This window comes from Schistocerca americana, chromosome X (assembly GCF_021461395.2).
Source record: "Schistocerca americana isolate TAMUIC-IGC-003095 chromosome X, iqSchAmer2.1, whole genome shotgun sequence".
Lineage (NCBI taxonomy): Eukaryota > Metazoa > Arthropoda > Insecta > Orthoptera > Acrididae > Schistocerca > Schistocerca americana.
Genome location: NC_060130.1, coordinates 952,941,790 through 953,085,968, shown reverse-complemented (window position 1 = coordinate 953,085,968; position 144,179 = coordinate 952,941,790). Strand labels below are relative to the sequence as shown.

Sequence of the window (144,179 nt, the reverse complement as noted above, 5' to 3'; positions counted from 1 at the left end):
TCTCTATTAATATCTTTCATTTGCTAACTATCTCTATCAGTAGTTAGTGCCTTCCGTAATTTGAATCTTTTATTTAGCTGGCAGTAGTGGCGCTCGCTGTATTGCAGTAGTTCGAGTAATGAAGATTTTTGTGAGATAAGTGATTTCTGGAAGGTATAGTTTAATGTTAGTCAGGGCCATTCTTTTGTAGGGATTTTTGAAAGTCAGATTGCGTTGCGCTAAAAATATTGTGTGTCAGGTTAAGCACAGTCATTTGTAATTTTTCTAAGGGGACGTTTCAAACTCATCTGAATTTCTAGGTGCAACAATTTGTGGGAATATGAAATGGAATAATCGTATAGCCTCAGTCATAGGTCAATCAAGTCGCCGTCTTCGGTTCATGGGTAGGATAGTGGGAAAAAGAAGTCCGTGTGCAAAGGAGACTGATTACAAAACACTTGCAAGTGTTATCTTAAACAGTCCTCACGTGTTTGAGACCCATACCAAACAGGGCTAATAGATGAGAGATGACATCCTCTAAGACTTTTCTCTGGTAAATGTAGAATATAGTTGGTAGTTGGAACCGCTGACACTTCCGTGAAGGGAAGAAAGGGTTGCTAATGTATCTGTACGCGTTTCCGGCAGTGTCTGCAGGCGGTGACACGGAGGATGAGCGCTGAGCCTGCCCTACTCAGTCGTAAAACCTCTCTCGTGGTTCAACGAGCGGTGTTACTTGACATATGTTTCGCCCGTCGACAGATTACATTTGAGTCTTGAGCGTACAATGAATTTAAGTAGTAAACTTCGTTTGTCTGAGTTATCTGGCACCTGCACCCGCCTGTTACAGTTCACCAGAGCTGTGTTGTAGTTCGTGGATAATGGTGAAATATAGTGACGGAATTTATGGAAGGATTCCTGTTAACCCTAGACAGTAGGATTCACGGACAGTGGATATTAAACATAGACCGAGGCAAAGAGGGGCAGCATGATTGGTCACCCGGTAGACTCACGGAATAGCGTCATAGAAATACCGAAAAAAAATGTCGCTTGAAGATAGACTCCAGTCATTCCAAAGAAGTACTTATAAAGTTTCGAGAACCAATATTAAGATAAGAAACTAGGAATATACAGCACTCTCTTACGTATCGCTCTTTTAAGGACCACGAAGACGGAATTAAAACAACCAAAGCGGGCACAGATCCTGAGCTACAGACGCGAATCGAAAGGGAAGAAACCATAATAACTGCTACAAAGGGGAGTTCCATCTACCACGCACTCCACAGTAGCTTGGAGAGTATGTACGTTGATGTAAATGGAGGAGTGGTTAAGTGTAAAATATTTTGTCTCTATTTTTTAAGTTCGTCTACTGTGTTATAATGACATTGTCATAGAAACAAGAAGAAGCAGTCTCTTCATTCTGATCAGAAACGTGCAAGTGAAGGTTAGATTATTGAAGAATAATACTGAACTTCTCAGAATTCACAAAGAAATCTCTGTAGCTGATTCGTGTATCCATCTTCTGTTCCTATTGGGAACTTCATGAATTCGACCACTAGGTATCACCGAAGACATCGTGATACATTGAGGACACAAGCGATACAAAAAAGGGGGACGAAAGAGAGAGATGAGTTACAGAAGCAAAGCCAACAGGGACTGTAATTGTAGTAACAGCTTTGGGCTGAAGTTTGTAAGGTACGTATCCGTCGTCTGCTGCAGCGGTTTCAGGCGAGCGAAGTTTGGTGACAAGGAGGTCGCGAAAGAAGTGGCCCGTGATGGATGGAGCGGTTAGCGGCTGACGGATTGCCCCAGGGCTCTGTGCTGGCAGTGGCCCTCGGTGTTGGGATCAGGCCTGGCCAGGCGGCGCACACCAGCCCTATTCTCGGTGTCTCACGTTCAGTCTATTCGTTTGTGATGTACCTAGAGACACTGCTTATTTAAACCAACTACAGGGTGTTACAGAATGAGTAATCTAATGCAATAATACTATATTTTCCACACGAATGAAGACAGGAACATATAGTAAATTTTATCTTACTTACCGAAACTAAAAGTTTACTTTCGCGCCAATTTCAGCGTGCTCTTTGATGCCGTTTCTGTGCTATCTAGCTAGCTTGTTCATTGCCCATTGTGTGTCGAGTTGAGATAGCGATAACACAGCAGTAAAAGACGTTCTGTGTTCCCCATTCCCGCAAATGCATTTTTGCTTCAACTACGCGGCGTCATTTTCTTTTGGAGTATGACAATGCACCTCCTACAGCTCAGAGCACTCTACAGAAGTTTCCTCGTCGGGCTGCCGAGAGTTAGCCAGTTCTCGGGTGTCTTCCTAGCTTGTTTTACGGCGACTTTTGTGTTTTATACCATAAAGGATTCAGTTGCTGCAAGCCCTTCACGGTGGTGATAAACAACAACGTGTAGAGAATTAATTTTGGGAGTGGAGATGGAAGATAAAGTTTTCTTTACTGAACTCGCATCCGAGAAGATGGCAGTTCAAAACCCGCATCCGGCCACCCTGATTTATGTTTCCCGTGATTTCCCTAAATCACTTCAGGCAAATGCCGGGATGGCTCCTTTCAAAGAGCATGGCCGGCTTCCTTCCCCATCCTCCCCTAATCCGATGGGACCGACGACCTTGCTGTTTGATCGCCTTTCCCAGATCAACCAACCAACCAACCAACTAGGAAAAACGAACAGTCATAACGTAAGAATATGGGGAACACAGAACCCACCTACCATACTCGAACACGGAAGAGACTCTCCATACCGTCATGTCTCTCGTACTATTCGCGGAAAAAGAGATTTGGGGTCCGTTCTTTTTTGGTTTTCTACAGAATATATGGTTACAAGAATGACCTACTTCAACATGATACAGGTACGGGTTTTCCACAACTGCGAGAAAATGCCGAAAATTTCATTTTTCAATACCACTCCACCAGCATATTAGAGCATTTATTAACAACGATCTGCCTCAATCATGGGTCGGCTGTAAAGGGGTACGGAGCCCCCATTGCACCATTGCTCTCCAACGTCGTCTCATATCACTGTATGTGATCTTTCTGTGGCTCTTTCTGAAGGGCTCCTACGTACCTACCCTCGCATTAACTATCAATCAACTGCGACCACGTAGGAACCACACTGAATGCAATAGTCCATAGACGATCGCCAAAGTATGGGACGAATTTCACTATCGTCTGGATGTTTGCCACATATACGGTGGAGCGCATTGTGAACATTTGTGAAAGGTAAATGAAAACTTTGATCTTATACATTATTGTAAAACGAACACCTTTTTTTCTATGCGAATCCATGTAAAGGGTATACCAGTGGTCCGTTTGAAAATAAAAACTTCGTAGTCTTACGCTTAAGTTAAAATTTTCCTCAAGTTTCTATTTTCGTTCGTGTAGGAGACATTTATGACGAGACGGGGTAAAAAGTTTTGAAACTCCCTCTATTATTCCCATGGACTACAGTACTCACAGATACTTGCAACGCTCCAAATGGTTCAAATGGCTCTGAGCACTATGGGACTTAACATCTGTGGTCATCAGTCCCCTAGAACTTAGAACTACTTAAACCTAACTAACCTAAGGACATCACACACATCCATGCCCGAGGCAGGATTCGATCCTGCGACCGCAGCAGTCCCGCGGTTCCGGACTGAGCGCCTAGAACCGCTAGACCACCGCGGCCGGCTGCAACGCTCCATTATTTTCTTAAGAATTCGTATTCTTAGGAATTCGCCATTTTTACCTGCCGCAGATTGTCTGCTGAGAACTGAGCAGATTGTATGGCGAATTCTGGCGCTGCTATGCTTAAATGAACTTTTGCTTGTAACTCTGTTTCTAAAGTAGTGGATGGTATTAATTTTTTGTTTAGAATAAACCTCATGAGGTACCTCTGACAAAGGTATGGGTAGCACAGGCAACTTTACATTTCTATTATCACCTTTTATAGCTTACATGCTCACTGGCAGATGTGCTATGGATGTGTTTATGATTACGGTGCTGAACAACCGGGATTAACTCACGCGTTATTCCTATGGGCAACAGCAGGACTGTAACATGGGAGTTGCGAGACGGTGCCCGCCAAGGTCGTAGTCACAGAGCGGGTGCAGAAACTGACCGAAAAAAAGAGACAGAAATGAGTTTTGAAAATTAACAAGGAGAGGTAGGTGAATTCTCCCACCCCTTGAGCCTACGAGAAAGAACCTTTCCCTCGGCCCTTGAGTGTAAAAGCGAGTTGTTGTCACGGTGTCACTTCGTTCAAGCAGCTTCTTAAGCAAACGATTACTGTCGTGCAGACGTCTATGACTGACATCGTTTCTGCAGCAACACTGTGCTTGCATTTGGTATTCCGTTGTAATTCTGGCACAAATGAAACTGATATATGCAGTGCCCACAACAGTAGCACACAAATGTACTGACGCTGCGTTATACGATTTCTAATTTAGTTACTACAATAATAATTTTGATTTGTTATCTGCAACGTTTTTCACCGATGCAGTTCTTTGAAGTTATATTTTTCAATAATGCTTCATTTTTGTTACAAATAATTAAACAATTTGCTAAATCTGTGTAGAAAACGTCGTAACAGCTGCTTGAGTATGGACAGGAGACGAAATGGGTCATTTTATTGGCATCCTATAATGCGACATAGCCTTAAAGACGTTAGTCTTACGTGATAGTCCACCAGCTTACGGTAATTAAGTTGCACAAATAACTGTACGCTAAATGTTTAGTAAGAGAGAAGAGGCCACTCGCCCAGCAGATCTGCTTTATACTTAATCCGACGATGCAGCGAAAGCGGTGCGTGTTTTAAGATTCTGTATGGTTTGCCCTTCGACCAAAATTGTTAGGATACAAATTTTTGTGAACATCAGGGTGACTTGCTCACCCTTTCGCTATGTAAGCAACCAGTGAGCAAAGCAAGCTTGACCGATTTATTTTACCGTTTGTTCTGTTTCTGTCTTCGTTATTGAATAATACATTTTCAGGCATTGTTTCAAGATCACCAATTTACCGTGTTTTTTGTTCTCAACAGTGATTTCGAGTATATGGGAACGTAAGGAACGCGAGTGGTTCTAATAATAGTTCGTGTCTTCAACATTTCCATTTTCAATATTTTTACCACATTCGTCTTGAACGTTCGACAGTACGCTAATAATGTCGGTGCTGAGAGTGTCAAGAAGCTTAACAACCTACGGTTCTAACGAGTTGGAGCGGGCGGGTAAGGAAACAGGGAATTCACTCTCATATGGTGTGCACGCAGTCAACTGTGCTGAGGCAATCGACCTCATTCCAGCGCCATTCATGTCACGCGAGACTCATATGTCAGCGTGCTGTACTTACATTTTTATTACCTACGTGGGTTGACTGAAAATCATATTGTAGAATATATACTTTCTCGACACCGAATATGTGGGTCCATGCAAGAAAGTCTGTTATTCAGTACATTAAACACATTTCTTCAGATAAGTCTGGAAAGAGCAAACTTTCGGTTTCTGTGTCGCTCCGAAAACTGGGCATCATACACAGTATAGACAGTTGCTGATAGGCAACTTATAACTATGCCATTTATACGATTCTAAACTGCTCCTTTATAATTTAGAATGTCATTTACTCACCTTCAATTAGATCGTCCTCATGGTGACTTTTAATCCAGCAAAACACTTCCTTCTTCCATTTTCCATCCAACTTTGTGTTACCCATAATACATTTAGTTCAGAGGGTAGAAGACTGACTTACTTCACTATATCTAGCAGTTTTGTGAGCAGTTCATCCATTTTGCTTTCCATAAAGCGATGCAAGAAGAGTGTTACCTCATGGATACTTACAGCTGCACGGTGGGATCATGTTGATTGGACATTGGTATCTGTCTGGGTCTGTTGGCTCAGCTCTCTACCACAGTCCAAAGTAGAGAAATCTCTTTCAATGACAACAAATGATGCACAGGATTAGAACAGCTGCCCCAAAAGAACACAGTAGCTGTTTTTGTTTTATAAAGTCAAGCAATAAATGGGTAAATAGCCGTTTCAAATAGTATAAAGTACCCACATTGTGTGGTTACAATGTCCCCAGCTAATCTCCCAAAATTTAAGGTGAAGCAGCTGCACAAATACCAGGTTTAGTGTATTTTAACCACGAAGGAATGGCTTAAAATACTGTAAGTACTCTTCAACAGCCTAGAAGCCTCAAACAGAAAACACAGGTAAAGTTCACTGAAGAGTTACGAAATTCGACAAAATTTTCTTTAGAGTTTGGCTGTGGCATCCACAGTGGCGTCCACGTATAACAATCTATTGGTCTTCAAGCCTCATTGTTCGAGTCCCGATATTCAGTTATCTCCTGATTAAGAAGATGATATCTTCAAAAGCTTGAGTTTTAACGGAGATATCACGCGGCCTGAACACTAAAAGAATTTTAAACATAAATGTGTCACAGAAATGGACATGTCTCAGGAGAAAGATTCTTGTCCCTCTTTTGCCTGTGTGGAAGCCACATAATATGATACACCTCTGCAGAGTGAAATGCTATTTCCGGAAACGGAAAGAAGGAAGATTAGGTGTCGAGTTCATTAGAGAAGGAGCACAAGGTCTCGTTGGACAACAATGATGATGTAAATTGATCGCATCTTTTTCAAAGGAACAGTATTGACATTCACTTGAATAGATACGGCGAATCGCTGGAATTATAAATGTGGACGATTAGGTGGAGTTTGAACCACACTCCCAATTCGAGACCAGTGTACTCACCACTCAGCAATTCCTGGTGGGAGAATGTGCAGCAGAGCCAGCCACGGTATGACAAAACACGCACGACCCGGATGTGCGGGCCACGTGCAGGCCGAGGCTCGGCCTTTTTCGGCTTTGCTCGGTCCTTCTCGGAAGTACCCGGTGCAGTGCGGCATTTCATTTAGCACTGTGATGGTCGGCACAAATCTCTTCAGTTCGACAGAATTGTAGTGTCAGCGCTGTTTACCATTCGCTGTTTGTTCATCGTATGAAGGACGTTCACAGGTCCAGTGACTGTTTACACAAAACGAGGTAGTCTAGTGATCTATTGTCGCACTCCTTTAAAACTGAATGGGAATGAGAGGAGAGCCGGGTGAGAATTCTCAGTATCTATTATCTAGTCCCATAATCAACAGTTAGTTTATGATCGGAAAGGGATTTGAACTGGCGTCCTCCCAAATGCGAGCCTCGTGACTTGCCACTGTTCCTCATTACTCAGTAATAGTATCACCTAGCACACTGATCACTGAGGAAGCAGCAAGTTTGTTACAGTTCTATGCAACGTTCAAGTCAAGTTTCAGCTACCAGAATTATATTGTCATTGTAACGGAATAACGGTATGCCGTTAGGTACGGAAAAAAAATAGAGAGACAGAGAAGATTGGAATGAAGGTTATCAGCTTTATTGTTGAAGAAATAGTGATCAGTAGAGTACACTATGCTGAGACGTTTCTGTAACAGTTACGGAGGGATACATGGTAACGTGAGCTTGCTATCCATCTGGTTCAGTGGAAAACGCTACTTAACTGACAATATTACTTTGAAATGCGCTTACCTCATATCTTGTTTGATGGGATATCGGTTCACACATATAAAGATACTTACATGAAGCCGGTTTCTCTGACACACATGAACTAAGCGATCAGCTGTTAAGTGAGAGGGAAGACAAAGAAAGTATGCTGGACTCGGGAATTTATAAATTAAGTGTCTTTATTTGCTTTATTTAAGTATCTATACCATAGCCTACGCTGACAACCCATATAAGATTGAAACATGACGCTCTAAAAACAAAAAACAAAAAACCTGTGAAATGATCGCTAGTATATCCTCATATGTGGCAGAACAAAGTTATCTCGTTTCCACTAAATACTTTAAATATTTATTTGACAGTGAAAGAGCACAAAATTACAATTATCGACAAGCGAAATTCATTGTTCTGTTCACCAAGGAGCACTTTGTACTAAATTTGCTGGCATGGAGCATGTGAACATACAGGGTGACAATTATTGAACTGTATGAAACAAAATCGCCATAACGTCTGAACGGTTTGAGCTAGGATTTTCAAACTGCACTGTCGGCCGCGTGGCATGATGCGAAATAGTATGCGCATGTGCACCGTCTTTTTGTTGTCGGCCATTTTCACGTGAAATTGCCGTCAATGAGCAAAATTAACGCATTTGGGTGACTGAGAATCCGCATTTCGCGATCGAGAAGGCTCTTCACCCTTAACGGGTGACTCTGTAGTGCGCACTGTCCAGTCACGGAATAATCGGTGCGATATTCTTTGATGGCACGGTGACTACCGAAGGGTACGTGAAGATTCTGGAAGATGATTTCATCCCCATTATTCACAGTGACCGTGATTTCGACAAGATGTGGTTCATGCAAGACAGAACTCGACCTCATCGAAGCAGGAGAGTGTTGGATGTCCTGGAGGAGCACTTTGGGGACTGCATTCTGCCTCTGGGGTACCCAGAGGTTACTGGCATTGGCCTCGATTACCCGCCATATTCTCCGGATCTGAAAGCATGCGACTCCTTTTTGTGGGGCTTTATTAAAGACAGGGTGTACAGCAATAACCCCAAAACCATTGCAGAGCTGAAAACAGTCATTCAGAAGGTCATCGACAGCATCGATGTTCCGACACTTTGGCAGGTCATGCAGAATTTCGCTATTCGTCTGCACCACATCATCGCCAATGATGGCAGGCATATCGAACATGTCATAACCTAAATCCGAGTACGTGTGGTGACGTTTACATATTGAGTGAAGTGTGTGCACGCCGTAGTTCGTAACTAATTTACGTTTTTCATATAATTCAATAATTGTCACCCTGGATTAATGATACGAATAGTAAATATTTCTGAAGTCACACACGTTACTCCTCTGTCAGCTGCAACAGTTTTCTATGGAACTGAACGAAGAGTGTGAAAACTTTATAAATTACTGAAAAGTGCGCTGGTTAAATCAAGAGACATTCCTTGATCGATTTTTCAGTTTGAAACCTTCTAGTGTTGAATTTATGAAGGAAAAAGGAGTACAGGAATGAAAATGAGAACGTACGGAATGAATTTTAGACCCCGCATTTTAAGCGGACCTGACAGCACACTACGCACAGCGGGGTACTGCAGTGTGAGAAACAACTTATTTATGACTTGACGAGGATGTGTTTAAAAGAACATCACGTTTTAGTAGGACAAATTCTGACAAAAACAGTGCACTGGCATTAAAGGAAACGCGAGATCTGAAGAATTCATTGTGGACTTCAAAGAATTACAAGGATAGTTTTCGAAACGTTGCATCAGTTTTTGACCGTTGTAGAGGCTGTTTGTTGTTTGAATTGAGAGCCCCCCTGTGCATGTGCAGATGTAACTGAGTAGCCTACAAGGTAATTCTCGTTTTCAAGACAAATCTTTTTATGTTAAAAGTGTCTAGGGTGTCTACATTGTTTCTACTTCTTCGTTATGACATTGCAAGAGTGTATCAACATTTAGAGGAGGAGGAGGAGGAGGAGGATATTAGTGTTTAACGTCCCGTCGACAACGAGGTCATTAGAGACGGAGCGCAAGCTCGGGTGAGGGAAGGATGGGGAAGGAAATCGGCCGTGCCCTTTCAAAGGAACCATCCCGGCATTTGCCTGAAGCGATTTAGGGAAATCACGGAAAACCTAAATCAGGATGGCCGGAGACGGGATTGAACCGTCGTCCTCCCGAATATCAACATTTAGGTCAACATATTTAAGTGAAAGGCCCTTTTCGATTATTAAGCTAAATAAGTCACGGTTATGTGGCAAGATGAGTCCGCAAATCTGTTAAATTGTATGCCGACAGTTTGCACCAGATAAAAAATTTATTATGTCTCCAGTGCGCCAAAAATAATTAAATTACATTAAAAAGTTGTTTTTCTTTTGACCTATGTTGTTGGTAAAAGTGAAATATAAAACGAAGTCACATGCAGTGCGACTGCATTGCCACTTAAATGCAGCACATTCGCAGTTTCCCCACTTACCCTTCTTAACTCTCAGAAGCGTGCCACGGCAGTAGGGGAAACGTGCAACGAGGCTCAGCGCTATGACACACGTGCCAGCGCATGGCTCGTACGCCAAATTCTTAGACACCCCTGGTGTACAGGAAAGATCTTGTACAATTCCGTTATATGAAGGATTACTTTCAATACACTGACAGCGACCATTCAAAAATAATGCGAGGAGATTAGATTAGAGAGATTAGATTAGTTTTTCGTTCCATAGATCGGTGCTGAGGAGATCCTCGTGGATGTAGAACATTTCAAGATTTTTTTTTAAGCTGAAATAACAATACTAACAGTATGAATATATACAATACATCATTTGTTTCTATTAAAAAATTCGTCAATGGAGTAGAAGGAGTTGGCCACTAGTAAGTCTTTCAGGCTCCTTTTAAACTGATCTTTACTTGTTACAAAATTTTTTATGTTTGCTGGCAAATTATTGAAGATGAGTGTTACTGAGTAGTGGACCCCTTTTTGAACTAAAGTAAGTGCTTTTAAGTCCTTGTGCAGATCATTTTTGTTCCTGGCATTGTATGTATGAACTGAGCTGTTTGTTGGAAAAAGAGATATATTATTTAGGACAAATTTCATTAAGGAGTAAATATACTGAGAGGCAGTAGTTAGTATACCCAGTTCTTTGAAGAGGTTTCTACAGGACGTCCGTGAATTTACTCCACAAATAATACGTATTACACGCTTTTGGACTCTGAAAACTTTTGTTTGACTTGAAGGGTTACCCCATAATATTATACCATATGACATTATGGAATGAAAGTAGACAAAGTATGCAAGCTTTTTCATTTTTATGTCACCTATGTCTGCTAACACACGAATTGCAAATACAGATTTGTTAAGGCGTTTCTGCTGTTCTGTGGTGTGCTCCTCGCAACAGAATTTATTATCAAGTTGTAATCCCAGGAATTTAAGACTGTCAACCTCTTCTATCTGCTCTTCTTCATACTTTATGCATGTGCTGGGTGGAAACCTCTTACAGGTTCTGAATTGCATATAGTGAGTCTTTTCGAAGTTTAATGTCAGTGAGTTGGCTTTAAACCATTTATTAATATCCATGAAAATATCATTAGCAGATCTTTCTAGAACTACACTCGACATACAATTTATTGCAATACTTGTGTTATCTGCAAACAAAACGGACTCTGCTTCTGGCAGTGTAACTGAGGAGAGATCATTAATGTACACAATAAAAAGCCATGGCCCTAACATGGATCCTTGTGGGACACCACATGTAATTTCTTCCCATTCTGATGATGACTGATGAGTTAATTCACTAGTCCCTTCCACTGACACCCTTTGTTTCCTGTTAGCGAGGTATGACTTGAAACATTTTGCAGCACTGTCCGTGACACCATAGAATTCTAATTTATTTAAAAGGATGTTGTGGTTCACAAAATCGAATGCCTTTGACAAATCACAGAAAATACTTGCTGCTTGTAACTTGTTATTTACTGAATTAAGTACATTTTCACTGTAGGTGTAAATAGCCTTCTCGATATTAGAATCCTTCAGAAATCCAAACTATGTTCTTGATAATATATAATGTAACACAATTCCCATAAACGTCTGTCATTATGAACAAGGCAAAACCATTAGAGACATTCACATTCAAACTTACATGGAGGTGTGACGATCATCTGTCTTGTTGCACATTGTGAATGGAATAGGAAGGAAGTAAGATTACGCTGATGTATCATCTGCTGACACACACAATACGTTGGCTTTCAGAGTAAAAATCTAGCTGTATAACTTAAGTACTTACTGAAAGGAAGGACAATTATGGTTTAATATGCCCATTGACGATGAGGTCATTACAGAATTAGCACAAACTCTGTTTGGGGAAATACCGGGAAGGAAATTGGAGGTGTCCTTTGCTAAGGACCATGGTGGCTTTTGCATCAACCAATTTAGGCAAACTGTTGAAGATCAAAAGCTTTATGATCGGAAAGGGATTTGAACTGGCGACCTCCCAAATGCGAGCCTCGTGACTTGCCGCTGTTCCGCTTTACTCAGTAATAACGTCACCTAGCACACTGAGCACTGAGGAAGCAGCAGGTTTGTTACAGTAGTATGAAACGTTCAAGTTAAGTTTCACAAGATTGGAATGAAGGTTATCAGCTTTATTGTTGAAGAAATAGTAATGAGTAGAGTACACTATGCTGAGACGTTTCTGTAAAAGTTACGGAGTGAAATATGGCAACGTGAGCTTGCCATCTATCTGGTTCTGTGGAAAACGCTACTTAACTGAGGATATTGCTTTGAAGCGCACTTACCTCAAGTCTTGTTTGATGGGATGTCAGGTGACACATATGAAGATACTTACATGAAGCTGGTTTCTCTGACGCACATGAACTAAGCGATCGGCTGTTAAGTGAGAGGGAAGACAAAAAAAGTATGCTGGAACTCGGGAATTTATAAATTAAGTGTATTTATTTGCTTTATTTGAGTATCTGTACCATACCCTACGCTAACAACCCATATAAGATTTAAACATGACGCTCTAAAAACAAAAAAACAAAAAAGCTGCGATATGATCGCTAGCATATCCTCATATGTGACAGAACAAAGTAATTCTCGTTTCCTCTAAATACTGTCTCGCCTCATACACAGTTCCGAATTCCGCATTCTAAACCACGCTGCACAAAGTGCTCTAGCACCTCGGTGCAGAAGTAAATGCACGAGTCTTTTTTGCATCAGTAGTCATTATCGAAAGCAGCCCTGCATGTTACTGAGTCGTGCTTCTGTGGCTAGACTATGAAAGGCGACACACACAGTTATAAAAAAAAAAACGCCAAGCATGCTGACATGGACTCCTTTCGAACTTTTGTTTATTAAGTGTTTGTTTCTACCAATTCCTCTCCTCATTTGACAAAGGCGCACGGCACGTTCAGAGGCATCATGTTTGTGTTAAGACAATTAACCTCTGTAACTGTATTACAGGGCAACTGTGGAAAAAACCCTTATCTCTGTGGACGCTAAAAAAAATTTTCTATAAAAAAAGGGAGTTAATTGTGTTAAGCCTGGCTCAAAATACCGGGCAGTTTTAACGAGAGAAACAAGTCGGAAGTGAAGTAAAGCTGACAGAGAATTAAAAAACGCTTTGCGAGGGACAAACAAAGTGTGCGCGGAGCGCTGCAAATGTTCGTTTAAATTTCCGGCCGAGCTGCGCCCGCTTTACAAAACACAGCCCGAGCCTTAAGTCTCTCCGCAATCATATTACGTTTAAGCTGTTTTTCGCGGAATTGCTTGCTCTGGTTAATGTTTCATTTTTAGCAGATGTTTTGTTTCAATTACCCGTTTTTAATCTTCCATTTGCGGCCATAAAATGAGAAAGAACGGCAGCCGAGGGAGGTGGCCCGGCGCTGAGAAATGGGCGGCCGCTCTTACGCGAATTTATATTATAAAGTGGGGAGCGGCCGGAATATGAGTTCTGTTGGCGCGCCGCTCGAAAAACAAGCCCCTTCCGTGTAACACACACCTTTTATTAAATCTACGATTGAATAACTTAATCCTCCGTTCTCCGACTTGGAGTTCGCCATTTGTTTGCTTTAAGTCAGCAGAGCAGGTGCGCCTGCGAGCTACGCGGGCAATTCTGCCTGCCTGCTGCGTCCCGCCCACTGCGAAGCAATTAAGAAAAACGGGGGCACGAAAACAAGCTGAACTCCTAATGCTGTGGCATTGTTAACACGTTCTTTTTTTCCCTGCGGAGGATGAGTGTACCATTATCGCTTATTTGGTACAGATTTCCACGCGCGGTTGCCTGTCGTATCCTTAAGTCAGATTAATCAAACCTAGAGTTGCGCTCTACCAAAGCTACGGTACGGTAGTTTTGGTGCAGTACGTAAAAGGTGTGGTAAAGAGTAGGATTACCGGTAGTATTGATAGGGAAAGAAACATAAATGAATGGGTAAGAGAGAAAATTAGAACCGACGACTTATCTCTCTCTCTTTTATTTTTTTTTTTTTTTTTTTTTTTTTTGCACATAATTAGAACTGCACACCATTCGATATTAGTCCATTGCGTATTTTATATCTTTACAAAACATACATTTCATTTTACAAGTAATAAGATAGGGTAACTTCTGCACATTTATGTAACCGAAGCAGTTGCTTTTGATGCAAGTGCAGTTCACATCCGCAATATGAATTTCGCCATTACTTTGAACTCAATAGAACGTTCTTCGTCACGATCAAATCCAAGAGTTTCCTGTTATTATTGATAAAAGCGAAACTTGTCTATGGATAACAGAAACATATTTTATGTTAGTTCGACTAACTATTGAGGCCATGTTTAATAAATATTTGTTTTGCGTTCTTTTGTTACAAATCAACAACTCGTGAATAAATCATGAATTAGGCATTTGCAAATTAAGTTTTGGTATAAATACTATTTATTTTTACGTAACAGACTGGAGGATAACTACCTGGAACGAAAATGTTGCGTAGGTCACGCGGCCCTTTATATGTCGTCAGTTTCTAGACGGTTGATCGCTTCCTGTTTCAAGGGGAAGCTACTTAGACACGGATCACACTCCTAAAGAAAGCTACCGTAATGAGGTAACACCCGATAGGCATACAACACACCTAACATACAGGTAATGCGGGTACGACATTAACTGCCCCAAACCGCTAGGAAAAGTACCATAGTTTACGCTTATATTGTATTGTATGTATTGTATGCTAACCGGGGGCCTAGAAGCGACGCAGAGGCTCCGTCCCCGCCGCAGCCGCAGTGGTCCGCAACTCCACGGCGACTACCGCAGTCCACTTCACCCTTCTGCCGCCCCACACCGAACCCAGGGTTTTTGTGCGGTTCGGCCCCCGGTGGACCCCCCAGGGAACGTCTCACATCAGACGAGTGTAACCCCTATGTTTGCGTGGAGAACTTGTTTGCGCAGCAATCGCCGACATAGTGTAAGTGAGGCGGAATAGGGGGAACCAGCCAGCATTCGCCGAGGCAGATGGAAAATCGCCTAAAAACCATCCACAGACTTGCCGGTTCACCGGACCTCGACACAAATCCGCCGGGCGGATTCGTGCCGGGAACCAGGCGCTCCTTCCAGCCCGGAAAGCCGTGTGTTAGACCGCACGGCCAACCAGGCGGGCTGGTTTACTCTTACTTATGACAGTCTACGGTAGTTTATAATGTGCCTGCCGTCTGCATGCAAATACACTGATCAGCCACAACATTATGACCACCGACCTACAACCGATATAAACCCCTCTTGGCGGTAGCAGCGTCAACTGGCGGGGAATGACTGCTAGTCAAACACATGCTCGCTGCATTTAGTATCAGTGAGCGTGCTGTCCGTGTGTAGAATGGGAAAGGCGCGCGATCTGTTTGTTTGACCGCGGGCAGATTGTGATGGCCCGTAGGCTCGGCACGAGCACTTCGGAAACTGCAGAATTTTGTAGGGTGTTCGAGTAGTGCTTAGGTGAGTGTCTTCAACACGTGGCGAAACCGAGAAGAAACCACGTCCTGATGTAGTAAGGTTGGGCGGCCATCTCTCATTACAAATGTCGGACTTGTAGGTCGGGCAGACTGGTAAAACAGGATAGGCGGCGAACTGTGGCAGAACTACCATCAGGTTTTTATGCTGGGCAGAGTACATGTTTGTCTGAACACATAGTGCACTGAACATTCCTAACGATGGGCCTCGGCAGCCGACAACCCATGCATGTGCTAATGTTAATACAACGACAGCGGCAACTACGACTGAAATGGCCCCGTGACAATTAAAAATGGTTCAAATGACTCTGAGCACTATGGGACTCAACTGCTGTGGTCATAAGTCCCCTAGAACTTAGAGCTACTGAAACCTAACTAACCTAAGGACATCACACACATCCATGCCCGAGGCAGGATTCGAACCTGCGACCGTAGCGGTCGTGCGGATCCAGACTGTAGCGCCTTTAACCGCTCGGCCACTCCGGCCGGCGCGTGACAATCGGCACTGGACGTTGGTGCAGTGGCAGAGCGTTACGTAGTCTGATGAATCCCGATAACTTGTTCATCATACCGATGGAAGGGCGCGAATCCGAAGTCTTCCAGTACAGCTCCTTGGCACCTATACTGTGGGGCGGAGACAAGCTGGTGGCGGCTCGATTATGCTCTTGGAACATTCACGTGGCCATCCATGCATCCAGTGGAATTCGTGCAAGGCACCACGACGGCCAAAAAGTACTGTAGACTGGTTGCGGATCGCACACACCCCGTCATGACGATCATGTTTCCCGACGGCAGTGACACTTTTCGTCAAGATAATGCGCCGTGTCACAAGGTCAGGAGCGTGATGGAGTGGTTCGAGGAACTCAGTGGTTGGTTGGTTGGGGTTGGGTTGTTTTCGGTTCAAAAATGGTTCAAATGGCTCTGAGCACTATGGGACGTAACTTCTGAGGTCATCAATCCCCTAGACCTTAGAACGTCCGCAGCTCGCGGTCGTGCGGTAGCGTTCTCGCTTCCCGCGCCCGCGTTCCCGGCTTCGATTCCCGGCGATATCAGGGATTTTCTCTGCCTCGTGATGACTGGGTGTTGTGTGATGTCCTTAGGTTAGTAAGGTGTAAGTAGTTCTAAGTTCTAGGGGACTGATGACCATGGATGTTAAGTCCCATAGTGCTCAGAGCCAGCCAGGCGTTAGAACTACTTAAACCTAACTAACCTAAGGACATCACACACATCCATGCCCGAGGCAGGATTCGAACCTGCGACCGTAGCGGTCGCGCGGTTCCAGACTGTAGCTCCTAGAACCGCTCGGCCACTCCGGCCGGCGGTTGTTTTGGGGGAAGAGACCAAACTTCGAGGTTACCGGTCTCATCGGTTTAGGAAAGGACGGGGAAGGAAGTCGGCCGTGCCCTTTCAAAGCAAACATCGCGGCATTTGCCTGGAGCGATTTACGGAAATCACGTAAAACCTAAATCAGGATGGCCGGACGCGGGATTGAACCGCCGTCCTCCTGAATGTGGGAACTCAGTGGCGAGTTCTAGTTGATGTGCTGGGCACCCAACTCGACAGATCTGAAAGCGATCAGAAACATCTGGGATGTAATTGAACGTGGCATGAGAGCTCATCACCCCCCTCCTCACAATTTACGGGAATTATGTGACTTGCGTGTGCAGATGTAGTGGCATATCCCTCCAGCGACCTACCAAGGCCTCATTGCTTCCATGCCACGACGCGTCGCCGCTGCTGTCCGTGCCAGAGGCGGACTTCCCAGCTATTAGGTGGTCATAATGTTCTGACTGATCAGTGTGTACTAAGCTGTCTTCTGCGTGTTTTCATATTCTGACTGAAGTGGAAAGGGTTACACCATGAAATACCAGCCAAATATTTATCAAACTTTGTGGAGACGTTCATCACGTTACAGGAACATGACGATTAAACTTTCGTTCCCTTCCGAATTTGTGTTGATCATCAACATCCGTTTGAGCTGCGGCCCCCACGAGAACAAACACACTCTTGTATTCGTTGCGGCCGGCCGGTGTGGCCGAGCGGTTCTAGGCGCTTCATTAAGATTGGAACCGCACGACCGCTACGGTCGCAGGTTCGAATCCTGTCTTGGGCATGGATGTGTGTGATGTCCTTAGGTTAGTTAGGTTTAAGTAGTTCTGAGTTCTAGGGGACTGATGACCTCAGATGTTGTCTCCCATAGTGCTCAGAGCCATTTTAACCATTTATTCGTTGTGGCATGGAAGCAAAGATCCTCCGAAAGTCATCTTGAGCAATTTCTTCCCATACCTGAAACATGTGATGTGTCAGGTCATAGAGACTGTTGATTAGAAGGTGGTGTAAAGGTATGCCAAAAGTGCACTCTGTGGGTGACAAATCGAGGAACGGAGAAGGCTAGTCGAGGATCCGTACGTTACTCACGGTATTTGCTTTGTTAACTACAGTGTGGGAACTCGCATTATCCTGCTGGAACAAGTGATATGACAAGTTTTACTATTTTGCAACGTATTGGTGAGCATTCATCCTTCCTTCTACAAATCAGTCCTGTTGTCATATGCACACAATGATTCCAGCAGCTGTAGAGGTATGAGTATAGGCAGTAACTACTTCCTGTAATGTTTCATTAGGTCATTTACAGACACGTTGACCTCGATCTGACCGACACAAACAGAACCGAGATCCATTTGTACACTGAAGATACCACTCAGTGTTTTCTGTGTCACTGTGTCAGCGGTAAACAGCGCATGACCGAAATATCAAAGTAGTTTTCAGTAACGAGGAACGCGCTGAGAATTCCAGGAAACCGTTTGAGAATCCCATGATGTCAATCTTCTCTTTGTACTAAGCGTACGGATCGATCGGCACTATTAAAGAGTTAGTCAGTTTTCATCCTTAAATGTTTTCCTTGAGACTAAAAGCTGGTTAGGATGCAGACTTGTTTCTCAAATCCACTGTGGATTCACTTAGTCAACACGATGATTCCTTTAGTAAGATACTGCAATTGTCCTTCCACATGTTTGATGAACCACAACTCGTGCTGATAGGACTAATAAATTTCTTATTATTCTTCGTTAAAACCTGTCGGTAAGGTGAACAGCTAAATGTACTACTCAGACGCCAGCTACTACACTGTTGAGCACTATAGTTGCAACATGAAGGGAGTTCACAATAAACGTCAAACTGGCATGAAGTATAGTACGTGCTTAGATCTCCAAGTGATCAGCATTTGATCGCAACGGCACAAAACATGTAACAGTAGCGCCATTTACATTCTGTATATAAGGAAAGAACACCCAGCGGATTTCTCATTTTGAAAACGGATTTAGATATTGATTGTTTGTGAGAATACTGGGTTGAACTGTCCTTGTGGTATCGTCCAGAGATCGCAGTACCACACCAAAGCGCAACGACGTACGGGAGGCGCCTCTGAGGACCACTACCTTCTCCCAGCGCTACATTGCCCTCATACTATAGAGCCAAGCTTGGGAGAGCTCTCCCCAGTTCATGACCTCAGCTTCAGCAATCAGTATCATCGTGTAGAACAGTGACAGGTGTTAATGTTTCTGATGAAATGTACTTTCGTAAATGCTACATTTTGTATTTAAAAAGAACAATTTGTTAAAAGTGTATTAAGTGACGCATTGTTAGTCGATGACAGTTGTAAATTATACAACACTCCCGTACCAAAGACAGCGTGTCGAAGTTAAGTAAATCTTGTATTCATTTATATAATAAATTGAACGAATATGTCATGTGTTTTAGTTTGATGAGCCTCTTTCCAGAGCAATCTAAGGACCCACAGTTATGGCCGGACGAATATAGTTTCGTCGGTTCACAACAGTCCTGGTCCACCTTACTACAGAGGGTGTTCTATTATTGCTCCGGTGGTTCCATGAACCTCTTACCTAATGAAAATATGTACTCATATGTTGCTGAGAGGCTAGCACGACACCACCGGCTGGCCACTACAATTGATGAACTATGGTTCAGTCTTAAAGCAGCATGGACTGACGTACCAGCATGTACCGTGCTCGACGCAATGTCCAACGACGTTAGATCCTTTGCTGCTGCCAGAGTGCAACTCTGTGTACTAAATTTCGCATCCCGCATACCCCCAAATTACATACATATGTTCATACATATTGGCGATCACGGACTCTAAAGACCTTACAGTGTTCCTCCATAGACGTGCACTTTGGGTCCAGTTCTCATGGACACTCAACTGCTGAACTCCTTCTGCCGCTCATCTCCCATCGCTTCCTTGGTCTTCCAACTGGACGTCTTATACCAGGTTTTCCCACAAGCACAGCTTTAGGCTGGCATGTTTCTGGCCTTCTGGCCCTGCCTAATTTGTCCACCGCGCTTCCATTTTCTGCACAGGTTATTGTGCCTGTTAAACTGTGTGTCCCGATACTTAAAATTTTCCACTCTCGTTATTTTCCATATTCCAGTATTCAAGGGGGGAATTTTTGAGGGCTTCTCTGAATACTTCCATCATTTCAGTTTTCTTTGTTAAGCGCTCTACGGTTTCTGTCGTCTGTTCCTCTAACATCGCTGCGCCTGCGATGTCGTCTGCATATCCCAATAACAGTGTTCTTCCATTCAGTTTCACGCCTTTACCTCCTCTTTTCATTTCCCGAGTTACTTTGTCCAGGAGCAGATTAAAAAGCAGTGGTGAAATGGCATCACCTTCTCTCACATCAAAATTTCCTGCTGACTTAATCCTGTGTTCTCCCTACTATGCTGTGTATGCACAGGAAGTACACTACTGGACATTAAAATTGCTACACCAAAAAGAAATGCGGATGATAAACGGGTATTCATTGGACACATATATTATACTAGAACTGACATGTGATTACATTTTCACGCAATTTGGGTTCATATATCCTGAGAAATCATTAACCAGAACAACCACCTCTGGCCGTAATAACGGCCTTGATACGCCTGGGCATTGAGTCAAACAGAGCTTGCATGGCGTGTACAGGTACAGCTGCCCATGCAGCTTCAACACGATACCACAGTTCATCAAGAGTAGTGACTGGTGTATTGTGACGAGACAGTTGCTCGGCCACCATTGACGAGACGTTTTCAATTGGTGAGAGATCTGGAGAATGTGCTGGCCAGGGCAGCAGTCGAACATTTTCTGTATCCAGAAAGGCCCGTACAGGACCTGCAACATGGGGTCGTGCATTATCCTGCTGAAATGTAGGGTTTCGCAGGGATCGAATGAAGGGTAGAGCCACGGGTCGTAACACATCTGAAATGTAACGGCCACTGTTCAAAGTGCCGTCAATGCGAACAAGAGGTGACAGAGACATGTAACCAATGGCACCTCGTACCATCACGCCGGGTGATACGCCAGTATGGCGATGACGAATACACGCGTCCAATGTACGTTCACCGCGATGTCGCCAAACACGGATGCGACCATCATGATGCTGTAAAAAGAGCTTGGATTCATCCGAAAAAATGACATTTTGCCATTCGTACACTCAGGTTCGTCGTTGAGTACACCATCGCAGGCGCTCCTGTCTGTGATGCAGCGTCAAGAGTAACCGCAGCCATGGTCTCCGAGCTGATAGTCCATTTTCTTGCAAACATCGCCGAACTGTTCGTGCAGATGGTTGTTGTCTTGCAAACGTCCCCATTTGTTGACTCAGGGATCGTGACGTGGCTGCACGATCCGTTTCAGCCATGCGGATAAGATGCCTGTCATCTTGACTACTAGTGATACGAGACCGTTGCGATCCAGCACGGCGTTCCGTATTACCCTCCTGAACCCACCGATTCCATATTCTGCTAACAGTCATTTGATCTCGTCGAAAGCGAGCAGCAATGTCGCGATACGATAAACCGCAATTGCGATAGGCTACAATCCGACCTTTATCAAAGTCGGTAACGTGATTTCTCCTCCTTACACGAAGCATCACAACAACGTTTCACCAGGCAACGCCGGTCAACTGCTGTTTGTGTATGAGAAATCGGTTGGAAACTTTCCTCATGTCAGCACGTTGTAGGTGTCACCACCGGCGCCAACCTTGTGTGATGCTCTGATAAGCTAAGAATTTGCATATCACAGCATCTTCTTCCTAGCCGGCCGGAGTGGCCGAGCGGTTCTAGGCGCTACAGTCTGGAACTGCGCGACCGCTACGGTCGCAGGTTCGAATCCTGCCTCGGGCATGGATGTGTGTTATGTCCTTAGGTTAGTTAGGTTGAATTAGTTCTAAGTTCTAGGGGACTGATCTCAGCAGTTAAGTCCCATAGTGCTCAGAGCCATCACATCTTCCTCCTGTCGGTTAAATTTCGCGACTGTAGCACGTCATTTTCGTGGTGTAGCAATTTTAATGGCCAGGAGTGTATAATATCGTTATTTGCTATCTTTCCTCGTTTTTTAACTCTGATAGCCAGCAGGGTATTTCAGTAACGGAGAAATTTTCGTACAAGAGTGTTTTAAGGTGTGTACAAATCAGTGTCCGTGCGGTTAAAGGCGCTGCAGCCTGGAACCGCAAGACCGCTACGGTCGCAGGTTCGAATCCTGCCTCGGGCATGGATGTTTGTGATGTCCTTAGGTTAGTTAGGTTTAACTAGTTCTAAGTTCTAGGGGACTAATGACCTCAGCAGTTGAGTCCCATAGTGCTCAGAGCCATTTGAACCATTTTGAACAAATCAGTGTTGACAAACTTAGTTCGGAGAACCATTATTTTAGGGCATGCTAGCGTGTAACAGCACGCAGCACAGTGAGCGCGAGAGCTGAGATGGCTGCAGGCTGTTGAAGAATGCGGGCGGGAGAGCGCCGTGTTCTCAGCACTCGCCTGCCTCAAAAACGCCGCCGAGCGGCGCGTGCCGCCAGCCAAAGTTTAAAAGCGTCCCGCCGCGCCCAAGTTTGCACATAACACAGGAATTAGATTTGGCGCAGATGCGAATCTGAGCAGCCAATTTAATGGATGGCGTGGGCGGGGAAGACAGCAGTGCGTCGTGAGGGGCGTGCGGGGTGGGGGTGGGGGCGTGTCCGCAAATTCCGGCACAGCAGCGCCGCTGCCTCTCGCCTTACTTTCCTGCCTCAGAGACTCGGTAATTCGAAAAATAATTGACTTAAATACCGTTCGGCATTACATGCGCACTGCCTGCTGAACAAAATACGAGCTTGCCGAGTATCGACCCAGATTCGTGACTGGACTTCCCAGGCGGCGGAACACACCTTGTTCTTAACGGAACGAAATCGACAGATGTAAATTCAATTTTGGAAATACCTGTAGGGAGCGTTATTGCGCAGTTTCTGTCACGATTTATAAACGGCAGTCAAATGAAAACGAGACAAATGGAAAAAGGTAAGTATAATGTTTCTTATTTCAGAAGTAATCACCAAGGTGTTAGTAAATTTTTCCCACAGTGAGACAAGACGAGCAATGTCTACATGGAGAAACGTTTGTGACTATCTACGAAACCATGATTGTACCCAGACGTGCACATCTTCTTCCGAAGCATATCGATGGTCACGAATTTCTTTCCTCGGGGCCCCAATAATATGGACTTGGGATGGCGAGAGATCGTAGCTGTACAGAAGACAGCTTCCCAGCAAAACTTCTGAACTGTAGTCGAAACAACCTTGGTAACGTGTGGATGGGCATTTTTTTGGCAGGTGTTTCGATTACGCTGCAGAACCTTTGCTGGGAAGCCATTACGCATCCTCCGTACAGTCCCGATCTCTCTCCATGCGATTTCCACACACTTGAAGCCCTGAAAAAGTCATTCTTGTCCTTCGATTTGCTTCAGACGAACAGATGCACCCTTGGTACAATCACAAGCGACTTCTAATCAAGCTGCGGGCCTATGGGGTATCGTCTCAGTTGTGCGACTGGATTCATGAATTCCTGTCAGGAAGGTCGCAGTTCGTAGTAATAGACGGCAAATCATCGAGTACAACTGAAGTGATATCAGGTGTTCCCCAGGGTAGCGTCCTCGGACCTCTGCTGTTCATGATCTATATAATTGACCTGGGTGACAATCTGAGCAGTTCTCTTAGGTCGTTCGCGGATGATGCTGTAATTTATCGTCTAGTAAGGTCATCCGAAGACCAGTAACAGTTGCAAAGCGATTTAGAAAAGATTGCTGTATGGTGTGGCAGGTGGCAGTTGACGCTAAATAACGAAAAGTGTGAGGTGATCCACATGAGTTCCAAAAGAAATCCGTTGGAATTCGATTACTCGATAAATAGTACAATTCTCAGGGCTGTCAATTCCACTAAGTACCTAGGTGTTAAAATTACGAACAACTACATTTGGAAAGACCACATAGATAATATTGTGGGGAAGGCGAGCCAAAGGTTGCGTTTCATTGGCAGGACTCTTAGAAGATGCAACAAGTCCACTAAAGAGACAGCTCACACTACACTCGTTCGTCCTCTGTTAGAATATTGCTGCGCGGTGTGGGATCCTTACCAGGTGGGATTGACGGAGGACATCGAAAGGGTGCAAAAAAGGGCAGCTCGTTTTGTATTATCACGTAATAGGGGGGAGAGTGTGGCAGATATGATATGCGAGTTGGGATGGAAGTCATTAAAGCAAAGACGTTTTTCGTCGCGGTGAGATCTATTTACGAAATTTCAGTCACCAACTTTCTCTTCCGAATGCGAAAATATTTTGTTGAGCCCAACCTACATAGGTAGGAATGATCATCAAAATAAAATAAGAGAAATCAGAGCTCGAACAGAAAGGTTTAGGTGTTCGTTTTTCCCGCGCGCTGTTCGGGAGTGGAATGGTAGGGAGATAGTAAGATTGTGGTTCGATGAACCCTCTGCCAAGCACTTAAATGTGAATTGCAGAGTAATCATGTAGATGTAGATGCAGATGTAGATGTAGATAGTTCCGTAGGCAACCGCCAACATTTTCTCATGAAGGCTCTTACCGACTTGTCTTACAGTGGGATAAACGTAGTAAGAGTCATGACGGTTACTTTTGAAACAATAAAAAGTGTAATTACTTTGTATGTATTTGTTCTGTTCTTATTTGACTGCCTCTTTTATATAAATGATTTGGTAGATACCGTCGAAAACTCAAAAGCCTGTCCGCAGACGATGCTGTTGTCTGTACTAAGGTTGCAACGTTGAGAGACCGTAGAGAAAGACAGGAACACATGTAGAAGTTCGGTGACTGCTGCAGGGACAGGCAATTGATGTTGAGGGTAAATAAATGTAACATACTGCTTATGATAGTCGAAGAGACCTATGAATGCTTGATTATGCTACTGGTAATAAACCACTGTAAGCCGTAACACACCTTGGAGTAATCTCCAGAGCGATCTAAAGTAGAATTATCGCATACTACAAATCATAGGGGAAACGGATGCCAGGCTCAGATTCGTCGGAAGAACGTTAAGGAAATGTAAGTCATCCACGAAAGAAGTGGCTTTCAAAACAGTTGTAAGGTCTATTGTTGAACATTACTCCTTAATTTGGGACCCTTATGAGGTTGAATAAATTGAAGAGATAGAGAAGGTCCAACGATGATCGGCGCGTCTCATCCCGGTTTCGTCTACAAAACGCGAGAACGGTATGGAGATGCGTCCTCGGAGTCTCCCGCGGTAGCATGTATCAATAAAATAATCTTCCGGTTTCCAAGCCGTGTCAGCTCGATTTAAAGACTCGGGGTCATCGAAAGCTTGCTATTTTTATTCGAACTGACGCAGCTTGAAAACCTAGAAGATTTTGTTCAGGTATGGAGATGCTCAACGAACTTCAGTGTCACGTGCTACAAGATATGCTTTGTGTTTCATGGAGAGCGTAAGCTCGAAGATGAATCAGAAAACATTTTACTTCCTGCCATATATGTCTCGTAGAATAACCACGAAGAGGAAATGTGAGACATTGAAGCTCAAAAGGATGTCGTTCTTTCCACCTACAATTCGTGACGGGGACGGGGACAGGGGGAGGTGGGGGCAAAAAAAAATAAAAGTTGTACGAGGAAGTAACTTCCGCCACACACCGTAGGGTGGATTGCAGGTATACTTGTACCTGTCGATGTATATGCTAAGGAGCTCTCTTATGTCCTGCATCCTTAAACGAAACTTTTTACTATATCCACACGTAATGATCGTCTTGATATTTTTTCTTTCTTGTATTTTATCCTCCTCGCCTCACTTGGCTAGGTTTTCACGCCCCTTCGATGACGAGGGAATAGAAATGGAGCACGAGGGAGGATTGTGAAAGGATAGGGAAGGAAATCGACCACACCCTTTCGAAGGAACAACACCACTACCCACCCTAAGCGGCTTAAGGAAATCGCGGGAAATCTGAATCAGGGTGGATGGATGGGTATACGATCCGCCGACCTCCCGATAGGAGTGTAGCGTGTCACCTCTGCGCCAACACTCTACGCCAGAGCGGTAACATAAAGATCTGATCTTCAGACACAGTGATTTAAAATCACAGCGTACTTCAAACAGGTTCATCCGCTTTCTCAATGCTGCATCTTGTACACGAATGAACATAGGACTGGGATACTTTTTAAGCTATGCTTTGACACTGAAAGTTTACTTTGGCGCCAACTGTAAGTTTCCCGAGTACGGGTCATCGTTCTCTGGTTACCGAATGTGGCGATAACATAGAAGCAAAAGGCGATCTGCGTTCTCCGTTTCAACAGGTTACAGTTGTACGGTGCGATTTTCGTCGGGAGTACGGCACCACACTTTCTGCAGCGAAAGGGGAATATAGATTTTGCATCGCACCATTGGACTCCAAAGTCACTTCTCTCACGCATGCGGTATGTGCGTGCGAGCGCGTGCCTGTGTGTGTGTGTGTGTGTGTGTGTGTGTGTGTGTGTGTGTGTGTGTGTGTGAGTGAGTGAGTGAGTGAGTGAAAGACTTCGTTTATGTGACTCCCCGACCTACATTTTTGAGTGAACCATGACGACGCATAGCAACAAAAGTGAATGCAGTAACTCGACTATCGTCTAGATGTTCGTCGTACATTCGGTGGAGGCCACGTTCAGCCTCTGTGAAAGGTAAATGAAACCTTTGATCCCATGGTTGTACGTGTATGCATGTAAAATGTAAGGTGTCTTAGGGATACAAGTGAAGATATTATGATCATTGACACCTCTTTATGTACCCACTTCAGTCTGTTAATTGTTTTTTGTCTGTGTCTGACAGACGTCCTGCAACCACGTCATATAATTTACTGCCTGATGTTTTCTGCACGGTAGTAACTGCACTCTAAGTGGACTACACCTGCCAGTGTAGACTAACCGTATCGGGCCCACTCAACCACACGTCCCCACTGAAACACGTGATCTGTCGCCCAGGGAAAAATAAGCCTTAATGGCTTGCTATTGCCCCATGTACTTGGAGGTACTAAACACCTTAAATACATACTACTCCTAATAGCTATAATTACTAGTTTTCAAGAACTTGTTTATATTTTGCACCCATCTAGTCATCAGCACATGTTATTAACTCGTACAGTAGCGTAATCGATAATCCCAGCGTTGAGCTACAGGCCAGAAGAGGTATTATGTTAAACAAAAGATCAACAGTAATGGGCCTACGACTGAGCCCTGTGAAAATCCTGAAAGATGACTTTCGGAGATTGCTTTTTTGTTCCACACACAACACGTAGTTCGGCTGCGTTGTATCTTTTGAAAAAAGAACTTTAATAGGAAGGGAAGTTTCGAGCAATGACGTCTGGCAGATTATTTCTGAAACACTGAAGGAGCTGATGAACTTTAATACAACTAATTTCCGCTGTTCAGACTACTTAGGTTGCTTCGAGATCGTAATCACTTCGGCAGTATTTCGATCTCACTTTATTAATTCTAAAATAATTAATTAATCTACTCGAAGCTAGATATCGTTACAATGTAATGATGTTTACGAAGCAAGTACGCAGTAGTAGCCCAATACATCCTCTAAAATTAGCACCTTACACGACTTTGAATCACTATTTCCAGTAACAGCAGGTGAGAAAAGTTTACCTGAAAATAAGATTTTTTAATATTAAGAAAACGAAAAAATTAACGAAGTTTTAATCTGAACAATGAGATATGCTGTGTACCAGTTGTCCTCATGTTCAGCGCTAAATGAGTGATGTGTGGTACTCCACTCAAACACATCCGAATAAAGGTGCTTAATAGAGGGCGAAATCAGATTTAACAGATCCCAAGATTTTCCTAGCAGTTCCAAATGTCAGAGCATCTGCTGTTATCGTATCATTAATACATAGGCTTATTGCAGGTATGTTTTGGAAAAGTAACGGCCAGTTCTCAAACCTACTACTGGAAACAAACTTTCACTGCAGGCAGAATCGAGGTTCTCTACATTATTTGCTGAGAAAAGTTCAATTTCTAAATACTTTTTGTATTAAAGGTTCACCCCTCACTGGAGTAAGTCAAAACTGATAATACACACTGATAGAAACTCTTCTTCTCAGACAGAATGCGGAATCTCTTATAAAATCTTAAGTAGCTCTGAAGCCGTATTGACAAGTCTATGTCTCATTCAGTCCTTCCAATAACGAAAAACCGATGGGAATGCCACTAATAAAATTCATTTCCTCCGTCAGGATGAAAGCTGGAAAAAACTGTTCCAGCTGAAGAAGTGCAGGAACTGAATTCAGAATTACTTAAAGCTTTGGAGGAATGTAGGAAGTGGATGTTACTGAACGAGTACAGAGTTACGGTACAGGAGAAATAACAAGTGAAATACATCTTGACAGCGTGTTGGATGATAAAGATCGAGGTATTTCAGAGAGATACTCGCCCCAGTGTTTATTTACAGACGTCACATTATCTAATTACTTCGCTTGTTATATTCCAATTTCTGTGATATTGCACGATGTTAATAAATGCACTGTCTGATCAGAAGTATCCGGAAACCTACAGTTGGACATTAATACGGGTTGTATTTTTGTTCATCTTTATAACGGCTTCAATTATGCTGTGAGAACTTTCAATGAGGTGTTTGAATGTCTGTCGACGAATGACACTCCATCCTCGATCAAGAGACGAAACCAGAGAAGGTAGTGACTTTGGACGCTGAGGTCTGTAGTCAAGTCGACGTTCTGACTCTTCCCGAAGGCGTACCATCGGCTTCAGGTCGTATCCCGGGAAGTCACTCAAATTCGGGAATATTATTGTCTACAAACCATTGTCTCGGAGATGCTGCTTTATGGCCGGGTGCAATGATACGCTGATACAAACATTCATCGTCTCCGAACTGTTTCTCTGCTGTACACAATGTTGAAAACTGTTTACGTATCCTTCCGCATTTAGCGTTTTCTTAAGCACGATGACCCTATAATCAACACAGCTTCATCCATACTTCACTGTTGGCACTACATAACGTTCTCCGGGCATTCCCCACTTCCGTCGGACTGCCGCATGGTACAGCGTGATTCATCACTCCAGATCACTTGTTTCCAGTCGTCTACTGACCAGTGACATTGCTCTTTTCACCACTTCCGGCGTCGCTTTACATAGAGTACAGAAACATGTGGCTTATGATCAACCATTGCACTCCATTCTTTTTAATTCCCTACGCAAAATCCCCAAGACTGGCTAAGTTTCACGGAAGCTCGAAATTTAGTGCGGATGTCTATGCCAGATGCTTTCAATAGTTTCCACAATGAAACATTGTCTCAAAATATGGTAGAAAACTCAAAGAGATTCTGGTCGTACGTAAATACACCAGTAGCGAAAACAGTCAATGCCGTCACGGCGCGGTAGCGATGGAAATGTTACCAATGATGATGCCACTAATGCGGAGTTACTAAATACAGTTTTCCGTGATTCCTTCACGAAAGAAGATGAAGTAAATATTCCAGAATTCGAAACCAGAACAGCTGTTAGCATGAGTGACATAAAACTAGATATCTTAGGTATTGCGAAACAACTCAAATCACTTAAGAAAGGCAAGTCTTCCGGTCCAGATGGTACACCAATCAGGTTCCTTTCAGAGTATGCAGACACAATAGCGCCTTTTTTAGCAATCATATACAACCGCTCACTTGACGAAAAGTCTGTTCCTAAAGACTGGAAAGTAGTACAGGTCACACCAATATTCAAGAAACGAAATAGGAGTAACGCATTGAATTACAGACCCATATCACTGACCTCAATTTGCAGTAAGATTTTGGAGCATATATTGTACTCGAACATTATGAATCACCTCGAAGAAAATGACTTATTGATACATAACCAACACGGATTCAGAAAATATCGTTCTTGTGCAATACAGCTGCTCTTTATTCCCCTGAAGTAATGAATGCTGTCGACAATGGATCTCTGATCGATTCCATATGCCTATATTTCCAGAAGGCTTTTGATACCGTTCCTCGCAAGCGAATATTAATCAAATTGCGTGCATATGGATTATCGTCTCAATTGTGTCACTGGATTCGTGATTTCCTCTCAGAGAGGTCACAGTTCGTAGTGATAGACGGCAAATCATCGAGTAGAACAGAAGTGATATCTTGCGCTCCGCAAGGTAGTGTCATAGGACCTCTGCTGTTCCTGATTTACATAAATGATCTAGGTGATAATCTGAGCAGCCCCCACAGATTGTTTGCAGATGACGCTGTAATTTACCGTCTAATAAAATCATTAGACGATCAATTCCAATTACAAAATGATCTAGAGAGAATTACTGTATGGTGCGAAAAGTGGCAATTGGCACTAAACAAAGAAAAGGACGAGGTCATCCAGATGGGTACTAAAAGAAATACGATAAATTTTGGGTATACGATAAATCGCACAAATCTAAGGGCTGTCAATTCGACTAAATACTTAGGAATCACAATAACGAGCAACTTAAATTGGAAAGTCCACATAGATAATAATGTGGGGAAGGCGAAACAAAGACTGCGCTTTGTTGGCAGAACACTTAGAAGATGCGACAAACCCACTAAAGAGACAGCGTACACTACACTTGTCCGTCCTCTACTGGAATACTGCTGCGTGGTGTGGGATCCATACCAGGTAGGATTGACGGAGGACATCGAAAAAGTGCAAAGAAGGGCAGCTCGGTTCGTGTTATCGTGCAATAGGGGTGAGAGTGTCACTGATATGATACGCGAGTTGGGGTGGCAGTCACTGGAACAAAGGCGGTTTTCTTTGCGGCGAGATCTATTTACGAAATTTTAGTCACCAACTTTCTCTTCCGAATGCGAAAATATTTCATCACGTTACCCTCCATTCAGAGACTGTTGCACGCAACGACCGTTATTTTGATTTGTAAATAATATATTTCAGCTATCAGTCGACCTTTGGAATATTTATTGGCAGATCTAGATTTCGGCTAGCAACTAGCCATTCTCAATGCACTATCCTTTTTTGGTCAATGCATGCAATGCCAGATCAACAGGCATTACAAGCAGTGACAAAAAAAAAAAAGGATAGTGCATTGAGAATGGCTAGTTGCTAGCCGAAATCTAGATCTGCCAATAAATATTCCAAAGGACGACTGATAGCTGAAATCTATTATTTACAAAGCGAAAATATTTTCCTGACGCCCACCTACGTACGGAGAAATGATCATCATAATAAAATAAGAGAAATGAGATATCAAATGGAGCGATTTAGGTGTTCCTTTTCCCCACGCTCCCTTCGAGAGTGGAATGGTAGAGAAGTAGTATGAAAATGGTTCGATGAACCCTCTGCCAGGCACTTAAGTGTGAATTGCAGAGTAATCATGTAGATGTAGATATTACTGTGCTGGTAGCCCTTCGGAACTCAAGAGTGGTTTCTTCCAGTGATTCCACGCAACTGTTTACAAGAGGATCGACCACGGCGTGCCAAGTTTCGCGCGTGCTGTGTGTGCGGGTCGCGTGCGTAACAAGGCCGGCCTGTCTCGCCATTGTTCGGCCCTTCACGGAATTACTCGCTACAGCGCAACATTTCATTTAGTACTGCATTGTGACAGTTTTCGGTCACCGCAACTCTCTTCATTCCGGCAGAATCGTGGTGTCAGCGCTGTTTACCCTCTACTATTTGTTCGTGGTATGAAGGATGTTCACAGGTCCAGTGGCCGTTAGCACAAAAAAGGGCAATCCAGCGATCTATAGTTACAAGTCTTTAAAAATGAATGGAAATGAAGAAGAGAGGGACGAGAATTCTCAGTATAAGCGGCGGCTACTGCAAATTTGCTAGAAAACGATATTACGGAACCACACAGGAAGTGTTCTTGCTTAACCACAAACGCCGGAACGAAGATGAAAAACGCAAGAGAAGAGAAGGCGGTGAAACGACTTCGGGCAATGGTGCGCTGATTAGGACCGCACCACGATAGGAGCGGCATCTAGCCGAAGTGAATGTAAGCGCGGCTCCTGCCAACCTCGGCCGGGCGTTAGTGCTCAGTATCGGGACAATATACGGACAGGCCTGGCAGAGAACGCTACGATAGCAGTTATTATTTATCCACAAACTGTGCGTAAAACTTGCATGAACATTGTATATAGCAAAGGACTCTGATTTATGTTGCATATCGCCCATCGCTTGCGACACCATTGTAAATAGTAGTTAAGTATTGTCATTCTTCTCATTTGTAATAACAACTATTAATGCGACTTTGCTTGAATTGTTGTCCCTTAGGCGCCCTTTACGAGACGAGTGGGCAAGACCCCACAGAAAGAATTGAAAGATTTAGTTGACAATGAAAGAGCAAACAATTACAGTGATCGACAGCCGGGATTCATGGTTCTGGACATCGAGAAGCACTTCGTGCTAAATTTTCAGTCAAGGAGCACGAGAAGAAATACTTGGCGCGAATGTGATTTGATAGGGAGGAATTTAAAAATAAAATAGCCTTATAGAAGGGACACATTCTGACACAGCACAGTTCCCTAAGCTCACTGTCATTAGAGAAAACGCGACGTTTCAAGAATTCATTATGACGTTTAGAGTTACCAGGATAATTTCCTAAACGTTTTGAGTACACTGTCAATCTTATATCTGTTTCCGATACCGTCTGTCATCTCAGTTGAAAGTGCCCATGTGCATATGCAGAAGTAACTAACTGATCTGCAACGTAGTTCCCATTTTACAGACAAATCATTTTGCGTTAAAACTGCCCAGGGCGTCTACATTGTTTTCCTTGGGTAGAGTTTCCACGTCTCCATAATGTGGCTGCAGAAGTGCTACATCTTTGTGATCAATATATGTGTGTGAAAGCCTTTTTTTCGATTATGAAACTAAATAAGTGACGATTACTTGGCAACCTGAGTGCAAAAATCTGAAATTTTTCTGCATGTCTCTGTATGCTGACAGTCTGTACCGGATAAAAACTATATTATGTCTTCGTCACGCCAAAACTAATTAAATAATACTGAAAATTTATTTAGTTTGTGATCTTTGTTGAGTAATGCGACTGCACTGCCATTTAAACGAGGCGCGTTCACAGTTTCCCCCTTTTCTTCCCCCACGCGCTTACACAGCGTGGCGCGTCGGTGGGGGACATGTGCACTTGGACTGAGTGCTAGCTCGCGGGCCGACTTCTTGGCCGCACCTGTAATACAACCACTCTCAATTATGCTCAACGGTCCCTCTACGTCAGTACGTGAGCTCTGCTTCGTCTTAGTTTAGCTGCGGCTGTTCTTTCCCGTTTTCTACTTCACACTCAGATCACCGTCAGTCGAATTTGTCATTTTCAGACTGACTGAGATGTCCCTGATCGATTAGTTACTCAAGTGACATCGAATAGCTATCGTACTCTTAAAGCCACTGAGCTCTGTTGACCGATGAATTTTCCTGTTACCGCTTCCGCTTCCTTTTATATCGGCGGGTCGGCCTCTCGTGGCATCTAGTGGTTAATTCCGTCTTACATATGGTGTCCGGACACTTTTGATCAGGTAATATAAGTATTAAGTTCTATCGTGCTGAAACTCGTAGACTGAAGTACACCCATGCTGGTGGATGTTGAGGTGTGTCGACGGCAACAAGCGCTATGTGAACGAGATGAACTGCTCGACTTGTCTCATGAAGCACGATCTTGACGCCAGCTGGTAACTGCAATGGATCTGAAACAAAAAAAGACATTAAGAATTTATTTACACAAATTCAGTCAGAGATCAAATTTGCTGAATGAGAAAGCCGCACTCTACAGTTATGATTTGTTCAGGAACCTTATAGAAGCTCTTCTGGCAAATATTTAACCATTTTGGACAGAGATCAAGATTGCTAGATGCATAAACATACATGTAGTCTCTCGACTCACAAGGAATGTGTGCCGCTCGGGGTAGCCGGCCGGTCTTGGGTATCTTATCACGGTTCGCGAGGCTCCCCCTGTCGGAGGTTCGAGTCCTCCCTCGGGCATGGGTGTGTGTGTGTTGTCCTTAGCGTAAGTTAGATTAAGTAGTATGTAAGCTTAGGGACTGTTGATCTCAGCAGTTTGGTCCCATACGACAAAAAAAAAGGAAAAAAAGAAATGTGTTTGCCCTAACATGTAACACTTTAATATCTTTCAATGGCTCTGAGCACTATGGGACTCAACTGCTGAGGTCATAAGTCCCCTAGAACTTAGAACTACTTAAACCTAATTAACCTAAGAACAACACACACATCCATGCCCGAGGCAGGATTCGAACCTGCGACCGTAGCGGTCGCGCGGTTCCAGACTGAAGCGCCAGAACCGCTCGGCCACCAGCGGCCGGCTAATATCTTTCGTAAGTTGATAGCTCTAAATATAACGAGCAGATTTATCGTAGCATCTTTGCACATGAACTACTATCTTTGGTTTGTTGATACTACGTTACATTATGCACGTGTGTTTGTGGTGCTATTTCCTATTGCTACAGTAATAAGAAACATTTCGTAATGTTCTGTGTTGTTACTGTATATAACAAATGTTTTTTGCCATCACTGTACGCAAGAAACCATACGAAAATTACGTGTGGCTCCTGTATGTGTCAATTCAGTTGAAGGTGGGTCAATAGTTTCCAAAATGTCATAGAACACAACTCAAATAGAAGCTATTTTCCGACTTAAAGGTGAATTTACGTACATTTAATTTAGCACACTCATTAAAATACATATAGTATTGCAGTAATTGTTGTGATCAAGATTAGCAGCAGCTGCCCCTTCGTTCACAAGTAAGACGTAAAGATGGCGAAGAATTTGTAGAGCTCACTTGGTAGTGTCACAAAACCGAGCAATCACACCTGACGGACTTGGTTAGAATGACATTAAATACCTTGAAGAAATGTACTTGGACAAGTAAAGAAAGCTCGAACGTTGTCATCTAAAATATTCAGCAACTCTTTCAGTACGACAGACATCTGTGACGAGTTAAAAATGTGTATGCCAGACTGCAATCCGAAACTGGATTGCTGCTCTCGTGGACCTCGAAGGTTTAACGCGCCGCTTGAACATTCCATGTCCTCCGAACTTACAGGGGATCTCCTAATCTGCTGGACTAGTGGCTCACAACTTCTTATCGGATCATATGCGCCTTCAAAGAGAAGAAAAATGTTGTGGCACTACTCATACGGCTACGTATATATCCCAAAGATGATTACAAAGTGTACAGAGTTATGTAAATAGTCATTACTTACACTTTCAAGGATAGCACTGATAGAAAAGAGCACTCAATACACATGTGGTCATTGCAACGCCGTTATTTGATAACCATCAATTAGTTAAATTTAGTAGACACGTAGTACTGAGATAGAAAATGAAGCTTAGAGAGAAATAAGACGCTAACGAAAATGGAAAGTATTACGGCATGAACTTCTTGAACGAATGCTACCAAATTGATACTCCATTTTTTCACGTCGGTGGAATACGTTGATTAAAATTTCATCATTTTGCCACCTTAATTTCAGTAACAGAAAAGCCTTTCCTACAAGTGAAGAATGGTGTGAGCAAATGATGGATATTGTGTGTTACGTTACTGGACTTTTCAAGTGTAAATCGCAACATAGCCTGCCCAGCAGATTTTCACCATCATTCGCACTTCTGAGAAAGGGCAAATCACTGGCATGAGGTACTTGGCAGCATCATACAAACAGATCACACATACAGTGGGTTTTAGTGCAATGACTACAAAACCGGTGTTGACAAGATTGACTGAGGACAACAGTGTGGCAAGGAGAGTAGACACAGGTCCTTCCGGAAGGACTACATTACGAAAATGTCGTAGGACCGATCGACTGGCTCAGCCGAGTAGACGGACACCAGTAACTGAGCCCCTGGGAGACGTTATAGGCACAGTGTCACTACGAACCGTCCAGAATAGATTACTGAAACCTGAGCTGGGACCTCGATGGTGGAGAGTCAGAATCATCTGAGACATTGAGTGGCATTCTGTGGAATTCAACCATGAGTCCCACTTTGTGACGGTCATATCGATGCTTATAGGTCCGTAGACGACTTGGTGAAGGATCCCAGGAAGCAAGGATTCTCGAGACCCATACCTCTCCAGTTCCTGGAAAGAGGGTAACACTTAAAAAACTTCCATTTGGAATACCATTCTCCCGCTCAAAACTATTCGACAGCACTTCACCAAATCTATACGAAAAAACGCTCTTAGATAAGAAGGCCGGAATGAATGAAAGGTAACCACGAAAGTCCAATCGTGAAAAGACCTACAATATTGTGTCTCCAAGTAGTGTGGTACGCCTCACTGATGCTAAGAATGTACCTAAACAACGCTGTTTACGCAGGAAAGCGAGCTAGATAGATGCCTCTAGTAAGGTCAAATTGTCGACAGTCAACAGACATCTCTGAATCCACACTGAGAGAGGTTAAGGAGCTGCCTGGCCTCTAATATCCAGAACAAACAACGGTTGACCATTCGCTCAATGATAACACTTTCTGTCTTCGTACACAACTCAAATGTTGACTTGAGCAGCTCTTGGACATGGTTCTACTGCAGGGTATGTGCGTTAAGACCTGGGGAAGGGCTCAGCGCATAATTTTTATTTTTTGTGATTATTCACGTTTATGTTAATCAGAGCCACAAAGCAGTTACCATGACTTTCACCACTTGCAATTTTTTATGTTGGAGAAACATTTTAGTATCATACTGACCAGGTAGAAAGTTCCACTTTGCAGTGGAGTGTGCGCTGTTTTGAAAAGTCTTGGCAGTTGAAAACTGTATCCCGGACTGGGAATCGACCGCGAAACCCTGTGTTTCGCGAGCAGTTCCCTTATCAATATACTGAGCTATCCAGACACGACCGACGCTTCATCTGCAGAGCCTGACATTATGTGGTGGCCATACGCTCCATCAAGAGACTCATAATGTCGTGACTTCAAATCAAATTGGCATTGATTGTGCGCATAGAAACTGTGGTGTCACCGCCAGACACCACACTTGCTAGGTGGTAGCTTGAAATCGGCCGCGGTCCATTAGTACATGTCGGACCCGCCTGTCGCCACTGTCAGTGATCGCAGACCGAGCGCCACCACACGGCAGGTCTCGAGAGACGGACTAGCACTCGCCCCAGTTGTACGGACGACTTTGCTAGCGACTACACTGACGAAGCCTCGCTCCTTTGCCGAGCAGATAGTTAGAATAGCCTTCAGCTAAGTCCATGGCTACGACCTAGCAAGGCGCCATTAGCCTTACATAGAAATTGATACTTATCGTATAAAGCATGTCTCATCAAGAACGATGTATACAACAAGGATGGATTAAAGTTAAGTATTCCAAAAGCTACGTACTTTTCTTTATAGCATTCATTACGTATCCTGTTTCAGACCTCACGCCATCCTTCGTGTGTTTATAGCGTGCATTGCGGTCCCCTCAAATCACACTGTGTCGGCACTTCTGTCAACACATCAAAAACAATCTGAAATTGCCATCCTCGTGGGGAACATATTTCCGTGGGACAAGTGAAGACTTTCAAATATTCATTTAGTGAAATTAGAAATATGGGAACAAATGGTCATCATGCTGAGGTCAGGGTCCTGGAGCCTTTTTCTGGATCATCCAGGTAGAGGTATAAGACACGAGAGAACCACACCGCGAAGTTTATCTACGCTGACACCCTCTGGAAGGGACAAAGTCACGCTGTGTGCCGAAACAGTGCCACCTGTTTCTCATTATTACGAAATGGTCGGCAAGGAAAACGAAGTATTGCTTAAACTGAAAAAAAAGGTTGGTAAATAAAAGTTGTGCGTTTTGGACAGAGTATGAAATCTTCTCGGAAAACACAAAGCATAAAGGGATGTAAACTTGACAAAGGATGGTGGAGGCTATGCAAGCTTCTACATCCGCAGTGAGAGGGAGAGCGAAGGTGAGAATCTGCGACAGGAGTCGCCAGCATCCTGTCTCCACACTCTGCCGCCCCACCGACGGATTGGGCGAGCACAGCAAACAGACGGAGGTCGTACCAACCACGAACTTCACTACTGGAGGGCGAGGAACAACTTTTGCTCTTATTTTCCGCAACACTCATGCTTTCGGTAATTTCTTGTTAGCCGACAAGAGCCCAGAATAGCGAGTGCAGGTTGGTATACTCTAGCAATGCCTGAATTCCATACGTTCTGTGATGAAATTTTCAATAAAAGCCGCGTGGCAGCAGCTACAGAAGAATAACTCTCTTTCCTAACCACCATGACGAGATGTCTTTTTCGCGTTAACCTTTGTACCGACACTTGACAGCTCACAACTCACTGTCTTGGTCTCCACTAGAGTACCACGCTTAAAAGATGAAAGACCTTTGTTAGAGGTCGCTGGCACCACGGACGTTTTCCTTTCACTGGCCTCGTCACCGCAAATAGGACCAGCTGTATCCTGGAGACCAGCGCATGGGCCCCAAAGAACCAATTCACTCTGAGTGGGTTTCCAAGGCCAGACACTGAATACAGTTGCATTTCATCAATCAGGTGCTCACTTCAAAGCCATCGCTGCACCTTCCGAATCCGTCTTCGTGTCCTGGATCTTAGAACATAGCATCTTACAACATAGCTACCAACATAGCCTTGAAACAGTGATCAGTCTTCATTCCTGTAATTTAGTTGTATTTCGTTTCGTTAATGGCTTCACCAAACTTAGCTTGTGGACTGAAACTTGTTAAGTCTTTTCAGGACTCTGATTCTGGCACACTGGTTGCTGAGACTCTTAATAGTGAATTCTTTTGGTTTATTGTGACTTTATCGGCCTTCTGCCACAGTAACTGTTTGCGTCCGTTCTCGAGAAGATTCGTTTTGGTTTAAGACTGGTTACAAACTAACCATTGCCAGAGAATATTGAGTTAATTGTGAACCAACAACTTTATTGTTCATTTGGGCCTTATATTTTGGCCGCCTTCCGAAGATACATTAATTGGCGAAGAGGCGAATTTCTTTTTGCATGTCTCTGCTTATGAATGTACTCCAACCTAGGCAGACAGTGCTCTTGCAAGTGTTTTCATGTAGGTTCACTTCTACTAAGTTGCTTCCAGTACATGTCCGATTGCTCCTTCAGGTCTTGGTACTGCTCCAGCAGATGTAGTTCATCCACAGACTCCTGGAAGGCGGACTGCAGCCATACCCATGTCGTCCCCGGAGCTCACCAATCGACTCTTCTAGATTGACACCGTAGTCAAGGGTTTCCAGGTGGCACCTTCGCAGTTTCCACCACTCAACAAAAAGGTCAAGCCATTGGCGAACTGTATCCCCCAAATGGATCAACACGTCCTCGTACACGGCATCTCAGGTGAGACCCAGCAGTACACCATCTTCCTGGCAGGTACCAGTTCCTAGATTTATATCTCCTGCAGCAAATCAACCAGAAAGCGGAATCACAGCCCTCCGCCTTATGATAAAATCAAGTCTAGCTTATTGGGCTATATCAATTCGCAGGTACATTTGGCAGCAGCCCACCTTAAATTTTTTAGTTGCTACAAACTTCAGAGACCATTTCACCAGGAATGGTTCACCTGCCTCTAGGGACTGTAACGCAACTGCTGTTTCCAGTGTAGCAACTCTGAGCGAAAGTAATTGTATGTAGCCTCTTTTGTCAGAGTCATGATCTTTGAGCATGCACTCGACAATGGCCTCCAGTTCAAGGAACCGCCGCTAGAAACTTGCCACCCAATCATCACATCATTCAAGTTCTCCCTTTGGTCATCTTCCACTCAGCAGGACTCTTCACAAATGTGCGCCACCCGATCGGTGCACCACCCTCCGACTGAGTCACGAACCAAGCCCAGGATGGACTTACTTTAGAGAGGTCGTCGGGAGTTATAGACCACCCACAGTAACTCCTCTCTTGCAATCAGTGCTTCATTAGCCATTATTGACATCAGTCTTCTTACTGCCGCTCTAAGTGCTCAGCCTGTGGGAAGTCTGGCCATCCAGTCGAAATATACGAGGCAACGGCTAAGGTGAGTGTAGACTTCATCTGCATGTCCTCCTCGGATGCTGATGGATGTGAAAAGGGGGGCCCCTTCCTGGACATCTCGTGCATTCAAGCAGCTTTGCCACATGGGGGACTTGCTGTGGATAAAGATGAACATCAACAACATCCCCATAAGGCTGCAGATCAACACAGGGTCCTGTGCAACAAACACTGATCAGAAGTCGTACTACCAGGTAGGGTTCCCTCCCCTTAAACCTTTCGACACCCCAATGTGCAGTGACCTCATTAAAGGCTTCTGGATATTTTCTGGTTCAGGTTTAGAACCACTCGACTGCCCTGGTGGCCAAGATCTTGGTTGATGATGCACTGGGTGCTATCAGCCTCTTACTTATCGATCTCCGCCACGCACTGGGCCTCGATGTCCACAAGTCCACCCACACAATCAACTCGTTGGGTGTTAACGCCCCCCTGAAAGTTCCTTTTACCAAATTTCTCCCACCCCAGTTCGGGCAACTATTTTGTGGAACATGTGGCACTGCTTCAGTCTGCAACGCCAAAAGTCCATAAAGACAGGAATGTTCCTTTCGCGCTCCACGACAAGCTTCAGTTGGAGCTCCAGTGGCTCCAGGATGAGAGCGCCCTCTCCCCAGTCCTCAATAGCCAGTGAGCGATTGTCGTCAATGAGGGACCCAATAGGGTGCTGCGCATTTGAGATGATTTTAAGTCCACTATTAATGTTCAGTCATTCATAGACGACTATCCAATTCGTAGGGTTGAGGAAATCCTCTCTCCTCTCGGATGGCAGGATGTTCGCTGAAATTGATCTTCGGGATGTATAACTCCAGCTTCCACTCGATGAGAAGTTTCGCCGTATTTCGATTATAAACATCATTTTCTGTCTTTTCCAAAACAATAGGCTACCCTTTGGCATCACCAGTGCTTCGGCAATCTTCTAACGATACTTGGAATGCGACATGGCCCATTATTTAGATGGCATACTTGTAGCGAGTAAAGACACTCAGGTCTTAGCCAACGATTTACACAAACTTCTCATGATGCTAGAACAGGCAAACGTCAAGTTTAATGAAGATGAATGTTGTTTCTTCGTTGTTGAGGTTGAGGACTTAGGTTATGTTTTTAGTGCTTCGGGTATTCGCTCTACTCGACAATATGTGCAGGCTGTCCTAAAACTGCCAAGCCCCGATACCGGCCAGCAGAAATTAGTGTTGGATCAACTCATTTGTTATCGTAAATTCACCAGCACGCAGGGGCTGTTGCCGAACCCTTACATCTCACCCGCTCACCAATTCCACAAAAATGTCCTCTCAAATTGGACACCTGAGAGTAATACGGCGTTTTGGGATTTATGTACGTGTTCATTGTGTACTTGCGTCTCATTTTTTTTCGCCTTCGGTAGGCACATTATCTAGGATTGGTAACTGCCATTAATCAATTATGCAACTCTGCTAACGGAGGTCAAATCATTTTACAGGTGAATTGAAGTCATTTCATTTCCCATTATTTCATGGTGATATACAACTTTTTAAATCCACGTCACTTCGTGACACGTGTACTTGCATTGAGTTTGTTTTCTCTAGCGCTATGTCTGGTGACACAATATTTCAGGTTATTAAATTTAAAAATAGTCGCCCACACCACTCACATGAGAGTTCCAGTTAAGAGTATTTGTTGCGTAAGCGTGATGAGATTCCCGCGTTTTCCGGCCTTTAACGATATTGCGTGAAACCCCAATCATGCAGTCGGCGTTGTGTATATGGGTAACCATTTCACTTGGATCAGTTCATGTACAGCATCTCATTTGTATCGTTGTGTCACTAGCTGTGTTGGCCTATAGTTCGTATAGTTGTCGGAAGAGATCACTAAAAACTTGTATGTCAGATTAATGTGAGCCATCAGCTAGCAACTATCCGTGTTTGAGTTTTTGCGTATCAATATTAGCTGGTTTTCCCAGTTTTACAACGCTTATGAAAAGGTTCAAAATGGTTCAAATGGCTCTCAGCACTATGGGACTAAAATTCTGATGTCATTAGTCCCCTAGAACTTAAAACTACTTAAACCCAACTAACCTAAGGACATCACACCCATCCATGCCCGAGGCAGGATTCGAACCTGCGACCGTAGCGGTCGCGCGGTTCCAGACCGTAGCGCCTAGAACCCTTCGGCCACTCCGGCCGGCTATGAGAAGGAAACGATAACTTTTTAACATAACTTTGGACGCCGACACTGCCTTTCCAGGTTTCCACCTCTCTTATATCTATCATCTAGTCATCTTCCTTTCATTTAATGCCATGTCAGGTAACTGGTAAGCTTATTACACCATGGCAATGCAGATGCCGCAAAACGGACGCAAATGAATATCTTGAGTAACTTTATGGTTTAAATTAATTGAGGCAATATTTGATTCTTACGAATTGTTTTTATCAATACATTAGACAGCATAGATATTGCTGTTTTTCAGAAACGTACTGATTCCACTTTCATGTGTGTATCAATAACGTTCATACCTGTAGGGAATTTGTAAATGCAGTCAGTCTGTTTTTTTCCAATACCTACATGCCTGACTTTGTACAGTTCACCCTTAGGTTATGATTATCTGCAAGCTCTGATTGACGCGGTTTGTTGAAAGTGGCCTGGTCTCGGCGAACAAGTGTTGCTGATTAAGTGCCTACTTCCACACTGCACATGGTACTGAGCTGCGAAAGAAACAGCCAGCTTTCAAATTATCACAATGCCAGAACACAGTTGACACTTCGATCGTTAAAAACTGTAAAGAGCATCAGGGTGTTCGATGCGGGTACAATTCTCCGTCGCAGTGGATCCTTTGCCGAGGCTTTAACCTAACGTTTCGGGGTGGGGGGAGTCGACTCGAAGTAGCATGCGCTCGCCCGAAATCGCGGACGACGTTCCGTAGCCGGCAATCCTGGAAAGGAGTTCTTGCGAGAGGGGAACCACTTTAGACCAAAACGCGCTACATGCGCGCCAGCTTATTAAATTCGCAGATATTATTGTGCAGCTCCGGCAGCAACTTGCGCTCCGCCACCGCCACCGCGGGAGAAGAAAGGCGGCAACATAAATAACGTGCCGGCGCCCTGGATGTGACGCGCATTGAATTGCCCTTACTTAATGAAGACTTGCTTCCCAATACTAGTCGTTGGCAATTTCTCCAAGTTTCACCAGTCGGAGATTAGAACGCGGCGGCGGGTGCGAACAAAGGGAATGGAAATTCGGAATGGGCGCCGCACACGAGCCTCCCCCACTTTTCCCTTCGCACTAATTACGGCCGCCAGCTGCCGCCCCCGCCGCACTTTTCGGGCGCGCCCCCCACCACCGTCAAGGCTCATCACCGCAGTAATCAGATTACAGACTCTTGTGCAACATCTGCGCTCTCCGATGTTTATTTACGTAACAAAAGTAACACAGCCTTGCAGGTAGCACTGTTTTCTCCTGTGCTCTGCACTTGGTCTATATGAATTGCACCGCGGCACTTGACATAAACACGGCCATTAGAGTACCTTGGTGCCTAACCCGACTATAGTGCTGTTTGGGAAACACCGGCGATGAACACGTCTGGTTTGGAAGATTTTCAGTGGCGTATATCGACAGAGATCATTTGTGGGTGACGATCAGCACGCTTGACAGAAACGTACATTGAAGAATTTTGGTGCTTGAAACGACTGTAGCACTGCTTGGGAAACATTACCGCATAACCCGCTTGGGTTAGAGGATTTTCAATTATATAAATCAACCCAGTTCGGTAGCAGATGACGTCTGTCAGGCTTATTTAGTAGCAAGACATATTTCGAGCGAGATGTTTAAAGGAAGACGCTGTGCTTCAGGGAACTACACTGCCGTTTCTTTCTCTTTCCATCGTCTTCTTCTATTTTCACTTAAAACTTAATATTTATTGTCATCTGTTTCAACTTGAAAAACTGCCTGCTTAAAACGGGGATAATGAAAACAAAAATGTGGACTGTGTCATTGTTGGGGGGCTCGGTAACGAGCCGAACTGCTTGAATGAATTGACAGCAGACGAAAATCAGAGTAGGTGGGCAGAGCGTTAAACATACTCGCATAAAAAATTCAACTTAATTGTCTCACCACAGCTACGTATATAGGTTGTTTAAAGTTTTTGAAGCAAACGTCTATCAATGATACATTACGTCACGGGACCAACTTTTGTTAGAGAAAAATGTTCGCCGGCTCGTCCCAAGGTTCAAATGGTTCAAACGGCTCTGAGCAGTATGGGACTTAACATCTGAGGTCATCAGTCCCCTAGAACATAGAACTACTTAAACATAACTAACCTAAGGACATCACACACATCCATGCCCGAGGCCGGATTCGAACCTGCGACCGTAGCGGTCGCGCGGTTCCAGACTGTAGCGCCTAGAACCGCTCGGCCACTCTGGCCGGCTCGTCCCAGGGGCGCTAGACTTCTTGTTATTGAATTCGTCGACACTGGGACGATGTGATTTCACCGAACTACAGGGGGTACTAGCCACGCGTGCTTCATCTGCATGCTACCTACCCCAGTAAATTGACAGAGTGAAATTCAACAAAAGAAAACCTTAAGAATGCGGAGACAGATATTTTACAAGCTCAGTCTACCCCCTGTCACATAGGACAGCTGAATGTCTTATAGGCAACACACATTACAGACGAACGCTGCAGAGTGCCTACACCTTGTCGCCTGTCAGGCGTATTACCTACAATGAGGGGCATTCAGTAAGTAATACAACACTTTTTCTGCTGAAAGCAGGTTAGTCTTGTTAAGGATTCCAGTACACCGTATTGTTTCCTACTTTTTTGCCTACAAACCCCATTTTTCAACACAATCCCTGTTGAATGTGACAGACATATGTCACCTTATTGGGAGGGCTCGTATGTCAACGTTGTACCACTCTACTGGTCGAGTTCAGAGCCAGCATCCTGCTTATCAGTAATCTCCCCATCATCCACGTATCGCTTCCCACAGTGCATAGATGGTCCTTCTTTGCTCTTTAAGGTCTTCTGTTAGGCGGCGAGGAACCCAGCGGCACACACCTCGAGTGCCGCAGCTGGAGGAGGAGTGTGCCAGAACTACCAACATTGATGCCCAATTGTGCAACGAGGTATTTGATTCTGATCCGTCGATCACATCGAATGAGAGTGTCCGCACGTTCCAGCACTTCAGGTGTCACAGCTGTGTACGGCCGGCCGGCGCGTAGGAGAGTGAACTGGTTTGCGCGACCTTGTTGCGATGATGACAGACGCCTCTCCCAGCGACTCACAGTGCTTTTGTTCACTGCCAGGTCTCCGTAGACATTCTATAAGCGCCTAAGAATATCTGAAAGTCAACGACAAAAGAAACTCAATGATAGTTCACTGCGTGAAACGCATCTTCATTACAAGAAATGGTTCAAATGGCTCTGAGCACTATGGGACTTAACATTTGAGGTCGTCAGTCCCCTAGAACTTAGAACTACTTAAACCTAAGTAACCTAAGGACATCACACACATCCATGCCAGAGGCAGGATTCGAACCTGCGATCGTAGCAGTCCCGCGGTTCTGGACTGAAGCGCCTAGAACCGCTTGGCCACCGCGGCCGGCACCTTCATTACAGACACCATTTGAACGCTATGTATAGCGCCGACACGTGTCGACTTGCAAGGACCTAACATCTATGGCCAAGTACACGCAAACACAACGGTACAGGTGAGCCCCTATTAATCAGCCACCATTACTGAATATCCAGTTGAAACACACTTGCCGAATAACTGGCACCACGCAGGGAAACCTTATCGTACACTACATGCAGACAAGCTGCACACACCACCCACACAGTGAGATGATCTATGGCCGATCTCCCACTAACATATAACGATCCTGATTGTTCCAGGAATGCAGCGGCTGCAGAAACCGGGATACATCACCATCGCCTGCCACGGTAATGATGCATGATACCCACACTAACAAACCCAACTTTGCATGAACTATCGCAGCGAGTAAGCCACTACTGCTCTTACTACCCATGCCACTGTCGCAGAGGGCCGGCCGCAGTGGCCGAGCGGTTCTAGGCGCTTCAGTCTGGCACCGCGCAAACGCTGCGGTCGCAGGTTCGAATCCTGCCTCAGGCATGGATGTGTGTGATGTCCTTAGGTTAGTTAGGTTTAAGTAGTTCTAAGTTCTAGGGGACTGATGACCTCAGAAGTTAAGTCCCATAGTGCTCAGAGCCACTTGAACCATTTTTTTGTCGCAGAGTTTTTTTTCCCACGGCACGAGCCTTGACACTTTTTTCCCTCTGCTCTTCAAATTGCTACCCTCATTCACGTTTCGTCCACAATCTATCACCTGATGGATCGTGTTAATACGTAGTCTTACCCAGACGCACGGATAACATCACAGCCCAGCATCCTGTGATCCACCTATTGGACAACTAACATTTTGACGGAGGTGACAGTAGAACATTTGGTTTGGGCACCACGTTGGTGCGAGCGTGGAGGGGCCCCATCTCTAAGTAAAATGTCGGAACTTTATGAAACTATAGGGGCTGAGATGATGCCCCACAATAAATTCACCATTGTTTCAACTGTAACTGGCCTGGAAAAAAATATGTTGCGTTACTTATTACAGGCTATCGTACAAAAGATGTCAAGCGTCGCCAGGAAGGGTCTGTGAACATTTTGTCTGTAACAAAAGTTATTCTCAGTGTCGTAATCTATCAACCATAGATACTTGATGGAAATACTATGAAACACCCTGCATATTACGCACACCACCGTACATCAAATAGCGACGAGTACTTTGTACTAATGTTAGCCATTTGCTGTGCCACTTATTTCCCTTATGGGCCAATTGCACGTGCTGTATACGCTCTGATCTCTTGAAAAACAAACGATCGAGGTGGTAGAATTGTTGGACAGTCTAACGCGATTACCGGTTCTCTAACTTACCCAACGGGCTGTCGGTAGAACAACAGTGGCCCTTCCTCCAGAGATTTGCATTTCAGTTTCCTGAGCGCTACTGTTTCACTTTCAGTTGAATAATGCTGACCTCTTACGATCTCAACAGCTTCACTCTGAACTCCTTGGACATTTGCGTCCAGACTTACTTGATAAGGGCTCCAAATACTAGAGCAGTATTCTAGAATACGTCGTATTAGCATCTTATATATTTTACACCGCCCATGCCTACAGCCCTTCCAAGAAACCTGTAAACGATTCGCATTCCCCACTACTGTTTACCTCTGTTCAGTATATTTCATATAGCGTCTTACTAATACCCATAAGGTTTCATTATGATAACATGAATGCTTGTTACTCTTGAAAAAATTCACGAACTTGTAACATCAGCGAAGACAAGAATGATCCTCGGTGTAAACATGTCACTCTAAACTGTCACCGCATAACTGCCACATACTGTGAACGGATTACTACACGGTTCACTCCCATTACTGAGATCACCGTTTATGCTCGACATCAGGTCGCAGGAGTAGCAGCGGAGGGTGTTTAAAACGTGTCGGGGGACGCGAATAACAGTGCAGTCGTTATCGTAATGTGGAAACGAAGCGATTTATCTGACATCCAGATGGTCATCATCTTTAGCTTTTGGGCCAAGGGTGGAAGCATTTCCGAAACAACTAAGTATATGAACTGTTCGCGTGCCGCCATGATTAAAGTATACCTCGCATGGAAAAGTGGCGCTATTCAAAACCAGCGCTGAGGCCACTCTGGTACACCACGGGCCATTAAAGATAGGGCTGAAAGACACGAAAATACATACAGCTGCTGACCAACTGACCTCCCAGATGGACCAAGGGGTTACCAACAGTAACACATCAACGACTGTGCAGCGAACGTTGCTGCGAATGGGCCTCCGTAGCAGTCGCCAGTTCACGCACTCGTGCTAACTTCTGTTCATCGGTGACGAAGGCTGGAATTTGCACGTCAGTTCCACAACCGGACCTTCACTGAGAGGTGACACGTGACATTTCCAAATGAATCACGTTTTACGCTCCAGCGGACAAACGGCTGTTGGCGTGTACGGCGTAAAACATCTGGAAGTGAACATCGTGTAACAATCGTCGGAAGTGTCCAGGACGGAGGAGGTGCCCTTCGGTCTGTAGAGTGTTTGCGTGACAATCCCCGACCGATATCGTCATTTTGGAAGGCGCAATGGATCAACCATCTATCGCTGGGTGCATGTCCATCCCTACATGCAGTTTGCTTTTCCTCGGCACGATGACATTTGTCAGCAGGGCAATGCAACGTATCACACAGATCGCAGTGAACGTGTGTATTTCGAAGAGCACCTGGATGAGTCTACCGTACTCTCCTGGCCAGCAGACTCCCTAGATTTAAACCCAATCGAGAATCCGTGGGACCACCTGGCCTGGGCTGTACGCGCCATGAATCTTCAACCGAGAAACCTAGCTCAGCTGGCCACGCCACAGGAGTCGGCATAGCTCCACAACCCTGTTGGTACCTTCCAGAACCACACTGACTCTCTTCATGCACGTCTCGCAGCGGGTGTTCAGGCTTTTGACAGGTGCTCACATTAACGTGACTGGACAGTTTAAGTGTCAGGACACGACAGCTATAAGCCTCACGCGCCGGTTAAAACAGGCAGAAGAGGAGGAGGAGGAGAAGATTAGTGTTTAACGTCCCGTCGACAACGGGGTCATTAGGGACAGAGCACAAGTTCAGATTAGGGAAGGCTGATGAAAGAAAGCGGCCCTGCCCTTGCCAAGGAACCATACCGGCTTTTGTCAGAAGCGATTTAGGGAAATCACAGAAAACCTACATGTGGATGGCCGGACGCGGGTTTGAACCTTAGTCCTTCCGAATGCGAGTCCCGTGTGTTAACAACTGCGCCACCTCGCTCGGTAAATAGCCAGAACATAGCCAGAACTGTATCTCTTATAGAGTTTGCTACACCGCGGTGGTGTAGATAGCACGCACGTGTTCCTTTACCATCTTCAGACTGATGCGAATCTTTAGAATGAAGGTAGCTGTAATAGCTGTAAAAACGACAGAAAATGACGAGTTAACATCCACATAGTCGGTCATTAGATAACGAGCACAAGTTTGGTTAGGACACGAATAGCCAAATTTTTTCCAACATTCTCGCTAATCGATTTATGGAAACCTCGGAAATGGCTCTGAGCACGATGCGACTTAACTTCTGAGGTCATCAGTCGCCTAGAACTTAGAACTAATTAAACCTAACTAACCTAAGGACATCACACACATCCATGCCCGATGCAGGATTCGAACCTGCGACCGTAGCGGTCGCGTGGTTCCAGACTGAAGCGCCTAGAACCGCTCGGCCACACTGGCCGGCCGGTAAATTCGTCCTCAACTGGATATTTGCATAGAGATGGACGTCACGTCGAGCTGGTTGCACATACTTGCTTCTGGGGACAGATGGGGGAGTCTTTCTGGCCACGGGAGTACCCGAAGTAGTTCGTAGAGGCAAGAGCTCTGTGTGCATGAGCGCTGTCTTCTTGAAAGATGGTAGCAGGATACTGTCTTGTCAGCGGTAACACATGAGCACGAAAGATGTCTGTGATATAGCGCTGCACCGTCAGCGGTCTCTGCGTTACTATCAGAGGTTCCACACCACGACGGCAGGGGCAGCACCGGTGTTAGTCTTCATAAGAGTGGCGAAATGTGTCCTCTCCTATCGCTGCCGCCATACACGCAAACGATCGTCATCCGTGGTAGTGCATAACCGACAGTCATCACTGTAAATGATTCGACGCCTCTCGTCAGCAGTCTGTGCTCTCTAGATATGGCACCATTCCAAACACAGCTCTCTGTGTTATGGTGTTGATGGCAGTCTCTGACACTACGATGAGTCAGTAGTAGGCCGGCTGTGGAAAGTCTTCGACCAATGGTGCGGAATAATACGAGAGGTATTTGTTCTCAATGGAGAGACGTCTACAGACGTTAAAGTAACCTCTGGCGTGCCACAGGGGAGTGTTATGGGACCATTGCTTTTCACAATATATATAAATGGCCTAGTAGATAGTGTCGGAAGTCCCATGAGGCTTTTCGCGGATGATGCTGTAGTATACAGAGAAGTTGCAGCATTAGAAAATTGCAGCGAAATGCAGGAAGATCTGCAGCGGATAGGCACTTGGTGCAGGGAGTGGCTACTGACCCTTCACATAGACAAATGTAATGTATTGCGAATACATAGAAAGAAGGATCCTTTATACACTGGTAGCAGTTACTTATGTAAAATATCTGGGACTATGCGTGCGGAACGATTTGAAGTGGAATGATCATATAAAATTAATTGTTGGTAAGGCGGGTACCAGGTTGAGATTCATTGGGAGAGTCCTTAGAAAATGTAGTCCATCAACAAAGGAGGTGGCTTAAAAAACACTCGGTCGACCTATACTTGAGTATTGCTCATCAGTGTGGGATCCGTACCAGATCGGGTTGACGCAGGAGATAGGGAAGATCCAAAGAAGAGCGGCGCGTTTCGTCTCAGGGTTATTTGGTAACCGTGATAGCGTTACGGAGATGTTTAGCAAACTCAAGTGGCAGACTCTGCCAGAGAGGCGCTCTGCATCGCGGTGTAGCTTGCTCGCCAGGTTTCGAGAGGGTGCGTTTCTGGATGAGGTATCGAATATATTGCTTCCCCCTACTTATACCTCCAGTGGAGATCACGAATGTAAAATTAGAGAGATTCGAGCGCGCACGGAGGCTTTCCGGCAGTCGTTCTTCTCGCGAACCATACGCGACTGGAACAGAAAAAGGAGGTAATGACAGTGGCACGTAAAGTCCCCTCCGCTACACACCGTTGGGTGGCTTGCGGAGTGTAAATGTAGATGTAGATGTTGTGCTAAGTCCTTCACTTACGACCGGTGCAGACGTGAACAGGTTGCGATGTGATGTTATTCCACTACAGACATTCAGATACAACGTTGAAAGTGTCCCCAGAAGAATTCAAGCCATCACAAAGGCGAAGGGTGGACCCCCACCCCTTCCCCGCTGATAGGTGTCCGGGTACTTTTGATTAAATAGTGTGCACAGGGAACAAAAACAGTGCCATCACACTTCCCTGAGGTACTCCTGACGGTGCCTTTGTCTCAGATGAACACTCGCCGTCCAGGACAATGTATTTGGTTTAGCAGCTTTGGAACACAGATTAAAAGAAAGGTGTGTTTCGCACGATGACAAACTCTGTGGGAAAACTCAGTTGCTGTGAGAAATAGGCTCGAGAGCGAAGGTGACGTAAGAAAAAGGGCGCCCGGAGAAATGGAAGGTGGCAGAGGCAGAGGCGGAAAGAGCGCACGCGCGGGCGCAGGAATCCGCAATTATGACGGCGGTTATTGAAATGCCGGCGCCGGGGCGCACGTAGCGTCGTCTTTTTGCCGTGGAGGTGGCGGGGGTGGAGGGGAGGGCGGGGCCCGGGCGGGCCGAAGAAAGGCGGGCGAAGCCCACGCCCACGCGCTCCAGGCTCGAGGCTGAAGGCTGAAAGGTGAAGCGCACAAAGCGGGCGCAGCCAGAGGCGTCCAGGATGACTTGGAAAATCAAATTAACGACACAAGAAGTACGGCGAGAGAAGGGGCGCCGAGATGTGCGTCGCGCCGACGCCGCTTTTTCGAGCGGAAGGCGGGCGGAGCGGCGCGTCGCGGGGCTATTAGCATTTACAACGAGCTGGGGCTGGGATGCGCACAAAAGAGGAACTCCGCCACAATCGCTACTTTCCTCCGCCCCCGCCTTCGCTGCACACTTAGATTCGCTCTCCCCAGCTCTCGGGCTCCTTACGGCTCGCCAGTTTTGAGCGTCCCACGCTCCGAGCGACGTCTTCCTTCCACTTCCTAGGCGCACTCGCTCACGCATTCTGCGCACGTCAAAGAAGCGCTAGAAAATGCCGTCGAGCAAAGTAATAGACAGTAAATTATGAATGGCAGCCGAGGGCTTCGCAACGCCGATTCCACAACAAGACAAAAATTCGAAATTATCGAGCACGTTGAACGACGAAACTTTCACCGAAAAAAGCTACATTTTCGATTAAAGCAGGCAGCAGCACAGTCAGTTTTTTTAGTAAGGAATGTTTCATGGCTCACAAATTAAAAGGACATTATAGCATGATTATCTTATGCATTCTGGGTAGTTTTTGTAAAATCTTTTTATGAAGTATCACGTTCGAGAGCTTTGCAGAAACGTGATTCTGATATCTTCAACTTAAATAATGACCAAATGAATGACAACGAGAAGTGAACGGATGTTAGAACACCTGTTAAGACATCACCGAATAACTAGAGGGAGTTGTAGAGCGTAAAATCTGTAGAGGAAGACAGAGATTGGAATATATCCAGCAAATAACTGACCCTACTCTGAGATGAAGAAGTTGGCGCAGCAGAGGAATTAGCGGCGGACAGCATGAAACCATTAGAAGGTAACTCAAGAAAAGTTAGAGACTTGAAACTTCTCACGGATGATGCTGATACGTAAAGAAAATTCACAACACCAGAAAATTGTAGAGAAATACAGGAAGACCATCGGAGGATCGACGCTTGGTGCAGGGATTGGCAGCTGATCATCAACATAAACAGATATCATTTAGTTAGTATAAATAATTAGAAAGGCCCAAAAACACGACTCTAGAACAATCGCTTATAGCGGTCACGTTCATTAAATATCAGGGAGTATGAGTACGGAGCAATCTGTAATGGAACAACCACAGAAAACTAATCGCAGCGGAGGCAGATGTAAGAATAAGATTCATTGCAACGTGAAGTGCAGACCACCCACGAAGGATGTAGCTTACAAAAGACTCGTTCGAGCCATATCTGGATATTGCCCAACAGTTTGGGATGCGTACTAGATAAGATTGATAGATGCAACAGAGAAGATCGGAAGAGGAACAGCACATTCCTTCACAGGTTTATTTAGTAAGCACGAAAGCGTCACGGAGAAGCTCATTAAATTCCAGGGGTGGACGCTACAAGAGGGGCGATTCGCATGAATGTGTGGTTTATTGTTAATGTTCAGGAGCGTACGTTCCTGGAAGAGTCAACCAGTATGTTGTATCCTCTTACGTTGATGTCGCGAAAAGGCCGTGAAGACTCGAGACCACACAGAGGCTCACCGACAATCTTTCTTCCCATTTGCGATTGGGACTGGAGAAAATGGAAGTGACACTTGTACACAAAGCACCCTCCGCAACACACCATTAGGTGGCCTGCGGAGTATAGACGTGGATGTAGAATAATCTCAACCGTCTCTGATTTTGAAACGCGAAGGTTTGCTTACTTTCCTTGTTCTCACTATTGTTTCCTGGAATGCCATATTTGCTGGAAACTCTGTCCGCTCATCAAGAATATTCTTTGCCTAGAAAAGGACAGTGTGGCATATCTGCGGTATCAGTTCGCGAACCTCGTGTAGGCCGTTGTCTGGGTATCTCGAAATTCTAAGTTTTTCATCCCTGTACAAATACTCCATTCTGGGATTTTTTCTTAATAGTATTGACTAATTCTTAACGAACTAAAACATTCATACAGTGGACACTGTACACATAACCGATTTTCCCTTGTCTAACAATTCCTTAAGCATTGTACAGTGGGGAGTACACTGTTCACTAGGTTTTGTTTTCTACAGGCTTCCTGCAGTAACGAAAAAACTGAGTGGTAACCTCAAATCTTCAAACCAAAGTCGAAATGTTTCTTTGTAACATGGCTGGTACAGATCGCTTCACGATCCTGTATTAGTTACATTTATTTTATAAACTAAAGCGAGAAGTAGCCTACTAACTGCTCGTTTGTGACTGAAGGATTATCAGTCTAGAAAGCGGATTCCGGGACAACTTGTGTTTACTGTCGAGTGCAACAAAGTTTGTCCCAAGTTGGCTGGTAGTCTGGGAGGTTCCCAGAGCCCACTAGCCGATTTCTGAAGTAGCAGCTTCCTGGCGGTAATCTCTGACTCATGGCTGCAGAGTTGCTTCAGCCACCAAGTGCCCACTTGAGATGTACCAAGTATCTGCTCACAATGGATGTCAACAAGAATCTTGTCTTTCCGCTCCCATGGAATGTGAGTAATTTCGCATCATCTAAACAGCACTTCTGTTCAGCCTATCCTGTGTGTTGCCTCCCCTTACACATTTAGAGTTTGCTCCATCATTCAGTAGTAAAAGACCGTTCAGACTCGGTACCAACCTAGAAAATGGCATATGCCTGTTTGTACGCCATGTCAGGGAACCTTTTGCAGTACTCCTCTATTTTAATGCCTCGCGGCCCTTTTTCGACCGTCACATTGGCTACAAGCTTGCTGCCACCCCTCCAACGAGTCGTCCCGTGCTGACAGTAATTTGCTTCCCCGTTGGCCTGTGCTGGCGATGCCATCTGAAGATGTAAGTGTCGCTCTTTGCTGAAGTATGAGGTGGCAGTTTCATACCTCAGAGTCCGTGCTCTGGGCTGTTCACATTTATCTTGTTGTTCATACATCTTGGATGCGGAGTTCCTTGTATTATTTGTGTTGTTGATTTTAAAATGCAAGTTGTGCAGATAAGTATCCTTATTTCACTCTTCCTAACGATGTCAGTCAAAATGCCACACTATTAGGTTCAGGTTTTCATGGTATTTTTCTGTGTTTTGGTTCTCCAATCGTAACACTGGAGTAAGATTCCATTTGGTTTTTAACTTTGAACGAAAATTTAGTTATTTGTGAAATGGACTTCCTTTTATAAATCCTACTTCCATCAGCTTCTCCCATGATTAGGTGATCCTTATTCAACAAATACAATCAGGCATCCACTATGGTGTTGTTCCAGTGCAATGGGTTTTCCTTTCTGCGCATTGGCCAAATTATTAATGGAATGTTGTATAACATGATAAACTGTTTATTATGGTGACAAGGGGAGTAGTGCTCGGAGGTTTTTATTTCGTGGCTCAAACAGTAACTAATGCAGACTAATTTTACCTTGTAACATCTATTCTGCAGTAGTTCCTTGCAGTAGTTCAGAACATGTCTCTCTAATATGTTGTTTATTCGTATAATCTATCGCAATTTTTGTCTTTTATTATACTTTTGTTTCTTTAGAGTAGCCATTTTCGTGTCAGTATAATGTAACCTATGTACTATCCAGCCCCTTTAGGAAATAGATCCACGAAAACTAATAAATAAACGAAATGAATTGAAATTTGTTTTGGAAGTGCAGTCACTTTATATTGTATTAAAAACTTGTTCCCTGGAAAAGAGCTCAGCTAACTCCTCTTTACAGGTGGATTAAAAGAACAGATATCGATAACGTCCGTCAGTCGGAAAATCCTAGGGCGTATCCCAAATTTTAACGTCATGAAAATCTTAAAGTTAAAGAAGCTTCTTATGAAGAATCAGCACGGGTTCAGAAAAAACCAGTCTTACGAAATACAACTGTATCTCTGCACACAAGATATCTTGAAGACAGTAGAACGAGCTAGATTTCGTCTTCCTACAATACTGTCACCCCAGAAGGAATCATCTGACTCATTCCAAAATCGGGTGATATGTAAAACGGTGGAACCATAATAAATGATTAAGACTACAGAGAGATGACGTGCCCGTAGGGCCGCATTTGCGCGGTGGGACAGGTCGGTGTTAGGTCACGCTCAGTCGGTGTAGAGTCGTTAACTGAAGTGGAAATGTGCAAGAAACTGCCGGCATGCTTCGTCGAGACGTCAAAGTGCACAGTATGAGTATGTGTGTGAGTTCAAACAGTGTTTAATAATTGGTCTTCGGAAAATGGGTTTGTTGCACCGTGACACTGTGACTCGTACAAGGCTTCGTGTACGGAATCAGTCGACAGAAAAGGGTCGAACAGAGCGAGGAGCGGGTACTGAACCTCACAATGTAACCACGGTTCGGGATGACCACCATCTTGACCATATGGCCGTATTCTACAGACCAGCTTCGTCCTCAGTGTTTACTCGACGATGGAATGCTATAATGGGTGCGGACATGAGTGCGTCGACCGTTGGACTCCGTGTGACCAGAGCTGAACAGTTGGCACGTATGCCGTTGCGTCGGCTTCTACTGACCAGAAACCACCAACGCCTCGGACTGCAGTGAACACACAAACGCCGTTAGTGGCGTGCTGAGTGGCAAAACGTAGCGCTTCCAGATGAGTTCCTCTTCGACTGTACTACAGTGATGGCCGCGTGTTAGAGGCTGCTGCGGTGAATGTAATCGGGCAGGTTGCAACGTTGAGTGGCATAGTGAACAACGGTCAAGTGTGATGGCTTAGGGCGCCATTGGGTATAACATATGATCTAACCTCCTTCATATCGAAAGCAGTATGAACAGCAACCGCTAGAGCCCAAGGCTCCGCCCCACGCCCCCTTCAGGCAACCCGAACTTCCATATTTCAGCAGGACGATGCCTGGTCACATGTGGCGAGAAAAATGCAAGGTACACTGAAGTGAAAAAGTCATGAAATACCTCCTAATATCGTGTCGGACCGCCTTTTGCCATCGCAGAGCAGTAACTCAACGTGGAATTGACTCAACAAGGCCGGCCGCGGTGGTCCAGCGGTTCTAGGCGCGCAGTCCGGAACCGCGCGACTGCTACGGTCGCAGGTTCGAATCCTGCCTCGGGCATGGATGTGTGTGATGTCCTTAGGTTAGTTAGGTTTAAGTAGTTCTAAGTTATAGGGGACTGATGACCACAGTAGTTAAGTCCCATAGTGCTCAGAGCCATTTGAACCATTTTTGACTCAACAAGAGCCGGCCGAAGTGGCCGTGCGGTTAAAGGCGCTGCAGTCTGGAACCGCAAGACCGCTACGGTCGCAGGTTCGAATCCTGCCTCGGGCATGGATGTTTGTGATGTCCTTAGGTTAGTTAGGTTTAACTAGTTCTAAGTTCTAGGGGACTAATGACCTCAGCAGTTGAGTCCCATAGTGCTCAGAGCCATTTGAACCATTTGACTCAACAAGTCACTGGAAGTCCCCTGCAAAATTTGTGAAAGATACTGCCTCAGTAACCTATTATAATTACGAAAGTGTTGCCGGTGTAGTATTTTGAGCACGAACTGACCTCTCGATTATATCCTACGAACGTTCGATCGGTTTCATGTCGGGCGGTCTGGGTCGCCAAATCATTCACTCGAACTATTCAGAATGTTCTTCAAAGCAATCGCGAACAATTCAGCCCCGGTAACATGGCACATCTCCATCCACAAAAATTCCATCGTTGTTTGGGAACATGAAGTCAATGAATGGCTGCAAGTCGTCTCCAAGTAGCCGAACAGAACTATTTCCAGTCAACGATCGATTTAGTTGGACAAGAGGCAGTGTTCGATTTGTGCTTTTACCAGTGGGGGGTTCAAATGGTTCAAATGGCTCTGAGCACTATGGGACTTAACATCTATGGTCATCAGTCCCCTAGAACTTAGAACTACTTAAACCTAACTAACCTAAGGACAGCACACAACACCCAGCCATCATGAGACAGAGAAAATCCCTGACCCCGCCGGGAATCGAACCCGGGAACCCGGGCGTGGGAAGCGAGAACGCTACCGCACGACCACGAGATGCGAGCGCTTTTACCAGTGGGGGGGATGTCGTAGGGGGTTAGTATAATTATACAGGGTTATTACAAATGATTGAAGCGATTTCGCAGCTCTACAATAACTTTATTATTTTAGATATTTTCACAATGTTTTGCACACACATACAAAAACACAAAAAGTTTTTTTTAGGCATTCACAAATGTTCGATATGTGCCCCTTTAGTGATTCGGCAGACATCAAGCCGAAAATCAAGTTCCTCCCACACTCGGCGCAGCATGTCCCCATCAATGAGTTCGAAAGCATCGTTGATGCGAGCTCGCAGTTCTGGCACGTTTCTTGGTAGAGGAGGTTTAAACACTGAATCTTTCACATAACCCCACAAAAAGAAATCGCATGGGGTTAAGTCGGGAGAGCGTGGAGGCCATGACATGAATTGCTGATCATGATCTCCACCACGACCGATCCATCGGTTTTCCAATCTGCTGTTTAAGAAATGCCGAACATCATGATGGAAGTGCGGTGGAGCACCATCCTGTTGAAACATGAAGTCGGCGCTGTCGGTCTCCAGTTGTGGCATGCGCCAATTTCCCAGCATGTCCACATACACGTGTCCTGTAACGTTTTTTTCGCAGAAGAAAAAGGGGCCGTAAACTTTAACCCGTGAGGCATCCAGAAGCTTTAAACTGCGCATACCATCGCCAAATGGAGTTAGCAGTTGGTGGATCTTTGTTGAACTTCGTCCTGAAGTGTCGTTGCACTTTTATGACTGACTGATGTGAGTGCATTTCAAGCACGACATACGCTTTCTCGGCTCCTGTCGCCATTTTGTCTCACTGCGCTCTCGAGCGCTCTGGCGGCAGAAACCTGAAGTGCGGCTTCAGCCGAACAAAATTTGTATGAGTTTTTCTACGTATCTGTAGTGTGTCGTGACCATATGTCAATGAATGGAGTTACAGTGAATTTATGAAATCGCTTCAATCATTTGTAATAGCCCTGTATATGTTACTAGCTCGGACCGTGGCGTTACCTATGGTTAAACAGTTATTTATAAATAGATGTTAACGCCGAAACTCACTATTCATGCATAAGCACTATCAGAAAAGCCATCCCTTGTTATACCTTTAAAAGTACATTATAGGTTAAGCTTATTTACAGAATCATCTACATACAGGTATACGAGGGGAATTCAAAAATTAAAGGCACATTTGTGAAAAGCTGTACTTATTCTGATGATAGAAAACTGAAACATGCGTTATTTTTCTACGTAACCTCCCTGGACTTCAATGCAGATTTCCTGACGTTTTATAAGATTTTTTATTTCATCAGAAAATACGTTTATCGGCTGCATCTGTAACCAATTTTGCACCGCAACAATGACATCTTCATCACTTTCAAATCTTCTTCCCTGTAGTGCTTCCGTTAAGGGTCCAAACATGTGAAAATCGCTTGCAGCCAGGTCTGTACTGTATGGTGGATGTTCCAGCACCTCGAATCTAAACTCCTTTATTGCGTCAGCTGTCCGTTTGGCAGAATGTGGGCGAGCGATATCTTGCTGCAGGATGACACCTCTTCACAGTTTTCCACGACGTTTGGATCTGATTGCAGGTTTTAGTTTCGTACGCAACACATCATATCCAACATACAACACAGACCTGGCTCTAAAGCCTCGTTTACGCTGTGGCGACGTCTTGCAGCATTGTGGCGTGCGCCGTCTTGTCGTTTAGTTCTAAACGTTTTGAAATGCTTACCTACTACTTAACACTTTTTCAAAATTAATAAGCAAATATATTAATAGTATTAATAGTAAGACTGTATTAAAAACTTTCAGTGTTAGGCTCCACAAATTTAAATTATATGTGAAGTTTTACTCCAGGGCGTGGGAAATAAACATCCCAGGTTGGGATGCATAAACTAATACCAGAGGAGGGGATGGTCTGATGCAGAGGGGGGAAAATCCCATCCCCCCCCCCCCAGCAAATGGCACACTGACAAGAGGACCCAATCTTTTCCCCGTAAACACGCCCCATATCATTATGGAGGCACCAACAGCTTACACAGTGCCTTGTTGACAACCTGAGTACATGGCATCGTGGGGTATGCGCCACACTCGAAACCTACAGGGTGTTTCAGAAATGACCGGTATATTTGAAACGGCAATAAAAACTAAACGAGCAGCGATAGAAATACACCGTTTGTTGCAATATGCTTGGGACAACAGTACATTTTCAGGTGGACAAACTTTCGAAATTACAGTAGTTACAATTTTCAACAACAGATGGCGCTGCGGTCTGGGAAACTCTATAGTACGATATTTTCCACATATCCACCATGCGTAGCAATAATATGGCGTAGTCTCTGAATGAAATTACCCGAAACCTTTGACAACGTGTCTGGCGGAATGGCTTCACATGCAGATGAGATGTACTGCTTCAGCTGTTCAATTGTTTCTGGATTCTGGCGGTACACCTGGTCTTTCAAGTGTCCCCACAGAAAGAAGTCACAGGGGTTCATGCCTGGCGAATAGGGAGGCCAATCCACGCCGCCTCCTGTATGTTTCGGATAGCCCAAAGCAATCACACGATCATCGAAATATTCATTCAGGGAATTTAAGACGTCGGCCGTGCGATGTGGCCGGGCACCATCTTGCATAAACCACGAGGTGTTCGCAGTGTCGTCTAAGGCAGTTTGTACCGCCACAAATTCACGAAGAATGTCCAGGTAGCGTGATGCAGTAATCGTTTCGGATCTGAAAAATGGGCCAATGATTCCTTTGGAAGAAATGGCGGCCCAGACCAGTACTTTTTGAGGATGCAGGGACGGTGGGACTGCAACATGGGGCTTTTCGGTTCCCCATAAGCGCCAGTTCTGTTTATTGACGAAGCCGTCCAGGTAAAAATAAGATTCGTCAGTAAACCAAATGCTGCCCACATGCATATCGCCGTCATCAATCCTGTGCACTATATCGTTAGCGAATGTCTCTCGTGCAGCAATGGTAGCGGCGCTGAGGGGTTGCCGCGTTTGAATTTTGTATGGATAGAGGTGTAAACTCTGGCGCATGAGACGATACGTGGACGTTGGCGTCATTTGGACCGCAGCTGCAACACGTCGAACGGAAACCCGAGGCCGCTGTAGGATCACCTGCTGCACTAGCTGCGCGTTGCCCTCTGTGGTTGCCATACGCGGTCGCCCTGCCTTTCCAGCACGTTCATCCGTCACGTTCCCAGTCCGTTGAAATTTTTCAAACAGATCCTTTATTGTATCGCTTTTCGGTCCTTTGGTTACATTAAACCTCCGTTGAAAACTTCGTCTTGTTGCAACAACACTGTGTTCTAGGCGGTGGAATTCCAACACCAGAAAAATCCTCTGTTCTAAGGAATAAACCATGTTGTCTACAGCACACTTGCACGTTGTGAACAGCACACGCTTACAGCAGAGAGACGACGTACAGAATGGCGCACCCACAGACTGCGTTGTCTTCTATATCTTTCACATCACTTGCAGCGCCATCTGTTGTTGAAAATTGTAACTACTGTAATTTCGAAAGTTTGTCTGCCTGAAAATGTACTGTTGTCCCAAGCATATTGCAACAAACGGTGTATTTCTATCGCTGCTCGTTTAGTTTTTATTGCCGTTTCAAATATACCGGTCATTTTTGAAACACCCTGTATATCAGCTATTACCAATTAAAATCGGGAATCGTCTGATCAGGCCACGGTTTTTCAGTCGTCTAGAATCCAGCCGATACGGTCACGTGCCCAAGAGAGGCGCTGCAGCCAATGTCGTGCTGTTTGCAAAGTCACTCGCGTCGTTCGTCTGCTACCATAGGCCATTAACGCCAAAGTTCACCCCACTGTTCTAATGGATACGTTCGTTGTAAATCCTACATTGATTTCTGCGGTTATTTCTGGCAGTGTTGCTTGTCTGTTGACACTGACAACTCTACGCAAACGCCTCTGCTCTCGGTCGCTAAGTGAAGGCCGTCGCCCGCTGCGATGTTCGTAGTACAGGTAATGCCTGAAATCTAGTATTCTCGGCACGTTCGTGACACCGCGGGTCTCGGAATATTGAATTCCCCAACGATTTCCGAAATGGGAATGCATCTAGCTCCAACTACCGCGTTTTCACATGAATCACGTGAGTACAAGGAACAGTTCCGCCAACGCACTGGCCTTTTGTACCTAGCGTACGCGATGCTACGGCCATCTGTAGGTGGGCATATTGTTATTCCATGGCTTTTGTCACCTCAGTGTATTTTCAAAGAACGACAAGTACAATAGCTCCTCTGGCTTGCACATTTCCCTGACGTGTTGCTGATTTAACATATCTGGGATTTGTTCGTTCTGGTCGTCCAGCAACCACTATTGAGGGGTATAGAGGTTCAGAATCTAACACGTGGCGGCTTCAAGACGTACTGAACTCTTACGTTCAGAGTGCGTTTTCAGTTCTGTAATTATAATCTTTTGGGTACTGTCACGCCCCTAATCTGTGGAACACATTTAATTGTAACCACATGTCTCCTTCTGAGTGTTGCAATGTTCACAAACAGTACAGTACGTTTTCGGGTGGTATTCGACACTGTGGTACAGTGTACACGGTAACGACACCATAAGGAGTGTCTTAGCTGATACGTGAATGGCTTGATGAATTTGTGACTAATAGGAGTCAGACGTCATACTAGACATTGGATGTTCAACGAAAACGAAAGAAACATCGTCGTGCCTCAGGCAGGGTAACAATACAGTTTCTCAGTACCCGTGAATGATTTACCAGATAGGATCAGTAGCACCAACGGGTTGTTAGCTGAGGATGTTGTTGGCTATACGAAAATTTCGTGGCCGGATAATAGTAAGGGAAAGAAGAAAGGCTTGGAGAAAATTCCACTTGGTGTAATGAATGGAAGCACTATTAAACGACGTTAAACGCGAGTTAATGACCACAAAAAGTATTATTCGATTGCAATATTGTTGGTAATCTTCTGCAGCACGTCGTATTTTATTGTGATACTAATAAACGATATAAAACGGGACGGACATAGTAAATGAGTGACAGAAGGACGAATTAAACAGCATGCAAGACACTAGAGTGCTGCTTGCGCAGTGTTTGAAATTCTTATAACCTGGGAATGATAACAGCGACTGAGCGAATTCAGAGACACATTGCTATGATCGTAACCACAGATCAGATGTATATGTAACGCAGTATTCGAGGGTGCCTGTGCATAGGTTCTGCTACATCCCGAATTTCGTGTAGGTAACGAGAAAGTAAGTCAAAAAATAGGCACGCGTATCGAGGTGTGTACATTGCCAGCATTAAAATTGCAATACCAGGAAGCAGAAAAAATAACTTGTTTTCATTTATTTTGCTTACAGTGTATGAGGAAGAATAAATGATTAAATTTGTTAGAGATTTGGGGTAAACTGGATGAGAAATTTAGTACACACAGTTGGCTACAAGCAGGCTCATCAGTAGTAATGGCTGGCATGTAGTGGTATGCGACAATCTCGGTAAATCCTGTGGGTGAGAGGTCTGAAGAACGGATTGCCCAGGGACACTGTCGAACGGACTCTGTATGGAGGTAGGTCGGCAAAGCACGGCCAACGTGCAGTCTTGCGTTATCTTGTACAAAGATAAAACACGGAAATCTCGAACATAGGGCACAGCCACCGGTCTTAACACCTCATAAAGGTAACGCCTACTGTCTAAATTAATGGAAATGCAAAGCAGAGGTGATAGCGTTCTGTAGGATGATACTATCACGTCAGGTGCTGTGTCCGAATGACAATGACGAACGCTATCCGGCAACGTTCGCTCCACATCTACCACTACATGCATACTCCGCAAGCCACTGTACGGTGCGTGGCGGAGAGTACCATGTACCACTACTTGCCATTTCCTTTAGTGTTCCACTGGCAAAAGAGAGCAGGAGGCAAACGATTGTCCTCATACCTCCGTAATGAACCCTAATTTCTCGTGTCTTGTGTTCGTGGTCCTTACACGGAATGTATGTTGGCGGCAGTAGATTCATTCTGTAAGCAGCTTCAAATGCTGGTTCTCTAAATTTGCTCAATAGTGTTCCCCGAAAAGAACGTGGCCTCTCCTCCACGGATTCCCATTTGAGTTCCCGAAGAATCTCCGTAACACTTGCGTGTTGTCTGGACTTACTGGTAACAAATCTAGCAGCCCGTCTTTGAATTTCTTCGAAGTATTCCTTTAATCCGACCTGGTACGGATCCCAACCACCAGCACCAGCGTCCTGTATGCATTCTGCTTTGCAGATAAACGACACATTCCCAAAATTCTCCAACAACCCGGAGTCGACCACATACCTTTCGTTCTACAATCCTCAAATGTTCGTTCCATTTCATATCGCTTTTCAATGTTACGGCCATAAGTTTAAACGACGTGACTATGTCAAGCAGGGCACTATTATTGTTGTATCCGAACATAACCGGTTTGTTTGTCATATTTATCCGCATTAACTTTCATTTTTCTGCGTTTAGAGCTAGCCGCCATTCATCACACCAACTAGATATTTTGTCTAAGTCATCTAGTGTCCCCCTACAGTCGCTTAACTTCGACAGCTTACCGTATACCACAGCATCACCAGCAAACAACGGCATATTACCGCCCACTCTGTCCGCCACATCATTTATCTGCATAGAAAATAATAACAGTCCTGTCACACTTCCCTGGCGCACACCTGACGATGCCCTTCTCTCTGATGGACTCTCGCCGTCGAGGACAACATACTGCGTTCTATTACATAAGAAGCCTTCGAGTCAGTCACATATCCGGGAACCTATTCCATACACTCGTACCTTCGTTAACCGTCTGCATTAAGGCACCGTGTCAAATGGTTATAGGAAATCTAGAAATGTGGAATCTGCCTGTTGCCCTTCATCCATAGTTCGCAGTATATCACGTGAGAAAAGAGAAGCTTTCTAAAACGGTGCTGATTCGTGGACATAAACTTCTCGAACATTCTAACTGAGAATATGTTCAACGATTCTGCAGCAAACCAATGTCGGGGATATTGGTGTCCTTTCGTTTACCTTAATTATATACATGCTTTTTTCTAGCCGCTTGGGACTTTGCGCTGCGCGAGAGATTCGTTCTCTCGTTGAGGTCTACACACAAAGATGCGTCGATGAAGATACTGTACGCAGAAGCGGGACTCGTTTGAACAGACGACGTGGTGCCACTCCTGTGTCCAGCTGTTGGATGCACCGCTGTCAACGCGCCTCTCTCTGCTGCCGCGATAAGGGAGGTCGTAACAATGGTCGCTGTACTGTCAGTCTGTGGACCTCCCGAAGTGCTCGCACTATACGTGTTGACACTTTTCGTGCTGCAAACAAACCCACTTACTGACTCGAGGTACGTAATTTGCGTGCACGATACTGCACTGATAGGTGAATATTGTGTCCCGTCCTCTCGGGCGCTAGTCACGTGGAAGCGTTGAATTCGTGCATGACGTTGAATACAGCCGTCTTGAACCATTCTATTCCTTACTCGCATGACAGTCACAGGATCCCGACGAACGCGAGCAGAAATATAGAGCAACGATAAATAGCAAACGAGACGCCACAGCCGAGCGACGTGGCGCAGTGGTTAGCAACTGGACTCGCGTTCGGGAGGACGACGATTCGAACCCGCATCCGGCCATCCAGATATAGGTTTTCCGTGATTTCCCTAAATCGCTTTAGGCAAATGCCGGGATGGTTGCTTTGAAAGGGCACGGCCGATTTTCGGCCCCATCCTTCCCTAATCTGAGCTTTCGCTCCGTCTCTGAAGACCTCGTTGTCGACGGGACGTTGAACACTAATCTCCACTTCCTCGACCTCCTCCTCCTCCTCCTCCCAGAAGCCACAATCCCGTCCGTGTCGCAATTCGATAAGTGCTGGTAGAATGTTCTTCTTATACGAGGCATAACGTGGTCTTCTAACAAACAAGCAACATTTAGATGATATTTCTGAATGAGGAAGTCGCTGCATGTCTTCCCTTGTATAAGGTTCGATCAGAAAGTTTCTATTTGAGGGCATTGCTGCAGCGTATATGCAACGTTGCGCGACTTCGATGCAGGAGTATTAGCTCCGGCGTAGTGTGGCATTAGTGTTATTGTGACTTGCGTGTGGTAGCTGCGGAAACACGAACAATGGTGAAGATATTACCAATTGCGTCCAAATAGAGCTAACGTGCTGCCGAAGAGAAAACACCGGTAGATATCTTTCGGCGGATGAAGAATGTGTACAGGGTAGCATTCTATCGAAAACCACCGTTATGGAATGGTGTGTCAAGTTCCGTACTGGTCGCGGTTTGACATAAGACTCTGTCCGGACTGGCAGGACAGCCTCATCCAATATGGACAAGTGGGAGACACTGGAGCACCCACCCTATAGTACTCATCTCTCCCAATACGATTTCCACGCCTTTGGTCCCTTAAAAAAGGCCTTGAAGAGTCGACGATTCTTGTAGGACGAGATGTGCAGCAAGCAGTTACGGACCTTTTTACGCAGCAGGACCCTGTGTTTTGCCAAAAGCGAATGTCCAACGTGGTGCGTCGGCGGAATGATAGTTTCAATAATCACGGCGATTTTACTTGACTGATTTACTGATTCTGGCCTATACGGCCTTAGAACGGAAACTTTTCGACCGTCCTTGTGTAGCAAATGTACATGGCGTCACTGCTAAGTACTTAATGGGATTGAGCTGTAATGCTAATCATTTTCATAGCAAACCATGAACTATGCTTCATGCGAATTTTAGGTTTGTTGCATACCGCTTTCATGGACCTGCAGTTTTGTTGGCCAGCAGTGTACTTTGATAAAACCGTGTTGTTCTTTCCTGGAAGATGGCGAGTCACTAGAACAAGTTAACATACAGCAACGGCCGCCTTCGTAACGTCATTAACGGAATCCAGCTACCTCTCGAGCCGAATGAACAAGTTTGAATTCTAGAGGTGGAAGAAATTTTTAGCACCAGTATTTACCTAAGTTATATCGTATAGTTCCTGATATCCAGACTTTGGGTAAATATTCTGGACTGAACTGCCAACCTCTCAGAAGTGTTTTACGGAGTGACAGTATCTGTCAGTGACAATCCATCCGTCGCAAGGAGACATTAAGATCACCGGTCCACTTGCGGGGGAGTAGGTTTGAAACGTCCCCTTAGAAAAATTACACATGACTGTGCTTAAACTGACACACAATATTTTTTAGCGCAACGCAATCTCACTTTCAATAATCCCTACAAGAGAATGGCCCCGACTAAATTAACCTATACGTTTCACAAATCACTTACCTCACAAAAATCTTCGATACACGAACTACTCAATACAGCGAGCGCCACTACTGTCAGCTAAATAAAAGATTCAAACTACTGAGGGCACTAACTACTGATAGGCATAGTTAGCAAAAGAAAGATTTTCATAGACAACAAACAATGTATTTACCTTAATAGCGTTCAAAAGTCATAATATATATATCAGTCCATGATATCCAACATTACAAATTTACTCTTTCTGATGGACACACGTCCAGATCGTCCGCTCTCAAAATTCCGCCATCTCTCTCCCAAAGTCCACCACTGCTGGCGGCTCACCTCCAACTGCGCAACGCTACGCGCTGTTAACATTCAGCTGCCCAACACTACAATGGCGAGTATTACAACAATGCCAACCAGCCACAGACTGCACACAGCACAGCCAGTGATTTTCATACAGAGCGCTACGTGGCGTTACCAATAAAAAACCTAAACAGTCTACTTACAGGCTGTGTGCCGGGATTGGGTTGCAGGCGTTCCTTTCTCTCGCTCATTGGCACCAGCAACGCAATAGAGTCCATTCAGACTGGTATACAGGGGTAGGCTGCACCGCAACGGTGGGGGCGTATTTATTAAATCGATCATATGAGGGCGGCTGAAAAGTAATGTTTCCGAAATATTTTTGTGATAATAAAACAAATTTTATTAATATTCTACATGTTTATTCTTCGTGTGTACATGTTTGCAACACTCTGCCGCTAGGGAGCTCCGAATTGTAGAGTTAATATGGCGGTGTGCGTGAGAAACAGCGTTTCCAATTCGATAGTTTCGTCCACACATGGAGCACACTCTTCTTCAGCATAACAATACCAGACCACACACTATCGCTGTGACATATGCAACAATCCGACGCCTTGGGTTTACTGTCATCGACCACCCTACCCTACATACAGCAGCGACTTGGCCCCATCCGATTTTCATCTGTTTTCAAAACTTACAGAACACCTTCGATGACTTCACTTGGCTTGTGATGAAGCGGTGCAATCAGGGGTGACGTTGTGGCTCCGGCAACAAAGTCAAACATTCAACAGTGACACTAACAACGAACTGGTCTCTCGCTGGAGAAGTGTGTTCGTCACTGGGGTGACTACGTTGAGAAATAAGTAAGTAGGCATGGAGAATAAAGCTGTGGAACGTTAATAACATTTGTTTTATTTAAAAATCTTTAAGAGTTCTCACAAAAAACATTTGTAGGCATTACTTTTCAGCACCACCTCGCATATTCTGTGGCTATTATAGATCCCAAATACGGCATTCTTTAGTTGTGGATAAGTGTCCACTCTGAGCCGTACGTGGTGTTCGCATCATTTCGCACACAATCTGTCTCACGTCTGAGCGTTGCAGGAACAACTTGCAGGATGTCACACGGAGGTACTCAGATCGTACAACCGACGTCGAGCGGGCTTTCAGTTTACCTGATGTGGACAGAGAGTGATTCGAACATGTGGTAAGGCATTCCTGTAATACTGCGTAAAACTACGTACCCGAAACTATCTTTGGCAGTTAAGGAACTAACTCATAGATCTTTTGGTGACGAGAACACCATACCTTTTCGATTCAGTCAATGTAGTTGAGGAAATCACTGACTACAATGTTTCTATAACATCAGTCACAACAGGTGTGAAAGAAAAGTTAAGAAAGGTAAGAAAATATTTATTTTTAATAAGTGGGACAAGAAACGGATTGCAGTTAATATCTCAAATTCATCCTTGTGGCTGAAAATTCAAGAGAGCTGTGCAACACATTTTAGCCATACTTGTTCTGGGTGAGGTTATGTAACACTGGAAACAGCCATCTTGATTCAGCAGCGGTATTCAAAACTTCCTACAAAGAAAGATGGCTTCACCACCAACTATTTTTATTGTCTTATTGGTTTTTCTGCAAACACCATTTAGCCACCTAAATACATAATATACATAATATTCACAAAGGAAATAAATTAAGAGGCTAATTAACTGGCAAATATATCTTTGTAGTAGCTTAAAAATTAGTAAACAAAATATAGCGATTGTAATTACATTCAGATTCCAACATTAAAATTCTTGCTTCATATGTCGTTAATGAAAACTGCTCAACAGAGTTTAAGTGTCACTTTTTCGGCTACCGTAATTGTCTCCCATTACTAGGCAGAAGTTTAAATCTGGCTCGAAGGTGCCTACAACCGGCCTTCTTTAAAGGTGCAATAACGTGGAAACCTGCGACGTCACCCTTGGCCCCGGAAGTACTTCAAAGAGCACGCTGTCGACACATGAAGAAAAAGGCCACAGCTGTGGAGTTCATGTGAGATGGCAGATGTGTTAATGATGTCACTTTGGCACCAAATTTCATGATAATTCTGTCCACGAGACTCAGAGGGCCATAGACACGGGTTCCCAGGTAGATGCCGTGTTTCTTGACTTCCGCAAGGCGTTCGATACAGTTCTCCACATTCGTTTAATGAACAAAGTAAGAGCATATGGACTATCAGACCAATTGTGTTATTGGATTGAAGAGTTCCTAGATAACAGAACGCAGCATGTCATTCTCAATGGAGAGAAGTCTTCCGAAGTAAGAGTGATTTCAGATGTGCCGCAGGGGAGTGTCGTAGGACCGTTGCTATTCACAATATACATAAATTACCTTGTGGATGACATCCGAAGTTCACTGAGGCTTTTTGCGGATGATGCTGTGGTATATCGAAAGATTGTAACAATGGAAAATTGTACTGAAATGCAGGAGGATCTGCAGCGAATTGACGCATGGTGCAGGGAATGACAATTGAATCTCAATGTAGACAAGTGTAATGTGCTGCGAATACATAGAAAGAAAGATCCCTTATCATTTAGCTACAATATAGCAGGTCAGCAACTGGAAGCAGTTAATTCCATAAATTATCTGGGAGTACGCATTAGGAGTGATTTAAAATGGCGGTTCTAGGCGCTCAGTCCGGAGCCGCACGACCGCTACGGTCGCAGGCTCGAATCCTGCCTCGGGCATGGTTGTGTGTGATGTCCTTAGGTTAGTTAGGTTTAAGTAGTTCTAAGTTCTAGGGGACTGATGACCACAGATGTTAAGTTCCATAGTGCTCAGAGCCATTTTTTTGATTTAAAATGGAATGATCATATGAAGTTGATCGTCGGAGATTCATAGGAAGAATTCTAAGGAAATGCAATCCGAAAACAAAGGAACGCTTGTTCGCCCACTGCTTAAATACTGCTCAGCGGTGTGGGATCCGTACCATAGGGTTGATAGAAGAGATATGGAAGATGCAACGGAGAGCAGCGCGCTTCGTTACAGGATCATTTAGTAATCGCGAAAGCGTTACGGAGATGATAGATAAACTCCAGTGGAAGACTCTGCAGGAGAGACGCTCAGTAGCTCGGTACGGGCTTTTGTTGAAGTTTCGAGAACATACCTTCACCGAGGAGTCAAGCAGTATATTGCTCCCTCCTACGTATATCTCGCGAAGAGACCATGAGGATAAAATAAGAGAGGTTAGAGCCCACACAGAGGCATGCCGATAATCCTTCTTTCAACGAACAATACGAAACTGGAATAGAAGGGAGAACCGATAGAGATACTCAAGGTACCCTCCGCCATACACCGTCAGGTGGCTTGCGGAGTATGGATGTAGATGAAGATGTAGAACCCGTGTAAGAATCTTTACGTATTCCGAAAACAGCAGTCTTGTGGCAGTTAGCTCGTTATGTTCGTCCATTCGATCTAGAATGCAGTAGATAGGGGAACAATCGTTCCGGCACAGTTCTGCACTTTCTCTTAATGAACTAAATATGAACTCGAGGAATATCGGACGAGTTTTGTAACTGGCCTCCACCTACTACATCGTATTAACGGAGAGGTATCTTCGCATGTAAAAACATCGTCCGTACTACGACTCTAGTGTGGTGGCCTTCTGACCGATGAAGCATAAAACGTGATGCATCTGAAAAGTCCACCTCTCGAACTCAGTGGACGTCCAGTTACGGTATCGGCGCGCAAGTTCAAGCCTTTGTTGCCGATGAACAGCGGTCAGAATGGGAGTATGAATCAGGCGCCTGCAGCGGAGGCTCATACGCAGCAACGTTCGCTGAACGCTCGTTGAGGAGAAACTGTTGGTAGCCCTTGGTCCATCTGGGCGGTCAGTTGCCCAACAGTCGTACGTCAACTCGTCCTTACACAGCTCCGCAGCCGTCGTCCCCCCGTGTCATCACACCGAGGGAGGTGGCGCAGTGGTTAGACACTGGACTCGCATTCGGGAGGACGACGGTTCAATCCCGCGTCCGGCCATCCTGATTTAGGTTTTCCGTGATTTCCCTAAATCACTCCAGGCAAATGCCGGGATGGTTCCTCTGAAAGGGCACGGCCGACTTCCTTCCCCATCCTTCCCTAATCCGATGAGACCGATGACCACGCTGTCTGGTCTCCTTCCCCAAACCAACCAACCAACCAACCAACCCGTGTCATCTATGGCTCCTGGTGCACCACAGTTTCCGCGGCACCGGTTGTGGATAGCGCCATCTTGCCATTCACTGAGTACTTTCACCACGGCGGCACGAGAACAGTTTACAAACTTAGCCGTTTCGGAAATGCTTCCTTCCGTGGCCTGAAAGCCAATGATGGTGCACTTTTGGAAGTCAGGTAAATCGGTCCGTTTTCATATTATGACAACGACTGCACTGTTCCCCGCGTCCCCCTGACACGCTTTATATACCCTTCTCTGTTAGTGCTGCCACTTTCCGTCTATGAATGGTAATTGCACGTTGATGTTGAACATAGGCAGTGTTCACATTGATGTGACTGAACTGTGTAGAATCTTTCCTGCTTGAAATGTTGAATGAGCGGTGAAAAGTCAGAGCGAGGCTCTGGGTGTGATATCGGTTTTCATCCACTCGCAGCATTGGTCTCCCTACAGTTCTGATGAAAATGGGCTCCTGACGACCCACATTCAGATCAGTTGCGATCTGATTCGTAGCAGACTGTCCATCATCCCGCACAGCCCTGCGGATGCGATGAAACGTCTGCTCGCCTGACACCGGCAGTCGTCCTGTGGGACGGTTCCCGCTTGTGGAAATAATGTCTCTGCGACATTAAAGATACTTCCTAGACACCGTTGACCTCGGAAACCCGAATTCTTGGCTAATCTCCAACGTGACGTGACCCATGTGTCTTGTACTGATTATCTTCCCACTGTGAAAGTCGGCTGACTTGCAACGTGGTGCCATTATCACTATCCACCTGTCCACAACAGACTTCTCAGTTATTGCGCCGCACGCTACACCTTGCTGCAGCTTTCGGGCACCATGCAACACACATCTTCAAATGGGACAACACTACGTTTGACCTTCGGCTCAAATGGCTCAAATAGCTCTAAGCACTATGGGACTTACCATCTGAGGTTCAAATGGTTCAAATGGCTCTGAGCACTATGGGACTTAACTACTGAGGTCATCAGTCCCCTAGAACTTAGAACTACTTAAACCTAACTAACCTAAGCACATCACACACATCCATGCCCGAGGCAGGATTCGAACCTGCGACCGTAGCAGTAGCGCGGTTCTGGACTGAAGCGCCTAGAACCGCTCGGCCACAGCGGCCGGCTGACCTTCGGCCACTCTGTTTACATAAATGACCTGGCGGGTACCACCGAAAACGCCGAGAGGCTGATGGTGAATGCTGCTGCATATAGGGAAGCTGCAAACCCAGAACTAGAAACATGTGGCAAAATTTCGTTGAGAATCGAAACTTAGGAAAGGAACTGGTAGTTGGACCAAAAGCATAAAAATTCAATAGAAGAAATGCATCTTCAATTGCGAATGCGATTAGACTTCAGCTGCAAAATTTATTGGTGACACACGAAAATTTTTTCTGGACCTGAACGCGAACCCGGCTTTCCCGCTGTACGCGAGCGGCCACCTTAACAACTTTGGCTGTCCGATCATGCCTCCTGAAATAGCCGAAACCTATATCACAGTATACTCACGTCCTACAGTCGCACAGTTGCTGTCATCTCCGCGCAGGAAGAGACTTATTACTGTTGGGGCCTATCTAGAAATGTAATACTATTTTGCAGCGGCTGTGTCTGACCGTGTACTGTTAATAGCTCTCAGACATGCGTACATGCAAATTACACCGTCAAACACAGACTCTGCAAAATAGTATAAAAAGTTAACTTACTGCTTGGAAATGTCCTATGATTGTTTGCAGTTGTTTCACTGGAAAAATCCTGAGAAAATGCAGCTGAGCCCACAGAGGAAATTACTTACCAGTCTCTCAGTTGACTAAGTCTCGAAATATTTCTATTTTAGCAGATTGAATTAATAGAACAGACAGGTAAAATGTGCAAAGACAGAGTGTGTTTCGTTACGGGATAAACTTAAGAGTGTCACGGAAATGCTGACCAAGCTCCAGTCACATACGATACAGAAGAAGCGTTATCAATTACGGAAGCGTTTCGTTTTGAAATTTTGAAGTCTGATTGTCCTACGAGAGCCAAGTAACATACGAATTCCTCCCATATATACCTCACGAACTGAATATGACGAAAAGAATCTATGAAATGGGAGCTCACAATGAAGTTTAGCGACTGTCTTACTGTCCCCGCACCATTTGAGAGTGGAACACTAAAGGGTAGACATGACAGCTACATACTAAATATTGGCTTCCACATATCGTGAGGTTGCTAGAGAAGGCAAAGATGAAGATACAGACACACTGTCACCAAAGTCACCCACACGAAACTTTTACGCTTAAGACATCACTGAAATATGGAGACTGAAAACTACATAACGGGTGCGAACAAAGTAAATCTCTTCGTACTAAGCGACCCAACTCCGATGGCACAATATAGCCAACGACGTCATTCGGAACTTAGGTCTGGTAAAATATGCTGGAGCCTTGCTTCGTCTCGGATGGACGTCAATGGAGTGTGAATGAAAGTTACTTCACCATCGATGGTTTGTCAAAAGCAAATGAGGCAGTGCGTTTATTTGCACGATTTGGCTTGGGGGATTGCACTCCTTGCGAGGTCTTCGTAAGGCGGTGATGCCTGGGCAGGGAGTAAGCTGTGCGCCTTAGGGGGAGGCTAGCGAGAACGAGTCTCGGCTCCCACGCCGGCTCGAGAACATCTTTCACAAGTGACATATCATTTGGCGCCCTGCTGTCTCCTCAGATAATAGTTGCCTTTCCTTTGGCTCTTGACAATAAATTTCAATCAGGCGACCATGTAAACAACTTGCTTTTTCTTTGAAAATAAGTACTACACTGACATTCCTCTGTAACAGAAAAAAATTTTTTGATTCTTATTCCAGTGCTAAATGCGAACTGAAGAAACCGTTCATTCAAATTTAAGGTAATTTCTGCGATCTTTAAAACACTTCAAAGTAGAAAAAGTTAGGAATATTGTATTGCTCTATCTTCAACAAAATTAGCTCCGTATCTATTAAACTGAGAGGAAAGAGTGAAAATTTAAAACTTGTGTTGGTTTTTTATTTTAATAATTTAACTTTTTAATTGTATAATTGACAAATTACTTCGCTTTGTATTGGAAAAACCGAGTCTGACATACAGAAAGTACATCCAATTTTCTGACTTCAAAACAACACACTGCTTAAATGTGTTAGTTGTAAGTTTCATGTGAGGGAGACTCACCAGTATGGAGTTAAATTTTATAAAATTTCCCATGAAATTAGTTGAAAATTAATAAACATGGTCAAATTTTCTATGTACGCAACTGAAAAGGGAAACACAAAATTTTGTGTCATACGAAAGAGAAATATTCTATTATCAAGTCATATTTAATTCGTATAGTTGTTTAGGATATGTACTGACAATTTTCGACTGGATAAAAACATTATGTTGAAATTTTTCTGGTCTTCTAGCCCTTAACGTAGCAAACTGTTTCAAGATGGAGTCTAAATTCATTGACTGGAAGGTACGCTTTCAGTGGCTGAAGTTGATAGTCCACATTATTGTTCTTGAGGAAGTGTTGGCTTTATCGATTTGAGTTTTGGAAATCTCTTTTCATCACATGTAACGTGTTGAAGCAGTATCCCACAAAGGGCGATCAAAAAGTTTCCGTTCGAATTTCACACTGACTACTTCCCTAGATGTCGGTATTCATACAGGTTTGTCAGAAACGGTCTAGAAAGCTTGTAAGGGTGTTGCAGGGTAGGCTGCGCTGAGAAATAATTGTTGAGAAATAAATTCGATTCTTTGCGTCGTTAACGATTTAATTAACACTGAAGTTAGCCAATTAGGCGGTTGTGCGCAAATTCAAGCGACCCGTCAGAGACAGCGTGGCCAAACGTATTCTTTCTTTGGTCACCTAAAACTGTACAGGAGAGAGCGAAACAAAAATTTCACGTTGGGTGGTAGTAAGGATCGAAACCGAGCAGTCTCATGCGTTATCATCTAGCTATGAGAGCAACTGACAGTAATTGTAACTGGAGGGTCACTTGAATTTCCTCGCGCGTCGGTTTGATTGGCTAACTTCAACGCTAACTGACTCGAAAACCGTGCGAAATATCCATTTGTTTCTTAACAGTTATTTCTCAGCACAACCTACCCTGCAACACCCTTAAAAGCTTTTCAGACTAATTCTGGCCACTCTGTATATTCGCATCGGAGTCGCGCTGGGTTGCACGCACGCTGCGGGAACGCCCTCAGGCGGAAACATTTTGATCGCCCCTTATATTTCTCGTAAAGGTAGGCATTTGAGGAAATTTGAGCCAAATTATATGGATACTTAATCGAGAAGATTACAGTAGAAGTAAATTTGCAGTAACTAGGACAATATTTCTTAATGAAGCCAGTGGCGGCACATAACAACATATTCACAGTTATCACTCACAAGTCTCATTTTCTGACCCATGTTTTTACTTTTACTGTTGTGTATTTTCAACTGTTTAAGTTTTCGCTACTATTTTTGATGCACTGTGTATACAGATTTTGCGCCTCTCTCAGCCCGGCACCCGTAGCGTCCGCTTGTGTCGCTCGTGTCTTAAAACGGCCCTGTGCACTCCAGCTGGCAAGACATGTGAAAACGTGCTAGAGTGTTTAAGAGACTGCAAAATAGAAGGGACGATAGTCATCAGCGCGAAGGTTAGTTTGAACAACACGGTGCTTTATTGGGCATGATCGGATCTGGGGTGGTATGCCCTTGCTTCCTGCGATCTTTGAAATGTTTTAACAAGCCAGTTACAGGGGACATACAGTTAAACGTTGACGCCGAACGACGATGTGACTTGGCACTTTTCCCACTCACGAACATCGTCACAGATGAAAGGAGTGATAACCGACGAATAAAAGTCCAAGCACTGACTTGGACTCTAACACGAGACCTTTAACATTTGTTCTACAGTTTTTCCCCTCTTGCCACTGAAACAGTGATTGCCTCAAAATATTAATGAAATATGAAATGGGGCGATCACCTGTGCCCATTCGTAGCTAAAGTAGGTGGCAGATTTGCCGGATCATTGGTAGGAAGCTCGGAAGGAGCTGTCAGTCTACAAAGGAGATTATTTACAAAACTCTCGTGCGACCTATCCTAGGATATTCTCAAGTATTTGTGACCGATGCTAAATAGGGCTAACAGGGGATAATTAACGTGTTCAAATAAGGGCTATACTATTGGTGACAGTTCTGTTCGACCCCTGGGAGAGCGTCATGGAAATGCTGAAACAGCTGAATTGGCTGTCGCTCCAAAGCAGACGCCACTTATCCATTGGAAGCCTAGCTGCAGCGTTTCAAGATGTAGTATTAAGGGGGAATCTCCGAATGCGCTAAAACGTCCTACCCAATCCTTCCATAGGAACTGTGGAGATCAAAGTAGATTAATTACAGCACGCATAGAAACTCGCACTCCATACGCGACTGGAACGGGAAAACGCCACAATAAGTGGTACAAGGGAAGTATCCCCTGCCATTTCGCAGTTGTTTACAGAGCATACAAGGTAAGGCAGGAGGAAAGGTACATGTTGTGAGGGGTGATACTGATTCTATACAAGAAAGGTAATATGAACGTATGTCTTTTTGCTATGTTTCCGAGGAAACTATTGAAAACAATGGGGAACAGGGGCCGGCCGCAGTGGCCATGCAGTTCTAGGCGCTTCAGTCTGGAACCGCGCGACCGCGACCTGCCTCGGGCATGGATGTGTGTGATTTCCTTAGGTTAGTTAGGTTTAATTAGTTCTAAGTTATAGGGGACTGATGACCTTAGATGTTAAGTCCCATAGTGCTCAGAGCCATTTGAACCATTTTTTGGAGAACAAGGGAAATGCGGGTGATAGTAAATGAAACATTGTGGTCTAATGTTTTGTTTAGTTGTATTTCCTTACAAAAGATGTTCAAAAAGCCCACTGTCAACAGCAGTGCATTCTGCAGCTCTTGTAGATAGCTGCTGTGTTGCCGATTTGAGCACATTGTACGGTGTTTTAGTTGAACACAAGCGTGTAAAATAAGAGCGAGAAGTTCCTCTTTGTGTCCACTCCGTGAATCTAGACTTCCTTCTTAAGCCGACCTCATAAACAGTAATCTAATGGAGTAAGACTGTGGAACCTTGGTGCCAAAAAATGACATCACGGCGACCGATCCAAGTCCCAGGATCCGTTTCAGTGAGGCACTGTGTCACTGGCCGAACGGAATTTGCAGGAGCTCCGTCGTGCTGGAAATACATACGTCGTCGTGTTGCCAAAGAAATATCATTTTCAAGGAAATCGGAGAACCTTACTCCATTAAGGCGGTTATCTAAAACAACTGAAGCAATGAGCTGGTCAATAATAGCGCACCACACGCATTAAAATGGTCAATGAAGATAACAATACGTGGCGTAATGTTGCTCTGGTTGTATTCGCACTTGAGCGCCGGTGAAGAAGGATAACCGGCCGCGGTGGTCTAGCGGTTCTAGGCGCTCAGTCCGGAGCCGCGCGACTGCTACGGTCGCAGGTTCGAATCCTGCCTCGGGCATGGATGTGTGTGATGTCCTTAGGTTAGTTAGGTTTAAGTAGTTCTAAGTTCTAGGGGACTGATGACCATAGATGTTAAGTCCCATAGTGCTCAGAGCCATTTGAACCATTTGAAGAAGGATATGAGACTGACGCCTGTGATTTTCAAACAGTTGTATGTCGGATACGGTTAGGAAAATGTGTATGTTTATTTGAAGTCTTTTGTTCAGAATCACCAATACAATCAGCCCTCAAAGCGCGTACTTTCCTCCTGACTCACACTGTAGATGCTGATGTAAATGTAGAATCTGCACCCGCAGTTATTACGTGTTGTGTTCGTTCCAGGCGCAATTGTCTCTCCCACCCCCTTCCAACTGAGCTAATGCTCTGACTCTAATGATACTGATATCGAGTGTGTGCCTACCTCCAGTCCCCCTTCCCAGTGATAGGCGTTAAATACTGTATCCTCGGGGTCGTACGGAGTAGGCGCTGGGATAGCGTGTTAATGACAGGGTCTGCTGTTTTGCGCATGATGGTTGACACGGGGCTGTCTGACGAAATGTTGCTGGTGTGACAGGCATGTACGGAATCGCTGACGAGCCGGCGGCAGTACTAGCGGCCGCTAAATATTGCAAGTGGCACTGAAGCCTAGAGGCGCGTCCAGGTTCCCACGTCAATAGTTGACATGCCTTCCGCTATTGGGTAGCAGTGTAACGTTGCAACGTTTCTTTGCGTCACCCCACACACAGCGAATCGGTACGAACGCAGGTGTGGATGGTAGTAATGAATAAATCAGTAAGACCAGAGGAGCTACGTCGTGCTACGGTACACACAGACATTCAAGGCAATACAGCACAAGATGCAGCGAACCATTGGTCATTTGACATAATGTAGTACTGATTCCTAAGTTACATATTTCTAACTTGTCGCCACTACTGCACTTTGCCTATTATGTGTACTATGCTTAGCCATAGTAGAAAATAATTTTAGACGACATTCCGAATATTTCCAAACCGTACTGTTTGTAATATACTGATCTGAAGTTTGAACGGCACCGCAGAAAAATACCGCGTAGATCAGTATCCAGTAGGAGCTCTCGTTTAAGTGATGTGTCTGTGTAGGTGGCGTTCAGCTGGAATCTCTTTTATAATAGTGACACATCTAAGAGTTGTTTAATAACGAAAGCTGGACCCTCAGATACAGACGTTTGGCATCCTGATGGCAGATCAAGTCTTCACCAATAGTTTTTCACTGGCAAGGATAAGGAGATGGTAAAACGCAATGCGTGATCACTAAGCTGTGTCGTTAATTTTCTGACTGAAACCTAGAATGTCTAATGGAGCGTTTCGAATATCGGATAGGGAAAGTACGGTCGTCCGCCGTTAAGAGGCAGCTTCACAATTGAAACACTTCACTGATGGAAGAACAGGAGTCTTACTCTGATATTTTGTTACGTTCCTCTCAGTTTGGAAGTTAAATACTATGAATTACCACAGACTTATACTGCACATGAAAGCTGTCGTCCACTGAGGTAAAGAAAACAAAATACCAGTAGAGACAGCAGACTCTTGTGCGTAACACAAGGCATCAGCACCTCATGCCAAAAAAATTGCTTGTGTCGAAGTTCACAGCACAATCAACGTCCATTGGCAACAGCTCTATGCAAGAACTGTTATAACGCCTTAAAACTATTAAAGGAACCAAGAGTTGGAGCATTTCAAGCAGGCGTAATCTGAGAAAAATTGAGATGAGAATGACAACATCCTGGAGAACAAAGAGCGCCGTTACAGGTTTCGACCCGATAGGTGCATAGTCAGACGACTGTGCGCGTACCTTAAGCTGATGCTCTACTTGGGATGTTGCCTGGTTTTCGTTGTAGCGTTAGCTCCACGAGGTGATGCAGGCCAACAGCAAAAAATGACCTAAGAGATAGGACTACTTTACCACAGCTAGAGCTAAAGATGAATTTAAGAAAATGTGAACAACTTTCTAACATAACAGATGAATTAGTTTTGCATTAGTTCCATCAAAAATCCTGCGTCATTTTATAGCACTGTTGACTACTTTTGAAGAATTTCTTATTTTATGGAATAGCATACAAGACTCAGTGTTATACAATGACTAAATGAAGGAAAGAAAGAAGATCAGAGTTTGAGACGTGGACCGCCGTGTGTGCCGTGTGGCTGGAGGCTGACGTAGCACAACTGTACGGCTGATGCCGTGCGCCGCCTGGCCGTGAAACATCCATCACCAAGCGTGCGGAAGGAAACGAGTCAACGACCCGGCGACAGAGAGGTCATTAGAGATGGAGCACGTGCTCGGTTTCGAAAGAATGGGGAAGGAAATCGGCCGGACACTTTTTACAGGAACAATCCCGGCAGTTGCTTGGAGCGATGTAGGGACATCACAGGAAACGTAAATCAGGATGACCGGACGCGGCATTGAACCGCCATCTTTCCGAATGCGACTCCAGTGCACTAACGACTGCGCCACTTCGCCACGACGACGAAAAAATTGTCATTCGTTGGCGTTTTTGTCTGTGCAAATCGCCGTCCTTGTTCACTGCCTGACCAAAAAAGTGATGAACTGATGTCAATGTAAATTCGTACACACCATCAGCAGGTATGTAAATGATGAGATTTGCAGTACTCTGTAACAGATATGGCAGCCACCAGAGTGCATTAGTGTTTGCCGTGTATGCAATAGACGTGAGCAGCATCAGATTTGACTGAACACAGTGAAGGGCAGGAAGATTCAAATGGTTCAAATGGCTCTGAGCACTATGGGACTTAACACCTAAGGTCTTCAGTCCCCTAGAACTTAGAACTAATCAAACCTAACTAACCTAAGGAAATCACACACATCCATGCCCGAGGCAGGATTCGAACCTGCGACCGTAGCAGTCGCACGGTTCCGGACTGAAACGCCTAGAAACGCTGGGCCACCGCGGCCGGCTGACAGGAGGATTGGTTGGTTGGTTGGTTTGGGGAAGGAGACCAGACAGCGTGGTCATCGGTCTCATCGGAATAGGGAAGGATGGGGAAGGAAGTCGGCCGTGCCCTTTCAGAGGAACCATCCCGGCATTTGCCTGGAGTGAGTTAGGGAAATCACAGAAAACCTAAATCAGGATGGCCGGACGCGGGATTGAACCGTCGTCCTTCCGAATGCGAGTCCAGTGTCTAACCACTGCGCCACCTCGCTCGGTTGACAGGAGGATTCCTCATACTCATATGAGACAATGATATCCGCAGCTTACAAATTTTGCAAGGGACCTCATTGTGAGTCTCCATTTGGCCAGCTGGTCGAATCGTGCAATATCCGCATTTGCGGGACACGCAGATGTGAGGGTGGTCCAGTGTTGGATTGCATCGGATAGTGAGAGCAGCCATACTCGTTGTGATGCTAGTGATCGACTACGTCCGCCCCCACAATGGAGGATCACCGTACTGTGCACCAAACACATGTAACCCCTTCACCCGCCTGCCAACCGAGAACAAGAAAGGGACTACTTGTAACAGCATGAGTAATGACTCACCATGGACAGGGGACTATCAGCAACCGGACTAGGCAGTTACCGTCCACTGCGTAGGCTGCCAGTAACACCACAACACAAATGGCTGCGTTTGGAGTGGTGCCATGACCGGAAAACATGGGCTGCCGATGAATAGCGTCACATTGTCTTCATCAATGAATCACGGTTCTGCAATACCCAGGATGACTCTCGTTGGTGAGTATGGTTGTGACCTCGTTCTTCGAATGTTTTAGTAGTATTCCTGGCCTCAAGGTGAGGGAGCTATCGGGTATGACTTCAGATCACTGCTGGTCTTGACTCAGGGAAGTCTGACTGCAAAACGGTACATCACAGATATCTTGCATCCTCCTGTGTTACCACTCTACGACAGGGAATACGCATCAATACATTATAAGTGTCTCTATGAACTGTGCGCGCCAAGATGTGCTACTCCTGTGGTGAGCAAAATCCCAGATCTGTCTCCGATATAACAGTGGTACCAGCTCGGTCGTCCACTCTGTCCCAGGGTATAACGCTGCCGAGGGTGCTTGTCTCCTGCGCCGTTGGTTACAGTGGGATTCCTATGAATGCTAGTTGTGGGCTGAGATTCTCTGCTAAAGAAGGATGAAGTGTCCATCCGAAGAAGATCTGATCACAGTTACAATAACTGCTTTATTGCAGCTTGTTTACAATCGTAGGCTTCGAACTGCAAGAAATGATGACAGGCTAGGTGAATATTGCGGCGTATTCCAGTGCGTGGGCTCTCGGTTACTGACCGCGACTCTTTGCTGCTGTTGCTCCGACGCCGAATTTTTGGATTCTCTGGTCGGGGAGATGCGGCTGGTGTCTGTTACAGGGAGAACGTCTCGTTGCGTCTCGTTCCAGTTCCCAGAGTGCGGCAGGCAGCGATTCGTGTCTCGGCAGTGGTAGATCCATCCGCGTCATCGCACGCCGTTGAACAGCGTATGCTCGACGTCACATAACTGCCCAGATGTTAGCGTGATGGCGGGATGGTTCGGGCAGGTTTAAATACTGCTGCTCCCCGCTGACTCTGCGGGGGTGGCGGCGTTTTTGTGTCATGCCGAATCATCTGAAATAGGGGCAATGACCGGCTGTCGTACCCGGCAGCGGGTCGGGCTGTAGCACTTCCTGGTAATTAGCCTGGTTTCGTCCCGTTGAAGGCTGTGATGTGGAATAAGTGTTGGTCCACTCAGCACGTGGGTCTCTGACAGGCTCTGGCTGACTCCAGTGTGACCTGACTGCCGTTCTGACGCCCCACCTCTGGCTCCAAGTCCCGTTACAACTTTTTCCCTTTAAATTCAGTATCAAGGACCAGTTACAACAGTTGTGAGCCAGATTACCTCAGAAGAGGATGTAAAGGCTTTATAACAACCTCCCCAATCTATTTAGTGCATGCATTCAGGACACAGGGGGTGCAACATTATACTGATAAGTGGGCTCATATTGCCCAGTTCATTGGAAATTGTACTTCATTTTGTAATTGCTGAAATGACATCCGTACCAGCTGGGGTTGATAGAGGAGATACAGAAGATCCAATGGAGAGCAGCGCGCTTCGTTACAGGATCATTTAGTAATCGCGAAAGCGTTACGGAGATGATAGATAAACTCCAGTGGAAGACTCTGCAGGAGAGACGCTCAGTAGCTCGGTACGGGCTTCTGTTGAAGTTTCGAGAACATACCTTCACCCAGGAGTCAAGCAGTATATTGCTCCCTGCTACGCATATCTCGCGAAGAGACTATGAGGATAAAATCAGAGAGATTACAGCCCACACAGAGGCATACCGACAATCTTGCTTTCCACGAACAATACGAGACTGGTATGGAAGGGAGAACCGATAGAGGTACTCAAAGTACCCTCCGCCACACACCGTCAGGTGGCTTGCGGAGTATGGATGTAGATGTAGATGTAGAACATCACACATCCTCTCAGCCTGTGAAGTTTCATTGCATGTCTTCCTCTTCTTCTGGGAACTTCACTTTTTTGGTCAGGCAGTGTATCTAAACATCCGCATGGCCACAATCTCTCTCTCTCTCTCTCTCTCTCTCTCTCTCTCTCTCTCTCTCTCTCTCTCTCTCTCTGTGTGTGTGTGTGTGTGTGTGTGTGTGTGTGTGTGTGTGTGTATGTGTGTGTGTGTGTGTATGTGTGTGTGTGTGTATGTGTGTGTTTGGTACTCTACAATGTGGCTAGCTTCAAAGCTCAAGAAGCATTGAATCTTATTTAGCGACCCGCAAAATATTAACTTCTTATGGGTCTAAGTTGATTCTGTCTCGAACGGGGAGAGACTTCAGTTTGCCAGCTACTGAATGGGAGACTCGTGCAAGAAAACCTGGTGCCGGACACAAGGGCTGTTCTCAATGTTTTAACTAAAAACTAGTTCGAGCAGATTGCATATCGATTCGTCATGGCGACGTCTTAGATATCCTAGGAAAAAAAAAATCTCAAGTTTTCGAATTAGTTAACTTAGAGTGGTTGTAGAGCTGTGATAGCATCACTGACTACGATTCTTGCAAGGAATATTAAAAGAGGCAGAAAAACATTTTTGCTTAGCAAGAGTGACAGGGTACAATTTGCAGAATATCTGAATAGTTAACATCATATGTCCGGTCTGAGGACGAAGATATGGAGCAAAAATGGATAAAATTCAAAAGCATTGTCCAGTGCTCCTATGTCTAGTATGTGCCATCGTTTAGTAGCCATCTTAAACAGATACAACGAAAGAAAAAAGTGCATCACACATTTAGGAGAAGTCAAAGCCTAGCCAATAATCAAAAGCTGAAGAAAGCGAAAATATGCTTAAGCACTCCTACCGGCCGCGGTGGTCTAGCGGTTCTAGGCGCTCAGTCCGGAACCGCGTGACTGCTACGGTCGCAGGTTCGAATCCTGCCTCGGGCATGGATGTGTGTGATGTCCTTAGGTTAGTTAGGTTTAAGTAGTTCTACGTTCTAGGGGACTGATGACCACAGATGTTAAGTCCCATAGTGCTCAGAGCCATTTGAACCATTTTTTTTTTTTTTTTTTTTGCTTAAGCAGAGCAACGCGAGAAGCGTTTAGTGGATGTGAAAGTAAAATTTTGCCAAACGATGTTTCTAAAAACCCGAAGTAGTTTTCGTCCTACGTAAAGTCATTAAGAAAATCGAAAACATCTATACAGCCGACCAGTGGCCATGCTAGCAACAAAACGGAGGCGACAGAGAGAAGACTGCTATGGTGAATTCGGTCTTCCGAAACTGTTTCACCATGGAAGATTGTAATACCGTTATCCCTTTCAGTCATCGCAGAAACGCCGAAACTCCAGACATTGAGATATGTGATCGCAGAACGGAAAAGCTGCTAAAAAAAGTCGCTGGAGGACTATGTGTGTACCTAGCGCCTGGAAAAACAGCACGTCATTCCTGTTTTCAAGAAGGCTCGTGAAATAGGTGCAAATAACTACAGATCTATAACACTACGTCAGTCTCTTGCAGAACTATGGAGCACGTTTTACATTCACGGATTATGATGCGTTTGGAGAAGGAAAACCTGCTCTGTGAAAGTCAACATGGATTCCGCAAACAGAGATCTTGCGAAACTCAGTTCGCCCTGTTTGCGCTTGAGATTCAGAGCGCCGCAGCTGTCCTTGACTTTAGGGACGCATTTGATACTCCCCCGCACTGTCGTTTAGCGAAAAAAATACGAGCTTACTAAATATCTAATCAGATTTGAGACTGGTTTCAAGAGTTCCTGGCAGACAGAAATCAACACTTCACCCTCAGCACAAAATCAACAGATTTACAGGTAATTTTGGGAGTACCCCAAAGAAATGTCGTAGGACCATTAGTGTTTGCATTATGTATAAGTAACGCAGTGGACAACGTCGAAAGCTCAATAAGGCTGTTCGCATATGATGCAATTGTCTGTAAGAAAGCAGCAACACCAGAAAACTGCAGCGATTTGCAGAAAGATTAGCAGAGGATCGATGACTGATGCATGAAACTTGACTCTCAACGGAAGTATGTGTAACATATTGTGCATAAAGAAACGAAGAAATCCGCTGCTATACAATTACTCTATTGGCCACAAATAAAAAAATGGTACAAATGGCTCTAAGCACTATGGGACTTAACATCTGAGGTCATCAGTCCCCTAGATTTAGAACTACTTAAACCTAACTAACCTAAGGACATCACACACATCCATGCCCGAGGCAGCATTCGAACCTGCAGCAGCGCGGTTCCGGACTAAAGCGCCTAGAACCGCACGGCCACAGCGACCGGCAGCCACAAATCATTGAAAACAATAACTACTTTAAAATGCCCAGGAATAACAATTCAGGGCATCTAAAGTGGAATAAACAAATAACGTAATTGCTGGGGAGACGGATGCCAGGCGTACAGACATTGGAATAATATTAAAGTAAATCATCCACGAAAAAAGTGGCTTACGAAACATTTCTTCGATCGATTCTTCGGAGTTGTTCATCAGACCGGGTCTCTCACCATGTTTTATTAGTAGATGTACACACGCCATTGGCAGACGCTACAAGAGAGGCGTTGTGCTTCATAGAGAGATTCACTGCCGAAATTCCGAGAGATAACGTTGTGGTAAGAGTGGGAAAACATATTACATCCTCCCAATACGTCTTCCGAAAAGACCACAACGAGAAAATCGAAGAAATTATAGCTAATACGGATGTTTACCCACACTCATTCTTTCCTCGTGCCATTCGCTCAGATGGAAAAGCGAAGCAGGTGGATAGGGGGAGGGGGGGAGGGGAGGGAATATTGGTACCAGACGATGAAGCGTCTCTGTATAGATCGCTTCATTGACTTTCAGGGCGGATTTCCACGATGACCAGCTGAGTGCTGTATTTGGCAGCCACAATGATATCTTAGCGCTATATTAACAAATCTTAATCGTATTTCATATACAAATTGTTTTCCTTATTAACTACATACTTATTAACCGTTTAACTGATACGGAAATGCGATCGTCAAATATTTGCGTCGTAGCCTATGTTTTCCCACATATATCCTCTCATTGTCTGTTCGAGTATCTGTCTGTCTTTGGCCTTAGGGTCAGTTTCTCTGAAGGCAGTTTAGCTAACCTTTGTGTAAAGGTAAGTGGAACTGTTCTGGGTCAGAGAGACGCCGGTGACCGATGGTCTGTCGCTTAGTTCAAGTTGGCACAGGTAGAACGTGCATACTGTCTGTGCCGGCTTCCGGTCTGGCGTAGGAAAAAAATTGGAAATTTGTGGTAAGTCCTATGAGACCAAACTGCTGAGGTCATCGGTCCCTAAGCTTACACACTACTTCATCTAATTTAAGCTAACTTACTCTACAGACAACACACACACACACACACACACACACACACACACACACACGTCCAAGGGAGGACTCGAACCTCCGACGGGAGAAGCCGCGCGAACCGTGACAAGGCGCCTAGACCGCACGGCTGCCCCGCGCGGCTCTGGCGCAGGACATTGAGGACAGAGCGACCAGCTTTACTGCGCTGGAAACGTCGGTAAAGTAACACCTAGGTTTAGTCCATAATGTTATTAATTTTGTGGATGTTTAAGTTCAGCTTAACTGAGTCTCTAATTCATTTCTTAGTAGGTTCCAGATATTATAGACTACCTCAGGACATTTTACATGTGTAGGAACAGATAGTAATTCACAAGTTTCGGAATTTACTGGAGAGTTCTTTGTGGTCTATAACCTTGCGACAGAGAGGCACGAGGCCACACGTATGTATGACTGATTAGTTTTCTGAATGAATCGTGTAACTGGTTATGAGCACTGCCAGGTATTTAACATTACAGTGGTTGTACAAAACTGTCATGGTGTTTTGTGGAGATTTCAGTGAATTTCATTGGGCGTAACTTGCGTAACAGTTACCATGTGTTGTTACTGAGAATGTGTACTCAATTATCGTTCACTGTGCCCTTAATTGCATTTCCGTGTACTTTTACTATGAATGTTAGTGTAATTTTGTGGCCAAATACTCAGCCATCGAGCCTTATTTCTCTCTGACCCATTTTTAAAACTCTTAATCCCAGGATAAATGCGTATTAAAAGATATTCTTGATATTAATAATTCGCCGGCTATTTATCCAATTCCCATCGAGCCTCTTCTGGGCCAACTTAGGCCACATGCGTGACTAACATAATTTTTAAAGAGCATTTCCCAAACTCTTCTAGAGTTAATTAAGAATTTATCATTGTTTATATAGTTATAATTATTTTCTTTAATTGGGGCCTATTTACTAATCAACTGTTCAGTTTTGTTGAAGTTAATATATGGTGACAGGATTCATTCAGATGGTGACCTTGTAAAATCTGTTGGAAAACTTGGCTGTTCCATGCCAGAGGCTCTGTTCCCTATGAAACAATCAGATAGACAAGTCTACCTGTCTCCGCCGGGATTAGAGTGTAGTTAAATAAGCAACAGTTAAGTTTAACATGGCGAGGTAAGTTCACAAGTTAAGTTTCGAAGCATCCACCGCCACACACCAGAAGAAGGCTTGCGGAGCACATTGTATATGTAGAAAGAGAGCATAACTCACTGCTATGTAGAACTTAAGCGTGACGTGTCTCTGCGAAGTAATATAGCTTGATCAAACTTGAATCATAAATAGAAAGAACTGCTACAATGTTGTACAGAAGGTAACTGAATTATATTCCCAATGAGGCAATTGGAAGTGGGAGTCCCCTGAACATTAAAAAAAGGTGGGACATGGTTCTTAATAATGTGTGTGATCGCCGCGAACGACAGTGCTCACATGCTGGCCACAAGGTCGGTAAGGAATTCTTAAGGTGGAGCGTTCCATTCCTCTTCCAGTGCGGTTAATAACGGCTGGATGGTTGTTGGTGCATTTGACGCGCTGCAATACGTTTCGCCGACGCACCTCAAGCGTCGTCGATAGGATTGAAATCGGGGGAGTGGACAGGCCAGTCCATTTGCCGAATATCCTCTCGTTCCAATAGCTTCTCTAACTGCGCTTTTCGATGCGGTCGTGCATTGTCACCCATAGGAACGAAGTCAGCGCCGAATGCGTCCCTGAAAAATGCACATGGGGAAGGAATACAGTTTCACAAAAACGTTGAGCGGTGAATGTACCGTGTTACAAAATTTGCAATTCAGTACACCTACACGATGTTATGATTCCTCACACCATAATAACTTGACCACAAAACGGTCATGTGCGACAATGTGGCCTGCATGCATTCGTATTCCCACCTCTCTCCCTATCACGGTACGCCAGGAATCAAGTCGAACATGATCGTTTCAGTGATCCGCGTGCTATGTCGTGGGGAGGCGTAATGTTGCTTGGGTGTACTGACCTGAACACGGTACAGTCACCGGTCAACGTTACTGTGACACTATACTTCTTCCCCAAGTGCGTTTTCTCAGAGCTGTGTTCGGCCCTGAGTTCATTTTCATGGATAACAATGCATGACGGCGTCAAACTGAGAAGTTGGAGGAGCTTTTTGAACGATAGAACATATAGCGAGTGGAGTTCCTGCCCGCTCCCCTGACTTAATTCCCATCGAGCACATGTGGCATGCGTTGAGGAGACGTACCGCATGAAGTCCACATACACTAACGACCACCCGGCAATCGTCAACCGCACTGCTAGAGAAATGGAACGCTCTTCCACAAGACCTCCTTACCAGCTTTGTGGTCAGTATGGGAGCGCGTTGCAGAACATGTATTACCGGCCGTGCTGATCACACGTCCTATAGAACCACGTCCACCTTTTGTAATGTCGGGGGGACCATCATACGAGGGGTATTCGGAAACCACTGTGAAAATCCAATGGATTCTTCCGGGTCGTATGAGCGCAAAGTATGGCCGATGGCCGACAGTCGGCAAGACTCAGAACAACGAGGAGCACCTCCGAAGTTGTCCAACGTAACTTTGGACGAAACGTCAGGGATAGAAGAGTTCCATGGACTATGGCCATACAACCAAATGGTTCAAATGGCTCTGAGCACTATGGGACTTAACTACTGAGGTCATCAGTCCCCTAGAACTTAAAACTACTTAAACCTAACTAACCTAAGGACATCACACACATCCATGCCCGAGGCAGGATTCGAACCTGCGACCGTAGCGGTTGCGCGGTTCCAGACTGTAGCGCCTAGAACCGGTCGGCCACACCGGCCGGCGGCCATACAACCCGGAAGAATTCTTGGCAGCTGAAACATCCGGTCGTGAAAGCCTTCAGAGTATGAAAATTCAATGGAGCATTCCAGAGAAGTGTTGGGCATTTTCTCCGGTGTGACTGTCGATCGCTTCACGTCGCTCTTTTCAGTTCTGAGCGCAAAGTAATCACTTAGAAATGCCCAAAACAACAGTGTCTCCCGTCATGTATGTGGATCTGGTGAGAGATTTCGTCTGAAGATATGCAGCAGACATAACATAAATGTCATGCCTTTCTTTCTTGAAGACAGTTTTCAGCCGCATTGTGCAGGGACAATGAAGACGCTCCTGCAGCTTATTCGATGGGAAGTGTTTGATTACCCACAATACAGCCCGTAATTGGCTCCCTCCGATGTTCATCTCTGCTCACATGAAACGCTGGCTACGAAGACAACATTTTGGCGCAAACAACGAAAGGCAGACCAGCGTAGAGAACTGGTGGAAAGCACAGGCGGCTACTTTCTGTGACGAGGGTACTGGAAAGTTTATACTACGCCACGACAAATGTCTAAGTCGGACCGGCGACTATTTAGAGAGGTAGCTGGAAGGCGTGACTAACTGCTGCGAATAATTTTTTTTTCGATTTACACTGTGGTTTCCATTTCGCGACCGACCGGACCTTCCTTTCAGAACAGCCTTCGTATGTCACGCCGACTTCAGTGCAATTACTGTATTTGAATAAAAGTGTCATTTCTATTCGTCTCACTGCCTATTTCTTTCAATTACCTTCAGTACCACACTGTAGCGGTTATTTCTGTGCATGGTCCAGGTATCATCGAGCTTTGTTACTTGGAGGTGACACATCGTGTGGAAGCTACTTTCGGCCTTAAGTTTTGCACAAGAACAGTACGCAAGTGTAAAACTCTTCTGCGATTCTGTAGTTCACTGACGAAATACAGGGTGTATCTAAATAGAGGCATAAATGCATACAGCTGAAAGTACACGATACTAGAAGCGAAAGAGTCCAGTAAAGATGAGCTCTACCAAGCGAGGTGGCGCTGTGGTTAGCACACTGGACTCGCATTCGAGAGGACGATGGTTCAAACCAACGTCCGACCGTCCTGATTTAGGTTTTCCGTGATTTCCCTAAATCTCTTCAGGCAATGCCGGGATGGTTTCTTTGAAAAGGAAAGGTGAACTTCCTTCTCTAATCCAATGGGACCGATGACCTCGCTGTTTGGTCTCCTCCCCCGCCTCAACCAGCCGATCAAACATGGGCTCTAAAACGAGTACCTTAACAGCGAGCTCTACTTCATCTTCGGTACTGTGAAACAAATCTGTTCTACTGCAACATCTTTGATTTCCATATTTTGGGTGGGGGTAGTATAGGAAAAATTATGTAGTAAATGTGGGCTGTGAAATTCATACACTGGGAGCTATGAGAACATGTTCATTAGAAGAGATTTTTTCACAGTAGCGAAGACGAATCAGTGCTCATAGCACTTAAGGTAGGGACTTAAGAGCTCCTTTTTACTGTTTTTGTTTCTTTTTCTTCGTGGTCCATACTACCATCTTTCAAAACATGGAAAGCAAAGAGCTTGCAGCAGAATGGATTTGTTTCATAATATCAAACATGAAGAGGTGCTCATATCTTTAAAGGTGTGCATTTTATAGTCCATTTGTACCAGTTTTTTTTTTCCTTTTTTCTCTAGTATCATTTACACACAACTGTATGCGTTTACGCCATTGTACACCCTATATATTTGCAGTTAGGCGGGTCTACATAATAACTGTTCTTCAGAAGTAGAATGACTTGCACCCACCAGATCATTGAGTTCCTCAGTACACGATGAAAGACATTCGATTGGCAGCTGTTGTTAGAATACTGAATAATCGCTTCTACGATTCTAATGACGAAGGTAAAGGAACCGCCATTGAGTACAGTGGTGCAGTCCGCAATGGGATGAGCCGTATCATGTACAATCCCGAGGTCTCCTCACAGCCAAGTGGACGACGATTTGTCAGCAACGCTCTTCTGGTGCAGCGGTGTGCCTTCCAGTTACCCTGTGAACAAATACTCCATTAGACAAATGAATACTCCCATCAGAATTGGCAGCTTCAAATAAAGTGAAATTTGGAATAGTGAAGAAGTTTCGAAACTTTCGAAATATTATAGTTTCAGGCGCCGGCAACTGAAGTCTCACATCTCGTATTTGGGAGAAGTGAAATTCAGTATCCACTCGTCCAATAAGACAGAAATTTTACTTAGTTTTACTAAATCACTTTACGAGATAATTAGAGCGATTCCTACAACAATGTCTGATTCCTTTGCCCGTCTTATCTTGCTGGGATAGCGCGCCGTTACTAATAAACTCAGTGTTTATCTAGAGAAATTGCAACGCAACAAAATTGTAGCGATATGCCGGAAACGCCTCAGAGGATCAACACAAGGTGCAGGAATTGACAGTTGTTCCTCAACATAAACAAATATAATGTGCTGCAGACGAACAAATGGGAGGACCCGTTATTGTTTGGGTTGCCTACATTCCGAAATCTGATTTGATGCAGCTGACCGCTATAATTTATACTGTGCAAGTCTGTTCATCTCCGCAGACTGTCTCCATTTTACTTTGATTAATACAATCGAGCCTTGGCCTCCCTCCACAATTTTTACCGCCCACGATACCAGCTGTTACCAAACTACTGATCTATAGATGCCTCAATATGTGTCCTATCAACTGGGTCTTCGATTTAGTTGCTTTTGCTATAAATTTCCTTTCTCGCCACTTCGATTCTGTTTCTCTACCTTAGTTATAAGATCTATAGATTTAATCTTCAGCATTTCAGAAATTTCAATTCTCTTCTTGTCTGAACTGTTTACCGTCCACTATTCACTTCCGTTCAAGGCTACACTTGAAAAAAAAAAAAAAAACATCGTATCACTTAAATTTATATTCGATGATAATAAATTTGTCTTTCTCAGAAACTTTTTTTTGCTATTACCGGTCTGCATTTTATATCTACTGTACTGTGGCCATAGTCAGTTATTATTAACCAAACTTCTCTACTACTTGCAGTTTCTCAATTCCTAATCTATTTCCCTTACCATAGCCTGATTTAATTCGAATACCTGTGTTCCTACGCAGTGAGGTGGCGCAGTGGTTAACACACTGGACTCGCATTAGGGAGGACGACGGTTCCATCCCGCGTCCGGCCATCCTGATTTAGGTTTTCCGTGATTTCCCTAAAATCACTTCAGGCAACTGCCGGGATGGTTCCTTTGACAGGGCACTGCCGACTTCCTTCCCCATCCTTCCCTAATTCGACGAGACCGATGACCTCGCTGTTTGCCCTCTTTTGGTCTCTTCCCCCAAATCAACCTACCAACCAACCAACCTGTGTCCCTATTCTTCACATTCGTATTACCATCCACATCCTCACCTACAGTCACCAGGGGCCATCACAGCACTCACCCCACAGACTACAGAACAACGGAAGTCACCACCACCATATCTGGTAAGTTTATCTTCACTATTGCGTCATTTAAGTGTTTGTACACTCGTGGAAATTATCCAGTCAGAAGAGAGCCGCCCCCAATAGAGGTCATTTAAATAAATTATTAGTATAAAAAATAAAAATAAGGAAAAGTAGGCTTTCGGACGAAGAAATGTTTAAGTCTTTAAATCTTCCGTTCACCTGTTTAGTGGAAGTGGACTAATGACATTTTTGTAAATACCTATCTTGGAAATCACTGAACTCCATGTATCATTGAAACGGGAGAACAACTTGGGATAGGACGGTATGTGAACGCTTCGGTGCCACATCTGAGATTCCGAATAAACTAGGATCAAACTACATCTACGTATATACTACGAAAGCCACTGTGCAGTCCATCGTACTTATCTAATCAGTTCTCTGACCTATTATACTCGTGCACTGAGTAACTGCCAATATACCTCTGCACGTGCTCTAATTTCCCTTATATTATTACCATGGTTCCTAATTGAGATGTGCGATGGAGGCAGCATAATTCTCGCACAGCGTTCCTCGAGTACAGGTTCTCGAAATTTACCCAACAGAGATTCTCGAGAACTACGTCGTCTTTCTTCTAAGGATTTGCAATCAGTTTATTGAGCAACGCTATCACACTTTTGAACGGACTATATCGACGCGTTACGATCAGAGCAAAGCGCCCCTTCGAGCGGTCTAAGGCGCTGCAGTCATGGACTGTGCGGCTAGTCCCGGCGGAGGTTCAAATGGTTCAAATGGCTCTGAGCGCTATGGGACTTAACATCTGAGGTCATCAGTCCCCTAGAACTTAGAACTCCTTAAACCTAACTAACTTAAGGACATCACACACATCCATGCCCGAGGCAGGATTCGAACCTGCGACCGTAGCAGTCGCGCGGTTCCGGACTACAGCGCCTAGAACCGCATAGCCACCACGGCCGGCCGGCGGAGGTTCGAGTCCTCCCTCGGGCATGGGTGTGTGTGTTCGTCCTTAGGATAATTCAGCTTAAGTAGTGTGTAAGCTTAGGGACTGATGACCTTAGCAGTTAAGTCCCATAAGATTTCACACACATTTGAACATTTTTTGAAAGCGCCCCTTAATTCGTTCGGTGTCTGCTCTCATGTCTATTTGCTAATTATTCCAAAGCATTGCAACGATACTTTAGAATTGGTCGAGCTAGCGTTTGTATGCAATTTCCATTAATGAACTAATGATGCTTTACATGTTCCCCAAACCGTTCAACCAATCAACAGCCACACTCATCTCTACAGCAATAGCTCAGTGAAGCGTGCTGTTCGTGGGACCATGAAGCCTATGGGTAAAATCTAGACATGTAATAGCGAGCAGTGACGAGAGAGACGGAGAATACTTGATGACGTCGCGTTGCTAGTGCTTTCCTTACCTCCGTCTCTGCCTCTGCTACACTCCACACGCTCTTGGCATCTCGCAACGCTGGGATTTGGTGACAGGGATACATTGTTTCTGTTTCTGACTTCCTCGCAACATTATCGCTATCATTTGTCGGCTTAATAATTGTTATTTGTTTGCTGTTAACCATAATGAATACTATAGTCCCTAAATGCCTAACATCACATACATACGTGAACGAAAATCAGCGCGAAATGTAAGGGCCCATCAGAAAGTTTCCATTTGAAAGCCGAACAGGTCAGAATCGGTATGTCAATCAGGTAAAATTCCCGTGAGCGTTAAGGCAGTTAACAATACCGATGCCCCAGGTTGAAGACATCCGTTTGGTAAAACCACACGTCCTGCTGCGTGAGGAAGTTCGTAACAGCCTGCTGCAAATCTTCGTCCGAGAGGGATCGTCTATCCTCAAAGGATTTTTTTAAGGGACCGAAGACGTGATAATCACATGGGTGGGTGGGGGGGGGGGGGGGAGGAATCAGAACAGTTGGGCGGTTCTGCGCGTTACATTTGCGATATGGGGACGTGCGATATCACGAAGCAGCAGCATCCAGAACTTGGCACACCATTCTACAACGCTTGTTTTAGACATACATGCCCTCAAACGCCCTTTATATCTAACACGCTGAGGTATCTAGGTTGTAATGAATAAGCCACTTGGATACTTGGCTCATACTTGCATCCTGTCTCGAACTTACTGCATCTAGTAATGCTCCGGCAGAATTAACACGCAAGTCGCCAGTGTGTTACAACATTTTAATCTTCACCAAAACCTGGCTCCCATTTCTCGATTGCACACAATGTACAGAACTCGGATGAGTAAGAAGCCTTCACCTACTTACAATTTTTTCGGAAGGTACGCTTTGCCAAAAGTGCTTTAATGTCGAAATTAGAGAAATCCTTCTATTTGATCGACATACAAGTTGAGATACGATATGAATCGATCAGTCCTTTAAAACTCCGAGATATTTCTGACAGTCTCACTGTCAGTGACAATCGGTTTCAAATCCGGCAAGTATTGCTGTTGCCAGTGAATGCAGGTCCCTCTGCGCAAGTTACCGAGCAAAAAATACAATGGAAACAGCTAGCAATGTGCATATCGAGTCCCGTACGTCGCAAAAGGGCATTGCTCACAGCCGAACATAAAACTATACAAAACAACACAGAAACTGGCCAGTAGGCTACTAGGAGCTTGTAGTGTGTCCGACGAGTCGAATTCTGCCTCTGTTCAAATGCTGCGAGGCATCGAGTGTACCGGCGGCCCAATGGTTCGTTCGACCCGCAGTGTGTGCGATGTTCAGTCTCGATATGATCCTGTCATCTTTTGGGGGCATTTTTTCGCAACACGACTTGGGCCAACTCATTCAGATAATTGTGAACAAGAACGGGAAGGTTTATTTCAGCTTTCTCGGTAACTAAGTGTTGCCCTTTGTTTTACCTCATCGTAATGAGTATGCTATGGACATTCAGCGTCTTCGAGATGGCAACAGCCGTGTTCACGCGACTTCACGCATACATTACTGGTTTGACGAACTCCCAGACACCCCATCGTACATCGACTCTCCCCTAAGCTAACCGATCTTAATACCATAGGAAATATACTGCGGTGACGAAACTCATGGGCTGTGTCCTAATATCGTGTCTGACCTTTTCTTGACTGCGGTAGTGCAGCAACTCGACGTGGCATTGATTCAACAAGTTGTTGTAAGTCCCCTGCAGATATACTGGTCCACGCTGCTTATATTACCGTCCATGATTGCGAGAATGTTGTCGGTGGAGGATTTTGTGCAAGAACTGACTTCATGATTATGTCCCATAAATGTTCGATGGGATTCATGTCGGGCCATCTGGGTGGCCAAATCATTCGCTCTAATTGTCCAGAATGTTCTTCAAATCAGTAGCGAACAACTGTGGCCCAGTGACTTCGCGCATTGTCATCCATAAAAACTCCATCGTTCTTTGGTAACATGAAATCCTGGTCCACGCTGCTTATATTACCGTCCATGATTGCGAGTAGCCGAATATAAGACATCCATTCAATTATCAGGTCATCTGGTCCAGAGGATTAAGTCGATTCCATGTAAACACAGCCCACATCATTATGGAGCACCATCGGCTAGCACAGTGCCGTGTTGACAACCTGAGTCCATGCCTTCGTGTGGTCTGTGCCACACTCTAACTGAAATCGGAACACATCTGACCAGGCCATGGTTTTCCAGTCGTCTAGCATCCAACCGGTATGGTCACGAGCCAAGGAGAAGCTCTGCAAGCGAAGTCGTGCTGTTAGCAAAAGCACTCGCGATGGTCGTCTGCTGCCATAGCCCATTAACGCCAGATATCGCCGCGCTGTCCTAACGGATACGTTGGTCGTACGTCCCATTTGATTATTTCCGTGGTTATTTCACGCAGTATTGCTTGTCCCTTAACATTGACAACTCTACGCCAACGCCGCTGCTCTCGGCCGTTAGGCGAAGGCCATCGGCCACTGCGTTGTCCGTGGTGAGAGGTAATGCCTGAAATGTGGTATTGTCGACACACTCTTGACACTACGAATCTCGGAACATTGAATTCCAACGATTTCTGAAATGGAGTGTCCCACGCTTCTAGCTCCAACTACCGTACAGTGTTCAAAGTCTCTTAATTCCCGTCGTGAGGTCGTAATCACGTTGAAAACCTTTTCACATGCATCACTTGAGCACAAATGAGAGTTCTGCCAATGCACTGCCCTTTTATACGTTGTTTACGTGATATTACCGCCATCTGTATATATGCCTATCGCTATCTCACCACTTTTGTCACCTCAGTGTGTGTGGGACAGTTTGAGCCACACCATCTACATCTGCACAGATACTCCGCAAGCCACCATATGGTACTTGGCAGATGGTACCCTGTACCACTGCTTTTCATTCCCTCTCCTGTTCGACTCATAAATAATAGAGCGAGGGAAAAACAACTATCTATATGCTTCCGTATGAGCCCTAATCTCTCGTATCTTATCTTTGAGGTCCTTACGCGCAATGTATATTGGCTGCAGTATAATCGTTTGGCAATCAGCTTCAAGTGCCGGTTCTCTAAATTTTCTCAATAGTGTTTCTCTAAAAGATAGTCGTCTTTCCTCCAGGAATTCCCATTTCATTTCCGTAACACTTAAGCGTTGTTCGAACCTAACGGTAACAAATCTAGCATCCTGCTTCTGAATTGCTTCGATGTCTTCCTACAGTCCGACCTGGTACGGATCCAAGATACTCGAGCAGTACTCAAGAGTAAGTCACATTATCGTCCTATATGCGGTTTCCTCTACAAGCAGTCCGCAGCTCGTGGATCTCACGGTAGCGTTCTCGCTTCCCGAGCATGGAGTCCCGGATTCGATTCCCGGCGGGGTCAGGGATTTTCACCTGCCTCGAGATGACTAGGTGTTGTTGTGTCGTCTTCATCATCATCATTCATACCCATTATGGTCTGAGGAAGGCAATGGCAAACCACGTCCACTAGGACCTTGCCTACTACGGCGAAGCCGGTCTCCCGCATCGTTCCCCTGCACTCTGTCAAGGAGTATGGGACTTCATCATCCTTTACAGGTGAACCACTCTTTCCTAAAATTCTCCCAATAAACCGATGTCGACAACTCGCCTTCCCTACCACAGTTCTCACACTCTCGTTCCATCTCATATCGCTTTGCAGCGTTGCGTCCAGATATTGAAACGACTTGACTCTGTGAAGTAGGACACTAGTAATACTGTACCCGAACTTCACAGGTTTGATCTTCCTACTCATCCGCATTAACTTACATTTTCCCACATTTGGGGTCTAGCTGTCATTCACGAGATCAACTGGAAATTTTGTGTAAGTCGTCTCGGATCCTCCTACAGTCACTCAACTTCGACACATTACCGTGCACCACGGCATCATCAGCAAACAACCGAAGATCGCTGCCCACCCTGTTTGCCAAATAACTTATGTATGCAGAGAACAACAGCGGTCCTATCACACTTCGTTGGGGCACTCCTGACGATACCCTTACCTCTGATGAACACTCGCCGTCGGGGACAACATGTTGTGTTCTATCATTTAAGAAGTATTCGCTCCAATAACATATCTGTGAACTTATTTCATATGCTCGTACCTTCGTTAACAATCCATAGTAGCGTACCGTGTCAAATGCTTTCCGGAAATCTAGAAATATGGAATCTATTTGTTGCCCTTCATCCACTGTTTGCAGTGTATCACGCGAGAAAAGGGCAAGCTGAGTTTCGCACGAGCAATGCTTTCTAACACCATACTGATTTATGGACATAAGCTTCTCAGTCTCAAGAAAGTATATTATATTCGAACTGAGAATATGTTTAAGGATTCTGCAGCACACAGAAGTTAGAGATACTGATCTGTAATTTTGCGGGTCCGTTATTTATCCACCCTTTTCGTATACTGGAGTCACCTGCGCTTTTTCCATTGGCTTGGGGCGTTGTGCTGGGCGAGCATCAGTATCCTCGCAATTTGGTAGCTGTGTGCAGCTGAATAAGGCACATCAGAATAAAATTGTAGACTCTCTTCCTCGCCAAATGGAGGCCATTATCAAGACTGAAGGCGGTGTTACACGGTATTAGCGCGATGTCAAGTAGAGGTGACTAATTGTCTGTCTGATATGCACATTGCGTTGGAGAAAAGTATGGCTGAGTTAAAGCCGTTTTTCCTTCAGGGAAGGCCCACTGCTCTGTAGCGGGCCGAAGTGGCCGTGCGGTTCTAGGCGCTGCAGTCTACGGTCGCAGGTTCGAAACCTGCCTCGGGCATGGATGTGTGTGGTGTCCTTAGGTTAGTTAGGTTTAACTAGTTCTAAGTTCTAGGGGACTAATGACCTCAGAAGTTGAGTCCCATAGTGCTCAGAGCCTTTTGAACCACTGCTCTGTATATGTGCGTGTCGTACACAGCCATCAGGGTAACCATCGATGTAGGGAGTTTTTGGTTGAGTTCAGTAAAGGAAATGGAAAACTGAAGACGAGAATTTCCAAACAGCGTAACATTGGAACCCACATAAGGAATGTAATTACAGTCGCAGTAGGGGATTTCCTTTAAGTTCATGAGATACATTTGACAAAAAAGACTACAGTAGTTGAGTTTCAGATTGTTGACCACAGTGATGTAACTCCCGCTTCGTCAGACTCAAGGCTACGTTGGTGAATTATATTGAATGAGGACAAAACGTTTACATATTAGAATCATTGTAGAGTTCCACGCAAATTATCACCTTTCTATAGCCTAAATCTGTGTCAGGAGATAGGCATCTCGATAAGGAAAGTTTTATTTATGTCAGTTTCTACTGAAACTGCTTTCATACACGGCTAGTTCATCCACGGATTCATCAATGGAGACTCGTACGTGCGAGAGTTTCCAAATGAAGCAGGTCCTTCTATGAATTGGCTCATTATAAGGTTTTCTTTTGCAATATATTGTATAATATAATTCAACGATCTTTAATTTTTATAATTATTAACGTCGGGCCTGGTGGTCTGGGGATAGAGCGTATGCCTGAAAACCGAATGATCGCGAGATCGAATTCCAGTCGGGCCACGGATTTTTCGGTCTGCCTTTTAACCTAGTATTCACCTGTCGATGATGTGGAGCTTCGCCAGAAATGACACATCGTTCGAATTCCATGTTGAAATGTAAGGCTCCTCTACCCGGCTTGATAACTGGGATAGGTTAGGGACACCCAAGTCACCGAAGTAGCGTCCAATTGAAAGACTCGCACCATGTCACTCGTCTCCCGTCCCTGTCGGTGGTACACCATTGCTTCGGCTTTCCTTGCAGTCCGCGTGTTACTTGTGAGTTGCCTCCAAGCATGGCGACGAAGGCAGCAGACGTCCTGTAACACTTCTGCCTAGGGTTGGCGCAGATTGCTCTGGTACAGCTGCTTCTCTCTCACAAAATTTTGGGAACTACGTGTGTCATTCAAAGCACCATCGACGATTAGCTCAAGTAACCATTTTCAGATATGTCTCTCCTCTTTTCAGGATGATTCACTTCCCTGAGAGAAATTTTTAGGATGAGAAATCGCCCAGGCTCTTCCCTGGGAAGGCCAAAGGACGAGGATTGAATGAAAAGTAATGCCTCCACCATCGTTAATTGGGTTTGGGTGAGAATATTTTAATAAATGAAGCTCAGAAATAATCCTTAGAATGTGATCTTTAGTTACCAATATTCACTTTTCTACATAATCACCAGACAATTGGATAAATTTCTGCCAACGATGAACTAGTCTTCTGAAGCCGTCACGGAAAAAGTCGACACTCTGTTTCCGCTGCCACAGTCTCACAGTTCTCTCAACGTCTTCACCAGAAGCATAATGATGTCCCCGTAGATCGTCTTTCATTATCGGGAACAGATTAAAGTCAGACAGTGCTAAATCTGGACTGTATGGAATATGCCGTACGGTGGCGAGATTCAGTCTCTGAAGTTCTGCTGTGGTGGCACGTGAAGTGTGTGGTTTGGCATTGTCATGCTGCAGGAAAACATTTCCATTTTCCTTTCGGACACTTGTTAGCCGTCGTTTCAGAGTTCGCAGCGTTGTGATGTAACGCTCTGAATTTATTGTTGTTCCACGATCAAGGAAATCAACATAGATAACACCATCTGCGTCCCAGCACACTGTGGCCATGATTTTTCCAGCTGAGGGCTGCGTCTTGAATTTCTCTTTCTGGGGCGAGTCTTTGTGTCGATATTCCATAGACTGATGTTTCGTCTCCGGGTCGTAATGGTGTACCCACGTTTCGTCTCTGTCACAATTAAATGGAGAAAAGCGTCACCTTCATTCTCGTAACGCGAGAGGAGTTCCCGGCAAATTTCAAGTCTGTGCGCTTTCATTTCAGGAGTCAGCATCCGGGGTACCCAACGTGCACAGACCTTCCGATAGCCAAGCAAAGCAATAATGTTACCCACACGTTCTTGTGAAATGCCGATTGCGCTTCCAATTTCTCTCTGAGTGATACTGCGATCGCTCTGTATTAATCTGTCAACATTCTGCTTGTGAAACTCGGTGGTTGCTGTCACAGGACGTCCAAACTCTTCGTTTGTCGCCGCCCATTGTGGCCGAGCGGTTCTAGGCGCTCCAGTCCGGAACCGCGCTACTGCTACGGACGAAGGTTCGAATCCTGCCTCAGGCATGGATGTGTGTGATGTTCTTAGGTTAGTTAGGTTTAAGTAGTTCAAAGTCTAGGGGACTGATGACATCAGATGTTAAGTCCCATAGTGCTCAGAGCCATTTGAACCATTTTCCTTCGTTTGTCATGCAAGTCAGATGTTCCCACCTCAACATCTTTAAACTTACTCGCCCAACGACGCACACTACTCACATCAACAGAATCACCATAAACTGGTTTCATTCTCTGATGAATCTCCTTTGTGGCGACACCTTCCGCTGTCAAGAATTCAATGAGTGCACGTTGCTTAAATCGCATTGACCGAGCGTCAGCACAGGATGCCATACTTTACACTGTAACAACACAACCGTTTGTAAGGAAGAGCCAGGCAGTGGGGGATTTTACTGTATTATATGAGCTTTCAAATGGTAACTTCATTTTTCTTGTTATGGCCAAGGCACGGCAGCAGTGTTGGCTGCCTGTAAATTCTTTCGTCCTACGATCTAGCAACACGAAGTCAGCACCGAGGAAGGCCATCTTGACCACGTGCCTCCCTCGTGTGCTGACGAGGGTACGCTATGCGGAGGCATCGTGAGCACGCGACGCTCTGGAAAGTTTTAAGCCGCCCACACGGTTTTCTCGATTCCGACCAGTCAGGGCGGAGGAAGCCACGTGGTGCACCGAATATACCCAGTCGCCCGTCGCCAGGCCCGCTATCCTGTTTTCTTGCACTCCTGCGATTCTGACACGCACCCTGTAGCAGTGTAGATCTTCCCGCTTCCGGTGCTGTGGCACTGTGGACTTAGTTTTCACAGACACCAATCTTCGCCATACTCTACCTTCTGGCACACCCTCGCCTCCCTTGCCCCGACATTGTACTCCCTATAGCGTAGATTTTGCCAATAAATGGCCTTACAAAAGAAATTTTGTCCTGCTCTTTCCAAAATGCCCATCGCTGTCCCATCCGCCCGTCCTGTACACGTTCAATGCTAAGGCTTCCCGCCAACTGGAGCTGTGGAGAAGATGTTACAGAACAATCCAGTAGCTGTCGCATACCAATGCTGCCAACTGTTAAACAGTTAGGAAGGGCCGGGCGGTGTGGCCGTGTGGTTCTAGGCGCTTCAGTCTGGAAACCGCGTGACTGCTACGGTCGCAGGTTCGAATCCTGCCTCGGGAATGGATGTGTGTGATGTCCTTAGGTTAGTTAGGTTTAAGTAGTTCTAAGTTCTAGGGGACTGCCGGCCGGAGTGGCCGAGCGGTTCTAGGCGCTACAGTCTGGAACCGCGCGACCGCTACGGTCGCAGGTTCGAATCCTGCCTCGGGCATGGATGTGTGTGATGTCCTTAGGTTAGTTAGGTTTAAATAGTTCTAAGTTCTAGAGGACTGATGACCTCAGAAGTTAAGTCCCATAGTGCTCAGAGCCATTTGAATCTAGGGGACTGATGACCTCAGAAGTTAAGTTCCATAGTCCTCAGAGCCATTTCAACCAGTTACGAAGGTAAAGGCATTACTTTTCAGTCGCCCCTCGTATAACGTACATTAAATATATTCACAGTTGTGAATATGGACAACCATCAGCTGTAGAATGGAATGACGACGTCGAAAATTTGTGCCGGACCGATACCCAAGATTCCATATGTCGTCAACCATGTGTCAACAATCTCTACTGGTATATCCGTTATGTATATTCCTGTACACAGCTGCGCAGGGTAGCGACCTGGTCTAAGGCACCTTGCCACGGTTCACGCGGCTCCCCCCGTCGGAGGTTCGAGTCCTCCCTCGGGAATGGGAGTGTATGTTGTCCATAGCGTAATTTAGTTTCAGTTAGATTAAGTACTGTGAAAACCTAGGGGCTGATGACCTCCGCAGTTTGGTCCGACAGGAACTTACTACAAATTTCCTGTACAGGCGAGACATTTTACTTGTAAGTCACTTGCCCAGTGCCTGCGGATAAATCTGAATTAAGATGCAATGGCCTTGTGGACATGCATGCAGTGTCTGTAGTACGCCGAATTACGATGCATGCATGTCCAGACGTACAGTACATCCTGATTCGGAATAACACAGGTACTGGAATATTGCATTTAACCACCGACACCGACCAAGTGACTTTCACGTAAAATGTCTCGCCATAATGGATGTGCGAGTGAAGATTGAAGACACATGGTAGACGACACATGGAAATTTGGGTCTGGCCGTCAGACTTGCTCGGACAGCGAAATTGGTATGGCAACCGCTCGCGATAAGCTGGAAATCCGAATTCGAGTGTCTGTCTGGCACGAATTTTCATTGTCGTCATTCCATTCTACAGCTTCCGCGCAGTGTCTGTTTCTTTGGACATGTATGCATGAATGTCCCAAGTCACAGTGCATCGTAATTTCGATTAACAGAGGCACTACAACATCGTATCGAAAGTATAACGTGTCTGTAAAATGCAAAGCGAGCAAGGAAGTCCTCATTCTTACTACCCAGCTTCGTCACAAGGATCGCCTGTAGGCTTTTCATGAAATATACCGATTCTTCCGCAGCGTTCCTATTAAACGGGTGACGACGCATTCGCAGACACGCCCGCGAGTGTTGATTTTTGACTAAATGTGTCAATACACGGAATAGAGGAATCAGTAACAAATAAAACGAGTAAAAGAAAAGCACACCAATAGAATCTAAGTAAATAATCGTACACTACACTGCTCTGTCAGACGAGAAATTTGGTTCTCAGTGACCCTGTAAAGCAGGTAAGGTGTTCTTTCGTGAAGTGCCACTTCCTCACCATAAGAGCTCCTCATAATTCAGGTTATTCACAGATTCTATTTCAGTAACGTAAAGCTGCTTTCCACTGGGCTACAAGTGGCCGCTAAGGGTTGAAATAATGTGAATAAAACTTCAAACTGCGCACAGATCCTTCCCTATTTGAGTGTAATTGAACGTGAACAGTACCAACTCGATCATTTGCTCACTACGTAATTCTTCCATCAGACGAGTTTAACAACCACGGGAAGCGATGCAGTCAGTCAGGGTTTCAGAAACCCGTTGAGAAGTATCAGCAATTGGTTGATTCAGTGCCACCTTGACAGCTGATGTATCTGCTACGAACGGCCATTGCTGTAAACGGTAATAATCGGTAATGGAGAACCTGGGCAGGTCAGGTAGGAGTCCAGGCTACAAGTAAACCTGATAATCCAGCCCGTACCACCTGGAGAAGGCGATTAGGCCGGTCTTCGAAATATCGTGCAAGAAATGGAACCAACTGGATTGTACACGAAATTTCATGAAGGTTGTCTAAACGAGAAGGTGAAACCGCTTGAAAGCCATACTCCGGCTGTCCGGTGTACCGAACTGTAGTTCAAACAGAATAACTTTGCGACCGATAGACTGAAGTGATGCCGGCGTGCAGCAACCACACTAGACAAGGCTTTGCAAGTACCAACCCGAGAATGCGGCGCTCGAGATTTGGCGACCGGCCCCTGCCAGTCAACTCGCTGAAGTGTCAGTGGTCAACAGCGCGCGATCCTAGCTTATCTCCCTACCTCATAGGCTAGCCCGTTGGGATGTTAACTGTACACTATCTCATCAAAAGTACCTGGACACTCATTAACGCGGGCTGTGTTGTGACTGCAGGTACAGTGTGCTGTTTTGTACGCCAAATCAATGTCAGTTTCTCTAACAGGTCTACGTAACTGCAATGTCGATATTCCTAAAAGTCGCAACAGCAGAAATGTGTTGTAGATAAACTTAAGCCGCGCGTGATTAGCCGAGCGGTCTGGGGCGCTGCAGTCATGGACTGTGCGGCTCGTTCCGGCGGAGGTTCGAGTCCTCCCTCGGGCATGGGCGTGTGTGTTTGTCCTTAGGATAATTTAGGTTAAGTAGTGTGTAAGCTTAGTGACTGATGACCTTAGCAGTTAAGTCCCATAAGATTTCACACACATCTGAACAATTTTTGATAAAATTTTCTCGAAGTCCTCTCCAGCCAGCATCAAGCCGGGGAAGCCAGGCCAACGCCCCGTGCCACAATGAAAACGACAAATAAACAGAAAGCTGACAGAAAAGGAACAAACCCGGAAGCTATTGCCTCATCTCATACGAGCGGGAAGCTTGAATTGTAAATTTAGCAACAGCTCAGCTGGATTTGGTAACAGAGACTAAACGTTTCACAAAAACACCTATCGGCCTGCTGATGTGGCGGGAAAGCAACAAGCTGAATCCGTGAAAGCTATTCTTGCGAAATAGAGAATGTTAAAGATGGCTGGTGAGGCCGAAAAAGCAGTAACAAACACTCAAGCATCCGAGCCTTTCTGTTAAATCATTACGTTGCAGTACACCAGCTACGAGGCGGAGTTTGATGTGCTGCTACCGTCGACAAGATGACTTCCGCCTCCGAGCCTGCTACCTGTCTAGTCTATCAGACTCTGTAGCTGTAGGACACGAAGACTTCTTCCCACGGCTTGCTGAGCCGAACTGACGGTGTTTGACGCATTATACGCGTATCGCAGTATTCTGAAGGCGCGCTAAACGCTGGTACCTGTAGGCAGTCATCGACGTCCCCACCCTTCCTCGGTACGGGGGCTACGCGGTGGTCCATCCCCACACCGTGCAGGCTGCTGAGAGCTACCCCTGTGCCCTGACATTTCGCAGGCTCTGTCCTGGTCAGTCTCGCCAGATCTACGGGCTGCACCGTCCACCTCCGAGGCCTGCCATTCGCACGACACCGTGATTACGTGAACCGTGAGCCGCACGCCGGAGTTACTGAGGCAGCAGCAGGCGTCGACACTGCACCGCAACTGGGCTGGGTGGCAACACGGGGGAGCATATACGAGGGCAGTTCAATAAGTAATGCAACACATTTTTTTTCTGAAGCAGGGGTTGTTTTATTCAGCATTGAAATACACCAGGTTATTCCCCAATCTTTTAGCTACACAACACTATTTTTCAACGTAATCTCCATTCAATGCTACGGCCTTACGCCACCTTGAAATGAGGGCCTGTATGCCTGCACGGTACCATTCCACTGGTCGATGTCGGAGCCAACGTCGTACTGCATCAATAACTTCATCATCCGCGTAGTGCCTCCCACAGATTGCGTCCTTCATTGGGCCAAACATATGGAAATCCGACGGTGCGAGATCGGGGCTGTAGGGTGCATGAGGAAGAACAGTCCACTGAAGTTTTGTGAGCTCCTCTCGGGTGCGAAGACTTGGGTGAGGTCTTGCGTTGTCATGAAGAAGGAGAAGTTCGTTCAGATTTTTGTGCCTACGAACACGCTGAAGTCGTTTCTTCAATTTCTGAAGAGTAGCACAATACACTTCAGAGTTGATCGTTTGACCATGGGGAAGGACATCGAACAGTATAACCCCTTCAGCGTCCCAGAAGACTGTAACCATGACTTTACCGGCTGAGGGTATGGCTTTAAACTTTTTCTTCGTAGGGGAGTGGGTGTGGCGCCGCTCCATTGATTGCCGTTTTGTTTCAGGTTCGAAGTGATGAACCCATGTTTCATCGCCTGTAACAATCTTTGACAAGAAATTGTCACCCTCAGCCACATGACGAGCAAGCAATTCCGCACAGATGGTTCTCCTTTGCTCTTCATGGTGTTCGGTTAGACAACGAGGGACCCAGCGGGAACAAACCTTTGAATATCCCAACTGGTGAACAATTGTGACAGCACTACCAACAGAGATGTCAAGTTGAGCACTGAGTTGTTTGATGGTGATCCGTCGATCATCTCGAACGAGTGTGTTCGCACGCTCCGCCATTGCAGGAGTCACAGCTGTGCACGGCCGGCCCGCACGCGGGAGATCAGACAGTCTTGCTTGACCTTGCGGCGATGATGACACACGATTTGCCCAACGTCTCACCGTGCTTTTGTCCACTGCCAGATCACCGTAGACATTCTGCAAGCGCCTATGAATATCTGAGATGCCCTGGTTTTCCGCCAAAAGAAACTTGATCACTGCCCGTTGTTTGCAACGCACATCCGTTACAGACGCCATTTTAACAGCTCCGTACAGCGCTGCCACTTGTCGGAAGTCAATGAAACTATACGAGACGAAGCGGGAATGTTTGAAAATATTCCACAAGAAATTTCCGGTTTTTTCAACCAAAATTGGCCGAGAAAAAAAATGTGTTGCATTACTTATTGAACTGCCCTCGTATGATTGCCAAATCATGCATATGATTAATGACATGATTGATAATTTCTCGATGCTTCATGACATGTCCAATCAAACGATCCCTTCTTTAAGTCGAGTTGTGCTGTAAATTTCGTTCCACCGATTTGTTTCATATATCCTAATTAGTAATCCGACCTGTCCGTCCACTCTTCAGCATCCTTCTGTAGCACCACTTTTAAAGGTTTATATGGTGTCACCGCCAGACACCACACTTGCTAGGTGGTAGCCTTCAAATCGCCGCGGTCCGTTAGTATACGTCGGACCCGCGTGTCGCCACTATCAGTGATTGCAGACCGAGCGCCACCACGCGGCAGGTCTAGTCTAGAGAGACTCCCTAGCACTCGCCCCAGTTGGACAGCCGACTTTGCTAGCGATGGTTCACTGACTACATACGCTCTCATTTTCAGAGACGACAGTTTAGCATAGCCTTCAGCAACGTCATTTGCTACGACCTAGCAAGGCGCCATATTCAGTTACTATGAATGTATTCTAAACAGATAATATTGTGAATCATGTACCGTCAAGAACGACGTTCATCATTAATGGATTAAAGTTAAGTATCAAACTAATTACGTCCGCTTTCTGAATTCTAATTCCTTGTCATGTTCCAGACCTCACGTCGGTATAGTTCTTCCCTCCCCACGCTAGCCTGCGTGAGCTAAAACGCGTGCACTTCGGCCTCCACTCGTAACACTGTGTTGGCTCTTCTGCTAACACAAAAGTTTACATTCTCTCCTTGTCTGAACTGTTTATCGTACAGGCTACACTTCCGTATAAGAAGACGCTCCAGACCAATATTTCAGAAAAGACTTCCAAACATTTACGTTTATGGACTATTTGATGTTAGCAAATTTCTCTTTTTCAGAAATGCTTTTCTTGTTGTTGCCAACCAGCATTTCATATTCTTTAAACTTCATCCACCGCCACTTATTTTGCTACTCAAATAGCATCTACACTGTTTAGTGTATCAGTTCCTACTTTAATTCCCTCAGCGTCGCCTGATTTACTTCGTCTCCGTTGCATTACCCTTGTTTTACTTCTGTTGTTACCCCTCTCTTCCATTCCAGTGGACAGATTTTCCGAGTAATTTGACGTTAGCTGGTTCAAATGGCTCTGAGAACTATGGGACTTAACAAAAAATGGTTCAAATGGCTCTGAGCACTATGGGACTTAACTGCTGTGGTCATCAGTCGCCTAGAACTTAGAACTACTTAAACCTAACTAACCTAAGGACATCACACACATCCATGCCTGAGGCAGGATTCGAACCTGCGACCGTAGCAGCAGCGCGGTTCCGGACTGAAGCGCGTAGAACCGCTCGGCCCCACCGGCCGGCTGCCGTTAGCTGAGTAAGGACATAGGTGTAGAATAGGAGAAAATACACTCCTGGAAATTGAAATAAGAACACCGTGAATTCATTGTCCCAGGAAGGGGAAACTTTATTGACACATTCCTGGGGTCAGATACATCACATGATCACACTGACAGAACCACAGGCACATAGACACAGGCAACAGAGCATGCACAATGTCGGCACTAGTACAGTGTACATCCACCTTTCGCAGCAATGCAGGCTGCTATTCTCCCATGGAGACGATCGTAGAAATGCTGGATGTAGTCCTGTGGAACGGCTTGCCATGCCATTTCCACCTGGCGCCTCAGTTGGACCAGCGTTCGTGCTGGACGTGCAGACCGCGTGAGACGACGCTTCATCCAGTCCCAAACATGCTCAATGGGGGACAGATCGGGAGATCTTGCTGGCCAGGGTAGTTGACTTACACCTTCTAGAGCACGTTGGGTGGCACGGGATACATGCGGACGTGCATTGTCCTGTTAGAACAGCAAGTTCCCTTGCCGGTCTAGGAATGGTAGAACGATGGGTTCGATGACGGTTTGGATGTACCGTGCACTATTCAGTGTCCCCTCGACGATCACCAGTGGTGTACGGCCAGTGTAGGAGATCGCTCCCCACACCATGATGCCGGGTGTTGGCCCTGTGTGCCTCGGTCGTATGCAGTCCTGATTGTGGCGCTCACCTGCACGGCGCCAAACACGCATACGACCATCATTGGCACCAAGGCATAAGCGACTCTCATCGCTGAAGACGACACGTCTCCATTCGTCCCTCCATTCACGCCTGTCGCGACACCACTGGAGGCGGGCTGCACGATGTTGGGGCGTGAGCGGAAGACGGCCTAACGGTGTGCGGGACCGTAGCCCAGCTTCATGGAGACGGTTGCGAATGGTCCTCGCCGATACCCCAGAAGCAACAGTGTCCCTAATTTGCTGGGAAGTGGCGGTGCGGTCCCCTACGGCACTGCGTAGGATCCTACGGTCTTGGCGTGCATCCGTGCGTCGCTGCGGTCCGGTCCCAGGTCGACGGGCACGTGCACCTTCCGCCGACCACTGGCGACAACATCGATGTACTGTGGAGACCTCACGCCCCACGTGTTGAGCAATTCGGCGGTACGTCCACCCGGCCTCCCGCAAGCCCACTATACGCCCTCGCTCAAAGTCCGTCAACTGCACATACGGTTCACGTCCACGCTGTCGCAGCATGCTACCAGTGTTAAAGACTGCGATGGAGCTCCGTATGCCACGGCAAACTGGCTGACACTGACGGCGGCGGTGCACAAATGCTGCGCAGCTAGCGCCATTCGACGGCCAACACCGCGGTTCCTGGTGTGTCCGCTGTGCCGTGCGTGTGATCATTGCTTGTACAGCCCTCTCGCAGTGTCCGGAGCAAGTATGGTGGGTCTGACACACCGGTGTCAATGTGTTCTTTTTTCCATTTCCAGGAGTGTAGTTAGCGGAAATAAACGTCTTAACTATTTAATTTCTGATGGAGTGCTGAAATTACTTAGGACTTTTTCGCATTTAGTTTTAGGGAAATAAAAACTGAAAGAGTTCTATTCGAGAATGTCGTGACAACGATGTAGCTCCCCAACCGAAGTCATTACTCGTAAAGCGACGAGTTGGCCAGTGCCGGTGTACTTGCTTTCGCGTATGTCCGGTAAGGAATCGGGTCATCGAAGGGGAAAGTGAGCGAGCATAGCGGACACCTCCGCCGTGTGACGTCCTGGCGTGTTGTGAGGAGTGCGGACTTGCGTGTTCTTGGGCGCCACCGCCGCCGCGGCCGCGCATTGGCTGCGTCCCTCGCCCGCCGCCTCCCCTCCACCCCCCCTCCCTCGCCGCTCCCCGCCAGCGCGTTCCCCTCCGTCTTTCGCGCGGTTTCCTTTCCTCGGTCGTTACGTTTCTTACCCCAGCGGCGGCGGCGGCGACGGCGGGGTCCGGCGGAGCATGCGCGCCCGCTAATGTAAGAAGACAGCCATGTTGCCGCACTCCCCTCCGCGCGCGCACCGCCTCCCCGCCTCGCCCCTCCCCCGCAGGCGAGAAAAACATCTCAAGACTGGAGACCGAGACACGCCTTCTTTGCCTTGTACACTGCACGCGTCGATAATAAAACTCACCCCACCCCCGAGCCGCAGCCCCCTCCGCTCGCCCCCCTCCCCCCTCTCCATCCGCTGCCACCACCGCGTTATTACAAACATCTCCGGAGCGGGAGAGCTCGCTGCGCCGCCTCTGCTCTTCGTGCGCAAAAACAGAAAGAAGAAGAGAGGCGGAGGAGGAAGGGCTAAAATAAAATAAAAGAGGGAGAGGAAGAGAAGAGGAGAGAGGTCGCCTGCCGCTTCTGCGCCTACAAAAGGCAGCCCAGCTCGCCCTCGCTTCCGCCGTCTTCCCGTCAGTCGGCCGAATGACGGTGCGGAGGCCCAATACTCAAAAACGGCTGCAATAAAGGCGCTGCAAAATCTTATTACCCCTCCTCCTCCTCCTTCTCCCCCGCGCGACCGCTCGATATTTCTTCCGATACGGCGCCGGTGGTCGTAGCTGTGTATCCTGCGCCATTCCAGCACGCAGCATTCATTTCTCTCCGTGAATGGTACGTCTTCGCACTCGTACGAGGCGGACGTTGACATCTTCGAGCGTTGCAATTACCGTAATGCACCTCGTGTTGCTTCCGTGACGTTGGATAATGGAGACGTTTGCAAATTATGTTCTTTTAGAGCACCCTGCCTATTTTCCTACTCATTTGCCATCCAGTTGTGCTTGTTGCTTCTTTTATTTGCAGTCGATTTCCAAGTCTTACACGGCTGCATGTTCAGGCAGAGTTATCGAAACACTCTCACAAGTATATCTTGTTGCTGTACCACATCGTTATCTAATCTAGCAAATATAAAAATAGGTGGACGAGATTCTTACATTTACTGTAAGGGGTGATCAAAAAGTTTCCGTTTGAGGGCGTTGCTGGAGCGAGTAAGCAGCGGTGGGTCTACAAGCACCGACATGTAGGCAAGGGGTTCGTGTGATCTTCCGACGGGAACGTTTTGATCGCCCCTTATACTCAAAGGTCACTACGGTACAGCAATAATATGTACTTGCAGGTTCATTTCATTTCGATAACTGTAGATAAAGCGAGATATAACTTGGAAATGCACTGTAAATAAGGTACAGTATACGACAAGCAACTGAGTTTGCTTGTAGTAAGGACTGCCCGCTGGTTGCAATGCTGGCAGTGGGCTGTCTTTACTATAAAAAATATTTTCATGGTTGCTGCACACAGCTATGTTTAATGTTGCAACCTATGAACTCCAAAATAAAATCTAATAAACGTATACACACGTATTACAAGTCCCATATGTACCATTTACCTGCTCCTCTCTCTGGATACCCACGGAGCTTTCCGTCCTCTTTCCAGAATTCCGGCAAACTTACTCCCTTTGCGCGGTTAACTGTGCGTCTATTTATAAGCTCCCGGTTCTCATACATTGTCCTTGTGATGTATGCAAGATATGAGACGTTTGCGTATCGCGAAAATTTCCTTCTTGCTTCGTGTGGAACGTCTGCTCTCGCAACTGGAATACTTATTTGCGAGATGCGTGTCTCTTCATGACATGTTTCTCGAGCACTTCTAGTTCGGTAGTATATCTTTGTAAGGGTTCAGGACTACGAACATACAACGAATTATCTTTCCTCGTTCTTAATTTCTAGTTTCTAACATTTCTTCTTCTCTACCGTTCTTCTCACGAAAGTCAGGACTTCCAATACGCTGTGTTAAGTAAACGAAAGTCCGCCACAGTGGAAACAGTGTGTCATCTTGCAAGCGCTCATTGTTTCGCTAGTAGGAAGTAACTCTCTGTTTAGATTGTTCAACCTAGCCGCAGACAGCTGCCAAGTACTCAGGCGCAGGCGAGTAAAACAGTGGAGTTTCTCGTTACCGAAATAGCGTGCACTGCGCAACTGTCTTTCATTCCACAGTCACAACACAGGCCACCTTCCAAACAGCTAAAGGCGTATTTCTGGGTTCCGAGGAAACGACTGCCACGGTGTGTGTGCGTGTGCGCTCGCGTGTTTATGTTAGTGCGTGTGTGTGTGTGTGTGTGTGTGTGTGTGTGTGTGTGTCCGTGCAACGAAAACGACACGCTTCTTAGGACTAGCTCTTAGTGTCGTGAGGTAAGAAAGTCACGGTCAAAATTTGTTAGCGAGGTGACGCGTCGTCTGTAGCAATAACAGCGGGTACAGAAATCGTCGCGTGATACCAGAAAAGTTGAGATGACACGATATTCCTGCGTAATGACATTCAGGTTCCGATGAGCAAGCCAAGACTATGTGAAGGGCTTGGGTTCGAAGCCCGTTTGCCGAGGTACTAGCGACAAGCTGAAACGCTGAGTCTATTCGTGAGGAGTGATCGGACACACAACTGGTAAGGTCCTGCTGTCGGAAGGTAGGAGTCCCGGGTTTGAGCCTCGGTTCCCTACACAGCTTTATGTTCCCATGTGTCAGACATGACTTTCTCGTCTAAGTGTTATTTCAACTTGTTCTACACCGTCATGTTCGGCACACTTCAGGTTTGTTCTGAGATACAAAACGCCAAAACCTCCTGTTTTGTACACACCACAATATACTGTTACGTGTAGTATGCACAAATCACTGCTCAGATTCCACAAAACTGTCAACGAAATATTACGCAAGGATAACCGAAGATGTATCATCGTAGTGTGAACCATCGTACTCGCAGCAGGATTTGAATCGGCTTACAACCAGCTTGATCTACATTTTCTGACTTCCCTCATTTGCGTAAGGGGAATGTCGGGATGACTGACGATCTCCAGTATGATTGCCCGATCTGATCTCTGACAAATCCGTTGTCGACGAACTCTACGCTTCACCCCCAGTTGATGTGTGCTGGCATCAGAATGAAAGCTTTTTGCACACAGATAAATGCTGAAGTTACTTCTTGGTCCCTCACACGTCTTACCCTTTCATTTAACATTAATGTTCTTCTTGTAACAATGGACACTGTAATAAATTGGTATTTTCACAGTCGATGGTGTATTTATTCATTACTTCCTTGCCGCCTTCTGGCCTATGAACAGACTGACCCAACTACTTACAGGGAAACGTAAAATTTAACGTTGCCTTCGAACCACAGTGCACTTCGGCATTTCACACATTAAAAATGTTGCCTGAGGTGAATGGAAGCGATAACTGACATAAAAGTGTTAAGACTGGCTGCTAATAGAACCACAGACATTTGTATTTAACCACTGGATCACCGAGCTGTATCTTCTGTGTCTCAACATCCTGTCCGCACTGCCATCTATATTTCTACCACAAAACTGGGGACGCCACCTTGCTTCTCCATAACGCTGGATGAACATACAGAATTTGGAAAGTGTAGACGCTCGTCTTGGGTTAGGTTAGATGCTCGTTTCTACATTGTCACGGTCTGACAGGTTCGCGCTAGTTTACACCCTTAACTGGTTTTTAAATGGCTTTCCTCAATTGTCTAGACGGATGTTGTCCCTCGTTCACATTATGCATTGCGTGTTGGGTCCACGGACACGTTTCGCTTCTAATAGTACAGAACGTATTAGAATCGCCCACAGACACGAGCTATATTCGTACTTCATGCTTAGTTTGTATTACGTGATACACCTCTTTATATTAACTTGTAATTAAGGCAACTAAGGTCTTGCAAAAATGGTTCAAATGGCTCGGAGCACTATGGGACTTAACATCTGAAGTCATCAGTCCCCTAGAACTTAGAACTACTTAAACCTAACTAACCTAAGGATATCACACACATCCATGCCCGAGGCAGGATTCGAACCTGCGACCGTCAGGTCTTGCAGTTTACCACATCGATGTTCCCCGTACGAAGACGTTCGCGTTGAAATGGCAATTCGCGATCGAAATGGCCCGAGTGACACACAACGGTCAGCAGCAATGCGTGGTTGATATTTCCGAGTATGTTCTCATTTTCAGCTGGAAGAGTAGTGACCTGTCAGAAGGTTGGCAAGACGTCGGAGCTGTCCCCGATAATGCTACAAGGTGAAAACTAACATAAATATAAAAGCAATCCTAAAACTTTTTGAAGCAGGTAGCAAGGCTGAAGAAAATGGAGCAGACGAGATGGTTCAGGTTTCCCTTCCACCCGTTCTTCTGCCAGTTTCCAATTTACGTCGGCTAAAGTTATCACGCAATTCCAGTCGCAGGTTGCTTGTCCAACTGCTTCCAGGGGCAAACATTTTTCAGTACTTCATATAATTAATGATCTAATTAAAATGTACAATGCTGCCATAATCTTCCCATTAAGAGACCTAATCTTTCGTTAAAGGTTTATCACAATGAATGAAGTGTCAAATTTATAGACTGTGTACAGCCTACATTTTAAGGCAGCGTAACTCAAAGCGCGCAAATCATCCAGAATATTTTCGTCCAGTATTTGAGAATGAGAACACTTCGCGACTTCTTTACACGTACTTTCAAACCTTCTCGAAACACTTTCTCGCTGACACCCACGCAAGATAAAGAAAGGAAGAAAGTTAATCGCTTATTACATTTTCGCTGCTCGTCCAGTAAAGCTTCAGCACCACAATATAGAAGGTGGAATTACTGGTTTTTTGCAATTTGGTAAGCGATCCTTAAACACTCTCGGTTTTCTCCAGAAGATATCTAGCTTCCTTCCATTGAAATCAGGCTCGTTAGTCTATAAACCTTTCTGGGCGTGGATGCAGTATTCTTGTATTCGATACAAGCGAACATCAGGTCAGTGACAGTTTTCATAGAGGTACATTTCGCTCAGTTGTATCAGAATCAACGGATTCACATCAGTTTCTCTTACTCTTTGGGTTTTTCGATCAGTTGCCAGAGAGCGATTTTTCATGTTATCTTTAAAAAATGTCCGCAAAGGGTAAGATATTTCGTGGAATGGAGGCAAGTTTCCTTTAGGTTGTAAATGTAATCGCACCCGTATGATTGGACTGGGGTTTGATTCCCGCCCTTTCCTAATACTATTCAAAAGATTTAAAATCGTTCTTGAGACAGTGTAAATGGAAAACCGTCCTATTACCATTGGCCAACTTTCGTTTCAACACACCGAGCGTAAGATCAGAGGTTGCTAGCACAAGATAATGTGGGGCCGTTGGAACCGGAGGTACGTGGTTTGAATACTATTGGTGGAAGAAACTTTGTACTTTCATCACAGCTAGACCCTATCTGATCAGCAAGAAGGAAGAAAACTTGTGGCGTACAGCTACTGATAGCCAGAGAGCACCTGTACCTAGGTGAAACCACAAAGTTCTCCACAGGTACTCGTGCAGTGAAGGCGCGAGACGGTGTTGTCTGTGATTCGGTTGTAGAATAGGGATCACCAGTCCAGTAATAAGTACTGTTGCGTGGACCTCACGTCTTTTGATGCAACTACACTTAGGTGGAATGCAGCTCAGTTGGCCAACTTATTTTGTCAAACCGCTGCTCATTCGCCTCACGAGTCTGCCTCTCAGATCTCTCCCCCCCCCCCTCCCCCCCCCTCCCCCCCCCCCCTCCCCCCCTGGCTCAACGGTTAGTGCTCACCCAGTCCGAGGACTAGCTCGTAACAGAGCTACAGCATTCACGTCCTTTTGTCTTGTTCTTCATCTGTTTACAGGGATTACAGCTGACACCTTTTTATAATTGGATCTATGTGCTTGTGTCGTGGCCCACTTCTTTATTTTTTTTGCTTTGCGTGCCCCTATATTACTGTTTTACACGAGCCGCTCAGTCTTAACAGATGATCAATAATCTGAACTCTTCTTTTTACAACAGTATTCCATAAACTCCTCTCTTATTCCACTCGTATAAGACGTCGTCATTTGTAACCACAGAAAAACCACCAGAATTAGAACAGGAGAGCTTTTCGTCTGTAAGTACCAGACCACAGAGGTGGCTTCTGATGATGCTGTTCGAGAGGTGCACAATATGTATCAGTATAGAGCGTCATAATCGTCCATAATCACACCGCTACAACACACAAGCCGTTGTCACAGTTAAGGAATAGTAAAGATGGCCCCGGCGAGTAAAGTATGACCTAGTCCACCTCAGTTTTTCATTATGTTTCACAGGTTCAAAATGGTTCAAATGGCTCTGAGCACTATGGGACTTAAAGTCTAAGGTCATCAGTCCCATAGAACTCAGAACTAATTAAACCTAACTAACCTAAGAAAATTACACACATCCATGCCCGAGGCAGGATTCGAACCTGCGACCGTAGCTGTCGCGCGGTTCCGCGCTGTAGCGCCTAGAACCGCTTGGCCACCCCGGCCGGCTGTTCCATAGGCAACCGTGAAAACTAACTAATGTCTATGCTTGGGTGTAACACAAAGTCACACTACCAAACAGCGCACTGGAACTTAGCGGCTGATAATAGCGTATAGTTGAGTGACTTCAGTCAAGCAAGACAATTTGTGGTCTCTAAGAAATAAAATCGATAAAGTAGATCTTTACAGATGGCAAAACAACGCTGATCGGATGTGATGATTTTTTAATTCTTTGGCGTGTCCGAGCTATAGCTCCATGGCTGTTCTAGTGATTGGTGTTCGAAATGGTCGCATACTCAGGATAGACGTAAACTAAGAGAGAAGATGATGTTGGCAGGAAGTACCGTAAAGGGCTTGGTGATTTACTGCTATGGTGGTCGTATTTTAGAATACGTGGCCAAGAAACGTGCACTAATAAAAGCACGAAGTCGTTTAGTAATACGCCGAGTTTCCGATGACGTAACTGCTAGAACAAAGAATGCTCCGGTAACATAGAACATCTTCGCTCCAGCGAGTACCCGGCAATGAGCTAAGATAAGCGAAGAAGATGTCGTCGCTGGAGCACTAACGGTAACGTTACAATACCTCGTAAAGCGAGCCACTCATCCGCCGGAAGGTTGCTTATAGCACTTTATGAGGCATGAAGGAAAGAGCTTACAGTTTAACGTCACGTCATTATAGGCGGGCGAGTGCTTCAGTTTGACAAAGACTAGAAAGGAAATCGCCCCTGCAGGAGCCAGTCTAGCATTCACTAGAACGATTAAGGGAAACAGTAGAAAAGAAAACAGAATTACTGGTCGGATGTGAACTGCGCACCGCCCTGATAAGACACCACTGCACCGATCGTGGCCCTATTTGGAGCAAACTGGATCTTTTTCTTCACATGCACATAGCATATAGCAGATTCTCAGGGAAGAATCGAGGATCGAACCCAGAAGCCTCAGCTGATATTTTACCCATTGTCTTAGTCAGCTAGTTTTCTTTTCTTCCCGACTGTTGCGTGTACTTCTCCCTTCTTTCAAATTTACGTCAGTTCGTCCTTACGGTCACATGTGGTTTCTCTCGTATCATCTTGGAAATACTTTGTAATTTTGGTCTGAAAGCCCATAAAGCGTTTATTCACTTGTCCGACCCTGCCGTCTCTTTTCCCGCTATCTGCTACTACACAAACCAAGGACGAAGACTAGCATTTGCGACCCGTATCTGAGAAGAGGTACGTAAATTCGACTGCTGCTCGTAATCTTGTGCAAACGGTTCAATATAAATACACAGTCACATATCCTACTACGTCTATAATACATTATCTTAATCTAAACGGTTCAGTTTGTGTCTCGCCCGAATTCATAATCGATAGCTTGCTTTATATTCGAAAAAGATGGTGATATTTTGAGAACCGATCGGGGTCAGTATACATTGATATTCTGATGAAGCAAAAAGTATAGAAAGTCAAAAAAGTAATGCATCACTGAAATTACTGATATTTACTTCCTAGTCGCAATAGATGGAGTCTTTTCGCAGTCCTAATGAGCTATTCGTCGTAAAAAAAAAAAAAAAGGAATGAACATTGATTTTGACGTCCAGTCGACATCGAGGTCATTAGCGGCAAAGTACAAGCCCGGAATGTGTCAAAGATGGGGAATGAAATCTGCCGTGCCCTTGCGAAGGAACCACCCCGCCATTTGCCTGGAGTGATTTTGGGACATCACAGAAAACCTAAATCCGGATGGCCGGGCGCGGGTTCGAACCGTCGTCTTCCCGAATACGAGGCCAGTGTGCTAACCACTTTGTGTCGTGAAGTGTTATATTGCGACTGAATTTAGACATGGAACTGTCTGCTTCCGCTTCCACTGTTTACTGCAAAATCGATCTGCTCAGTGGCAGCGGATGCGCCGTTTTCTACAGCTGTGTTCTCACCCTCTGACGGATCGGCAAAATTGGCGGTGATTCTGAGTAACCTCTCGGAAAATGACATGTAAAAGTTTTTAGTGTTGTGGGAGATTTGCCTAGATTTTAAAGCCACCAGCGCTAAGAAAACTGGTGCACAAATCTGCCGCCGGCCGGAGTGGCCGAGCGGTTAAAGGCGCTACAGTCTGGAACCGCACGACCGCTGCGGTCGCAGGTTCGAATCCTGCCTCGGGCATGGATGTGTGTGATGTCCTTAGGTTAGTTAGGTTTAAGTAGTTCTATGTTCTAGGGGACTGATGACCACAGCAGTTAAGTCCCATAGTGCTCAGAGCCATTTGAACCATTTGAACAAATCTGCCGTATCATTCCGACTAGTTTCGTTGCCACTCACCGTACACATTTTCCAATGGGAAGTAAAAAGGCATCTGGTGTAAGTCGCTGCACCAATACCACTGAGCTGTTCATTTTTGGTGTAACATGCCAAAGGACAGGGACGAACAGAGCGCACAAATACGCCACGCCAACTAGCTCCTTAACAGTACGAGAAGTCTCCTTTTCTTCAAAAAATGGTTCAAATGGCTCTGAGCACTATGGGACTCAACTGCTGAGGTCATTAGTCCCCTAGAACTTAGAACTAGTTAAACCTAACTAACCTAAGGACATCACAAGCATCCATGCCCGAGGCAGGATTCGAACCTGCAACCGTAGCGGTCTTGCGGTTCCAGGCTGCAGCGCCTTTAACCGCACGGCCACTTCGGCCGGCCTCCTTTTCTTCTTGTCGAGGTAGTATCTTTAGCAAACTTCGAATGCGAGTTTGGCAAAGGCCTACATTGTATCCAAATTCTTAAACAAACAAAAACGGGAAAGGTGCTTCCTATCGAAAGGATATTAAACATGGAGAATGCGGAGAAATTATGTGTTAAGCTTGCTGGCAACACGGCGGAAGAAGAGGAAGCAGGCAGAAGGGAAAGATGAGTGCGGTAATGTAGACGAGAGAATGCGAGGCGATGTGTGCGTGAGCGCGTGTGCGCGCGCGTTTGTGCGTGTGTAATTAAAACGCCCCCGTAATGAGCGCCTTCTGCAGCTACGAGTTCGCGCACTTCCGCAACACTATTTCTGGCTACGAGATGAATGCCAGCTGGCGTTTCTTCCTCGCGCTGTGTCGATATTAAAGTGGTTGTTACATCCTTTCCACTCCTAACACCCCTGCTAGAAGCCATTTAACGTGAGCTTGCACAAGTCAGTTTTCTAAGAGCTCTTACGAGCACTCCACAAACAGCCACTTCTTCCACAATTCGTGGGCGTTTGCAGTTTAAGACATTCGTTCAGTTCTCTACCTCAGTCGATTATACTTTTAAACACCCCTGACGAGTGGAAGCCTCACTTGTGTGTAGCGAAATGTGCGACGTTTTTAGTATCTTGGTAGACGCTTATACGCTGAGAGTGTGTAACATAGCGTGTAAACAGTAGCCCACCACTACAAATACCTATACATGCTTCACCCGCCAGCGCCGTAAAACTTCAGAGCCTGCTCATAACATCTCGGATGCAAGATAAGGAGGCACTATTGTAATTTTCATCGTTACAGATGTATCACCTCTTTGTTCTTACCTGTTACTCCGCTTCGAGCAAAGTAATCGCATGGATGAAATAGCCACCATTCTAACTCCAAAATAAATTTTAATGTAATTCGTAGTAAAGCAAACTGTATATCACTTTTAATCCTCAATACGCTTTAACGCATAACGCGTATGATATTGGTTCCGTCAAGTTACTACTAAATATAGTTTTTGACATTTTGTTGCAAAAACCAACAAGAAATGTAGCAGTACGAAGCATGGAAAGAAGGAAATAATCAAAAAATGGTTCAAACGGCTCTAAGCACTATGGGACTTAACATCTGAGGTCATCAGTCCCCTAGACTTAGAACTACCTAAACCTAACTAACCTAAGGACATCACACACATCCATGCCCGAGGCAGGATTCGAACCTGAGATCGGAGCAGCACGCGGTTCCGGACTGAAGCGCCTAGAACCGCTCGGTCAAAGCGGCGGCAGGAAATAATCCAACTATATAACAGATACCATTACATTTCTCGTAAACATATAGGAAAAAAGTGCTGAAATTAAAACAGTGCATTTACAATGGTGATTCCACTTTCTGTTATGTCACGAACCGGAATGTCTTACATGTTGTTACACGCGACGGATCGTTCAAATTTCCGCTTTCCCACCAGGGTCGAAAGTTCCAAGCTCTGATGCTTTTCCATGGCCGGGTCCCTAAATAGGTGGAGCTCCCATTAAAGAAGGCACGCCTGTAAGTGCAAACTATCGATCTAATGCCATATTTAAACATCACGATATACTCAGGAAAAGACACAGTAGATAAACAGTGTTGCTGCTTGATTTATTAATCATACAGCATTTCAGGGAATTATCGCCATCGCCATCATCATCATCAAGTGATAAGTGAGACTTATTTCTCATGCGTTGCAGTCACGTGTTTCAATCTTGTGTTAATTCTGAAAAAACGGGCATCTACTGACTGCTATGCATTTTTTCTTTAAAACTGTCGTCAAAGGGTGAAGAGAAAAACGGTACGCCGGAGAGGGACACGAACCCGGGCCTTTGCCTTACGCAGGCAGATGCTCTCCCGACTACCCTGGCACGACTTGCGACCCGCCCAAAAGCTTCATTTCCGCCAGCACAGCTCTCCTACCGTCCAAAAGTCACAGAAGTGCTCCTGCATAGCTTGCACGAATATCGTTCCCGAATAGAGAAATATTGTGGAGACATGACCCACCCACAGCCTTGGAGAATGTTTCAAGAATGAATTTTCACTTTTCAGTGGAGTGTACGCTGTTTTGAAATTTCCTGGCAGATTAAAACTGGGTGCAGGACCGGGGGAGGCAAGGTACCGGGTTTGGATCCAGGTCTGACACGCAGTTTTAATCTGCCAGGAAGTTTTAAAACACTGCAAATCATATCGCTGAGTGAAATTTCAATCTGATAACGATGTTCATTTCTCTGCGCAGAGTAGTCTGTGGAATAAGGCACCTGGTTCGGTCATGGAATATTCAATTCCCTACTGCTGAGCCATTTTTAACACCTTTTTCCCTGCATACCAGAGGAGATATCAGTATTTTGTCTCGTTTGCCAGAGCTAAGAAGGGTTTGTGGTAGATAATCGTTGCGACACTGGCCACAGATCTATTCGAATGGTGGCTACATGGCGTAATCCGTGCTACTGTTAGTCATCCTAGTGGACATTTTGTGAAATACGGACTTAACCTCATTTATGAAACCGTCATGTTAGGCCTGAGCTTAGGAAATAAGTAGTATCGTATATATTGACAAAGTTGTCCAGAATTTTGTAAACATTTTTGGTACTTACGACTGTGTCGCTCCTTGATTCCTTGCGAGTTTTCATTAACCACCGCTTAGTTGCTGAGCGCTGCGTGTCCCTTATCAGTGGTCACAGCATTTCCGTCGACTTTCCGCTCATCTACATCTCTAGGAATGCAGGAAGCAATAAATATTTATTATTATTATTATTATCAAAGTTTCATACATTGCATTGACTTCATTCGCAATTTCAACAGGACCAATATATTCACATAATGGATGAAAACAATACAGGAAACACACAAAAACCATTATTGCTAACAAAGATAACGATATTACAGAGAGTATAGAAAGTCCTTTTCGTAATAGTACTGGTTGCGTGACTTAAAATTGAAGTACTTAATCCTGTGTCAAAGCTTTGTAATTATATGTTTGCCCATTGTTGTATTAACAGCATGATTGTAAAAGTTACAATTAGATCACAAAAGCCACTACATGAGTAAGAGATTTTCACAGATGGCCTTCATCCTAAAGAGGTTAAAGTAAACAGGTCACTGTTTGGAAAAAAAGGTGTCATGAAGCAAGCATATTTTGGGCATGTTGGTTGTAAGTGTGTATTGTGGGTGCATGGAAAAGAGAGAACGTTAGAGCTCTTCAGTAATTCGCATTGGTTACATGAAAATTGGCTTCTAGGGTAAATAAGGTTGGCAAAACGTAGGAACAAGCTAACACGGATCGGCTCAGAACTGTCCTTCAGTTCGTACTTTTGAATCTATACCACACAGTCAGTTAGTCGCACTTTTTCTGCTACAGCTCTGGTTTTCTTAGCATAGATGCGTAACTGTTTCTGTTTTGAGTGATGTGCAGGAAATAAGAAGTAAAATATGCGCAGATAAAGTAGCATTAGAAGAATAGAAAGGTTTGTGTAGAAAAAGAATTGGGACAAAATTCAGGAAGTGACTCAAACTTCTCTTTCTTGAGGGTAATATTGTAGGACAGCGACGGTCGCGAAACATGGACAGCCGAAAAGAGGAAAAATACTTGGATGGTGTTGAAATGTGGTTGTAGAGAAACATGCTTAAAGTGAAGCTGATGGACACAATGAAAAGTGAAAAAAATTACTTTTAAGAATAGGAGAGGATAGAAAACGGATAGAAATGATAAAAACGAGGAACCAAAAATTGCTTGTAAATTGCCTGCAACGAAAGCGCATCGAAGAAACGTTTTGAGTGAAGGAAGGGAGAGAAGGCGGCTCGGAAAGCTGACTGATATCAAAAGCTGGCAGCAGATGCAGCAAGAGGAAGAAGCGTAGTCCGTGAGACAAGAAAGTAGAAACTGCAACTTGTACATTAGTATGGAAATTACAGAGACGCGGTCTGATACAGAGAAAGATTTATCACTGGGCGCGAGATTTATTCCTTCGGTGCCGTGGCTGTTTTCGTTCAGTAAATAGAGCAATAGAGGAGACAAAGTAGAAACCGAGCAATACGGTCTGAACAAATGTATCGTGGGTGAGGTTCTCCACTGACGCTCAGTTTTGAAGTGTCATGGCTGCTATTGATCGTCAACGCATTTAGCCTGGTGCAGAAGTCGCTAGGTAAAAATTCTGCCGACGCACCGACCTTTGAATGACACGAAATGTAGCCGTTGTAAATCCTCCGATATTATTTCGTTACACGTCTCGAATGACGCACTTAAGTGTGATACAATATTTTAAATAACGCGAATATCCTGGCAGGTGTATGCTTGCTTTGAGGCCTTGCACAACGGCCGCAGCTTAAGAAAATAATATCCTGCTTAAAGATATGATAGAGAAATTTTTCACCACGTCAGATATACACGTACAGAAATATGAAATAAATATATTTGAGCCCTTTAGGACAAGCGTAACGCTGCGTGTTTTTGAGAAATGTAGTCATCACTTAGCTCGGTCGTGCGTGAAGTGAGTATGAGTTTCGATTCTCTGATATTACATTAAGACCAGTATGATGTGTGCCAGATTATTGATATAGTGTATGGGACACAGAAAATCCAAGAAGCGCATTGTCAACCGTAACTGTTTTGTTCGGCTGGCGGGAAGCCGAAAAATACCAAGTGCCAGCACTCGAAGCCAGACAGATAAACTTTAAAAAAAAAGGTAACACATTTTTTACGAGGAATCTAGGACTATATCGCACTGAATGAATTATGAGCCGCAAAGGAGAATTCTTCCCGCACTCCATCCTTGGAGGGATCGAGGAGAAACTGTAACAGGATTTACAAAAAGAAATAAGTTAGCCTTTCGCAACGAGTGAACTGTGATTTGCCGAATATTGATATACTTGTAGCATCTGCAAAAGAGTTTACAAGTAAATAGCAAGTGGCTTGTACCGCGTCTTTCACCGAGCAGTGTGTCAAATAACACTTGCATTAGCGTAGTTTAAAGTTCGTACAGTAGTATACTGATAAAGGGCGACAAACATTACGCGTTTATCCGGTTCGATGAATGTTGCATTTATATGAGGCGTGGACGTCTGGTAGCAGAATGTGCGGGAAGGGTATAGTGATACTGCAGGTGTCGTGACCCGCCGAAAACTGCTGCCGTGGACAACGAAATTCCCTCTTTTACTTCTTTCGACCGACATAGCCACGCGTGTAGTTTTCTGAGAGTCGTGCCGAGAAGTCGCCCACCGCACAGTGTGTTTTCTTGCATACGTGCCGCTTCTGTGCTAGCATTTCGACAGCGTGCAGCACCTCGCAGGTGATGCGGTTCTTTTGTTTGCAGCGGGCAGTTTAATTATTGCAAGGAGTTTGGCCGCACGGACTGTGAGGAGGCGCGCACTGCCTGGGGAGGGGTGAGGAGGGGTGGGGCGAGCCGCGCGCCGCAGAGAGGGGGAAGACGTGGGCGGAGCCTAGGAGCCATCCCCTCCAATGCGCCGTGCGCCAGGGCACCCCTCGCATCTTGTCTTGAGACAGCCAGAAATCTCAGACGCCTCCAAAATCCAAAGTCATAGCACTAATGCTTAAGTTACTTACTGTTGAAAATTATTTTAATTAACATCCAGGTATAAACTGCATTTCTAGAAATTCAGCGTGGAGTGAAAGTTTCGTCCCGTTTCTTTTTCTTTCTTTTTTCTCTTTTTTCTTTTGCACCGCTTCTCAGTAATCAGTGAACAGACAGCCTTTGTTTACAGGTACAGATGCAGGCAGTGAAATCCCTCGTCTGCGCCACCTATGTACACATGTCGTACGGAATTGTGTTACAGTGCAAAAGCAATCGGATTTAAGAACACGTGACTGCACCGCTACGAACTTCCCTTTCCTGGCAGCAATATACGCTGTACAATGCGTGATGCCAGCCTGATTTAGGTTGCGATTGAGATAAATAACGTTGTGCTAACTGGCGACAGCTGCATGTGCAACCGCATCTCCATCCTGCAAATTACACGCAACACCATTCCAGAAACGAACACATTACATTTTGTTTTCGCTTGCAAGGGAACAGACTGACCCTAACTGCGTCTCTGTAATTTTTGGGTTCATTTCATATGTAAGGACTTCCTGCTGCGTGTGACATCTGAAGTGTCTCAGCTAAAATTTTACACCGTCGTCTTTGTAACGAAAGAACACCTCTTCGAAACATTAAGATAGCCATTACAAGTTTGTTTGTGTTTGTTTCTGAAACTACGAGATATTTTGCTAACGACGTTGTTTGACTGCGGATTAACAATTCTTAAGCCCTGCATGAATCAGATTCGTTCTCGGTTGCGTGTTATTTCCAGCGTAAATTTATTGATTAATTTGTCATTGAAAGGTTGGGGTCATCAGGACCCCTCTTGCATCTATCCACGAGTCTACATATTTTCCATTACATTCCGTACGACAAGCATGCTAGATGTCTTACATCTACTATAGAACCCAACGTTCAGAAAGAACTGTGGAATAAATAATGGCAACAGCAGTAGCTATAGCACAAAGAAGGAAAAAACACAATTTATACCTGTTCACGAAAAATGAAACAAGAAAAAGAAATTGCAGGCTGGAAGATTTAAATTATGAGGGCTGTTAGCAATGGACGCGACAAAAGGTGTAGGTGAGGGAGAGAATGAAGGACGTGATAAGACGAGAAGAGAAGAAAGCGTAGCTGGCGGAAAACGGAAGCATTTGCTCCACTGTTTGACACAGCGAACTGGCCGCGTACGTTAACTTTTTTATGGAAAATCATGAGGTTCATAGAAAAAATTGCAACAGGACACCGAACTACGCATAGAGTGCAAAGCAACTTTTTCCAAAGGTGGCCAGGAGAGAAGGAGTCAGCGAATGTTTTTGTTTTATTTGTAGCTAGGAACAGCTGGGATACGGGGTACGTGAGAACTTGGGTTGCTGCTGTGATGAAGTGACAGTCTCTTAGTCACTGATGCCAGGCACTGAGGAGCCGATGTCGTAGACATAGCCTTTTGTTGCTATCTAAACCGTCTGTGAGCAACTTACAGTGCTAACGTAGTCAAATAGAGGGATATTGCGGATGTAACTCACACAAGCATTCATAGTGCTGGCTGTCTATAGAGTTTTCATTGCACGTGCCGTACATCGCAATACGGAAGAACGGGTGACTGCAGAAGTCGTCAGAAGAGTAGAGACAGCCAGCTCATTTCAGAGAGACAGATTCCGAAATGAGGGTGTTACTGTTGTAAGTTGAAGCGCTGCGTCGTTTTAATATCCCGCCAGCTAGAATAGCGGCAGCAATTTGTCGAGGAAAAGGGGCATAGGGCGATATGGCGATGTTTTGCTGCCTGCGGTATCTGCTGAGTTTTGCTCGCCACGGTCGGATTTCATTTTGACTCGCGACGGGGGCAAGATATCTGCTCTCGTACCACGTTTTGTAAATCAAATGCGACGTATACGAACCTGTGAAGGAATCACGGAATGGATGAAACAATTTTTTCTCGACGTTTCGTTATACTTTCAGCACGTGGCGTATACTTATCCGAGAGTTTTCGACTTCTTAACTAAAGCCGATATTTCTCTTTCTCGATTATCGTTTCCGCTGTAGATTTAGAGCAATATCTTATGAGCGCTAGGAAAGCGAAATAGGGTCGTTGCTGCTCGTGACCCTTTAGACATAATAACAGTAATCTATGTGGAAATTCTGTACGATGAAAACTGCAATAATATAGAGTTACATATCGACAATACATCAGTCCTGTGCACAGACCGGTAACTTGCTCATTTACCACGGGATAAATTAATCACAGCAAGAATTACTCACGTTGTACAAATATTTCGTACTAACAGCTTGTAGAGATACCGAGCGAAAGGACAGTATAGGCTTACTTATAGGCCAGCGAAACAGCAGGCTCCGATTCATTGATGGGTTACTGAAAAATTGCTATTTCCCTACAAGGGAAATTACATACATAGTACTCACATGATCAACACTTGTAGCCTCCTCGAGTCTATGGGTGCCATGCCAGTTTAGACTAACAGGGAAACATCAAAGGCACACAGAGCAGAGCGGAGGGAAGCGTCAGGCGCAAGAGAGTGTAACAGATATATTGAAAAACCCTAAGTGTTAGAAACTCGAAAAGCAAACTGTACGGAATTTTGACAATACTGCACATTCCACTACATCATATTCCAGTCTTCTGATTACTTTTGAGGGCGCCGCTGCCGGCAAAGCGTCAGTAATCGCCTTATCGCAACTAGAAATGGAATAAAAATTAATACTAGACACATTACTTTGGCGTCGAAGGGGAACGAGTGTACTACGAAAGCGTTGTACACTACACACCACTCCAGGCAGGCAGCAGCTTCGTGTACAATTCCACGATATTTACGTCTCAATAATTATCAGTTAATGTAGGCCCGTAACTAGGCAAGCAAAATCCGTGATGTTTTTTGTAGTAAAAAATGGTACTGCAGCCTTCGTTCCCAGAAACTGTTCTGACGAGGTGGAGCATAGTCTTGTCGGTGGAGTATCATATGAATTACGTGGAGACCACTGCCAGAGAAAGCACAAAGACTCTTTAGCGAACGCTTCCGTCCGTCCCTCTCTGCACACAACACACACACGCACGCACGTGCGCAAAGAGAGAGGGCGACAAACAGAAGGCGTGTCTGTTGCAACATACCTCGTGCTTTACGATACATTAAACAGTTTGCTGTTTCAGTCACTATTTACTAATTAAATTAACACGGCGCGTTGCCATTCTCAGGCGCCTTGCTGTTGCCTGACAGCGTTTCGCTTTTAAATACCACTAGCCAAACTTTTTCTCACGATTTTAATAGAGTGAACAATTATCTACACAAAGAACAGTTAGACCAATAACGTATCTCAGAAGTGAAGTGGTAATTTGATTTGTAAATAATAAGTGATATATAAGATTCTGTTGAGGCCATACGTTATCAAAACACTCAAAGACCCCACAGAGATAAACAGAAGAGACGATCAACAGTTCACATGTTCTCACTGCAACAGACTCTGGGAAAGATGTAGAATTTAACCCGCGTCCTTGGAGTACGGTTTACTGATCAGAAATTTTACCCTACTACCTCCGCTTGCGCCAGCAAAATACCGGCGAGCTTTTCTCTCAACATCCCCCCCCCCCCTCTTTCTCTCTCTCTCTCTCTCTCTCTCTCTCTGTCTCTCTGTCTCTCTCTCTCTCTCTCTCTCTCTCTCTCTCTCTCTCTCTCTCTATCTATCTCTTTATCTATCTTTTCCTTTTTTTCAGTGCCTAGAGTAAAACTGACTACTGATCATAAATAGAAATAAAGGTGATATAATACCCCTGAATTACAGAAAGCATCCGATATCGATCGATTACGTCGGCCATTAAATGGAATCGCACACAAAATTCGAGGGTACAGTAGTCTGCAGTGATGTAAGGTGAAACTGTCACATAAACCTAGTTGCACTGAATACAGAAATCCAGACTCAGAAGCCGGCCGCTGTGGCCGAGCGGTTCTAGGCGCTTCAGCCCGGAACCGCGCTGCTGCTGCGGCCGCAGGTTCAAATTCTGCCTCGGGCATGGATGTGTGTGAGGTCCTTAGGTTAGTTAGGTTTAAGTAGTTCTAAGTCTAGGGGACTGATGACCTCAGATGTTAAGTCCCATAGTGCTTAGAGCCATTTTTTGAACCAGGCTCAGATTACATGGAAGAGTCCTAACGCTATGTCATTCACTCTTATGAAAACTCTGTATCGATCAATTTTGAGTGTTATTCGACAATCTGGAGCATTTACCGCTCCAATATCGTCCTAGATGTGTTTCATTGGGTATACATCAGGAGAAAAAAATGGCTCTGAGCACTATGGGACTCAACTTCTGAGGTCATTAGTCCCCTAGAACTTAGAACTAGTTAAACCTAACTAACCTAAGGACATCACAAACATCCATGCCCGAGGCAGGATTCGAACCTGCGACCGTAGCGGTCTTGCGGTTCCAGACTGCAGCGCCTTTAACTGCACGGCCACTTCGGCCGGCCATCAGGAGAATTTGGTGGTCAAGGCATCGAAGTGAGTTCACCATCATGCTCCTCAAACCAATGTAGCAGGATTTTGGCCATGTGACACGGACAGCAATCCTGCTGGAAGATGCTATCGCCACTGGGAAGACGTAAAACGTGAAGGGATGGAGGTGGTCCACAGTTACATTCACGTTGTCCGCAGCTGTCATGGTGCTTTCGATTACTATCACTAGCCACGTGCAAGCCCAAATGAATGTCCTCTATAGCATAATACTACCACCTACGCCCTGCGTCCGTGCCAGCATTCCAACCATCAACTGTCAGAGTTGACAGTTCACGGTTGGAGTGCTGACACGTGAGTTTCAAAAATGGTTCAATTGGCTCTGAGTACTATGGAACTCAACTTCTGAGGTCATCAGTCCCCTAGAACTTAGAACTACTTAAACCTAACTGTCCTAAGGACATCACACACATCCATGCCCGCGGCAGGATTCGAACCTGCGACCGTAGCGGCCGCTCGGTTCCAGACTGTAGCGCCCAGAACCGCACGGCCACCCCAGCCGGCATACGTGAGTTTCATTCAGATTATCTGCAAATCCAGTAAGGCTGGCAACTGATGGGTTATGCATGGGGATCGTATCCACCTGCACCGCCTCAAAACAGCCTGAAGATGACGAAATGAAGCGTCGGAAGTGGTAGCGACAAAATAAAATAAAATCATAAGGGCGGCTGTAGGTGTCTTTATTTTTTGTCAAGATAGTAAACGGCCGTCGTCCCAGAGACGTCCTGCTAAAAGGATGGACATACAAAAGCCTGCTGGCCGCGGTGGCCGAGCGGTTCTAGGCCCTACAGTCTGGAATCGCGCGACCGCTACGGTCGCAGGTTCGAATCCTGCCTCGGGCATGGATGTGTGTGATGTCCTTAGGTTAGTTAGGTTTATGTAGTTCTAAGTTCTAGGGGACTGATGACCTCAGAACTTAAGTCCCATAGTGCTCAGGGCCATTTGAACCATTTTTTTTTACAAAAGCCTGAAAAGTGATTCGTCCTACGGCAACATGTTTCCATTGATCCACAGTCCAATCTCGATGATCCCGCGCCCACAGCAATCGCAAATGGTGAAGTTGTTGCTTAAACATCGAAACACAGTGGGGCACCACAGCTAAGTACCTGGGTGTGGCGCTGGACAGACGACAAACATGGCGACAGCATGTCGACGGCGTCGTCAGAAAGGTCAGGGGTAGAATGAAACAACTATACCCCTTCCTAAACCCGTCGACTGCCCTACCACCTGAATTGGATGTTGCGCCTTACATCACTCTTATACGCCCGCTCTTCGACTACGCCGCTGCGGTTTGGGGCAATGCTGCAGCGACCCACGTCGGACGACTACAACGGCTACAGAACCGGATCCTGCGGCTAGCACTTCTCCTGCGTCGGAACTTCCCGTCGGCCGATCTCAACCGTGTCTCAAATATACCTACTGTCCGTGATAGGTTCCGCCAGGCTGCACGGATCTTCTATGAGAAGTCCGCTCAGTCCACAAATCCGCTCCTCCGAGCACTGGGTAACCGGGTGCAGCGACTTAACGCAACCTGCTTCGCGACCAATAAGTCGCAAATGCGTCAAGAAGACACCGTCGCAGCCGACTGCAAGGACATCATCATGAAATAAGGACAATGTACGAACACGCGCCACACTGGAGGAACAGCTCTCCCGCTTGGACTCCATCGAACAACAGGGGCCCATATGTCCCTGTCATGCAACAGTGAGCGAGAAACACAGATGGGCCAGGGGGGGTACTATGCTATGGAGCCCCATTTTCAAAACTGTGCGCTGAACTGTGTGCTCTGAAGAAGCACTTGTGCTCGCAACAGCATTGTATCCTGTCGTCAGATCTGCCGATCGCCAACTACTCGGCATTACGCAGCAGGCAAGCCCACCAGCTTCACCGGTTCCGAGATGCTCGACCACAAGCACAGGGTCACAACAACCTGCCGTTTGTTGAAATCGCTTACGTCCGTGGATTTCCCCATTTTCGGTCCATATTGTCGCTATAATGACTTGCCAAACGTCTCAGCTCCGCCTATACACATTCCTTATTGCATCACGTGACTGGAAAGCCATCTCGCGGTGGGCAGTGGTCGTCATGTTTTGGCGCAACAGTGTCTCAAGGAGTACGCGTCCAGAGCAACGATAAGTGTATCGACCACAAATATCGTTACAATAATAGCAACGGCAAAACATATTTCTTTGTAGAAATCGTCAGGAGAGGTAATTTACCCAAGGACAAAACTCTCGTCCCATAACGTCTACAATGGCATCGAAGTCTACTCTCAACCTTCCTTCCTTCTTACTTCGTCGTTCGACCGATTCTTCGGCAGTTTTTTTCACTTTCGTACTCTTCCTACACCATGTATACCAGGAGAGATCACGCAACAAGTTCCTCATTCAAAAATCGCATTGAAGTGGTGGCTTTTTTGGAAGTATACTGTCTCATCAAAAGAATACGAACATCCTTATGTAATGCTGAACTGACCACAAGATGTGAAAAGAACTGGAATCGCCAGTATAAAAGGAGGTGAGAAGTATGGTGTTAGTAGAGGAGCAGTAACAACAGCAGCGTGGTTCGGTCGGGAGACTCAATGACTTCAAATGTGATGTAGACACACCAGAAAAGGTTTTGCATCACCCCGGTTCCCAGAACTCCTGAAGATAGCCGTTGACTGTCGATATTGCATTACAGACACAGTCCATTTGACTGTTCAGAGATGTCACTAAACCCGCCCAAAGACGTAAACAATCGTGTATGAGCAGCGCCTATTAGACGGAGGAGGTCCGACAGCCGATCAGTTCCAGTCATTCCACCAGGACGGAGGCACACGGCTCGTGCCGTCTGTAGTTCAGCCATGCCTAGACGGTCAATACCGCAGTACGATCGCGTCCGCACTGTTACTTTGTGCCAGGAAGGGCTCTCAACAAGGGAAATGTCCAGGCGTCTCGGAGTGAACCAAAGCGATGTTGTGAGGTATGGAGGAGATACAGAGAGACAGGAACTGTCGATGACATGCCTCGCTCACGCCACCCAAGGGCTACTACTGCAGTGCATGACCGCTACCTACGGATTATCGCTCGGAGGAGCCCTGACAGCAACGCCACCATGTTGAATAATGCTTTTCCTGCAGACACAGAGCGTCGTTTTACGACTCAAACTGTGTGCAATATGCTGCATGATGCGCAACTTCCCACCTGACGTCCATGGCGTGGTCCATCTTTGCAACCACGACACCATGCATCGCGGTACAGATGGGCCCAAGAACATGCCGAATGGACCACTCAGGATTGGCATCACGTTCTCTTCACCGATGAGTGTCGGATATGCGTTCAACCAGACAATCGTCGGAGACGTGTTTAGAGACAACCCGGTATGGCTGAACGCCTTAGACACACTGTCTAGCGAGTGCAGCAAGGTGGAGGTTCCCTGCTGTTTTGGGGTGGCATTATGTGCGGCCGACATACGCCGCTGGTGGTCATGGAAGGCGCCGTAACGGCTGTACGATACGTGAATGCCATCCTCCGACCGATAGTGCAACAACATCGGCAGCATATTAGCGAGGCATTCGTCTTCATGAAAGACGATTCGTGCCCCCATCGTGCACATCTTATGAATGACTTCCTTCAGAATAACGACATAGCTCGACTAGAGTGACGAGCATGTTGTCCATACATGAACCCTATCGAACATGCCTGGGATAGACTGAAAGGGCTGTTTATGGACGACGTGACCCACCAACCACTCTAAGGAATCTACGCCGAATCGCCGTTGAGGAGTGGGACAATCTGGACCAACAGTGCCTTGAAAAACTTGTGGATGTATGCCACGACGAATACAGGCATGCATCAATGCAAGAGGACATGGTACTGGGTATTAGAGGTACCGGTGTGTACAGCAATCTGGACCACTACCTCTGAAGGTCTCGCTGTATGGTGGTACAACATGCAATGTGTGGTTTTCATGAGCAATAAAAAGGGCGGAAATGATGTTTATTCCAGTTAGTTTTCTGTACAGGTTCCGGAACTCGGAACCGAGGTGATACAAAACTGTTTTTGGTGTGTGTAGTTACTGGGTATCACCTGAAAACCAGATCGATAATGGTCGTTTCAACTCTTCTAAAGCTGTTCAAGGTGACTGTTAGTGAAGTGGAAACGCGAATGAACAACCAAATCTAAACCGTACCAGGCAGTCCTCGTGCACTAACAAGAGCTGTCATGGTGGTTGTAAATAACCTCATGCAATGAATAGAAGGAATTTCTCCTGGTTGCCAGCGTGCTACCAGAAGTCCAGATACCTCAATGACTGTGCGTAGGGAGTTACAAGGAATGGGGTACATGGTTGAGCAGTTCCACAGAAGCCGCACGTTCCTGTGGCCAATATTAAACGACGGTAGAGGTGGTGTACAGAGGGACGCCACTGAATAATGGATGGAAACGAGGGATTTTCTGTGACGATTCACGCTATACCCTGTAGCAATACGATGGAAAGGTTCGGGCTTGACGAGTGCCTGGAGAACGCTGTTTGTCATCAAGTGTAGTGCCAGCAGTGAAGTACAGATTAGGTGTTTATACTACGGTATGGGACTGTTTGTCGTGGTTAGGGTGTGGTCCAATAATTATGGTTGAGAAAACGCTAAATGGCTAAATGTGGAAGGATTTTTGCAGCAGTGTGCACTGTGCACAGTAGAGGAACAGTCCGGAGACGATGGTTGTATCAACATTACAAAGCGCCCTGTCATAAACCAGCAGCTCTAAGGCAATGGTTTGTGGACTATAGCATTCACGAAATTGACTGAACTTCCCAGAATTCCGAACTGGACGCAATGGAACACCTCTGGGATGAGTTACAACTTCGACTTCTCTCGATACCTCAGCGTACAACATCACTACCTTGTCTGGTTTCGGTTTTTGGGGAAGAGCGGGCTGTCAACCCTCCACAGACATTCAGACACCTCAGTGAAGGTAGCTCCATCAGACTTCAAGCCGTCATAAACGCAAAGGCTAGACTCAGACCATATTAAGTTGTAGTAATAGGTGCTACGGTACTTTTGATCAGATAGTGTAGATCGCGTTATGCCTTGTGTGAGAAGAGAAATTTACCAGCACATCCACAATGTGATTTCCACTCTGCAGTGGAATGTGCGCTGATATGAAACTTCCTGGCAGATTAAAGCTGTGTGCCGCACCTCTACTCGAACTCGGGACCTTTTCCTTACGCGGGCAAGTGCTTTACCGAGGCAAAGGTCCCGAGTTCGAGTCTCGGTCCGGCACACAGTTTAAATCTGCCAGGAAGTTTCTTATCAGCACATGTCAGCATTCCACAGCGGCTGTATTGAGGTCCCTCGACGCTGTGGTTTATCTTTCCTCGATATCGTTGCTGCCACTGGTCGGGCGAATATGGAATCAGTGGCTATACGACTGTACGTGATAATTTTCCGCTTCCTCGGCAAGAGTCTGGCGCCTCAGGAGAGCTAGCTGAAGACGGTGTGCCCAACAGCAGGGAGGCAGCCTCAGACGTGACCCGTGTCCACAGAACGCCGACTGACCACTACAACAGGAGCGGCTGACTGCACCGAAGTAGGCTGATTTCCCCAAAGTTGCCGACCGCGTATAGACAGAGCATGTTCGCAAGGAAACGGAACGAAATCAGACATCCAATCAAAGGTTTGTTTGGAGTCAACGGATGCTTTAATGGATGGAAATGTATCGCTACGTAACCTTTCTCTGGAGTGAAAACCACATAGATTTCTCCCTCAATAAAAATGAAATGAGCGAATGGCGTTGTTGGCCGGGAGGCCCCATCCACGGACGTGCGGCCACCAAGTGCGAGTCTTATTGGAGTCGACGCCACATTGGGCAACTTGCGTGTCGGTGATGGGGACAACACAACACCCAGTCCACTAGCGGAGAAGATCTCCAACCCGGCCGGGAATCGAACCCGGGCCCTCTTGCACGGGAGGCAAGCAGGTTACCAGCCAGCTAAACGGGCGGACTTCTTACTCAATGACTTACAGTAACTTACAATGCAATATGGAACGGTTAACTTCTGGTCGATACACACTTCACTAGAGATGTTAGTTTCACTGTGGCTGGCGCCTTAGTCGTACTATACAGTTACCAGGTTAAAAAAAAAATGGCTCTGAGCACTATGGGACTTAACATCTGTGGTCATCAGTCCCCTAGAACTTAGAACTGCTTAAACCTAACTAACCTAAGGACATCACACACATCCATGCCCGAGGCAGGATTCGAACCTGCGACCGTAGCAGTCGCGCGGTTTCGGACTGAGCGCCTAGAACCGCTAGACCACCGCGGCCGGCACCAGGTTCAGATTCACTGGAAGAGTCTTAAGGATACGTAATCCATCCGTGAAAGAATTTGCTTACAAAACATTTGTAAGACCAATGCTCGAGTATTTCTGATTAGTCTGGGACCATAAACAGGTAGGAAAAATAGAGCAAAACAAGAAAATCCAAAGAAGAGCGGCACATTTCGTCACGGGATCGTTTAGTAAGTGCGAGAGCGTTGCGAAGAAACTCAACAGTCTCTAGTCACAGGCGCTACAACCATAGCAAAAAAAAGAGGTCAAATATGTGTGAATTTCTAAGGGACCAAACTGCCGACGTCATCGATCCCTAGGCTTACACGCTACTTAAATTAACTTAAACTACCTTATGCTAAGAACAGAACACACACCCATGCACGAGGGAGGACTCGATCCTCCGACGGGAGTGCCCGTTCAGTCATTGCGCCTCTAACAGCGCGGCCACTCCGCACAGCCATATAGCACAGAAACGTATAAGACAATTGTCATATTATTCTATTATTTCTGTACATCTGAAAATACAGACATATAAAAATTTCATTACACGAGAAAAATAATGAACTGTAGACAAACTTCGTAGATACTAAGAACCGATCTCGTGTAATTTGCCCGAGCGGGTTAGCGCAGAAAAACGAAAGCTGGTACTTGCATCCGACCAACCACAGTTAGGATTTCCGCAATTTCTCGAAATCGCTTAGTGCAAAAGCTGGGATGGTTCTTCCTTAACGTATTTTGCAGTTACAGGAACGAACACGGGCACGCTTTGTTCAAAGTGGTTCAAATGGCTCTGAGCACTATGGGACTTAACTTCCGAGGTCATCAGTCCCCTAGAACTTAGAACTACTTAAACCTAACTAACCTAAAGGACATAATACACATCCATGCCCGAGGCAGGATTCGAACCTGCGACCGTAGCCGTCGCGCGTTTCCAAACTGTAGCGCCTAGAACCGCTCGGCCACCCCGGCCGGCAGGCACGCTTTGTATTCAGAAATGAAATTAGTATGCTGTTTCACGCTTTTCCGCGTAACAGCTTCTCCTTAACGTCGGATGCTGTCTTGAAAAAATGCACAATGTTTCAACGAGACAGCTGCTCGTCTTTCTCGTATGTAATTGTGGGAAGAATCCCATGAAGGTGACGACCTACTGCCTCGCTGAAATGCTGCGCAGTTTCCACGACAATATTCGAAGTTACGCTCGGGAATCATTCAAGCAAGAAATTACTAGCGCAAACTTGGACGTGAACAATCGATATCGAGGTAGCGAAGTGTCGTCGCAAGCCTTAATCTTTGTAGAAACTGAGTCAAATGTATCCGTATCCTACCCAAAGATGTACACTATCCGTTTAAAAAATGTCATGTTATTTTATATTCAAGGTTTTAAGGGTGTAAGTGGAGATATTGTGAGCATTAGTAACTTCTTTTCAATTTTATTAATTGTCTTTCGGTTCGTACCCATGCAAGCAGCTTAGTAGTGGAAGGACTATACGACAGTGTGTTTTAGATGACTTTCGTTTCAATAATGACGGTACTAATGTAAGGACAACACAACATCCAGTCACCGAACGGGGAAAATCTCCCACCCAGCCGGGAATCGAACGTGTGCCCCCTCAGTTATCAATCGACAGCGCTGACCACGCAGCTACCGATTTGGACTTTCGTACTTTCATATGTACCAGTTTGAGTGTGTTAGGTGTTTTTTCCCTGTGTCTAACAGTATTTCCACAAACACGTCACATAATTTACTGCCTGATGTTTTCTGCACCGTCGTAACTACACCACTAAGTGGACTACCGCTGTCAGTATAGAATACCCTTTTTGCATCCAAACTTCAACGCCTGACCTGCTGCAGAGTGAAAAATAATCATTAATGGATTGCTCTTGCCACATTTACTTGTAGGTACTAAACAACCTAAAAACATATTACTCCTAACATATAATTATTAGTCTGCAAACGAAGTAAATACTCATGTACACTGTCCTCAGCCATCAATAAAAATACCTTCACCTATGCTCCTAACATCCTGCATGTATCATCATAATCGGGGTGGTCCCACAGATTGTAGACTGGGTGTAAATTTGGGGAGTCTGGTGGCCAGGGGTGTACAATAACTCATCCCGGCGCTCTTCGAACTACGCGCGTACACTGTGAGCTGTGTGGCACGTTGCATTGCCCAGCTGGTAAGTGCCATCATGTCGAGGAAAAACAAACTGCATGTAGCGGTGGACATGGTCTCCAACGATAGATACATACTTGTGTTGATCCATTGTACCTTCTACAATGACGAGATCACCCACGGAATGCCACGACAACGTTCCCCAGACCGTAATGATTCCCCCTCCAGACTGCGCCCTTCCGATGATTCTTGCAGGCTGTTTGCTTTCAGTCCGATGTATCATAAAACATGGTTCATCTGAAAAGGCCACCTGTCGACAGTCAGTGGACGTCCAGTTTCGGTATTGGCACGCAAATTCCAGCCTTCGTTGCCGACGAACAGTAGTCAGCATGGGTGTATGAACCAGACGCTTTCCGGCCGATGTGGCCGAGTAGTTCCAGGCGCTTCAGTCCGGAACCTCGCTGCTGCTACGGTTACAAGTTCGAATCCTGCCTCGGACATGGATGTGTGTGATGTCCTTGGGTTAGTTAGATATAAGTAGTTCTAAGTCTAGGGGACTGATGACCTCAGATGTTGAGTCCCATAGTGCTTAGAGCCATTTGAACCATTTGAACCAAACACTTGCTGCGGAGCCCATACGCAGCAACATTCGCTGAATGGTCGTTGAGGAGACAGTGTTGGTAGCCCCTTGGCTCATTTGTGCGGCCAGTTGCTTAAAAGTTGCGCGTCTATTCGCCCGTACACATCTCCGCAACCGCCGTTCACCCTTGTCATCTATGGCCCGTGGCGTACCACAGTTGCCTTGCGCCGGTTTTGGACAGCGTCACTTTGCCATGCACGGTACACTTTAACCACGGCGGCAGGCGAACAGTTTACAGACTTTGCCGTTTCGGAAATACTTCCACCCTCGGCTCGAGATCCAACGATCATGCACTTTTGGACGACACATAAATCTCTCCGTTTCCTCAGTACGAGAACGACTGCAGTGTTTTTCGCTTCCCCCAGTCACACAGTCTGTGAGTGGCTACTGTACGTTCACGTCGAACATAGGCGGTGGTCGCACTTATGTGACTGGCCTTTGTGTAAGACCGTGGTAATCACCAAATCAGTTTCAGAAATTGTGGAGAGCATCACGTGTACAAAACCAAGATGTTCTAACTACATAGGCGACGTTTGTATTAAAAAATGGTTCAAATAGCTCTGAGCACTATGGGACTTAACTTCTGAGGTCATCAGTCCCCTAGAACTTAGAACTACTCAAACCTAACTAACCTAAGGACATCACACACACCCATGCCCGAGGCAGGATTCGAACCTGCGACCGTAGCGGTGCGCGGTTCTAGACTGAAGCGTCTAGAACCGCTCGACCTCACCGTCCAGCACGTTTGTATGAAGAATGGCAATTTTAAAGTCTTGCAGCTCCCCACCCATTCACTGGATAAATCTCCCCATCGTCCATCATGTCTAATTAACCGTTTTCCTAGCTGAATACCCAAATCTTGCAGTGACGTTTGATTCAGAAGGTACTGCGGGGAACGTATAGAAGCTATAGAGCAGATGCGCTCATTGCATGCGCCAAGACAATTGTGACGCATTCGCTATTGTACCAGTGTGTCGGCTGTAGCGCATGAGAAAATGACCACCGTCTGGACGCTCTGCAACGGTGACGACGGCCACTGGAATCAGTAGGCTCGTGAGGCACAGCCGTTGGAAATGTTCATTCGTAACGAGGTGGGTATTCTCCGAAAGCTCGAGATATTATCGCGGAATGACGCGGCGTGAGGCTGCGAAAATTTTATTAATTAGAGCCAGAGTGAAAGTGTGGTACTGAGGTGCCAAAGAGATTTCACACGAGCGATTAGGAACAGGTCATTACGAGGCTATTAGTTAAAAGCCTTCAATGGGCGAAAGGGAAGGCAGCCGTGCAGTTGAGGGAATCCGATCGATGGCTAAGACGGGCGCGCTTCCGGGTAGCGCACGCGCGAGGAAGCGTGGTCTTCCTCTCTTGCGGAATTAGCACGACTAGTGGTCGTCATGGTCCTGAAGTACCTTCACCACTCGACCTCGGTACCGTACGAACGGGCACGGTGGCTACGACTTGACGAACGAGGCTCTTTTACATACAACACGACCAATTTCTTGCTTTATATAGTTCAAACTGAGCTAGAAGTCGCTCTCAAATGACCGCGACTTACATTTCCGGACGCAGTTAGTTTTTGAAGACAGCTCCATCGTGGTTCCATATTGCAATTTCTGTATCCACATCTGAACGCCGCAAACCACCAAACGGTGTATGGTGGAGCGTACTGCGTGAACAGTATCATCTCACTCCCATTCCACTCGAGGGAAGAAATACTGTCGGTAACTCCCTGTAAGAGCTCGAAGTTCTGTAAGCTAATCGTCGTGGTCATTACGCCAAAGTACGTTGAAGAAATAGTTCAGACAAGAGAAAGAATAGAAGCTCTCGAAACTTTGTGATAGATTAATGTTGAAGATCTGATAGCTAGGTCGGAAAATTAAAGAATAGGTACTGAACCGAACTGGGGAGAAAAGAAGTTTACGTCACAATTTGACTAAAATAAGGGATCTGTTGATAGGACACTTTCTGAGCTATAAAAGAATCGTCAGTTTGGTACTGGATGGACAAACTGGAGATAAAAATTGTAGGGGGACAGCCATGCTTGACTACAGCAAGCAAATTCAAACAGATCTAGTTTCTGGCAGTTATGGAGAGATGAAGAGGCTTGCATACCATATAGGATAGTATGAAACCAATCATTTGACTGAAGATCACATCAACGACAACACGATAAGAAATTAGTATATTTCTTGACTTTGTGTGGATCGTAATTGTGATTACACGAAGTATGTAAGATTTGCCGCACTGCACTACGACGTTTTAATACCGTCTTCCTCCGGTGTTTGTCAAACATGTGGTATTATCACGTTCAGCAAACAAACCGTGTAGCTCTTTTTAAAATATTTTCTATGTTTTCCATTAACCCAACTTATTAAAGGTCCAGATGGACTAAAATGCTTGGATCAAACTGCCTTAGGATTCTCCCAATTAATCTCAGTCTGTAATCTACCTTACCCACCACTGGAGTTATGTAATCATTCCACCTTAAAACACTCCGAGCGGGTAGTCCTAGATACTCGAAATCTGTAACTGATTCCAGAGATTCGTCGCTGATTGCGTAGTTACACGGTATAGGACCGTTCCGTCTATTTATATACTCCACGTTATAGTCATTTATGTCTAAGGTCAAAAATGGCTCTGAGCACTATGGGACTCAACTGTTGTGGCCATAAGTCCCCTAGAACTTATAACTACTTAAACCTAACTAACCTAAGGACATCACACACATCCATGCCCGAGGCAGGATTCGAACCTGCGACTGTAGCGGACACGCCGTTCCAGACTGTAGCGCCTAGAACCGCACGGCCACTCCGGCCGGCGTTTAAGGTCAGCAGTCAATCTATGCACAAGATACTAATCATTAGAAAGGCTCCATTAATTTCATAATTCGATTGATTCTGTATAAGCTTTCGCGTTACATGAAGAAACTGCACTAGATCTCGCGCGCCACGTCGTCTGTTTTGGAAAAGTTCCATACAGTGGACCTAGAATGAACATGGGTGAAACGAAAGGGAAGACGCGCTACCTATCTGTGGACACTCAAATTTTTTCTCCTGACGAGAAAACTACACGAGCATTACTCGTAAGCGATTTCCAAAGCTTCTCAGCAATTTTCATTTGAAGTATCTATAAATTAGTTTCACTTTTCAATAGAGCCCACAAGTGCCTCAAAGGGCCGCAGCACTGTTTCACGACATTAATTCAGGTACCAATAAACGCAGTGGAGCTAAAATCACGTTGCTGGTACGTGAGAGGAATACCAGGTGTAGAAGTATGAAACCGGAATTTCCCTACACATGGTGCTAGCCGCCAGTGCAAGACCCGTGAGACCGCATCTGCAGCGTCATCTACTTCCTGTAGCGGCTGACAACGAATGTCAGCACACGGTAGCCCAAGTCCCATACGTCGGTATCTGTTTCAAACCCGTAAACATGTCGAGTTCTGCGCCTACGAACTACGATTTGCGGACAGAATTGGTTTTCTGTTATCATCGCATCGAATGCTTGTCGGAGCTTTCGGCGAACATGCTCTTGGGCAAACACAGTGTTTTGGATGGTTAAAAAAATTCAAAAGTGGTGATTTTCAAATGGTTCAAATGGCTCTGAGCACTATGGGACATAACATCTGAGGTCATCAGCCCCCTAGAGCTTACAACTACTTAAACCTAACTAACCTAAGGACATCACACACATCCATGCCCGAGGCAGGATTCGAACCTGCAACCGTAGCGGTCGCGCGGTTCCAGACTGAAGCGCCTAGAACCGCTCGGCCACCCCGGCCGGCAGTGGTGATTTTGACGTGAGAAATGACGAGTGTGGGAAGCCACCGAAAAGTTAGAAGGCGACGAATTGCAGGCCTTATTGGATGAAGTTGATACTCAAACTCAAAAGGAACTCGCGGAACAATTGAATGTGACGCAGAAAGCCGTCTCTCCTCGGCTGAAAGCTACGGCAAAGGTGCAGAACGTGGGAAATGGGTTCGGATTAACTGAATGAGAGACAACAGCAGATCGGAAGATCACTTGTGAAATGCTGCTCGCCAGATACGAAAATTTCTCCATCGATTACTGACAGATGATGAAAAATGGACATGTTTTGAGAATCGTGAGCGTCGTAAAGTATGGGTGAACCAAGACAAACCATCGACATCCACTGCAACACTAAATCGCTTTGGAAAGAAGAAAATACTCTGTGTTTGGTGGGATCAGAAGGTTGTCATCTATTACGAGCTGCTAAAATCTGTTAAAACCGTTAACACTGATTTCTATCAAGAGCAAATAATCGAATTAAATCGAGCATTACTTGAAAAACGACCGGAATGTGGAAAAAGGCCACACATAGTCATATTGTCCCATGATAACGCCCCATCACACACAGCAAAGCGGATCAGGGAAACGATCGAGGCTCTCAGTTGGGGTACACTGGGGCATGTGGCTTATCCTCCGGAGGCGGCTCCGTCCAATTATCATCTGTTTGCATCACTGGGACACGCTCTCGCTGAACAACGCTTCAAATCGAATGAAAATGTACGAAAATGGCTCGTTGAGTGGTTTGTTTCAAGAGAAGAATTGCTTTTTTAGCGTGGCATTCATAACCTGACGGAGAGGTGGAAAAATGTATAAATAGCGATGGATATTATTTTGGATAAAATATTGTTTATCAGTTTCAAAGAACAGACGTGTAATTATAGCAGCCAAATTCCGGTTTCATACCTCTATACCTGGTAAGTTTCTTGACTCGTCTGGGAACATACGCTCTCGGAATCTTAAAAGCACGCCTGTATGTCATGCGTAGTGTCTTTCATAAAGCGTCTCCCATGGAGATTACATCTACATCTATATCCCAGAATCACATTAGCATGTAGACGGAGGGTAATTAGGGAGTCACTATCGTTTTCCCTCTTTACTGTTCCATTTACAACTGATGTGCCTGAAGAATGAAAGTAGACAAACCTTAGTGCGAGCTGCTGTGTCTCTGATTTTACTGCTACAATCATTTCACGAGATCCACCTGAGAGGAAAGTACGTGTTACTTGACTTTTCTTAAAACTGATGCTCTTTGAATTTTTACGGTAAAACTCTTCCTAGTGAACAACGTCTCTTTCGTAGCTTCCACCACTGGAGTTGGGAATAAACCTCCCATACACAGCAGCGCTTGTTAAACGAACCAGTGACGAAACGTTTCATTTTTCTTCCGATCTTGTCTACTTCCTGCTAATGGTCTCAGTCGGAGGCTCTGAGCACTATGGGACTTAACTACTGAGGTCATCAGTCCCCTAGAACTTAGAACTACTTAAACCTAACTAACCTAAGGACATCATACACATCCATGCCCGAGGCA

The 144,179-nt window shown here is 45.4% G+C and overlaps 1 long non-coding RNA gene across 1 annotated transcript; it reads right to left on the bottom strand.

The window, feature by feature from the left end:
• Positions 1–31,112: 31,112 nt before the first annotated feature.
• LOC124556556 lies at positions 31,113–122,432 on the bottom strand. Its single transcript, XR_006968619.1, has 3 exons — positions 122,317–122,432; positions 90,968–91,208; positions 31,113–33,478 (listed from the first exon to the last, which is right to left on the bottom strand). It is a non-coding gene; the product is annotated as an uncharacterized LOC124556556 (long non-coding RNA).
• Positions 122,433–144,179: the final 21,747 nt, after the last annotated feature.